The 142,080-nt window shown below is 50.3% G+C and overlaps 2 protein-coding genes across 4 annotated transcripts; both read right to left on the reverse strand.

Moving 5' to 3' along the window:
- Nucleotides 1–23,477: 23,477 nt before the first annotated feature.
- On the reverse strand, nt 23,478–63,369 carry TOM1 (target of myb1 membrane trafficking protein). Of its 3 annotated transcripts, none has more exons than XM_054574557.1 (16): nt 63,159–63,369; nt 46,356–46,440; nt 43,186–43,264; nt 42,095–42,244; nt 41,607–41,741; nt 41,352–41,495; nt 38,717–38,833; nt 36,615–36,748; nt 34,790–34,823; nt 34,324–34,417; nt 33,531–33,651; nt 29,687–29,762; nt 26,914–26,952; nt 25,418–25,477; nt 24,423–24,462; nt 23,478–24,337 (listed from the first exon to the last, which is right to left on the reverse strand). In XM_054574557.1, the coding sequence occupies exons 1-16, from the start codon at nt 63,208–63,210 to the stop codon at nt 24,183–24,185; spliced, it is 1,515 nt and encodes a 504-aa protein (XP_054430532.1). In that variant the 5' UTR covers nt 63,211–63,369; the 3' UTR covers nt 23,478–24,182. The 3 variants fall into 3 exon arrangements, with proteins under 3 accessions (XP_054430532.1, XP_054430531.1, XP_054430533.1); XM_054574556.1 differs by having other exon boundaries at nt 26,899–26,952; XM_054574558.1 differs by lacking the exon at nt 26,914–26,952 and having other exon boundaries at nt 63,159–63,367.
- A 3,260-nt stretch (nt 63,370–66,629) lies between these two features.
- Nucleotides 66,630–101,473, reverse strand: HMGXB4 (HMG-box containing 4). Its single transcript, XM_054574560.1, has 12 exons — nt 101,403–101,473; nt 96,521–96,619; nt 95,733–95,881; nt 95,419–95,497; nt 93,395–94,350; nt 93,036–93,074; nt 76,736–76,817; nt 75,385–75,449; nt 74,249–74,354; nt 73,395–73,561; nt 69,031–69,153; nt 66,630–68,537 (listed from the first exon to the last, which is right to left on the reverse strand). Exons 2-12 carry the CDS (start codon nt 96,549–96,551, stop codon nt 68,493–68,495), a joined length of 1,842 nt encoding a protein of 613 aa, XP_054430535.1. The 5' UTR covers nt 96,552–96,619; nt 101,403–101,473; the 3' UTR covers nt 66,630–68,492.
- Between the last annotated feature and the right edge of the window lie 40,607 nt (nt 101,474–142,080).

Here is a 142,080-nt window from a genome sequence, read left to right on the forward strand (position 1 = left end):
GCAGGGAGAGATGGGGACAGAGCCCACGGGACCTGTCGGCTGTGGCAAGGACCTTTTGTGAGTAGTGGACACCGCAGGGTTTGGAACAGAGGCGTATCGCATCAGTGTTGCTGGGATTAGTGGTAAAGCCGGACTGAAGAAGGGCAAGGGCCGAAGGCTCCCTACGGCAGTGACCCGGGGAGAGACGACGGTGGCTTGGACAGGAGGGAGTGAGAAGTGCCCTGGGACAGCCATGTGTTAAAGGCAGAGACATCAAGACTTTCAGAGTAGAGAGCGGGATGTGAGAGCTGAAGTCAAAGATAACCCCAAAGTTTTTGCTTCATCCAACTGGGAAGGCAGAATGACCAGTGTACCGCGATGGGGGGAAGCTCAGCAGCTCAGTCTTGCTTGGACAAATCAATTTTGAGATGTATGGAACAGGGCTTTGCAAACAATATGCTAAATGGAAGGCTCTTGTCCTTTTCTGGAAGTTTCACTTCTTCCTGCCTGCCTTGAAAGCTGCCCTTTCACAGACTACCAGGAGGGAGGCTGAGGAAGCAGCGGGTGACTCAGCAAAATCTGCCTGCTCTTTGTCTCCGCGAGTCCCCCCTCCCAACCATGACGCAGCAAAAATGCAGCTGCCAGAGAGGAATGAGGAAATCTGGGCTCAGCACTTGGCTGCCTGGAAAACAGAAGCGGTTTGTTTGGCTGCAGGGAGGGGCCAGAGCTGTGGCTTCCAAGATTCAAATAGTGAAAAACATAGGCGGGGAGGCCCCAGCCGAGGCTGGGGGCGCACAGTGGAGTCTCTTGTCTCTGCTGGACAGAGTCCGGAGAATAGAGAGGCTCCTCCTGAATATCCTCAAGCAGGGGACACCCCAAATAAACAAGGTTACACATGGTTTCCTGACCCCACCCTTGCCTCTCACAGACCTAGAACAGGCCTTTGACCCCGGAGGACAGGGCCCCCAGGGGTGGATGGGCGGCTTACTGGGAGCCCAGCCCTCCTCAGCAAGGCCGAACGAGCCCATTGAAAAGCATGTCCCCAGGCTGGACCCAGAAGCTTTCTGGGTTGTAGGCAAGGATGCAAACCCACAACGGACCCTCAACGGACCCACATCGGGAGGAAACGTTTCCCACAAGTAACAGGCAGAGGATGAACTATGTTGGTTTTTTTTTTTTAACATTTATATACGTATTTTGTTTCCCATCTCCAATACCTGATATAGTCCATACACCATATCATCATAAATACACTTTTTGTCATGTATGAAGACAAGCTATCGCTACAATGTAGATGAATGACGGCTTTGATGTCATGCAAATGTTAACTCTGGGCTAAACACACACGATACTGAAATTATTACACAGAGAATGCATTTACCATTTTTACTTCGCTATGCAGAAACATACATTCACCATGGGCTGTGTAATGCAGTAGACGGTGTAATGAAGAATATATCTTTCTGAAGGCTATTTATAACTAAACACTACATAGTTTAATTACAGTGGAAATTCTGTACAGTTTAAGGCTTGGCTCGGAACTATGTTTTATTAGGAATGTTGAACATTCCTAATAAAAGAGCTCCCGAAAGCAGGACAACTGCGACCAGGCTACGTTTAACACTGGGTCCTTATCACGAGCCTCCTGGGAGAGCCGGGGCCAAGAAAGCCGGCGGGGGAGACTGGGAGACTTGTCCACACAAAGACTTGTACATGCATAGCCTCAGTGGAGTAAAAAAAAAAAGTAAAAAGTTTGAACAGACAATTCACCAAAGAAGATATATGGATGATAACTAAGCACAGGGAAAGATGTTCGAGTTCACAGGCCATCAGGAAAATGCAAATTAAAACCACAATAAGATACCACTACACACCTATTCAAATGGCTAAAATTTAAAAGACTGTCTATTTCCACTGTTGAGAATGCAGAGCAGCCAGAATCTGACTGCTGGTAAGACCACAAAATCATACTGTAGGGAGTCAGAATATGCTGCCCCAAAATAAGCCACTTTGGCATAAGGGTTATTTTGAGCTGCTTCAGGCAACTGAGGAACAGGAAATGCCAAAACAGCTCTCTGCCTTCCCCCTCATTTGCCTAGAAGCCGGTTTAGATTTTTAATCACCTGAGATAACTAAATTCTTAGCAGCCCAGGGATGGCACTCAGAGCAATCCACGTTACAAACCTCCCAAATGAACCCTTATCCTGTATTCTTTTCCCACATATATTTACCCCTGCCTCCCTGCTCCCTTTTCTTTGTCTTGTTACCTCCCTATAAAACACAAATGTATTGGTCTTTGTGAGGATGTTAGGTCAGCGCCAGTTCTAACCACGCTTTTTAGTTGCTCACCATTGAGTCTCCCGTGTGTACATGTGCTGCCCCTGTTCATAAACTGTTTTCTTTTTCTCTTGTCAATTTGCTGTTTGTCCGTTTGATTTCTAGGGCCCTGGCTGGAAAACCTAGGAGGGTAGAGGAAAAAGTTCCTTCCCCCTCCCCTACGGTACGACCACTTCAGGAAACAGTTTGGTAATTTCTTAAGAGGCAAAACATACACCTGCCATAAAACCTGGCCATTCCACCCCTAGGTATTTCTTTACCTACATGAAATGAAAGCACTTGTCCACACAAAGACTTGTACATGCATAGCCTCAGTGGCTGGCTTTGTAATCATTCCAAATTGAAAACAGCCCGTATGTCTATCAGCAGGTGAATGGATTGGTATATTGTGGTATGACATACAAGGGGTACTCAGCAATAAAAGGAATAAACCATAGATCCACACAGAAAAAAATCTCTAAATAATTGTGCTGAGTAAGATAGCCTGACCAGAAAGGGGTGCTTACTGTCTAATTACATTTACATAAAATTGTATATAAAATGTATATAGAATTACATAAAATTCTAGAAAATCAAATCAGACCAGTGGTTATCTAGTTGGAAGGTGGGGGGAAAGGATTACAAAGGACCAGGAGGGAACTTTGGGGAGTGGTGAATAAGGTCCTTATTTTGATTGTGGAGATGGTTTTGCAGGTGTACTTATTGAAACTCACCAAATATATATTTTTAATAATTTTTAAAGATTTTATTGATTTATTTTTAATATGTTTATTTTTAGAAAGAAGGGAAGGGAGGGAGGAGGAAAGAAAGGGCGAGAAACTTCGACGTATGAGAAAGAAACAGCCATCGGTTGCCTCTCTCACATCCCCAACCCGGGACTTAGTCCGCAACCCAAGAGGGGGCCTGACTGGGAATCGAACAGGTGACCTTTCAGTTGGCAGGTTGGCGCTCAATCCACTGAGCCACACCAGCCAGGGCTCAAATTATATACTATAAATATGTAAAGTTTTTGTACGTCAATTATATCTTAACAAATCTGTGAAACAGACTCAGCCCAGGCTTCCTGAGTTTCTTCCCTTCGCTTTATGGGGCCCTCCCCTGAGCCCCCTGTGCCCCAGGATACCCTGCCCCAGAGGCAAGCTCCATGAGGACAGCAAGGGCTGTGTGGTGTTCATCTCCCTCTGCCCAGAGCCTGGCACAAGGCAGCCAGTCCCTACATATTTAATGAATGAGGCTTAGCAGAGCTAAACTCCATGCCTACGGTCACGTAGCTTTCCTGGGGCTCAAGGTCAGATGCATCTGTCTGTACAACACACTCAAGTTCAACAACAATCAGCTGTCCAGAGAGAGACCTGAGGCAGTGACGTGTGTAGAAAAAGCAATGTCTTTGTCCAACATTGTCCATCCTCTATTAGCCCAGGTCCAGCGACTGAAGACTAAAGGCCAGACCAGGCAGCCATCTAGTCTAGCATTTGGGAGCTCAGGCTTGCAGGGCGGCCTGTCCAACAGGGCGCCTGACTGTGGCTCCAGGACTGGTTCAACCTGATCACGGCACTTCTAAGTAGTGGAGGCTAATTAAAGCAATGAATTCTTAGCGAGAGAACTGCAGTCAAATCCCGTATCCATGGCTTACATGTGTGCACTTTGACCCCTCTCAGCTTTTGTTTTCTTGTCTGACAAATTCAGCTCAAGGGGAAGTGGTGAGGATTAAATCAATCTCATATCTGTAAGAGGCTCAGAAGGGGGCCTGGCACAGAGGAGCCTCAGTAAGCACTGGCTGTCAGGTCTGGTCAGAGAGCAGCATCCGCTTCTCCTTTTGCAATTCTGCCAGAGTCTTTTCCGATCTAGAAATTTCTGGATGGTTCTAAGTAGGGCGGGGTCACTAACATCCGACAAACCTTGTTCTCATTTGGGAGTTTTGAATCTCAGATACCTCATTTGTACTTATTTTTCCCCCCTGAAACAGTAAACTTTGAAATAATTTTAAATGTTGAGGGGCGTTGCAAAAATAAAGAGTACAGACTATTCCTAGATTCACCAGTTTGTGTTTTGTCATATTTGTTTTATCACTCATTCTCTCTCCATGATATGTATATGTGTACATACACACATATTTTCCTGGCTCGCTCAATAGTAAGTTGCAGGCATCACATCCCTTTACCTCCAAATTCTTTAGCAGAGTAGTCTTTTGTAATAGCAGGACAGTTATAAACATCAGGGAATTTGACTTCTGTACAAATTCATTATATAAAGCCCATATGCAAGTTTCCCCTGTTGCCCACAGGGTTTCAGCCCAGATCCTGCCTGCCTTGCATTCCTTTGTTCTGCCTCTCTGCTCTCAGGCCACCGGTGTTTCATGACCTTGCCATTTTGGGAAAGTTCAGATGGGCTGTTTAGCTGTTGTCCCTGCGTTTGAGTAGATCCTCACCTGTAACTGAGATCACAACGCCCACCCTACCAGGCTCTGCGGTTTAATGAAGCCCCCTGGCCAGTAGGAAGCTACTGAGAAATATTAGTTTCCTAAACAGGGACAAGGAGGCCCACAGACTGAGGACCGGAGAGACGAGGGCGGTTTGGCTTTGCCGGGACTCAGCGGTCAGGCAGGACGTGCCGTCCGGACGGAGTCGCCGCCGCCGCCAGCTGCAAAGCCTTCTTCTGGCCGAAGAGCTTAAACGTGAAGCAGCTGAAACCGTGACTCAGCGAAACCAGACCGCTGGACCGTGACTCAGCGAAAAGCTACCGTGTGACCGTGACTCAGCAGGAAAGAGGCAGCTCCGCGCTGGCTGGGGAAAGGATTGCTCAGCAGGATCGGCGCTCCAGGCGGTTGCTGGGATGGGGACCCAGCCTTCCTCTTCAGGCCCTGACCCCTGCCTCTTCACCTTTCTGACCTTCGTCCAGGGCTGTTGGGAGGCTTTAGTGAGCCCAGGAATGACAGACACTCACTGGGGATGTTAACAAACGAAGCCTAGCAAGTGACTGCCACGCAGTCCCACCAGCAGCATCGGAACTGCTGTAGCAGCCTGGGAGGGTGTTGGCAGATTCAATGATGGGACACAGTCCCTCTGCCCGATTCAAGACACACTTGGTGTCTTACTGGGGTCTCACTTTCCGCATCTTAAAACTGAGGGGCAAAGATAAGCTCCCTTCACTTATGACATCCTTGGCTTTTAAATAATCCATTTTTATCCGCAGTAATGAAATACTGCATGACCGCCTGACAACATTTAAGTTTACTAATCCCATACCCAGAGGTAACCATTAATATTCTAGTGTATTTCTTAGGATTAAAAAAAAGGATAAGCTGTATCATACTCACAAAGCGGCATATATACAGTATGATTATATGTAAAGGACAATAATAACATGAATGCAGTTTAAGAAATAGGTCTTTCTTTAGTCTTTTTCTATGCCAATTCTATTGAAACCAGAAAAGCCAGCATGCGTGCCGCCTGTCACCTACCAGATCCAATAAGCAGAGGCAGAAATTGAATCTTTATGGGCGTTTTATTCCCATGGCAGGTGGTCTGAGAAGACAGTGGGTTTGTACCCAAACAGACTGTCTTAAATTCCATTTTAAACCGACCCTTTTTATAAGGAGAAGGAAGTGTAGGTAAGGGGTTTGGAATTCAAGGAAAAAGTTAATCAGATAAAAGCTGCAGCAGTCTTTGATCTGTGCTCTGGGCGGTGGCCTTTACCTGTGTCCTGGGAGGCAGGCGTCTCCCCTGGGAGCACAATGGGTCAGACACCGTCTTGATGGCCCGAGTCCTCCCGAGGCGCAAAGGTGGGACTGCTGATGGTCCCCTGGAGTCAGGGTGGGTCCTACCTTTAGTTCCTGGAACAATAGCTTTTTACCTATATTGATTAATTACGAAGCTTATAAGCTATTACCTGAAACTAAAATTTTTCCAACATTTGAGTCCCCCATCACCATGTCTGCCATTATAATGTCTATTTTGTACCTTCGTCTCCCTTTTTCTTAACGTTACTGTTTTCCCAAATTATACCAAGCCCCTTGCAGAGTAAGCACCATGTCAAAGGCCGCACAAAAATCCGTTCAGTGGGCATATTCATTCAACACACAGTATCCTGAGTGCCCAGCCCCACTATTAAATGATGGCGTCCTATTTTTTTTCTGTTGAAAGAGGAAGATAAGAAGGATAATTTTTAAAAAATAAATAAAAAATAATCTCGGTGGCTTTCCGCCCACCAGGGGAGGGTGTAATTCATATTAGAGAATTGTCTTTTTTATTTGTGAAAACACATTAGTTGCCCTCCCCTCCCTGCCAAGGTCTGGAGGGAAAGGTGAGGAAAAGCAGAGGAAAGTGAGGAGGGAGGGGCTTCGGAGGCCTGGCTGTCAGTGGACCCTGGGAGGCAGGTAAGACTTCTCCATGGCCTAAAGGAGGCCTTGTGCCCAGGGCTCCACAGACATTTTTATTTACATTTCTTTTAAAATCAGAAGGAAAAAAAAACAAAACTAAGCAACCAAAAAAAAAAAAAAAAGAATACAATAATAGTAAATGTAGAATAATGAAGTCAGCCTGGTGTATATTCATCTTTATCCCACCGCAGGCCTCTAAGGTAATGAAAAATATTTTTTCATGGACAAAGACAAAGACAAATGCTGGGAGCCTGGGGCCTCGGGTAAGAAGTGGTCAGGCCAGGGCAAGAGGTGGCCGCTGGGCTTGAGGACAGCGGTGGCCACTGTTAAATTTTATGGACCACCACCCCAAACCCTCAGTCAAAGTCTGCCCTGTACCAAAGGCTCGGGCGGGGGCGGGGGGTGAGGTCTCTGGGAAGGCAGAAGTGGGCTCCCGGGGAAGAGATGAGGAGGCTTCTGAAGCAACAGGACGTGAGAGTGAGGAGTGGTCTGTGGGACGCGAGCTGCCCCCAAGGACTGATGCCCTGGTGGGTGCATCGGGGGCTGGGACCTTTGCATCTGAGAATTCAAGGACAGGGTGTTTCCTTCAAGACCACTGCACTACACTTCATTGCAAATAACACGCGGAGGACCATCTTCAGGCAAAAAAGTGTTCCACACGTTGTTGATGACAGGTTTCGGTAGAACCCCAAGGGCAGAACTACTGGATCAAGTGTAGATGTCTGTTTAAGGTTTCTGGAGTGTTTTACTTAAGTATTGGTAAAAGTAAATTATTGATTTTTGTACCTTTAAATATTTCCTATGTTTCTATAGTAAATGTAGCTTTGATCATTGGGGCTGGGGGTGGGGGCATTTCCTTTAGAGCGACAGCCGGGAGGAGGGACCATGTCCGAGTTCTGTTTGGCTGGAGCGGAGGCACGGAGGACTCTGGGAAGGGCCTGTCCTGCTGCATCCAGGGTAGGGCGGAGCCTCGTCGCAGGTTATGAGGCTTGACTTTGACCCTGAGCAGCCAGCTGGGCAGCTGGTATACGTGTCACGTGTGACTGGGGTGGGGTAGGACGCTGTGGGGAGCTGGCACCGAACAGATGGGGACGGGAAGCGGGGGGGTGGGGTGTTGAAGGTGGAGGAACAGCTCTCCCTTGTGCCCTCCCTCCTACCAGGAGCTCAGCCTCGGGGCTCTGCAGGAAGGAGAAACAGAGTGACTGAAAAGGCCTCTTTGTGTCCCTGTGGAAATTGGGGTGAAGCTCAAGGGAGCCTTCGGTCTGTTATGGGCAGAAATTTGCCTCCCCCAAATTCATCTGTTGAAGCCCTAACCGCCAACACCTCAGAAGGCGGCAATGTTTGGAGATGGGGCCTTTAGAGAGGTGAGCAAGTTCAAGTGAGGCCCGGGGGGTGGGCCCCGACGCAGTGCCACTGGTGTCCTTATAGGGAGAGGAGTGACCTGAGGACACAGGGGCCCAGGCCCGGGGGGAAGGCCTGGAGGACACACTGAGAAAGCTGCCCGCCAGCCGCACGGAGGGGCCCCAGGGGGCATGGGACCTGCTGACGCTGGACCTTCAGCCCTTAGGACTGTGAGGGAAGAAATTTTTCCTGTTTCAGCCACCCAGGCTGTGGACCTTGGTTATGACACTCCCATAACTAGAACAGGGTTCTGGACTCAAAAAACTGGAAGAGGCCCTGCACTGTCAGGCTCATCCAATGGCTGTTTCCTCGCCCCGTCTCTCTCTCTCCCCCTCTTCATTGGGAAAAAATTGCAGACCCACCACAAAGTCAAAATGAATAGCACAGCGAACCCCAGCACAGCCTTCCCTTGGCTCGCTCATCGTTCCTCATTTGCTGCATTTGTTTCTGACCCTCCTTTTCTCATGCATTACGTTTCTTCCAGAACCATTGGAAAGCGTGGAGCAGACATCATGACACTTCACCTGTATGAGCAAGGACAGAGTCCACGTTGTCATGGTCACGCTAAAGAAAGTGAAGGCTGACTCTTGTCACGTCCCTTAATACCAGTCCACGTCCACCTTTTCCCAGGGACCTCCAATACAGTTCGTGAGAGGACCGCACACCTCCTCTTCCCCATTCAGTCAAGGTTGTTGTATCTTTTCAGTGTCTGTCCTGGCATAGGCTCTTGAAGAATTGTTTTGAAGAGACAGGTCAGTGGGACTGAGTATGTCTCAGGTTCTAGATTTGCCTTTTTTTCCCGTGATGAGGTGACTCTGGCTAAACATTTTTTTACATTATTTTATTTTGAGAGAGAGAGGAAGGGAGGGAGAAAGAGAGGGAGAGAAACATCGATGGGGGAGATACATCAGTTGGTTGCCTCACACACGCCCCCCACCGGGGACGTGGCCCGCAACCCAGGCGTGCGCCCGGACTGGCAATCGAACAGGCGACCTTTCGGCTCGCAGGCCAGCATGCAGTCCACTGAGCCACACCAGCCAGGCCTGGCTAAACATTTCTGGCAAGAATATTGTATGGTCACACTACATCTCCTCGTAAGGGAGCTAAGGAAACCGAGTCCCACCCAGCTAGTCGCTGGCAGAGTTGAGAAGCATGCCAGTACCAGAGTTTTCGTTTGCTTTTATCAGGCCTGTGCCTGGTCACATAGGACAGGAAAAGCGCCTTTGTGTCAAGTGGGAAACATTCACCGACCGAAGGGAAGTGGGATCTATTAATATACGTGATGCTGTTCTTCCTTATAAAGGCTGGTAGTTAAACACACCCCTGGGACCTGGCTTGGGGCCTGTCAGGAATAAGCCCTGTGAGTCAGCCAAGTCTTTAAATGTCTCTGGGCCTCAGTTTTCTTCTCTATAAAATGAGGATAATACTAGTGCCTACCCCCATGTTTGTATGAAGTGAAATTATTCATGTCCAATAGTTAGCATTACACCTGGCTTGTTATGGCTCAATAAAAAGTAATTGTTATTGTAGGTATGCTTTTATCATTGTGATTATGGACGAATGAAAGTGCTGAGGCCCTGCCAACTGCCTCCTTCCCCACTCCCGGAAGTGCGTGAGCGGAAGCGAGGAGGGGTTCGGAAAAGTGGGGCAGGCATGTAGCTTGGACTTGAGCCCCCGCGTAGGAGGAAAGATGTGACTGGAAGTCTGGTGTCGCAGGATTCTCCGCAGGGCACAAGACTCAGGGACACAGGGTTGCACCAGTCCATGTGAATGGCACCTGAGGAGGTTGGTACTTCACACGTGGAACCTGGACCCCCTTGACGGGGGTAGGGGGGGTCTGTTTTCTTGTCTCCCTGGTAAATGATGTGATTGTATTTCCTGACTCCTGGGCTGGGCCGGGGGTGGCGGGGGAGGCTGTGTAATTAGTCAAGGCCCGTGTCTCAAGACTTGAAGGGGTTCCTGTCATATTTCAAGCCTCAGCATTCCTGGGCTGGTGTGAGACCCCCCTAGACCTCTTTTCCTCTGGCTCAGAATAGGCAGTGTTCAAGACGGTGGCATCTCCACCTGCGTGGGTCCCTGCGTGCCTCTCCCTGCCAGCTCTCCATGGACACAGGCGTGCCCAGGACACATCCCTTTCCATGGTGACAATAGTTACTAAGAGAGAGTTACTAGGAGAGTAGATCTTAAAAATTCTCATCACAAGAAAAAGATCTGTGGGCCTGGGCGGGTAGTTCCATTGGTTGGAGCGCTGTCCAGATGCACCACGGTTGCAGGTTCGATCCCCAGTCAGGGCACAGACAGGAAACACCTAATGACTGCGTCAGTACGTGGAACAACAAATAAAGCAATGTTTCTTTCTATCTTTCCCCCCCAATCAATAAATAACTTTATTATTTATTTGTAGATTTTTATTTATTTTTAGAGAGAGGGGAAAGGAAGGAGAAAGAGAGGGAGAGAAACATCAGTGTGTGGTTGCCTCCCACGCACTCCTCACCCAGACTTGGCCCGCAACCCAGGCATGTGGCCTGACTGGGAATCGAACCTGCGACCCTCTGGTTCTCAGGTTGGCACTCAATCCACTGAGCCACACCAGCCAGGGTGTCAATAAATAATTTTAAAAGAAAAGGATTTGTAACTATGTGTGGTGATGGTTGTTAACGAAACTAATCATGGTGGACCTTTCACAATATGGATGCATATCAACTCATCATGTTGTACACCTTAAATTAATATGATGTTATATGTCAATATATCTCAATAAAACAGGTGAAAAAGAATCAGCGCTGCGTTGTTGGGAGCCGCCGAGAGGAGGGGCTGTGTGTGTCCTCGGCGTACCTGGCCCGTGCTGAGTCCTGGCCAGAGGCGGCCCTTTAACCACCTCTGCTCTTTCCCCACATTCCTCTCCTCCTCGCGCTGCCTCCCCTCCCCTCCCCTCTCTGAGTCCTAAACATACCCCGGGAACCTCTGTTCTGCCAGGCACAACAGGGAGCCCCATTTCACAGTTACAGAACCAGAGCTCCAGAGCTGGTGAGGAAGATGGAGTTAAGATTAGACCAGGGGAGACAGGGATGGTGGCGAGGCGTGGGGACTGCATCTCCGGTTTCTGGGCCCTGGGGAGGGGTAGGTCTACAGTTGACTGACCGACTGACCGGCTGTCCCCTCAGGTTTCCTAGTCAGCCCCGGCCACCTCCCCGACACAGGCGAGCCCACCTTGCTTTGCCACCCCTCAGAGCCACTTCAGAGGTTCTTTGGAGGACTGGTTGCTGAGTGGCCCCGCTGAGGGACTGTATCTTTTTGGTCCCAGATGAGTTACTTACTGGGAATGTCACTTGCCCTCCAGACCTCTTCGAACTCCTCTGGGATGCAGGGATGTTAGATGAGATTGCAAACCCCCAACTCAGAGGCCCCCAGGGGCGGACAGGCTGCCCGAGTAAGCGAACTACTGCGGTGGGGTCTGCGGCAGTTGGGGCCCTTGCCGCCTCTAAAGGGGGAAGCTGGAACTCAGTTCCAGCCAACTCTTGCTGTGCCAGACATCCTCTTTTATTATTTTTTTTTTAAAGAGAAATGAGATGCCCTGGCCGGTGTGGCTCAGTTAGTTGGAGCGTCATCCTGTAAACCGAAAGCTTGTGGGTTCGGTTCCCAGTCCAGGCACGTGCCTGAGCTGAGGGTTTGGTCCCCACTTGGGGAGCTGGGAAGATGCAAGAGGCAGCCGACTGATGTTTCTCTCCTTCCCCTCTCTCTAAAATCAGTAAGGCTGTCCTTGAGTGAGGATAAAAAAAAGAGACAGAGAGAAGAAAATGAGAAACTTCACATTTTTTCAAGTGTTGCCAATAAACTCAATTAAAAAAAAAAATCACTCCGCAAGGCTTGATGTGGCCCGTGAGCTGCCAGTGGGAGACTCTGGCTGAGCTGCGTTTTCGGTTCCCTGCTCTCCCTCTGGTTCCCTGGTTGTCTGTGGCCCCTTCGGTCGTGTGGGGTGGGTCGAGGATGGGATTTCAGAGGTGGTCATCCCGGCCTCCTGGCCACCGGTGCAGCCTGGGCTGCCCCATGTCACCCAACAGAAATTCCCAGGAGGCCACCGGCTGCAACCCCACACACATCCTGTGTGCTGAGAGCCCGGGGGCAAGCGGCATTCTGGGCCACCGTCACCATTCCACCACGTGGGGTCTTAGGGCTGGGTCATCACGGGCCAGTCACACCGGTTTAGCAGCGGGGCCTTGTTTCATGGGGACCGCAAGTTGCAGGTTACCACCCAAAAAATAAACCCAGTTGTTCCTGTGTATCTGGGAGGACAAGGACTGTGACTTGTTCTTTGAAGCGCCCTCAGGGCCTAGGGGAGGTCACAGCGACATTTCCGCTGCAGGGACAGAGGCAGGATCTGAAGCTGGAAATACTGAGCCCAGATTTCCGAGCTGGGGAGACAAGACCGAGTAAAGGCAAACTGTGATCAAAGAGATGGGGGGCACCTCGGAGTCTGCCACAAACTGCCAATCAGATGTTTTTGAAAGTGACCTTTAAAAAGATTACTTAAAAAGTACTCAAAGCCACACACGCTTGTAAGCTGTGAACCCCAGAGGGGGCCCATTTTTTTTTTGTGGCAAAATATATACAACACAAAATCTATCATTTTAACTTTTTGTTAAGTGTACCATTCGATGGGCTTCAGCACAGTCACATTGTTGTGCGACTATCACCACCATCCACATCCAGAGCTTTGTCATCTTCCTGAACTGAAACTCTGTCCCCATTCAACAATATGCCAATTAGATTTCATGGCTGGATTGATGGGTCAGTGTTGGGGGTTGGTCAGGTGAAATGGGCTCCCATGAGAGGTGGTGAGTTCCCCAGCACCAGAGGTGTGCAAGGAAAGACCAGACTCCAAATACAGTGATTATCAGCTGGATGCCACCACTGGTCCAGGACTGTGTACTAGTCTTCACCAGGGGTCTGTCGAAGGACACGAGAAAAAGCCTTACCTGTAGCGGACAGCGGCAGGAGGTTTTCTTGTGCGGGTTTTTGAGCCGCGGGGGATATGATTTGACCGGCAGTTTGCCTGTTTTAAAAACAAGCTGTGCGATGAGGCTCCATTACACCTGACAGCCCCAGTCTCGTCGGCCCACCCAGGTGCCCAGTTCATTCATGCCCAAGCCGTCCCCTTCCAGAAACGTCTGACAGCCCCCCTCCTCTGCAAGGAGGGTGAGTAGGAGAGTGTGCCACCCCCACCCTGTGGCAGACCCCTAATTTGTTCATGACCTAGATGCACCGGTATTCAAGGATGGCAGGCCCCGTGCCAGGGCGCGACTCAGGTATGGTGTAAGGCGTGGACTCTAGGCCATCTTGCACTTATTCCAGCTCCCTTTGCCAGTGCCATTGCAGAAGTGAATTCTGAGACAATGAAGGACCTGGGCAGGAGGTCAGGAGTCCCTTCTCTGAGCTGAGTCCTGAGAGGTGAGTAAGGTAACTGGGGTTGGGGGTGGGGTGGGGCAGCGCTGGAGGGAACAGCAGGTACAAAGGCCCTGAGGTCAGGGGGCCGAACGCTGAGGCGGCAAAGATGGCCCGAGTGTCTGGGGTGCAGAGAGTCTGGCAAGTGAGGCGGGGCGCAGTCTTGGAGGCCGGGCCGGGAGGGGTCCATTAACGTGAGAGCAAGGGAAGGGTTGGAGGGGTGCATGCTGGGGTTTGGGGTGCGGATCTGTAAAAGATGGTCAGCTTAGCCTTTTGAAATGTATTCTGGCATGTGTGAGGAAGACACGGGGGTGGGGGGAGGGCAGCGTGGATGCTTTAATCCCTTAGCTTCAGGGCCAGAGGCCCCCCGCTGGGTCCGGAGATCCTGGCCAGTGTTCACACTTCCCCCGCTGCTGCTCCCGCTTCTTCCTGAGAGCTCTCTGCCGGCCCTGTGCTGACTCAGATGCGAAACCTCACCCCTTCTCCATTTCTACAAAACCCTGCCCTGTATGTGAGCAGAACATTTACTAGAGATCTTGGGGGATATCAGGCCCCACATGGAAGACACTTTTACATGGCATCCTAGAGAGCTTTGTTCTTCCAAGCCTTTCAGGATACGCTGCCCCCGCCCCCACCGCCACCACAGCAAAGCAAGTCTTCTCCGGGGAACCCTGTATCAGTCACCCTGGGAGGCAGGGGTCCCCCCCCTTGGCTCCTCTCTCTGCCCCTCCTCTCCGTTGTCCCTGAGCTGGCCGGCCCTCTTCCAGGTGGCACTGCGATCCACCTCCCGTCACCGCGTAGCTCTCCCCAGTTCCCTCCCTGAGCTTACAGATCCAAAGTCACTATTTACAAACCTGACCGTGACAGTGACATCATGACACCCTTCATTTCCTCCAACTGCTGCCTTGGACCAAGCCCCGCCTACCATGGCCGCCTTTGCGGACACCTCAGCAGTTTTGCTAACATTCTTGTCACTTTGACGCATGACAAAGTCCTGTCTCCAGTGCAGTCTCGCGTCTGACCTGACTCCTGTGTCCTCCCCGCCCCCAGCACTTCTGGGATTTTCTGGAGGGGCTTGATAGGGGCAGGCGCGGGGGGGCCGCCCCTTACTGCCCTTCCCTCTGTCTCGGTCCCTTTCTTCTTTGACGGGCTGTGGTAGGGGAGCAGGGAGACGGAAAAGACCTTGTCTCCTGTCAGCTGTGCCACTGCGGTCCTCGCCGAGTGACCTCCCTGCTGTGTGGTGGGCCCTTGCTGTCCCCTGTGTGGCAGGTGTCTGTGCAGGCTCTGGATGGACGGGCCATGGTAGAGAGGATGGCTGATGGGCGTAGGTGTTGGATGAAGGAACGGCAGGATGGGGAATGGGCCGGAGAATGGCTGAGGACGGACAGGGAGCGATGGAGCAGGGGCCAGAATGCGCACTGGCTGTCCTCAGCCTCAGGGCCTCTGACCGACCACCCCTGCCTGGGGCTTCCAGCTCCACTGCAACATCTGAGAAAGCTCAGGGGTGTCTGCCCTTGACCTTCAGCTGGGCGCCTTTGTTCAGTTGCCTGGTGGGAGAGGAACTGGGAGGGATGCAGAAGAAAGGGGATAGGGGCTCTCGCTGGGAGTTGGGGTCTAAAAGCTAAGATGCCCAAGTATCAGGGAGAGTGGGACACAGGGGAGTGAAATAAGGAGCTCATGCGAGAGCCAAGGCACCCACCCTAAGGCAGGGTTTGCAGAGTTGAGGTGTGGAGGGCGGGCAGAAAGCAGAGCTGTGCCTGCTGAGACCGTGGAGAAGCCAGGGGGTTGGGATGGTGGGCGTGGTGCCAGGGAAGGAAGGGTGGGGCCTGTGGGAGTCCTGGCCAAGGCTCAGGCGGGGGGGGGGGGGGGGGTGCGGGGCGGGGGGGTGGGGGGGGGGGGGGGAGGGCGGTGCAGCGGTGTGAACACAGCTGTCCCAGCTCCTGCCCTTGCCGGTGGGGTTTGGCCCCTAACAGCAGGTGAGTCCAGCTGGACTCGCAGGCTGTGCAGTCAATTTGGGGGGACAGGCTACCGGGAGCACTTCTGGTGGAGTGAGAAACGGCCACAGCCAACACTGGGCACAGTCTCATCGTGATGCCCAAAAGGGAATATATTTACTCCTCAACGCACCGCAAAATGGACAGACTACCCAAAGCAAAGCACGGCCAAATCCGGGGGACGACCGTGGTACAGGAGGTCCTGGGTGAGGGAAGGTCTGGCTGGATGAGCTGGTCGCTGGGGTTTAACGCCCTGTGGGGGCTGAGGGGGGCGGGAGGGCGCGGGGCCGCGTTTCCGTGGAGGGACTCCCAGCTGCCAGCCCTTCCTCACCTTCCTCCTGGGCAGGTTCTGTGGGAGACAGACCTGGGGTCTAGCCAGAGATCTGTCCCAGGTTCGCCCAGTGGCCTGGGCCAAGTCTCCGCACCACTCTGGGCCTGAGTAGGGACCCTTCCCTGCCGGTCCCTGTCAGCCTCTTGCCTGTGTGTGGTGGCCAGGAAGTGCTTGCAGACTAAATGGTGCCTTCTAGCCCACCAGACTCAGAGCCACACATACTTTTTAAAAAAAAAAAGTTATTTATATTAATTTATTGAGAGAGGGGAAGGGATGAAGAAAGAGAGGGAGAGAAACATATTCAATGGGAGAGAAACATATTCAATGTGAGAGACACTTTTCATACATGTCCTGACCAGGCCTGTGCCCTGACCGGGAATTGAACTGGAGGCCCTTTGGCTTGCGGGACAATGCCCAACCAACTGAGCCACTCCAGCCAGGGAGTGTACACACGTGTGTACAGTTGTGCCCACGTGTATGTTTGTACCTGTGCACGTGTGTGTGGTTGCACCTCTGCACACATGTGCGTACACACACAATGACTTTTTTGGCCCTAAGCAGCCTCAAACATAGCTTCAGCTGTGGAATAAAATGTGTCTCACTCCAATCCCTGTAAGGACCTTTTCTTCCCAGAAAAGATGACTCAGTGAGTCCGCTTCCTAGCTGTGACCTTGGATTGATCAGCCAACATTTCTTTCTTTACTTTTTTTTTTTTAAAGGGCTTTATTTATTTATTTTTAGAGAGACGAGAACGGAGGAGAGAAACATCAGTTGGTTGCCTCTCACGCGCCCCCTACCAGGGACCTGGCCTGCAGCCCTGGCATGTGCCCTGACTGGAATTGAACCGGCAACTCTTTGTTTCACAGGCTGGCACTGCATCCACCAAGCCATACCACTGAGCCACTGAGCCACACCAGCCAGGGCTGGCCAGCCAACTTTTTTTTTAAGGTTTTATTTATTTATTTTTAGAGAGAGGGGAGGGAGGGAGAACGAGATGGAGAGAAATATTAGTGTGTGGTTGCCTCTTATGCGCCACCTCCTGGGGACCTGGCCCGCAACACAGGCATGAGCCCTGACTGGGAATCAAACCAGCAACCCTTTGTTTTGCAGGCTGGTGCTCAATCCACTGAGCCACACCAACCAGGGCTCCGCTGACCTTTCTGAGCCTCACTTTTCTTCTCTGTAAAATGGGGATTCCCATCTTTCCATCCTTTCCGAGGGCATATCTCAGGAGCCCAGGGCAGGTGCCACCCCTGCCACCGCATCTGATGGCAGAGGGCACAGACGGCCCCCTTGCCACCCGCCGCAGTGGGCTACCAGCTTCCCGTTTCTGGGGGCTGGGGTGGGGCGCGTGCAGGATGTTCCCGGCCGGGGTTTCACTTCCTTCCTGAGCCCGTCAAGCTTCCCAGAGGGCATCCAACCCTAGTGAGGAGGCCACCCAGGGCCTTGTAACCCACAGCCCCTCCCCCGTCCCTGCCCGTGTGGGTCCTGGAGAGGGAGAAGAGTCTAGGGGCCCCATGTCCCGGCTCTGCTATTCAGATGGTTTGCCTCATGTTTCCTTCCTCTCCAGAAGGAGGGTTGTGGAATCTGGGCGTTAGGTGGGCAGGGTGGCAGAGTGGGATGAGGCCTCAGGGTTGCTTAATTCATTCCCCTTGGTAATGGATGGGGAAAATGAGGCCCGGAAAGAGGAAAGGGTTTGCCCCAGATCAAACAGTGAGTCCATGGCTGTGTGGGTCAGACACTGGGTCTGCCGACTCATATCCAGGGCTCAGGCCCTCACAGCCCCTGGCCCCACAAAGGGGACCCCACCCACTGCCCTCCCTGAGCTCTTGCGGATGGGGTGGGACTGCCTCTTCCCCAGGCTGGGCTGGAGCAGGGAGCCTCCCAGGACCCTGCCCTGGGCGTCCGCCGGCCAGGCAGCCCCTCCTCTCCCTGGGCCTCTGTTTCCGTGTCTGATAGCACCGTGGCTCTGACCCTTCTTTCCCTGGGCAGTGGGCGGAGGGGGCCCTGCTTTCCAGCGCGGTCCCGCCCTGGGCAGGGCTGAAGTGAGCCCGGCCAGCTCGCTGCCTTGGACTGGCTCAGGAATACAACAGGTGGGGCCTAGGAGGTCCCCGGTGCTTGTGGCCTTCTCTTCACTCTTTCCCGACTCCAGTATGCCCTTGGCCCTGACGACTGCTCCTTCCTGGGTTCCGAAGGCCAGGTTGGCCCAAGGATGGATCAACAAGCCTCACCATTACGAGGAGAGGAGGCAGGGCCGTGGGGGGGCGGGGGTCAGGGGTGGCGCCGCCCTGGGGCTGTGCCCAGAGCAGGACAGGTGTGCCTGGGAGGATGGCCAGAGGTTACCGAGGCAATGGGTATATCTGACCGTTAGGGACTGAGTGTGTCCCCTTTCCGTCTTCTCATCTGCTGAAGTCGAGTGCTCAGGACCTCAGAACCTGTCTGTATTTGGAGACAGGGCTTTTAAAAGGTGATTAAGACTAAATGAGGTCATTAGGGTGGTCTGGGTCTTAATTTAGTCGGCCTGGTACCCTTATAAGGAGAGACTAGGACACAGACACACACAGGGCTGCCCTCTACAAGCCGAGAAGAAACCGCCTGCTGGCACCTTGACCTCTAGACCCCAGAGCCGTGAGACAATACACTTCTGCGGAGCTGAGCCCCCAGTCGGCGGCACTGGCCACCCGAGTTAAGTAGCACACTGAGCAAGGGCTTTCGCGGCGCTTCCTGATGCAAAGGGTGGGCAGCAGCAGTGTGCGGGGCTCAACACCAGAACTGCGCACATGTTTGGATGCTTTGTGAGGGCAATGGGATTCTGACATCACTTCGGAGAAGCTTATGCTGATCATCCGAAAAATGAAACCTTCTCTTCCTCTTTCAGTCATGTCTTGAACAGTCTGTCCCAGAGCCATGAGGCGGGAGCAGGCAGGGCCGGGGTGGCCTGGGGGTGGGGGTGGGCGGCAGTGGCCCTGAGTGGGGTGTCGGAGCCTGCGCTGGGTGAGGAGGGTCTGGGCTGGGGCTCTGGTGGTCCGTCCAGGTGTGCGGGGACCCAGGCCAGGTGAGGAGGACGGCAGCGGGGCGGGGGGGTGGGTAGGGCAGTGGAGGCAGAGGGAGCATGGCTACTGACAGGTTTGAGCAGGTGAGTCAATACTCGCAGGATAACGGCTGGCGTTTCTCTTTGGAGGAGCAGGAAGTCACAGGTACGGGAGGGGAGCGCTGGGAGGAATCCATGGTGTTGGACTGACATTGGAGTGTACTTGTACTTTTCTACAAACGTTACGTAGAACTAGAAATACACACAGACCTGAATGCTGTGTCCACTGAGACGGCGTGTGTACGTGTGTGTGTGTTTTGTGTGTGTGGGGTGCCCCATAGAAGGTGCCCCCAGCTCAGGGGGCTCAGAGGGGACAGGGCTGGTTAGTGCCCACCCACAGCTCCCATTTGCTGGACCCCAGCTCATCTCACGGGACCCTTCCCAGAGCCCTACCGGTAATTAAGAGCTGGGGTCCCTGTCCTGCTTCCCTGGAGATCCTTCCCACTTGAGCTCCCAGCCCCACCAAAGAAGTGGGGTGGGGAGGTAGAGGGCAGAGCTTGCGTGGGGGGTTTGGGGACAAAGACCACTGTGCAGCGGCACTGAGGGCAGAGAAGGACAGTGCAGGGATGATTGGCTGGCAGCCACCTCGCCCCACCCCTGTGCGCCCCTCCGGGACCTGGTGCGTGCGGCTCTGCTGCCATCTTGTGGCCGCTGTGGAACACTGACCTGAGCCCACGCCACCTCCACAGAGAGGGCTTCCAGAAGCGCCCACTCTGAGTCTGCAGAGCCGATCCAGGATGCCAGGGCCCTCCTCGCCCCTGTGGCCCCACTTAGGGGCAGCAGCCCAGGCCCAGGAGAGCGGCGCAACGACACTGTCGCGGGAGCTGAGGCTTCCTAGAGATAGCAAGTGCCCTTGAGAGATCGAGTCCCTGAAACTACCGGGAGTCAGAGGGCTGGATGTCTGCAGCAAAGGCCGGTCTGGATGGATAGGGTTCCACCTGTGAAGACATGTGTGGAGCATTTTCTTGACAGGTGCTGTGCTCCTGTCCTTTCGGTTCACCTCTCCTACAGCCCTATGAGGGAGCGACTGCTGTAACACATTTTACAAGTGAGAAACTGGAGAGGCACAGAGAGGTTAGGTAACTTGCCTAAGGTCACACAGCTCAGAAACAGCCGCGCCAGGATTTGCAGCTGTCTTGACAATTGAAGAGGTTGGATGCTGACTTTGGGGGTCAGGGCCCAGGCCCGGTGTAGGGTTCTGGTGCCTCAGGGGAGCCGGGAGGGCATGGGGGCTTTGCCGAGAGGCTTCCAGGCAGCAATGGAGAGCACTTCCTTCAGGCCCCGCGGGCTGCCTCCCAGGCGCCCTTTCTCCTGCCTGGGCGGGGCCCCACTTCCCCCTCCCCCCACATCCGTGGCCACGTGCCACTTCCTGAGGCAGCTGGGCCCAGTAGGAGCTGCTGGTGCCTCGTTAACCCTGCTCTGCGGGCGCAGCCCAAGGCCTCCTCCCCACCCCCCAGCAGCTGGTCCTCTCTGAAGGGGTGCCGAGAAACTTCCTGCGGCTGCTGAGTGATCAGCCCAGCCTGGCCAGCGCTGATGGCTCCTGCCAGCGCTCCTACACCGGCCTTTAGCCCCAGCAGCGCTTCCTCTGGAGGAGGGGCCCGGAGCGAGGGGGTGCCCATCGCGGCCCCCTCCAGAGGAGGTCCGGAGGCCTTCCCGGCCCCTCCCCGCCTGGCTCTCTGCGCCCCGCCCACCAACCCTCTGCAGCCTCGGCCCCCCCCCCGCGGAGGCCCCTCCCTCGCCTGCTAGCACCCTGACGCTCTGCACCGGTTTCCCCCTCTTCATTTCAGAGCAGGTGACACTTTCTGAATTCACATGTCTTTATTGTTCCCTTGCCTCCCATGTGACCCAACGGGGCTGGCACTTGGCCACGTTCACCTCCGTATTCTCAGTACCTAGACCCCTGCCTGGGGTGCAGTTGGCAATCCGCGGACCCCACACACAGGAAAGAATACACGACTCAGCAGCTGTAGCCACGATCAGGGCCACTAGCCCTTAAAGCCCCATGCAGTTCCCTGGGGCTTCCCGCAGACCCTGAGGGCGGGGGGGGGGGGCGGGGGGGGCAGGGTGTGGTGCTTAGATCCCTGAAGAGGTGCTATTCCCCCCACGCCACCCCAGTTGAACAGTGCTGTTGCGCACCTGGTGGGGAGATAAGGGAGGCGGCAGTGGTGGGGTGTGGACCAAGCAGGGAGGACAGGACACAGTGCATGAAGGACCGGGTCCCCATCTTCCATTGCTTACAGAGTGTGACTAGGCCAGTCCTTGCTTCCCCAAGCCTCAGAGTCCTCAGGCAGCTGTCGACCCCAAAGGGCTGCTGTGAGGCGTGTAAAGGCCAGGCGCTGCACACAGCAGCTCTGCTGAACGTGGGTGGGGAGGGCTTGGGAGAGTTGGGGGGGCTGCAGGGGAGGCAGCTCCCAGAGACCGTTTCTCACCTGTCCCATGAGGTGGCCCTGTCCCCCAGGCTCCTGAGTCAGATGCCAATACTGCGCCTGGGAGTCAGAGTTCACCAGGACAGCTGGCCCCACCCACCGCACGTGAGCAGTGTGTGCACGCCTGGCAGTCCAGCCAAGCCAGGTGAGGACGCGACTGCTCCATCATTGCAGATTTCTCTTATGTGACCCCAAAGGCTGCCAACCACAGCCGTGCGGGAAGCAGCTGAGAAAGGTGCATGTAAAGAAAGAGAGGGTCACAAAACCCAAGTGCATTAGGGGCCTTCCTCCTACATGGGGAATCAAGCACAAAGTTCAGCTGGCTGCTCCAGGCACGGGTGGTCTGGTGTGGCTGGCAGCCGGCTGGAACGGCCCAGGAAGTGGCCTCTGGAAGTGACCTGCTGTCATGAGCGCTGACTGGAGGCAGCAGGGCCCCCAGGATAAAGCCAGGGGGCCATTCCGACTGGGGCCAAAGTCCCCAGCACCTGGCCCCCTCTGCATGACTGATCTGAAGCAGGCTTGGACCGAGGCCTGGTGTCCCCGTGGAGGGAGGAGCAGAAAGGGCCCAGTGACAGCATGGCATGTGAACTTCGGCTTCTTCCCAATTTTGAGCAAGAGCATCCTCTGGGCACGGCTCGCCGGCCTCCACCCCTGCAGCACAGGGTTCCCTGCCCAGCAACAGAGCGAGGCTGCATCACCTCCTGGAGGTGCTCGCTGCCTTGTGAAAACCAGAGCCTTCCCGTGACCGGGGTGAAAACACCACTAATGGGTGCAGGATGCAGCAGGTAACCTCCAGTCGGCACCCGCCGAGCGTGGTGTGACTGGAGGGCCACCATCTCCCCAAAATCGGTCAGTCCAGGCTAGTGGCTGGCTGCCATGGGGAGAGCAGGATAGCTGCTCTCCCCCGCCCCCCCAGAAGAGACGGTTCAGGTTCGGAAATGGGTCAGACGTCCAGTCCCGCTGTTGCCTGTCCCCAGGCCTGCTCACCTTCAGGCTTTGAAGCACCCCCGTTTAGAGGATGGATGGGCCTAAGGTCCCAGTGCACCTGTCCACAAGCTGTTTTCCTTGTCCCTGGCTCCACCTGGAGGGCTGGCTGGTCCAGGTCTCTGTGTGCCCAGCCCCAGGCCACACCTCAAAGCGCAGGTCTGCCCGTCCACTGCTGCTGGGGCCTGACAGAGACCCAGGCCTTGCTCCAGGCGCTCCGACTCCCGTTCTCTGTGGGTGGGCCTTCCAGGCAGGCCGGTGCCCCAGCCCCACACCAGTCCCCTCCCTTCCACCACTGAGGGTTGGGCCCAGAGGCACCATCATGCCTCCAGCAGTGACTCTCGGAAATTCCAGACTGGAAAAAGTGGCGCTCCCAGGCTGGAGAAGGTGGACATTCCAGACCAGGACAGGTGGTACCCAAGGCCCGGGCTGCCGGCCGCGGGACCGAGATGAGAACTGACGCCCTGTGCCCGACCCGCCCGAGCTCCTTGAGCTGTGGGCTGAGGCCTGCTAACAGCCTCGCGCTGTCACCTGACAAACACGCCCTGAGGCACGGGGAGGAGGCGGTGCCCAGCTCGTGACAGAGAGGCACCCGTGCCCCTGCCCAGCAGGGCATCTCACACGAGAGTCAGTCGTGGCCTCCCATCAGTTGGACTAGGTGGTGACTTGCTTTGCCCAGGGCTGTTTCGAGGGTCCCATGAGCCTGTGTAGCGTCCAGTGCCTGGCACCTGGGCTCAGAGAGGACGTGGTCCCCTCCCTGCAGAAACATCTCCCCCCATCGACGGCATGTGCCCCCACCTGTGGCTGCTGTGCGGCCGCAGGGCAGGAGCCGGCTCAAGCGAGCACGGTGCAGTGAGGTGCCCTGCGCGGGCAGGGGCATCACTCAGAGGGGTGGCCGGGGGCCCCCGGCAGGGCGAACCGTGGCTGAGCCCGTGTGAGGTGCCTGCACCGGTGAGGCGTGGCTGGAGGCCCCGTCCTGCCACGCCACCTGCACCGCCTGCAGGTGCCATCCCCTGGAGGGTCCCCAGCCCAGGGCGCCCAAGTTGTCCCAGCCACCGGTGAGACCGAGAAAGTCACTCCCCACTGGGAGGCTGAACGCAGCCATCAGGGCGGTTTCTACCTTTTAATAGGGGGTATCATAAAGGCACCTCTCCCAGTACAAGAGGATCAACCAACAGGTGGGTGGCCCAAGCCCGGGAGGAAGAGGAAGGGCGGGGGCAAAGGCAGTGAGGAGACTGCGGGCCCCTGGCACGCCCCGAAGCTCCCCCGCGGCCTGGGGCGGGGGTACTCTGGCCCCACAACGTGCAGCTTCGTACCCAGACACTGTGCAGCTCAGCAGAGGGCCCCATCCCCGCCCTCGACAGTGGGCCAGAGCCTTCCGGCTCCAGGAGGCAGGGGCCAGGGGGCGGCCAAACACTGCGCAGGAGCTTCTGCGTCCAGCTCCCAGCCAGACCCTGACTGGTAGCGTGGGCTCTGCAGAGGGCTCCTCAGGGGACAGGTCCAGGGATGGGATCACCCAGGGCAAGGAGGGGCCACCAAGCAGCCAGCCTGTCTGTCCCAGGCCACCCAGGTCTCAGCTAAGTCCCAGCAGTCGGCTGGGGTGGGGAAAGAGGCAGGAGTGGCCGGGGTCCCCGTGAAGCACTGACCCGTTCCCCCGCTTCACCTGCTGCCTTCCCACTTCCCACATGCCCAACCTCAGGGAGGAGAGAAGAGGGTAACAAGCGACCCCCTAAGCAGCCTTAACACTGAAGGAGGGAGGGGACCCCAGCCCAGGGGGGTGGGAGCAGCAAGGTTTGGGCCGCAGGGTGCCAGCCCCCACTCATAAGGCAAACAGCATATCGTCATCTTTCTCCTGGGTCTTCTTTCGAGGGGCGGTGCCAGGATGGGGTCCCGGGGGCCCCTCGGCCGAGGGACTGGAGAGGTTGGGCAACCGATCAGCCACTTTGGCCCTTTCTTCCAGGAACTTGTCAAATTCTAGAGAAACAAGAGAGGCTGGGGTGGGCTCCAAGGCCTGAGCGGGGTGTAGGGAGGACGTGGGCGGGCGGGCAGGGCCTACTACCTTCGCTGGTGACACCCTTGGGCTCCTCCGCATCGTTCCCCTGAGAAAGCAGAAGGAGGCAGAAGTCAGGTGGGCAGGGGCGAGGCGGAGCGGGCCTGCCGAACCGGAGTGGCCCAGGCACAGGCTCTGCGGGCCGAGGACCGGGGCCTCCCCTCAGCCGCCCGACCTCGCATGCCACCTGCCCTCTCTGAGCCTGGGTTTCCTGCTTGGTAACGCACGCGGTTTGTTGGGGAGTGAAGGTGGAATAGCACAGGTAGAGGAGCAAGCACAGGGTGTGGGGCCAGCGGGTCCTCAAGTGAACGCCACTTCCCTTCCCTGGTTCTGGGGGGTTAGACAGACGCCCCTGTGGCGGGGAAGGCCGACACCCAGAGACTGAGGCCAGCACGCCGAGTTGGGGGTTAGGGGGGTGAACCTCTGTCACAAGACAGAACAGAAGGGCCTCGCCTGACCCCTGGCAGAAACGTGGTTTGGGGGCTTGTGGAAGGCAGCCTCTGGCCCGGAAGGGCCCAGGCACTTGGTTCTTGGCCCCCAGAGAGGGGGTGGCAGATGCTGGGGAGGGAGCTTACTGGGGGAGACGGCTTGGGCCCCCCGCCTCCTGGACGCAGCACCCCCTCCTCTCAGCTGCCCATCAGTCTCCAGATCTGGAAGGCGGGCGCGGCCGTGTTCCCTCTGCGTGGCCTGAGGGCTCCCTGCGCTGTGGCCGGTGCAGAGCCTGGCACTGTCAAGACTCCTTAGGTGCCCTCAGCTGACACCCACTGGGACCTCACGGTGGCAGCACGCTTGGGGGAGGGTGGGCACCAGCAGCCGCGAGGGGCGTGGGGCCTGGGAGGAAGCGGCCGGCCGGCAGGGGACGGGGCATGTCCAGCTGCTGAGGTGCCCACAGTAGTGCTCCCTTCGTCACTCACTAGCTGCTCACTGTGCCCCCATGACCAGCCACTTCCTTGTGAGGAAAACGGGAGCCCCGCTGGGGGCAGGCTGGGCGGGCCCCGACTTACCACGTCAGTGGACAGCCACTGCTCGATGTCCTCCATGAGGCAGGCCTGGGTGACGGGGATCTGGAAGGACCGGAGGAGTGAGGCGGGGACGGGCGGTTGCCCTCCCCGGGCCTCCTCACTTGCGGAACGGGCCAGGCCTGCCGCGCCCCCTCAGGGAGCCGCGGTCCCAGCATCCCCTCCAGGAGGACTCTGCCCGGCTGCCTGGGGCCCTCGGTTCTGCCCGTGGTGCTGGGCTGTGGGCAAGGCCGGTGCAGGGCCAGCGGGCAGAGCAGGGGCCAGGAGGAGAAAATGGACCTCCAGCTCCAGGCACTGAGGGTGCAGGCAAGGCCTCAGGCTGCAGGGGTCAGGCCTGGTGCACAGTCCCAGGGGAGGGGCTGGGCAGAGGTGCACAGGGGCATCTGACAGAAGAATGAATGCATGGAGCCCAGGGGAGGGTCCGCCATCGAGGCTGGGGTGGGGGTGCGACTGTGCACCAGGGGCCGCCAGGTGCTGTCTCCCTGTGGGCCCACAGACTCAGAGCGCAGGGCGGAAGGGCCGAAGTGCAGGGAGGTGCTGAGAGGCCTGAAACGGCCCAGCTGGCGGACTCAGACGCGCTGAGGCTACGCATGAGGCCATTTCACTCTGGGCCACAGAGACGTGGCTCTACCACACCGGCTCCTGCACGGGGCAGGGGGCGGGGCGGGGATGGGGGTGGGACTGGGGCTGCAGGCTTCCTTCTCTGAACGCTTCCTCAGTGCAAGAATCACTTGGAAATTCTGGGCAGATTTTGGAGTCAGAGGCTGGAACCTGGCTCAGCCCCTCAGTCCAGCAAGACTTTGGGCAGGTTCCTTCCCCCGCTGAACCTCCCATCGCTCCTCTTCACAGAGAATAACGACAGTACCTACCGTCCCTGGTGCTCTGAGGATTAAATGAGATTAGGGCTATAAAGAGCTTAGCACAGTGCCCAGCACCGAGTAGACGCTCAAGAAATGCTAGTTACCAGTGAGCCACTTTGGGAAAGGGGGAGAGTGAGTCTTTCTCCAAACAAGCCAGTTCGATCCCCAAGCTCAGCCTCCAGCAGCTGAGGCCCCGAGTGGGTAGCAGGAAGCTCAGAGAGGAGGCAGGAGCCACCTTCCCAGCAGCACCAGGGGCACCAGCACGTGCCCTGGGCTGTCCACACCAGCTCCCTCGCCCCTCAGCTCTCCGCCGGCACTCCGCCCAGAAGCAGGCAACCCGTCACCTCCAGCCGCCAGACGGGGGCGCCCAGGCCTTGCGTCCAAGTCAGGCACCGCGAGTGGGCACCAGGGGGCCGTGGAAGCAGGAGCGGAGGGAGCAGGACCACACCGAGTGCTGGGGTGGGCGCAGCAGGCCCTTGGCTGTCCAGGGGCTTGCGGCGCCCTTTGTTCTCCCCTGGACCTATCGGTCCTGCTCCCTCCGACGGTACCACCAGGGCGGGGCCCCCAGGAGTGACAGCCCCAGCTCTTGGGGTGGCCCCTCCTCACCATGCCTTGTCTCACCATCCAGTCACTGAGGCTCTTCTCACTGCTGCCTCCCATCTGGTGGAGAAGGGTCACACTGAGGGAGGCAGGGGCACAGGGCCAGGGCCGCTGTGGGCTGCCCAATTCTCTAACGGGGACGCTCCTTTCAGGCCAGCGGGCCTGCTGCCCCCTTACGAGGCCTGTGCGCGCGCACATGTGTGCGTGGGGGCGCATGCACGCCTGCGCAGGCGTGTGGTGGGTGTGGTGGCGGGTGAAGGGGCAGGACGCAGCAGAGGGTGTCCCACTGCCGGGGGACCACAACAGCCCCGGGCCACCAGAGCGCTGATGGGCTGGGCACGGCTTCCCCGCCCTTTCCACAAGGACCCCAGGGAGCGGCCCTGAGCCAGGGATTTCGGGGGATTCGGACAGGCACCTCAGGCTGAGATGCACTGGTCTACCCAGTCCCCTCAGGCTTATGGATGGCAAACGGGAGACTCCTTGGGCCGCAGAGCAGATGGGGAAGAGGGAAACCAGGGTCCTGCCTCCCTGCCCCAGACAGACCCCACGTGGGGCTTCACACACACATCCACACCTCACAGGACGTGGGAATGGAGGGTGGGGGCAAACACTGGCTGCCACAGAGCTGGCGCCTGATTCCATGCTGCACTTGGCTGTTGGAAATCATGTTCTGACGGTTCAGCAGGAGAAAGTCTTGCCACCCGCCAGGCTTAAGCACCTTGGGAGCAGGTGTTCATCGACATGGTTTTAAGAAAGTCATACCCGGATCTGGTGGAAGTGGCTTAAATCTCTCAAGTTATCAGAGATGAATGAGCCTTCACTGATCGGTTTTTGCTTTTCTGCCAGCAGGGGGCATGCATCTTTGCTCCCGGCGGCTAACTCCAGGATGGTGCAGGAGCCAGGAGACCCAGGTTCTGGTTCTTGGCATGCCCCCAGGCTGCCTGTGCCCCTGGGCAGGTGGCACCTGTCTCTGGACTGCAGCCCCTGCATCTGCCACAGGAAGGGGCCGGCTGGGATGGCGGCTGCGGGCCTGTGGACTGAGCCCCTGCCCACGAGAGGCCAGGGGGCCCCAGAGGGAAGTGCTTCCAGCAGGCGTCCAGAGCGCCCAGGTTCATCTGGTTCCCGCAGCCAGACTGCCGGCCTCTGGGGAAGGAGGCCTGAGCAGGGAGCGTTCGCCTCAGCCCCCTCTAGTTTTGCAGGCCCTTGGGATTCTCGCTACTAGCACCAGCTCAGGAGCCAGACAGACCAGCAGGTGAGAGAGCCGGGCAAACTCCTTCACAGCTCTAAGCCTTGGTGGTCTCTCCTGCACGTGGAGAAGCAACTCCACGGTACGGTGACGACTAACTGCTTCCCGGCGTGCCAGGCCTGTGCTAAGGATGTCATAGCTGTTGGCACGCTTACCCTCCCTCTGGGACTCTGTGCCGCACCAGCAAAGGGGACAGTAGCACACGCTAAGGGTCTGTGTGATGGCTGGTAAGCGGGGAGTAGAGAGCTTAGCACAGGGCCGGGCACAGAGCGCAGGTCGACAGACGACCGCTTACCAAGAGCAATGATGGGAGGCTCCATGAGGTGACGGGCACACAGCGCACATAGGAGGCCCCCGACCCCCTCGCTGGCCAGGCCTGGCCCTGCTCTGACGTGGGAACGAGCCCTGGGATGCTGGGGAAGTCTCTGGGAATGAGCCGGGGGTCCCCCCAACCCCCGCCTCCCAGCAGTAGACTGGGCGGCTCCCACAGCCTCCCCACTGCTCTCCCAGCTTCCACGCTGGCTCCTTCTGACACAGAAGCCAGATGAATGTCCCCCTCGGCTCAAGACTGCCCACTGGTTCCTCCTCACGCAGAACGAACCGCACAGTCCTCCCAGCAGCCCCTCAGGCCCGCTGGTCCCTGCTGCCACTGCAGCTCTGTCCCACCAGCTAGTCCCACCCCGGCCTCAGAAGCCCCGTGCTGTCACCAACCCCTTTCCTCTGTGGGCTACGTCACTGCCCCTGTCTCTCTGAGCCCCGGGAGCTGCTGTTTCCGACCACCTCCCAAGGAGCAACCCTATCCACTTACTGGGACAGAAATTCTCAATGTCCGGACAACATCCGGACACAAATTCAACTGTAGGAGACGTGTGCTTGGAGTTCTTGCCAAGGGGGTGGGGAATGTGCTCAGTGCTGGTACTTGGCTGTCACTCAATACACAGTCTTCACTAAAGGGAACTACAATGGCGCCCAGAGTGCCGCCTTGTGGTTGCAGGGTGGAAGGGCAGGCAGGCAGCTGGGAGGAAATGCAAGGCTGAGGGGCTGGGGGCGCAGCAGGGGATGGTGCAGCTCTACTTTGCCCCCTCTGTCCACACTCCTGCAAAGAACAGGTCTGCAGAGAGATAGTGAGCTACAATACTGACTGAGCTCTCAGTCTGCGCCAAGCACCTTAAGCGCACCCTCTCCCATATCCTATTATGAATTGTGTCGGCACACGTGAGCTCCAGTGTACAGAGGAAGAAGTTGAGTCAGGAAGGTAGTCATCTGCCTAAGGATACACAGCTGGTGGAGTGGCCCTGGGCGAGAACCCAGGCTGCCAGACTCCAGCTCTGCCTCAGACTCAGGTCTGAGCCGTTGCTCTAACCTCCCTGCCACGTGAACTTGGGCAGATGACCATTCCCTCTGTGAAACGGGAACACTTATATCAGCTATGAAGAGCCAATAGGAGAACCAGATGAGGAGAGGGTGGCGGGCCTGCCAATCCAGTGCCCGGCGCACGGGGGGCATGGCGGACAAGCGTTCCCTGCCTCCCTTTGGCCCTCTGCTCACCGCTCCGGTGCTTTGCTGCCGGGCATCGAGGGCTCCAGCCAGGCCGTCTGTAGCTTGGGGGTCTTCGTATTTTACCCTGAAACAGAGGCCACCGTGGCCGTTAGATGCCGCCCTGGCTGGACCAGGTGTGCCAGCTGAGAAGGGAGGGAGGGAGAAGGGCAGGGACGAGCTGGACTCACATCCCGTGTGGACCTGGGCTGTGCCGGGGCAGGGCCGGCTCAGGCCCCCACTTCCCGCCCCGGGAACCGTGTCGGGGGTGCAGCTGTGTGGCCGGCGGCAGCACGGCTGCAGGAGGCCAAAGGCGGAACGAGATCGCCGACAGCCGTCACTAGGTTTGGCCAAACTCCAGGGACGAGACATGGGGCCAGTGACCCCGTGCTTGTGGAGCAGTCCTGTCTCAGGACCCCTTCTGAGCGGGCCCCGCGGGATGGCTGTGCAAGCCGGGGCTCTGCTGAGGCTGCTGAACAGGGATCCCACTCGGCCGCTGCGCGCGGGCAGGCTGCTGGCCCACCGCATGGCCGTCTGGCGCGGCCCTCCTGCTGTGGCAGCGCCGTCGGGGGTGATCCTAACCGTCTTCTGGGGCTGCCAGCCAGTCGGGTCGGGGGGTGGTGGTGAGGAGCTGGGGGGGACAGGGTCTGAGACTGCAGGTCCCGGGGCAGATGAAGTCAGGGAAGGAGGTGTCTGCTGGATCTGAGGGGAAGTCTTAGCAGGAACGAGAGAATAATCCAGGAGCAGGAGGAAAACCTGGGCTAACGAGGGGGCCTGGGTGTGTCCCCTGATGCTAGAGAGGGGACGTCCAGATCACACAGCCCTGATGCTTGGAAAGAGCTGTTGTTCCTACTCTGAACCACCGGCAGAGAGGAGGAGAGACCTCAGCCCTGGCTCAGTCCGGCACCGAGGAAGACGTGAGCCCCAGAACCCCGGTTACAAAGGAAATCCCTGCACAGGTAGAAACGAGGGATCTTCCTGCAGGTGCCGGTGGGCTGTGGGGTGGGGGGGCCACCCTCCACTCCAGCGAAGCCAAGGCAGCACCGCTCCAGGCTTTGGGAACAGGGACCCTGTCACACTTAACTGCGGCAATGCTCATTTACCCTCCCGGGGAGAGGCCAGGCTGGTAATTCAAGGGGTCACTTGAACAAGCACTGTGCCCCAAATTCCCATGCAGCCGCTCTGAAGAGCGCGGCTGCCAGCTTGTTCATCCCCAGGTGCGTGGCTCTCGCCCACGGCAAGTGGGCAGGGGACAATCTGCAGGGCCCTGATGGGGTGGCCTGAAAGCTGAGTGGCGGGTGGCTCGCTCAGGCCCTTCCAGAGTAGCCTCGCGCCCCTGGCTAATTCTGGGCAGTAAGCACCGGCGAGGAGGAAGTGGTGCCAAAAACTGTGTAGTGCACCCTGACCCAGGGAAGGTCTGCTCACCCAGGGTGTGGAAGCAGTCATGTTGCTGTCCCTGTACCCAAGAAACAGCAGGTGCCTTGTGGACAAAGGCAGAAAAAGGCACGTCTAGGAACATATAAACTGGTGCTTCCCTTCACTCTGCATGTAATTAGGGAAGAACATGCATGTTCACACTGCATGTTCTCCCCTAATTACTCTCATCACCTCTACTGCTTCCCGGCTCTCTCGCACATGCACACACCTGCACTGCCCTGAAGGCCGAAGCTCAGCCATCCCCAGGGGCCATGCCTGCAGCAGCGGAGGGCCTGGCGTACCCACACGGAGGACAGCCACACAGCCCAGGTGGGGCTGCAGACCTGGGCCAGGCGTCTGAGGTCCTACGGCCAGCACAGGAGGGAGGGCTGCTCCTCAGATAGTCCTGGGAGGACTGGTGACCACAGGCTGCACCTGGGTCACTTAGGGTGCCACAGTGGTTGGCAGAAAGTAGAGCGTGTCCTCAGAATGATGATGTGGAAGAAGCTGAGGAAGAGCTCCTTGCTTCCGCCAAAGCCTGGCTAAGGCACCCCTGGCCTGGCTCACCCGATGCCCTGTGGCTCTCCTTGGTGCCCCGAGGGGAAACGCCTGGTTGGGCAGAGAGGCCAGGACTGCGCCAGCTGCGGCCAGGGATGGGCAGACAGCGGGCCTGACAAGCGCTGGCTTCCTGGTGGGGGAAGGCACAGCTGGCACAGCTCAGGGCGGGGCCTGGGCCAGACACCCAGTAGATAGAACAGGGTCAGGTGAGGAGTCCCAAGGCCACCAAGCGACCAGGGCTAGAGATCCAGCTGGAGCATAAGGGAGGGGGCCAGGCAGAACAGAGGACAGAGAACTCCAAGCTAGGGCACATTCCTGTCCCCTGCAGGGCGCTTTCCCTGGTGTGGAAACCAATCCCGGGGGCCTGCGGGAGAACCCAGGACCTGAGAAGGTACCTGACGCTGTTTCAGGCCCTTTGCCCTGCCCCTGCCCCATCTCATGCTCTTTCCTGTCTGAGCCTTTGCACGTGCTGTTCACATGGGCTGAAGTAGCCATCTGGACATCCCCCACCCTGCTGTCCAGGCCACGGTGCCTGGTACACCCCTCCAGGACAGCACTCAGCACTGTACGGCAGTGGTCGTGTGCGCGTCTCTCTCTCAGAGTTTGCAGAAGCTGGAGGGAATGTTCCTGGTGTGCTTTCCTCTGTCCCTCAGGGCCTCGCTTCGGTAACAGCAAACCTCAGCCAGGTTGGTGAGCTGGGCCAGGTGCCAGGGGCTCTCTGGTGTGGCCAGTGTGCCACCTGCCGAGGCCTACTGGGGTGGGCCACCTCCTGGCTGTTAAATCCCACCGGACTCATTAGCTTCTGCCTGCAATGGCAGCCTCACAGTGTCCCTAACTCCATGGCAACTGTGGGCTGCTGGTCCCAGAGCACCTGGGCTTGGGACGACAGACTCTGTCCGAATAATGATGTGGCTCAGGGATCCTCAGCCCTCCTTTCCCTAGAGCTGGCTCTGGCCAGTGGGCAGGGCTGTGGGCAACTCCATGTGACCAAGGTGGCTACACCTGGATTTGCCAGTGTGGAGGGTATCTCTGGGCCCTCTGGAAGCCTGTTGATAGTTTCCAAAGACACCAGAATTACCACCAGGGAGCTGGAGGGTCTACGAGGAAGGCTCCTTAGTCCCAAGCTTTCCTCGGCTGTCTGTCCTGGCCAGCTCCAGCTCAGGCGTGGGCCCTAACTCAGCCTCGGCACCCTGCTTCCTTAACGTGCCTGCAGGGAGTGCGTCACAGGACAGAGGCCGGGGGCTGGCATGAGCCCTGACTGCTGAAAGCACCCCTTGGAAATGGACAGTCCCCAGGGAAGGATGGAAGCCCAGCTCTGGGGCATAGTGGTAGACTTGAGAAGGGCAACAGGGTGTATGGAGCAACAGAAATGACTGGACATGCCCCTGAGGGCCCATCAGGAACCCCTGCCTGCCCCAGAGGGCACAGCACACAGTGTACAGTGCAGCGGGGCCTGAGTCGGGCTGGAGACACTGGGCCTGCACCAGACAGACATGGGCTCCCAACCCAGGAAGCCACTTAGCTGCCTGACCCTGGGCAAAGGGCCCGGCCTCTCTGCATCTCGGTTTCCTTATCTGATCAGATTATGTAAGATTCTGGCATGCAGCTGGTTATCAACCACGAGGCCATCCTCCCCGCATCCGGCTCTGCCTACGCTCTGCCTACTGGGTGCTCAGCCTGCCCCCTGGCCGCCGGCTCTCTGGGCTGTGTGGGGCTGACGTGGGGAAAAGTGTTCCGCCAGCCCGAGAGGGGATGGGCAGGGGCCGTGTGCCTTTCCACAGGGTGAGCCCGCCAGCAAGCCGGGTGCAGCGGCCTGCAGAGGGACTTTTCTCTGGCAGGGAGCTCCGCAGACTGCAGGGGATTGGGGTGGGGGGGCACTCACTCTTTCCGCTGGTCAGCCAGCGAGCTGCCCCGTGTCAGCGCAAACATGTCGAACTCGTCCTCCACCCGGCCAGAGGTCTCCAGAGACTGCAGGCCAGCTCTCACACTGCTGGAGCCCAGATCTGTAGGGACAGAAAGGCCATGTGAGACGCTGCCCGGCTGTTCTTGCACATGCCGTGGCCACGCTGCTCGCTGCTGGGCCCAGGGCTGGCCCTGGAAAAGCAGCTCGAGTGGAGGTGAGCCAGGGCAGGATGTGTGAATGGGGCAGGCCACCTGCTGGCTGGGGGACTGTGGGCAGTCACTTCTCTCGAAATGATTTCCTAGGGCTTGGCATAAAGCAGGTCGTCCATCACATTAAAACTAATCATGGTGATACGCCAGCGATTGCTAGCGCGTGCCAGGAGCGTGCTCCGCGCCCAGTACTGGTCTAAGCAGGGGTCATCCTGCGCTTCCTCAGTCCTCATGATGGCCTGGGAGGAAGGGCCCACTCCTGCCGCTCCCGAGGAAGAAAGAGGGACACAGGACGTTCAAGTGACTCGCCCAAGCTCACCCAGGTAATTCAGGCCACGGGGGATTCAGTGTGGAGGGGCAATCTCAGCACAGTGGGGTTTCTGGGGTTTCAGAGGGCTCAGTGGCTGTGGGGCTGTGAGGGAGAGTCACACATGTTCTGTCCTGGCAGCAAGGTTGGGGTGCCGGTGAGGTGGGGTCTGGGCTGATGTTCTGCTGTTGGTGCTCCAGCTCCAAGTGTATCACTGGGTGGCACCCCCAGAACTGCAGGGGCACCCCGCACTTACTCATTCCTGCCAGCTGGGATGAGAGGCTGCTGGTGGCTGCTGGGTCAGTGCTCATGTCGATGAGGTCAGCGGCCGTCTCGGCCTCACTTGGGGCCTGGGGGGGAAGGGACAGGTCACCGTCATCTTCCTGCCTGCAGCCTTGGTCCCCTCAGCTTGAAGCACTGGCGCCTGCCTGGGGAGCTGTCACCCACCAGGGCCCAGGCAGCTGTGACTTGGGAGTTTTTCTTTCTCCCCTTGGCCTCTAGCTCTGCTGTTCCCTCTGGGAGGATGGGAAGACCCTTGGGCATCCACTGGTGGCGGAGCCTTAAAGCGGCAGTGACACTAACAGTGAGGAGGGGACTGTTCTAGGAGCCTAGATAAGAAGGCACCTCCTGTCCAGGATACGGGGCTGCAGGGCGGGTGAGCACAGCGTTGCATCTCCCTGTAAACAAGGCCATGGCCTCGTCACAGGAAGGAAGCTGGTTACCTTGGTGGTCTGGCCTGTTCGGATCCGCTCAAACCTACGAGGCAAAACGAACTGAGTCAGGGAGACAGACTGAGAGCCCGGGGCATGGCGCAGGTGGAGCCTGGCACACTGCAGGGCCTGGCCACGCAGCGGGCCGCGAGGGTGGCAGCACATCTTGTTTGTCCTGCACAGACCCAGCTGACACCTGATGTCCCCAGAGAATTGTTAGCCGGCCCTTCGTTCACTCGCAGAAGTGCTCCAATTTGGGTTGTCAATTATCTGGCCACTCCAGTCACGACCAGCATTACACAAACGAAGAGACTAGGGGAGAAAGGAAGCAGGAAGGCCCAGCGCACGGGGGCGGTGAGCGCTCTCTTGTGGAACTTGCTCCATAATACCCTGCGTGTCCGTGTGTGCGCCAGTGGCTCCCTATGGTGGTGTCAGACAGACACACGTCCTCACCTGGCACCGGCCTGAGCTCACTCTCACAGGCCAGGCGGGGAGGGGCCGAGAAGACCTTGGTCTGGGGTGTGTTTCAGTCCCAGTCCTGTCACTTGTTAACTGTGACTGTGGGTCAATCACATCCCTTCTGAACTTTAGTCTCCTTGTCTATTAAACAGGGGGTGACAGCGGAACCCGCCTCCTAGGTGGGAGGGTCCAGTGAAGACACTGAACATGACTGTGACTGTGAATGTTAATGACTGTGAACGGGAAGGCACCGTCGAGCAAATGCCAGGCCTGACACCAGTGGGAGTCAGGGGGAGTCACCTCTGGGGCCACCTCACAGCCCACACCCCAAAATGGCAGGGAGAGGGCCCATTTATTCCACTGGGAACATGAGCAGGAGAGGCCGGCAGGTGCCGGCTGCGGCAGCCCCACCCGACTCTCGAACTGATTTGGATTCACTCCCAGTGTGTCTGCTGATGGATAAAGATACAAAATGAACGAGGGGCGGAGGAAGCGGAAGTGAGCGGCGTCCTGGACCAGATACCCTGACTGATCAGAGCTTAATGGGCATTACTGTGTGGACTCTCAGTTGCCCTACAGGGCAGGTGCCACCACGAACCCCATCTTATAGAAACGGGGATATGTAGGGGTGCTGTTTCTGCAGACCCAGCACCCCTTCTCCGTTCTTTTGTAATAGCACCTAAGTGCTTCTCCGGGGACCTGCTCTTCCCCTATTTCCCACGATCCTGGTGGGACTGCCATTGAGGGGCCCTCTTGTCCCCCCACCGGTGGGCATGACAAAGCTGAGCCAGAGCTCCTCTTGGGGGATATGACCCCTGAACAGAATGATACAAGCACCCACTTATTGATGGGGACACAGTAGGGACATGGTCCAGGAGGTTCTGCCCCAGAGACCCCTGAGCAGCCCTAGGACCTGTTCTTCCTGCTGGGCTGGGAGGCCTCACGGTCCCACTCTTCTTTGGATTCGAAAGCTACGCATTTAATAGAAGCTATTCATCTAATCGATCCCTTTTCTGTTTAGGTCGGCCAGAAACGCTGTATGTGGCCTGCAGTCAAAGAGCCCTATCAGGTCAAAGTGGTCCCAGGCCCCAGAGCCAGGCAGGGGTGGAGGGCAGGCCAGGCCTGCTGGCTGCGGCCCATGCTCGCCGCCAGCACGCTGCTGTCCCAGGGCTGGACGCAGGGATACAGATGCGGGGCTAACTCTGACCAGGAGAAGAGAGGTGGGCGGAAAGCCGGGCACACACGCCAATGCTGGGAGAAGACAGCAGAGGACATGCGCACCGGACGGCCAGGCACCGGTGTTTGAGAGGGAGGTGGGAGCCGGTGGGTGGTGTGGGGAGGGCGGGAGTACAAGGCGGCAGGGGAGGGGGGTGGCTACCGTTCGTGGCGCAGGAACACGTTGTTGAGATTGTCGTTGACGATGAGCAGCTCCTCGGTCAGCTGCTCGTTGGCGATCCGGGGGATGAGCTCCAGCACCCGCTGCTGCATGGCTCGGCACGTCCGGTTGAGCTCCTGCCGCAGAAGCGAGTGAGACAACTGTGGCCACTGGGCCCGGAGTGAGGCCCTCTCTACTGGGTGGGCCTGGCCTCTGGGTGTGCCCTGGGGGACCGAGTGGTTTCTAGACTGGACTTCCACAGAACAGCTTCAGGGGTTCTACAAGCGAGCCTCTGCATCTCACTTCTCAGTGTCCCAAGCTAATGTTTAATTAATGTGTTAAAGGGCGCTGCTGGTAGAACCTGGCTGTGCACAGACTTCAGAAGTCGGTTCCGCCGTCTTTGCCTAACTGGAAAACCAGGAGGCTGGCTGAACAAACGGCACCTTCTCTGGGTGCATTGTTTTGTTTTGTTTTTTTAAACCAAGCACAAAAAATGAGCTAGGTGACTCCAACTATTATCCACAAACCTGTATGTTGAATCTTTCCCTCATTATCCTCAGACTTATTTTTTAAAAATACTTTTGTTTTGGAATAATTTTAGATTTACAGAAAAGTTGCTAAGACAATACAGAGAGGTCCCAAAACCCTTCATCCAACTCCTTCTCAGCCCAGCGTTTGCAGAAAGTAAGACGCTAGCATGGGGCGATGCTATGCACACAACTGCAGATTTTACTCAGGTTTCGCCAGTTCTGCCACTAGCGCGCCTTTGCTGTTGCTTCATTCATCCAGTCGCCGGCTGACCTTTAACCAGTAAGCTTTATGTATTCAAATTTGTTTGGGAAAAAAAAAAGGCCACAGTGTTACAAGCATTTCATTTGCAGGACTGGGTGTTCTTTGTTCAGGGACCTGCCACCTGGTGGACAGGTGCCTGGGTCACGGTCTTGAGGTCCAAACAGACTACGGTCAGGCATTGGTGCCTGGGACCACACCCAAACCCTCTTCTGGAGGTGGCATAGGGACTAGACACTGCCCCTGTATCGATTTGGGTTCTTTTTGGACCCTGTTACCCGCCCACTACTAGGTCAGGCCTTTTCGTCCTGGGATTTCCTTATCTGCTTTTAGCGTGACTTCCAACAGCCGGTGGTCTCCCCTCTCTTCCTCCCATGACCAACCAGACTTATGGCTTTGTTCCCACTTCCTTGTCTTCTCAGGAGCAGCAGCTGGAGCCAGGCTGCAGGGTTCAAAGCCCTGCTCTGCGGCTTACCAGCCATGTGACCCTCGGCCCATTACAGGACCTCCCGGCCTCCGCCTGCTGCCCTAGAAAGTGGGGATAAGAGTCCCTACCTCATGGAAGAGGGTAGAGAGTGAGTGAATGTATATCAAGCGCCCACATCAGAGCCTAGCGCGTGGGAAGTGCTCAGTGCACACGGGCCGTCTGTCAGCCAGCCTGCCTGCTCCAGCAGTCACTCACACTGCAGGCCCTGCCTTGGGACACACAAAATTAAGAGCAACCCTGCTGCTCCCTAACTCACTCAAGCTTCTATCATAAGCCCGCGAACAGTCTTCACAGTCCTGTGTCCTTTCAATTCCGAGACTCTGGCTTTACTCCCGCACCGCCCCCCCGCCCCCGCCCTCTGCCAAAGAGGAAGACCCTGGGTCAGCTCAGTTGGACACAGTGACACAGGGATAGGCCCAGCACAGCCCCGACCTCAAGGAGTGTGAGGTCCAGTGGGAGGCGGCCACACAACGAGACAATCACACCAAGCACTGCATCCCCTCAAGGGCCCCCAGCTTTCTCAGCGCCTCTGGGAACGGACCTCCATGGGGAAGGGGCCTTTTCCCTAAGCCGGCTCCTCCTGCTTACGAAACTCTCATGTCAAACTTGTACCCCAAAGGCAACTCTTAGAGCGATCTCACAGATGAGGACACTAAGGCAGAATGGCTATCCTGAGTTCCAATCTAATGGAGCCCCAAGTGCCTGGTTTTAACATCTCCCACGGTGACCAAGGAGCTCAGAGTAAGCATGAGAACTGTCCTGTGGGTGGGGAAGGAAAGTGTATGGTCAAACAGCAAGAAGTCACCTGGGGGGGCAGACGTGCGCTCACCTGTAGCAGCTCCAGGTCTGCAGGCTCTGCCTGGGTGGGCACCAGCTCCGCCAGCATCTCCGACATCACCCTCACGTTCCCACTCACCATCTCCAGCTCGCTGCGCAGCTTCCCGATCTGAAACACACCATTGGCCCGGTGAGAGGGGCCAGGGGACTGAAGCCAATGCTGCTCACAGGGGCAGCACCTGGAGCCGCCGGTCCCGGGTGCGGTGCCCAGAGGAGCTGACCCGCCGGCACCCTCTCTTGGCTCCCGGGGCACCGCCCTGCACTAAGGGCCCAGGTGGGCTTGCCCTGCCCCACAGCCCCTCTACATAGGCTCTAGTGACTGTTACCATCTCCAAACTGGGGAGCCTGGTGCAAGGAGAGGCCGCCAGGAAAGCAGCGGAGGGCGAATGCGCCACAGAGCACTGCGGGAAGGCTCCAGCATCTCCCGGCTCCAAGGGCGGCTAACAGGGCCCTGAAGGGCAGCTCCCCCAGGGAGGGGAGAGTCAGCTGGCCTGCTTCCCTCCCCGGGTGATGGGCTTTCCCCTCTCCTCCCTAGGATGGCAGGGCTTTTGTCTTGCTCCTGGTCCGTTTCTTGCCTCTGGTCTACGCTGGTGTCCCAGACTCTCCTGAGGATGAATCCCAGTGCCACCCCCACCGTGAGTACAAAGCTCAGATTTAGCCGTTGTTAAAGGGATAGTTGAGCACTTGTTAAAGGGACGTTAGCTGGCTTTCAGTGACCTAAAGGTCCAAGTCTTGGCTTGGGGAATCGCTGTCAATCAAGCTGCACAGTCCTTTCACAGGGGTGGGTTGGTAGAAAGCTAGAGTATCTGATGCTGTGGGGTGCTGTGGGGTGCTGTGGGGTGCTGAGTCGCCTCAGGAAGGCAGTGTAACTGTGGATGGCTGGGAAGGGATCAGGATGGAAGTTCCAAAATTAATCTGGCTGCAGAGAGACCTTTCATCACAGAACATCTCACGGGTCTAGTATGAGTGGCTGACATCTTGGGAAACGCTCATACATTTTAAATCAGGTGACCTGGCTGGGTTCAGAATCTGAGTGTCACCATGTAAATTCACGATGCCTGTGGCAGCTGCTATCACCACCTATGAAGTGCCCAGCGTTTGGCATTCATTGCTAATTAAACTTGACCACTGCCTGATGAGGTCCCTGTCATTATAACCCAGCCTTTGCAGACGGAGACATGGCACGTAGACACAGGTGGCACATCCACCATGGTTCACTGACACCTTCCAAACCCGAAAAACACTGGATACATTTGGCCTATTTAATGAACACTCTCGGTATAAGTGAGTGGAAAAACTACTGATCACAAACCCAGCGTGTTCAGGTCAGATGGGACCCAATTACAACGAGTCTGAAAGTTATATCACTGAGTGCTGAAAGTCTTAACATGTCCCAGGAGACAACAGAGGACTCTGAAATTAAACAAACACTCAGTTTTGTTTAGGAAGAACCTTCTTGCACTAGACAGAATCAGAGCCTTAACCTACCTAGGTGCTAGACTTCAGGCAAATTGGTTTAAAGTCGTAACCAGGTAAGATAAATGTTGGATCACAAGGTAATGTTACAAGTTTTAAGTACCTTTAATTATTTGTCCAAACTTTCCTAGTAATATCTGTTACTCTGGAGGTGATTTTGTAAGATATCAGAGTACAGAAGTGTCTCTTCAAACAGCGAGGGTGTGAAGGCTGTTTGGTAAGTGTGACACCACTCTGGGAAGTCAAGTTTCACGTGTCTCCACCAGAGACCTCTGTCTTTTTCACCAGCGCTTTCGGCAGCTCCGCTTTTACACTTAGCTGATGTGACATGTCTGAAGTTTGCAAAACACCTCAAAGTGGGCACCCGGACAGTGCAAGACCTTGACCCCTACCCCAGCAGCCACAGGACGGAGCAGCCGGCTCATGCTGGTCACGGCTGTGGGCGTCCCTCTAGGGGGCGCCGCGTCAGCACGCCACAAACTGCTCCTGGCGCAAGCAAGGCACCTCGCCTCCAGCTTTAGGAGGAAGAAACTGCGGGACAGAGGCCCACTAAACCAGCGTGACACCTAGTCCGAGGACTGTGGTCCTTCAAAGCCACTCACAGGGCCCGGGGAAAACCTGGGCCGGGCCCACCCCCTGGAATCTTACACTTGCCTCAAATCTTGGGGTTTCACGGGCAGCATTGGGATGCAATGCAGGAGGTTTTTAAAATTACTTTTTGTGCAGATGTTTTAAAACTGTTTCTAGCCAGAACCTCTGCTCAGATGGAATGTGAGCACACAAGCAAACCGCACTAAGGAAGTGGAGCTGCTGGGGCTGAAGGGCCGCCTGCTGGGCACGTCCTCTCCCCGGTGCCGCCCAGAGGGCTCCACGGAAAACACAGTTTGGAGAACGGTCAATGTACAGGACAGAGCTGGCCTGTGGCCAGACACACCTGACCTTGAACTCCAGCTCTGTCTCTGATGAGCTGTATGGCTCTGGGCACGTGTCTCCCAAATAGGAAGAACAACACACATCCGTGGGGCTGTTGCGAGGACCCAGGAGAGGTGCTGGGACAGTAATTTTCATTCTGACTGGGTGTCCTCCCTGACATGCAGGGAGCGGCCAGGCCCACCGTCCTGACCCGCGTGCCCTGGCCCAGGCTTGTTCACCTGCTCAGGGGTTGGCGTGATGGGTGAGTCGCTGGGGAGCACGACTGGAGTGGGCAGAGGAGCCGTGTGCTGGCTGTTCCCCCGGTGGTTGGCGTCGGTGCCCACAGAATTCTGTCCTGATGGTGTCTCCGAGCTGAACACGGTCTGGAGAGTAAACAGCTGGATCAGCGAGGCCAGCAGGGGCCCCCGGGAAGCGGCTGCAGGAACCTCTTGTGGCGCCTCCCCCACCCACTGCTGTCCCATGAGTCTGCTCACCCTCTGGGGCGTGTGGATGGGCGACAGCATATCTAGGTCGGTCATCGGGAACTCCAGACCCTTCCTCCGCAGGTCCTCGTAGACGGCGACGACACCCGTCAAGTCAGGCGAGCTGCGGAACGCGTCAGCCCAGGACTGAGAGGGGACAAGGGGACATGACCGGTGACCACTGCTCACTGAAGCCCTTTTAAGCTTACCTACCCGCTCCCCAGGGAACAGCAATTCCATCCCTGACCCACTGGTCCTTTGACTGCGTCACCCAGATGGCCCACTGCACAGCAAGGCCCGCAGTGGACAAACCCCTCTCACACTTGCAACGTCCAATCAGCGAACAACCAAGGCGGCCCCGGACAAGAAACGGGGTGAAGCCGACGGGAAGAGAGCAGCAGCGGCATGAGCTCCCTTCTCCGGCCCAGGGCCCAGAGCTCCGTCAGGGAAGGACGCTGGCACCAAGCTCTCCCCCGCTGCTCCGTGTCCCCCGCACTCACCTGGATGAGGTTGAGCACCTTGTCGTGCACGATGGTGGGTGGGTTGTTCTTGGGCAGGATGGTCCTCACCAGCACACCCTCCACGAAGTCCTGGCTGGCCACCAGCACGTGGAAGCGGTGCCCACAGTTCTTGACACAGGTTTCCAAGACCTGGAGGCCGGGAAGCGCCCACAAGCACCCATCAGAATGAAGCACCCAGGGAACCCCCATCTCCCACACTCTGTGCATGCCCCGGGGGGCAGCCTGAGAGGACGGGGCTTTCTGAGGTGAGGCCTGGCACACGGAGGAGCAGAGTCAACGTCGGGATTCCAGGCTGGTTTACTGGAGGGCGGGGCTGGGTGGGCAAGGGGCAGTGTGCTGGCTAGGGGCCCCTCACTACGTGGCCTTCATGCCCACAGAATCCCATCCTGATGCTGTTTCTCAGCTGAATACAGCCTGCAGAGAAGGTGGCTCTCCAGGTGGAGGCCAAAGAGAACTTTCCGTCAAGTGCTGACCCTGCGGCCCCCATTCCTTCTTCCCATTCTGGGGGGGCGTGGCCTTTGCTTTCCGGCATGGCCGGATTCACCGGGATATAATGCTGCTGCGGGGCAGGCTGGCACAGAGCCCTCGCCCGCACTTCCCAGCCAAACCTGCCCCAACAGCCAGCATGCCCACTGCTGGGCCCCTTGCACTGTGGGCAAGGCCTGTCCTCAGCCACCAGCATTTGTTTTACTCTCATTTCTCAGGCAAGGTGTCCAAGAGCCAACTGGGCCTCCCAGGCTTTCTGCCCCTGAGACGTGTGGGCTCACTAAGCTTCTCTGTCCCCCATAGGCCCTTGGCTCAGGCTCTCCGTGTCTGGTCTGGAGGGATGGGGGCCTCACTGTGCCTGCTCCCGAGCCAGCAGGTTGGAGAGAACTTTTTCCAAGGGGCCTCTCCTGCCACTCCATGTCTGCCAAGAGCGTAGCTATAGCACAGTACTTGGCCCGCGGGCCTTTCCTGCCCAGCCCCCGGAAGGGGAGCCCCACGGTGACTGGGAGTCCTGCTGGGCCTCGGCAGGCCATCCCAGTGGACCCGGGTCCTGCCATGGACAGGCGGACAGACAGGACACTCACCGTGAGAGCCAGCATCACCTCGTGGAAGTTCTTATTCCCCGTGATTCTCTTCTTGATCGCTCGAAAGGCATCTTTGGGACTGGGCAGAAGGACAAAGGGAGGACGGGCTGAGGCCTGGGGCCTCCTTACCCGACATGGTGCTGCCTGCTTACAGTAGGGGGCTCTGGGCAGCGGGGGTGGCTCTTATTAACCATCCTCCCTGGGACCTGTCCCTGTTTCCTGTGGGCCCAGGTTCTAATCACATCACACTCTGCCTGCTCTACCAAAATCCTCTTGGCAGGTCTTGACTAGGTGGCAGGGACTGCCAGCGTGTGGTCCCTGGGCTCCTGCACCACAGCACCGTAGTGGGGAATGTTTGTTAAACATGCAGAGCCCTGGGCCCCCACTCTCGGGCCCCAGGACCACACTCTGAGGGGATCTGCGTGCCCCCCCATGCCCAGCAGCTTCATGCAGGCTAGAGTTTAAGAGCCAGAACTGTGGGCACAGAGTCCTCATGCCCCATCCTGGCCGGCTCCCCTACCTGTCCACCCTTGCCCTCAGGTCTCAGTAAGAACCCCCGTGTGCTGGCCCCCTGCCGGGTGCCTGGGGCGCCCTGGTGAACAGGTCCACGCGGGTCCAGGGGCCCTGGTGTCAGTGGGGGAAACAGTGGGTCCTGTGGAAACAGTGAGTGGGTGTGGGGAGGGGTCAGGGAAACGGTAGCGTGACAGCTGGGTGAGGAGGACGAGGTGGGCCAGCCCGGAGAGCAGGGGCAGGGACGACAGAGGCAGGAGCCAGACCAGGGCTCTGCGTAGGGAGGGACGAGAGACGGTGGCGCTGGGGGTGGGGGAGGGTGAAGGAGGGCCTGAAACGTGGTGGGAGGGGGACGCGCCTGCATGCAGAGGGCCCAGGAGGCCTGCGTGGCAGCCTGCTCCCCCTGTCCCATCCGTAACTTTACTGTCACCCCATGCCTCGCCCCTGCTCTCTGCCCCTCAGCCCTGAACAGGTGACACTGATATTGCCCAGACCGGCCGCGCTTGCCTAAAAGCCTTTGTGGTCCCCCAACTCCCACGTCCTCGCCCACGATGCTGCCCCGGTCCTCCGCCTCCCTGGTGGCACTGACAGGGGCCTGCTGGCTAAACACGCCTCCTGGAGGCAGGGACCGCAGCTCCCCAGGGTCCAATACGCTGCAGCAGCTGTGGGAGCATGAGCAACGTTTCCTGGGCCAGGAAGTGGCTGTTGGGGCCTGTCCTGCTGTCTGCCCGGGAATCTGTCTGCCTGTCAGTGCCAACCAGTCCAGGGCAAGCAGGGGAGTTGGGAGCCCTGACACGGGTGGCCCACCATGAGAGGCGGCAGCAGGAGCCTTCCTGGGAACGGACTCCGGGAGGGGCAGAGCCACGGAGGCCCGTCGGGCGGTGACAGAGAGGATACTTGGCGCAAGGGGCCCTGGACCCTGATGGCGCTGGGCCTGCCCCAGAAGTGTGAGGCAGGTTTTCAACCCCACGCCCTGGGGCCAGCTCCTCCCTGGGGCAGCTGCCTTCTGCCCCTGGCTGGGCCCCTCCGGCTGCAGAGGGGCTTGCCTCCACTCTTGACAGAGGGTCCAGAGGACGGTCACGGTGTTAGGAATCAGAAGTCTTGGTGTGTGCGCCACTGCTGTGGGCCTAGTGTGTTCCTGGCACTCTGCTAGGAGCCCAAAGCGGATGACAAGGAGGCCACCATACAATGGAGGAGAGGAAAAGAGACTCAAGTTTAGATGACAAGTTAGTGCGGCGAGGGACTGCCTGCTTGGCGCCCGCTGGGTCCCCTGCGCCTGGCACAGTGCCTGGAACATGTGCATCTGAGCCCCAGCTCAGTCGGCGTTTACGAGGAAGATGGAGCCTTGCCTCCCCAGGGACTCAGCAGTGAGTGCAGCCCCGTGCACGAAGCCCCGGGCCTTTTCAGGTCCCATGAGGTTTTCTCCTCCTGTCTTTTCTCTTGGTGGCCCTGCCATCTGCTCACCCTCCATTCTTGTAAGCCCCGACACAGGTAAGAGAATCCCTCTACCCCCAGCTCCAGAAAGCCCACGGCACACTGCTGGGGACGTGGGAAGGTGCCAGTGGCTCTCCCGATTGGCTTTGGCTGGGCGATGTGATTGCCCGCAGCGATCCTTGGGCTCCGAGCTCGTGCCCGCTGCCAGCTGCCAGCCTGCCCCCGCACAGGGAACAGCCTGGCTGAGGGGACCCCTCAGGGAACAAGTGGATGTCCCAGTGAAAAACGGAGAGGGGAACGAGATCCTGCTCCAGGGCTCATCCTGATTTTCCAGACTAAGGCCTTGCCCGGCTGCACTTCCTGCCGGCAGGAGTCACCACACCCCTCTCCACCCTTCCTGGACTCCTCCTGAGATGGAGAGAGGACGCTGCATTCCTGCTCTGCCCCCTCAGGGCCTTGGGATTACGGCTGGAAGGACTGAGAACAGTTTTGCCTTTGAGAACAAAGATCCAGAGAGGTAAAGTGACTTGTCCAGGGTCACACAGCCGGTCAGCGACGGCTGTCAGAGACCAGGAGCCAGGACCGGGGTGCTGCCCCCAGCCACGAAAGTGCTCGCTTGGCAGGGCTCCTGGATGCTCTGCAGGACACTGAAACACTCGGCCGAGGCTACTCAGCCCTGCCTCACGTTCCCTGCCCTCCCCGGGACGCCCGCCCTCCCTGCTGGTTTCTCGCATTAAGGAAATGAAAGTCTGTTCTTGCTCCCTGAGAAAGCTGGGCGCCCCTCTCCCACGTGCCAGCGCTCAGAATGCAGAAAGGTGCTTGGGGCCGCTTCTTCATTCTGAGTTGCCAGCTGGCCTTGTCCTAAGAAGATGCTGCCTCAGTGACGTCTTAGGGGGAGCTGGTAGGCTGATGCGCTGCTGGAAGGCTGCGCGGGCTCGCAGCATCCAGGGGACTAGCCAGCTGCCCGCCCGGCATCTCTGGGCCTCTCATCCATCTGGTGAGAGGGCCGACGGGGTCTTGGTTCTAAGATACCACGTTCCTGCCTGAGGTGGGGCTTAGATGCCCTCTCTGCAGCGCCTCCTGGCAGCAAGGGTCACAGAAGGGTCTGCCTTTGTGTACAGAAGTGGTGGGACTGGGGTGTGGGGGGGTCCTCTGGCAGATGGCAGGCTGTGGCGGAGTCCACGCTGCGCGTTGCACTTGGCTGTCCGGCTGGTGCCCCGACTTACCCTTCCTCCGTCTCGTTGATGATGTCACAGATCTCCATGTTGAGGGCCCAGTCCTCGCTCTGCAGGGAGCCATCTGTAGCTTTCTCTGAGGAGAAGGAATGACTGGTCACTGTCACAAAGGATGTGGGGTCCCTGACAACAAACTCAAACAGTGGGATGGGAGTGTGTGGTGAGGGGGTGGGGTGGGAAGAGATGGCGGCGAGGTGGGACAGGAGGTGCTTTCTGGGCACCTAAGAAGAGCCAGGCATTGTGTAAATCTGTTACCTACATCACTTAATTGCTATTAGCAAGCCACACCAGCTGGGCGTGCCACTCTCCTCTGCCAGCGGAGGAAGCCGTGGCTCAGAGTTCCAAACGCGTGAGCAGGTACAGGAATCCAGCAGGGCTGGTTCAGAGTGCTTGTTGTTTTTTTTTTTAAATTTAATGTTTCTTTATTTTTAGAGAGACGGGAAGGGAGGGAGAAACAGAGGGAGAAAAGTATCAGTGTGTGGTTGCCTCTCACGCGCCCCCTGCTGGGGGCCTGGCCTGCAACCCAGGCCTGTGCCCTGATTGGGAATCGAACTGGCGACCCGGCGCCCACCCCACTGAGCCACACCGGCCAGGGCAGAGTGCTTGTTTTCGACAGGCCAACACAGACAGTGTTTTGTCTTGCTTTCGCAAATAAAATATTTCTTTTGACTTGGTAACTATTCACGTGGCCCCAGAAGTTCCAAAGCGGCAAACAGTGCAAGTAAACCTATCCGCCTCCCCTGCCCCCACTCCCCAGAGGCCCCCACGAGACCCGTTTCCTCTCCCGTCTCCCAGAGGCAGTCGTCACCGACGAAGGGAAAGCCGGACGCTGCTGCCAACCGGCGGCCTGGCCTCGGCCTTCCCCCTGGAGCCAGGCAGACTCCCAGCTGCCCTGCGGAGCTGCCCTGTGGGGCGACGGTGCAACCAAATAGGTGCTCAGGAAGTGGTGGTGGCAGTTCTTTTTTTTCCTAAGTTGAAGGTCACATAATATAAAATTAATATTTTAAAGTGTACAATTCACTGGGTGGTGAGCACACAATCTAATATACAGATGATGTATTACAGAATTGTACACTTGGCTGAAACCTGTATAATTTGGTTAACCAGTGTCACCTCAACAGATTCACTAAGAAGAAGAAAAAATTGTAGCCTTGAAACCTATATAATTTTATTAACCAATGTCACCCCAATAAATACAGTAAAAATTAAAAAAATAAAGTGCACAATTCAGTGGCACGTAGTACATCTATAATGCTGCGCAACCACCACCTCTATCCCGTTCTGGTTGTGCTGACTCTCAGGGTTAGATATCCAGGCCGAGAGCCAGCCACCAGGGCCTCCAAGCCCGTCAGGGCCAGGCTCCGGGGCGACTGGCTGAGAGCTGCTCGGGCCGGGCTCCTCCCGCGGAGGACGGTGTCTCCAAAGGAAGGCCCAGCCCCTAGGGCAACTCCCTGGGCGGGGCCCACACTGTTGGCTCCTCTTAACCTCAGCGCCTGCGACCTTAGTTTTGAAATTGGACTGATATCATCCACCCTGGGTCCCGCCTTGGGCCCTGTGGCCAGATGGATGCCAGGATGGCCCGGGACACATGCCAGGCAGCTGAGCCATCCAGTTGGGACCCAGCAGCAGGGTGGGTTGCTTTAGTCTCCACCTTATGGCTGGGGGAGGGGACAAGGAAGGGCTCCCTTTAAACGGGTTGACAGATGGACTCGTGTACCCTACAATCACATCCTGAGTGTGTCTTCTTTGTGTCACATTCTCCACCCTTGGGGACCCACACAGTCCCTGAGCTACATGGGAAGAACCAGAGAGCTGGACAAGTACCCTCTGAGCAGAGGGGGCCAGCCCTGCTCTGGAGGGTTTAGGGCGTAGTAACTAGTCACCCATCCAGAACCTGCTCCTTCTTCAGAGGCCACATCTCAGGGACCCCCAGGCACACGGGCCGGAGGAGTTAGTCGCCCCGACTCCGGGACTCCCTCTGACTGGCACATTCCAGCTCCTGACCAGTTCCACCCTCCCCACCCCCTGCGCACCCGCCCTCTACCGCTGCCCCAGCCGGCCGCCTCCTCTACCTCTCGGACCCCGGCCTCACCCCCCCACATCTGTTCTCCCCGCTGCCCAGCGTGTACTTTCTGAACCTTGGAAGCAATTGTGTCCCTGTGCACCCTAAATCCTTCAAAGGCCTTGTAGCCTCAGCCAGGCCTCCAGGTTCTTCATAAGCAGCGCTTGAACCTCCCTAGTTGTATACACACAGCACCTGGTGCTGTTGGCGGTTCCACAGAGTGCACGCTGCTGCCCTCATATCGCTGTTGAGGCGCACAGGGGTCACGGAGAGGCAAGGGGGGAGCAGCAAGGGGGCAGCACCCACTCACCCCGCCTCTCTTCAGGGGTCGGGGAACTCTGCTGTCCCAGAAGCGTTCTCTGGACCACCCAGGCCCCCTGCTCTTGGCTCTGCCACCAAGCCTAGTGGCAGTCCCTCCATCAGCTCCCTCAGGACCCCCAGGGAGCCCTGAAAATGGTGGACACCTCCCTTCCCCTGGGGGAGAGAGCACAGGTTTTAGAAGGGACTATGGTCACTTCAGAAACGCAAGTAGGCGGTTAAGGGGGCAGCTGGATAGCTGTGAGGCTGGCCTGCCCTCCCAAGGGATCGGGGTGGGTGCAGAGGGACTCGAGCACGAGCCTGATGCCCACCTGGGCACAGCCGGCACATTCTGCAGTCCTCAGTGCCAGCACTGGGCAGAGCCACCCGGGGCATGGTGTGGTTTGGGGGGGCTGTGGGGGGAGAAGGGGAAGGCCAGTCAGACTAAATAGGAACGGGAAGACGATGACGCAGAAGAGAGCCAAGGCCGATCTGAACAATGTCGGCAGAAGAAAGGTGTGCCCAGGTCAGCGTGGGCCCAGCCCATCCATCAGGGGCCAACTTCCTTCCCTCAGGGCTCGGACTGGACTGCATGATTGAGGAGACGTCCTTAAATCAAGGTTTCCATGGGGTAGGTCTGTTCCATTAAGGGCAGAAATGGTTTCTGGGCATACTCGTTTTATTCCTGAGTTTAACCACAAAAGTAACTCAGCTTGCTATTTTAAGGGGGAATAAAAACTGACAATGGTTACCAGGTCCAAGAGAATGACAGCTGACTTCCTGACCTCTGAGCTGTTGGCAGTGACCTTCAAAGGCCCCAGCAGCAGTTCTGCTCTTGTCCCCCGCTCCTGCGGAAGCCAGGCCCGCAAACCTCCCCCGCTGCGAGGCCACACCGCTGTCTTGGGCCGGCCGGCCTGTGGGTGCAGATCGCTGGGCACCTGTCTGCTGCTTGCAGCCTGTCCTCTCTATGCCGGGCCTGGTGCAGACACCGCCTCCCCAGGGGGCTCCAGAGGGCCTGCCTGGTGCGGTGGCAAGCCAGTCGGGCTGGGCAGTGGCAGAGGTTTGGAGTGGGACAGGTCTGACCCCGCCTCTCCTCTCGGAGACCCCGGGCAAGGATCCAGGCCCTCTAAGTGTCCATTTTCTCACTTGTCAAACACAGATAAACCTGGGCTTTGCAGGACACTGAGACTGTTCAGCCAGACAATGTGTATACAGTGTTGGGCAAAGAGCAGTGACCAGCCATTGCTAAGTACCACGACTTGGGCGGGGAGTAGGAAAGAGTGGCCACCAAAGACACGTGGCCCTTGGCCCCTGGCCTCAGCCTGTTCACCTGTTGGGGGTGCTGAGCAGCTGGAGGGCAGCAGGCCTTGCCAGCCACAGGGGAAGCCCTGCTCTTTCCACTGCTTTGGAGAAGGCCATTTCTGCAGGTGCTCAGTAGAACGTGGTCAGCGTCATGGCTACAGGCCACACTGACCTTCTATTCCCCGAGTCAGCCGGGAGAGGACCAGCCTAGAACCTTCTCCCTGCCCTGCACGTTCAAACAGTCCCTGAGTTCTGTGAACTCCTGCTGCTCCATGTGTCTCGGAGCTGCCCCCTCACCCCATCATCACTGTAACAGCTCGGGGTCAGGGCCTGTCCCCTCCCCCGCAGGCCTGGGCCGTCGCCGCCACACTCTTCCAACATAAATCCAAGCAGCATTTTGCTCTAAGAATTGTCCAGGGCCTCCCTCCCCTTCACTGCCTGAGGGTCAAACCTGAACTCTGCGAGGGACACTGGGACTGACCTCAGCGGCCATCGGCGGTGCCCTCCCCACTCTGCGGGTCTTCCTCCTCCACGCCTCTGCCTGGAGTGTCTTTCTCCCACTCCGCCAGGCCTCAATTCACAGAGGATCGTGACAGCCATGAGTACAAACACCCACCGCCACCAGCACACTCGCCGGGCACTCGGCATGCACTCAGCAAGCCCGGCAGCCCCCCCCAGAGTCCTCAGACCGCGGGCACGGAGGGCACAGCGCCTTGCCTGGGCTCACACAACCTGTAAGCTACAGAGCAGAGATTAGAACCAAAGAGGTCTGGCTTCCAAATCTATACACTTTTCTCTTTTTTAAAAAGGTTTCCTTTCTGCCTTTTCTATTTTTTTTTTTAAAATATTTTTAGAGAGAGAAGAAAGGAGGGAGAAAGAGACAGAGAGAGAGAGAGAGAAACACTAATATGTAAGAGATACAGTGATCTGTTGCCTCTTGCACACCCCCAACTGGGGACCTGGCCCGTGACCCAGGAATGTGCCCAGACAGGGAATCAAAACAGTGACCTTTCGGTTCTCAGGTCGGCACCTAATCCACTGAGCCACACCAGCCAGGGCCAAATCCATACTCTTAGCCACTGTGTCACGGGACTCTCCAATACACTCAAAACTTGTTGTCCAGGGCCCGGGGAGACCTCAGTGAGCAAAACTGACCAGGTCCTGCCCTCAGGAGGTTCACATTCCAGTGGGAGGCCACCACTGACATTGTAAAAGGCAAAAAGGCCACGACAGAACAGACCAGGTGCTGAGTCAGGGCAGGGGTGAGAGATGTGGACGTGTCACGTAAAAGAGGAAGTGCATTGGTGTATCCCTGCTCATCCTTTAAGGCCTTACTGCAGCGTCAGCTCCTCGGCGTTGCCGCCGACTGGGTAGACTGTGTCATTTGTCATCCTGCACTGTGACAATAACATCACAAATAACAGTGACAAGATGACCAGCATTCACTGAATGTCAGCCTGTAGCGGATGCTTGATGTGTCTTGTGCTACCTCCTCCCAGAGTCCCCACCCACCATATGTAGGGGCAGCTGAGGCCCATTGCCTGGGAGTGGAGGTGGGGACAAAGCCAGGCCTGGCTCTGGTCAGTGTGGTTCAGCTGGTTGGAGCACTGTCCTGTAACCGAAAGGTTGCAGGTCTGGACCCTGGTCTAGGAGCGTACAGGATGCAACTCATCGATGCCCTTCCCTTGCATCAATGTTTCTCTCTCTACCTTCCTCTCTCTGTGAAAGCAATGAAAGAGTGTCCTCAGGTCGGGTTAACAGATAAATAAAACTGTTAAAAAAAAAGAAGTCATGCTCATGTGACCTTAAACTCATGCATTCCCCCTCTGCTCAGCCCCTTGAGGACGCCTCTGCCATCTCAGCTGGGCTCTGAGCTCTTGGGGACATCTCTCTCTCACCAGCCCTGCTCTCTGTGGGACAGAGAGCAGAGGTTCCCTGATGTCTGAGGAACTGAGCCTCCAGATAACCTTGCTGCTCCATCTCAACGCGCGTCCCCTCCCCGCCCCCACCCTGGATAGTGTTCACTGTTCCTCCGACCCTAACCTCCCCTTTTCCACTCCTGAACCCCTCTGATGCTGGGATGTTTCTTACAGACGATGCCCTATCAGATCTCAATTGGCAGTTTAAAAATAAAAAAACAACTCCGTGGTGTCTAAGAGTCAATGGAACATGGTTTATAAATAGTCAGGGAGTGCCTTCTAGGCCAATGCCAGAAGCTGGCCTAGTCTCAGTGCTTCACTGACTCAAAGGATAGGGATGGACTAGGAGTTGGTTGACCACAATAAGGAAAAGTCACACGCTGCATCAGCTTGGGGGGCCCCCACTGCCCCTCTTCTGAGGGCCGCCTCCTCTGCCTGGCACTCGGCCAGCGCGCGCACAGCCTCTTCCGTTTTAGACCGCATCTACTGAGTGCCGTCTTTCCAGCATGTAAGTCACCTACTTACATTGCTCAAAGGAACCAGAGTGAACCGTTGTGAAGACCTTCATCTCGTCTTTCTGTTTTCAGGCTTTAAAATACACATCTGTACAATTTTCAAAAGTGTATAATGGTACTGTGGTTATGGCTTACTTGCTTTAAAATAATAATCCTATTCCATACCTTTGAGAGACACACGGAAATACTTAGGACCGAAGTGGTGTGATGTTTGGAATTTGCTGTGAGCAACGCCCCTCTGCTCACCACGTGACCCCACCCCCAGTGGCCCCGTCCCCCACACACGGTGGCTTCCCACTGCCCTCTGCACACCTTCCTCTCACTCACCTGTTCACCTCTCTGCCCTCCCACAGAACTCTCTGAGCTGCCACTGTTTGTCTGGTTCTGTGCTGGGTGCTGGAGGGGCAAAGGTGAGAACAGAATCCCTGCCCTTGAGGAGGCCCTCCAGTGGTCGGGTGCGGGGAAGTGGAGGCAGTCTGGCTCCCTCACCCCGGTGTCTGGGTAACTGAGGTCTCATGACCTTGAAGGGGTCTGATAAAGGAGTGTTCTCACGGCCTTGAGTCTGGGTCTCACTGGGTCCGATCAGTGGTTCACATAACATGAAGCGGGCTCGCAGGCGCAGCTCATGCTAGGCTACTTCACTTTTTGGCCTGAAGCCGGTTTTGTTTGTGTTAGTACTTAAGACGGTAGGGGCTTCTCACTGGGAGTGGGTAGAATGGGGGCGCAGATATAGATATGGGCTTGTAGCCTGCGTGGCTCCCTCAAATAAAGGCCCGTCAGACATCCCAATGGCTCTGTGAATATTCTTCCATATGCACGAATCCCATGAACCTGCCCAGCCCTGATCAGTCGCAACACATCAGAGTGATAGCCGGACAAACGTTCTCAGTGCAAGACGGAGGAATGAGATGACGGGAGTCAGTTCAGTGTCCCAGGGGAGCTGTGACGGGGACGAGCACGTGCAGAGGACCGAACACCGGGGCGGGGGGGCGGGGCGGTTCGCGGGTTTCGGCAGGAGGTGACATCTGAGCTGAGCCCAGAGCCTGAGCTGTCAGGCTGGGGAAGGTGGAGGAGGGATGCTTCGGGAGAGGGGTGGCACTGGCTGAATTAACGACTCAAAATGAGTCAGCAAGGATCACAGGAAGAAGGGAGAAGAAGGGCTTGAGGGTCAGTCTCAGGGACTGAGGAGAAGTGACCTGAGGGATGCTGAAGGTCCCAAGGGGAGTGGGGCGGCCAGAGGAGACAGGAGTGGTTGCCAGGGCAGAGGGCAATATGCCGACGGTCTGGGACAGACCGACCGCACGTTGGAAAGAGGGGCCCGGGCACGGAACCACATCAAGCCCCACCGTGGCAGCCACCTTCCTGGCCTGGCGAATAGCTGTCCCTTCCTTCTCATCCACCCACAGCAGCCATCCCATCGCCTGTGCTGTGCCTGGGCAGGTGACCTGGTTCTGGTCCCCGGGGAAGGAGCGGGTACGGGCGGGCAGTGGTGCTGGGAGGCCCCACCCGGGACACAAGGGCACAGCCCAGGAAGGGGAAAGCCTTTCCCCCCCTCCTTGCTTCCTCTCTCTTGGGAGGCGAGCACGGGAGCATGGTGCCCGGGGCTTGAGCCTGGGAGGTGACCGGCTCGGAACAAAAAACCCAGCGGGCTAAGGACAGAGAAAGAGCCTAGATGTTTAAAGGCATCACTGAGCTGTCATACCAACCTTGAAACCACTGGCCTTGGCTTCTTGTTAGGTAAGCAAAGCACATAGTGGCAGGCTCGGCCTGTGGGGGCTGGGTCTCCTGTCACCTGCAGCCGAGGCACCCGGGACTGAGAGCCCTCACGGAGTTCCGAGTTCCGCAGCCCTGGCGTCCCAAGGCCTGATGCGCTCTGGGACCAGAGCTACCCCGGGCTTCACAGCTGCTAGCTCGGCAAGCCGCTGGGTGGAGACCCGGCCCAGCCCTTCTTCCCACTTCCTCTTTCCACCAGCCCTGGCCTCCAGGCAGGTCAGTCCTACTCCTTCAGGCTCCAGTGCACCTTCCAGGAATGTGCTCCTCCCCACCTCCCACCTCCTCACCAAAACGCCAGCTCAGGTCACAGTAAGGATCCCTGTGGAGCAACCTAAGCCCAGCTGGAAGCAAGGTCTCCCTGGGGAGCCTGCCCTGACCCCACAGCGGGCCAGCTTCTTCGGTCATTGGGCCAGGAGCATTTAGCACAGAGCACAACTGTAAGCTCTGTTTAGTGGAGTTGTTAAAATAACTATAGTATTGATTTCTTTGCCTGTCTTTTCCATTAGGCTATCAGCTCAAGGGTGGAGATTATAGCTCATGAATTGCCAAATTCTTTACACTAGACAGGATTGGGCCTGTGACAAAACAGCAGTAAATGTTTGCTGAATGACTAATTGAACAGTGAGGCCACATTCATCAGGACAATAAACCTTCATAACACTTTAATTTAAATGACGTCCTCCCGCCCTTTGGTCCCCATCGATCCTTTCATAGCTGATGTGAAGAAATCCCAATCTTTCTTCCAATTGGCAGTCCTCTGAGCATTTTAGAAAGCGTCACGTTCCTCCTTATCTGTCTCCCATGCTAATAACATCCTCAGTTCCCGTGAACATGCCACTCTGGACATGTTCTCCATTCTGATCAGTTGGGTTGGGACGCAGGCCAGCTGGGCCACCCATCTGGAAATGTGGTGTGGGAGCTCGACTCGCTTACCTGCCCACGCTGCAATGGTATTTGTATTATTGCCCCTAGAACCACATTAGATATGTATTAACTCCACTGAGTGGAGCTGACTCCACGAGTCTCTTGTGAAGACACTTTCCACTGCGCCACAGCATTCAGCTTTTCTAGTTTCCCTTGCAGCTAGAAGTGTCCCCGTGACCCAGTTTTTGCCACTGAGACACAAGTGGAATTCTCTTGGCAGCTCCTGGGGAAGGTCTTGCTCTGCTCATAAGAGGCGGCTGCAGCGGATGCCTCCACCCGTGCTTCCTGCCATGGAGGATGAGCCCCAGGACGAAACCAATGGGCTAAAGGTGGAGGGGGGGACAGGGAGGAGGTAACATAGAAAGAACCATCACGAATACATTCATTCTAGATGGACCCACATAATCTCACTCAAGAGGAAATCCAGCAGGTCCCTTTCAATTCTAAGGGGAAGCAATGAGGTAGAAAAGTAAGGAGCGTGGGATCTGGCCATAGACACGTCCCAGCTCCGATCCTCACCTGAGCCCTTGCCGGGGGCGTGACTGTGAGTGCACTCTTGGGCCTCCCCTCCTCCTCTGTGGATGGGAATAACTAAAGCACTCAGCTCGCAGGGTTGCACGAGAGGGAATGAAAGCACACACTCTGATGCTCTGTATCCTACCCAGCACAAAGCCAGCACCAAAGTGGTCATTACTGACTATCAGATGCAGAATCCTCTCCCCCACTGCCCCCCAGCCAGCAAACTCTCTTGATGCCTACTTTTCAAATGACTAACTCTTTCCAAAACTAGCTTGGAAAGTTCCATTTGTTTCCTAAGCTGCCGAGCAGTCTTTCTTCCAAGCCCTGGCTGCTTCTCCCCTGCCATTTTGTAACCACAGTCCGCAAGAGGAACTCTAAAATATATCCCAGAAGACAACCCACAATTTTAAAGTTGACGTAACTAACTATAGCATCTAACTGAAGAAAATTTCAGTTAGGTGAAGGAGGGTTTTAAAAACTTTTCCAGGTAAGGAGGAGCAAGGTTTTGAGAGCCGAGGCTTGGAGCGGCCGGCCAAGGAGCACGTGGCGTCTTTTCTCCCCCGACTCCCAAGTGTGAAAGATGTTACTGATCTCTCTCTCTCTTTTTAGGGATTGGCTCATGTGATCACAGAAGTGGGGCAAGTCCAAAACCTACAAGCAGACCAGCAGGCTGGACTCCCGGGGAGCAGGGGCAGCTGGGGCCCAAAGGGCGTCTGCTGGCACAACCCCCTCTTCCCGGAGGCCGCTCCTTCTCCTATGCGGGCTTTCGGCTGCCGGGCTGCGGCCGCTCCCACCACACAGGGTAGTCCGCTTCAGTCAATATTAATCTCATCCGAAAAGCACTTTCACAAGAAACATCAGAATAAATGTTTGACCAATCATCTGGCTCCCATGGCCCAGACCAGTCGACACAGAGAGCTACCCACCCCAAGGGCTTACACTAACCAACGCAAACGAGTTCCGATCCAACAGGGGACAACTCGGTTCATCTTCACGTTCTCCGGGCTCAGCCCCCTGCGGCCTGGCCGGCTCCTCTGTCGCCTCCGCTCTCCATGCCTTCCCTCTCGGCTCTCCCCTCAGCCCCGGAGCAAAGCCCAGCGGCTGTCCTCGGGTCGGGCACAGCAGTTTGGCCTCTTCATGGCACTTTTCAGGGCTCCGTGTTAACTGCCAAGTTTCCCTGGGAGGTTTTGTCACTTGCCTGGGAAGGGGTGGAGCTGACACTTGAACCCAGACCTTCTGAGGTGAAGTCCAAGTTCTGACCCTACTCAGGCTGCTCACATCTGAAATGAGTCCATCATGTTGGATGGGCCCGTGGGCAGACTTAAAAGACATTTTTCAAGTTATATACATATTTAATGTAGAACAGGAAAAAAACATGAGCTAGCTCATCAAAGTAATGGTTTCATGGATATAATTACACAGGACAAGACCAAATTTAAAAGGTGAGCCAACAAAAGGAAAACACTGCGAAAACAAACACGAAGGTGGCCTGGGGCCGAAACAAACCAGGAAGGAGGTGGCCGGAGGACAGAGGCCTGGGAGCGCCAGCCCAGATGGACACCTCCTGGGCAGGCAGTGAAGGGGTACTTGTCCTGAGTCCCCCTGCTTCTCACGCGGATCGCCCCAAGCTGACTAGAAGACACTGAGGGTTTTTGTTTTTGTTGTTTTCTCTAAAACCAAAAGAGCGGAAATCCGGGACTTGACTCCTATTTCTCTGAGCTCAGTGAGGGAACAAAACCTATTCACTGGTTCCATCCATAGGGTCAGTCAAAGGCTCTAATTCCCAAGTGAGAGTCAGTTCTGCCCCACAACCTGAAACCTGACCTGTGAGTGTGGCTGCCACTCAGCGAGCGACTGCTATTCCCAGTGACGCCAAGACCAACACAGAGGCTGCACGGAGCCAGAGCCCTGAATGGCACCTTGACTTGGCCACTGACTTAGATCACGTCCCAGCAGCGATGATCACAGCAGCGCAAAGTCACAACGGCGAACAATTATGGACACTTACCAGCTGGCAGGCACCATGCCAAATGCTTCACAACATGACAACCCCAACTGACACGTGCTATTATGTTCACTTTATAGGTAGGAACCTGAAGAGCAGAGAGGTTAAGCAACTTGCCCCAGGTAACGAAGCCCGCGCAGGCTGAACCGGGACTCAGACCGCATGGTCTCACTGAGGCGCTCATCCAGGGCACCCTACTATGTGTACCCTGTGGCTAGCCGTCACAAAGCCCTTTCTAGACGTCGTTCCCTGTGAGCCTCAAGACCGCGACCTGGGCTCTGGCCTCACTCCAGCACTTACAGATCAAGAAGCCAGATTTCATGAGGTGAGGGCACCGCAGGGCAACTGTGGAAGTGGGAGGGATTCATTCCGACTTGTGGAGCCCGGAGATGGAGTGTCCTCCAGCATCCCTGGCATGGGCGCTCTGGGGCCCCACTTTGTAGACACTGCCCGCCCTCATCCTGCCTCTGGCCAGCTGGTCTGACCAGAGGCAAGCAGACTATGAAGCCATGTGCCAAATTCAGTGTGTTTTTGTAGGTCTGCCCACCAAACTACGAATGGGCTTTATATCTAAATGGTTGAAAAAAAGATCCAAAGAATACAATTCCATGATGTGAAAATTACATGAAATTCAAACGTCAGTGTACCTATGGAAGGCTTAATTAGAACACAGCCACGTTCATTCACCAACACACGCGGCTGCTTTTGTGATATAAGGGCAGAGCTGAGTGGTTGCAACAGAGGCCATGTGGCCTGCAAGACCGGAAGTATTTACTATCTGGCCCTTTACAGAAAAAGTCTGCCGAGACTGGTCCAGTGCACCCCACCAGCCCATGCAGGAATCCTCTTTACAGCCTCCCTCCCCTCTGGCCTCTGCTCTCACAGCTACAACAATGGGGAGCTCACTACCAAACAAGGCAGCCAGTTTCATCTTTGGAAGGTGGTAGGGACAGCTATCGGTGCTGGCACTCAACTCCTGCTGTAACGCCACACTCCGCCCTCCGAGCCTCGTGGAATCAGTCCTATCATTCCCCCACAATGGCCCTCCGTTTCTCGCTTTCTGCCAGCATCAATCCTTCCCTGTCCTCACCTGTCCTCTCAGCTGTTTCTCACCAGTCCTCTGGGGAATGGAGAACGGCGGCACTGCTACGTTATAGGTAAGGGCACGGGAAGGCGACAGGAACAGAGCTGGTGCGGGGAGCCAGGGTTCCTGCCACCCAGCCTGGTGGCCCCTCGGCCATGGTGCTTGAGTGTCTGTTTATTTAAAAGTTCATTTATTTATTTTTAGAGAGAGGGGGAGAGAGGGAGAAAGAGAAGGAGAGAAACGTCGATGTGAGAACCACCAATGGGTTATCTTCTGTACACACCCTGACTGTGGACTGAACCCACAGCCCAGGCATGTGCCCTGACCGGGAACTGAATCAGCAACCCTTTGGTTTGCAGGACAATGTCCAACCCACTGAGCCACACCAGCCAGGGCTTGAGTGTCCATTTTGGTTTCCAGCTCATCACTCCCAAAATGGCACCCCAGAGGGCCTGAGACGTAGCTTGGCTTTTGCGGACCCAAAGGCAGCTCTCCCTGACTCTTCCCCACCTCTCGTCCACCCCAGAACTGAGCCTTAGGCTCTGAGACCTGCCGCCACATCCAGCTACGCCCACCACAGACACTGGGGGTTGGGCCCAGTGCTGCCCATATTTACAGTCTGCTGGTGTGCAGCTTGCTTTCATGAGTCAGTTGGGTCTCCGGCTCAGAGAGCCTGCCGTGAGCTGACAGACAGAAATGGAAACTGGACTGGCGAGCTGCCTTCTGACATTTGTCTATAAAATGTGGCCATGATATATGTCCTCAGATAATACCTTGAAAGGGTTTTGAAATTCTCGGAAGAAGACAGCTGTGTCAACACCGCCTGGTGCTAATTCTCTGGGATGCTTTCAGCCCGCAGGCTGCTGCCCCGGGAAGCTCCCCTTCTCACAGCTGAGGGTGAGTGGCCTGGAGATGTGCCAGACCCGTATGTGCCTCACAGTCGGGAAAGCTAGTCTGTGGGTAGAGCAGTAACTGTGGATCTTGGGGGGTGGGACTGATGGACATTTCAACTAAGCATCGCCCGCCAGAGGCAGCGCGGTGAAGGGGCGAGAGGGGAGCAGGGCTCGCAGCCAGAGAAAACTGCATCCGGACTTCGACCCTGATGAGCTGTGGGACCTTGGGCAGCGATCCCTCAGACTTACTTTTGGTGAAAAGGTAAGAGCCATATCTGGTAGGGTCCCTGTGAAGAGTCATACCTAGGAGACAAGTATGGCACCTGGCATGTGACATCTGCTCAGAAACTGTTACTTTCCTTTTCTCCTTTCTTCCCTCTTACTAGGGGCCAGGCCTCATACTGCATACGGAGAACCTGGATAAATAAGATACAGCCCACTCTCTCAAGAAGTCCAGCCTAGCTGGGGAGACACACCCGCACACGACTACCATAATGGGACAGCGGCCTGTTAGTGTGATGATGGTGACAGCAACAGCTACTGTTTCACACACCCAGGCAATGGGCCAGGCACTCTCCAGAAGTGTCTCACTTCATCCCCACAACGACCCCGAGAGGCAGATGCTGCTCTAACCTGCATTCCGCCGAGACGGAAGCGGGAGCTCAGAGCCCGAAGACAGGCAGCGAGGGAATCCGGGGAGCTGCGGTGACCAGAGAGCACAAATGCAACGGCGGGGCCTGAAGGGCTCAGAGAAGACCCCAGGGAGGAGGTGGCGACGCCCGGCGACTCTGAAGGGTGCCCACAGGAGTGGCCACAGGGCGCGGCACCAGAACTCTGTGAATGACACCCCTGATGAACACCATTAGAACACACTGAGCTCAGGGACGCCAGTTCTGCGGGGCTCCACTCTCAACAGGATGGGTCGGCCGGCTTCAGACCAGATTACTGTACTCTTGCAGTTTGCAGAAATACAGGCAGCTAACACTAGGTCATCGACGATCACAGACATCAGTGGTACATCTGCTTCTTTATTTAGAGGAAAAAATATGGAATACTGAAGGCATTAACTCAAAAGGCAGATATCCTTCATTTACTTTTACTTTTAGAGTCTCTTCTGCTTTGGTTCAGCCCCCAGGCCCTAGAGAGTTCACCTCAGCTCTCCTGTCCTTTCGCTGGGGTCCTGGGCATGTCACGCTCTCTAGCTTCCCCTCTCTGGGCCTCAGTCTTCTGAGTAAAATGAAGGTGATGGGCTGGAACAGAGGTTTTCAATTATGTGGTTTCCAATCCTGTGGCATCAGTATCCCTTGGGAAGTGGTTAGAAATACCAATTCTTGGGCTCCCTTGGCCCCTGCTCCGGGGCCCTGGCCCCACCCCCACCAAGCCCGTAGAGTATGAAACTCTGGGGGTGGGGCCCAGCCTGAGGTTCCTTAATAAGACCTCCAAGGGCCTTACGTGAGTATCCTGGGTTAGAAGAGCCCCAGGGTAAGGACCATTCTGGCAGTAAAACTTGGTTTGTGCTCTAAGATATGATTTAGTAGCATGGCCTTAGGACAGAGTATTTCTTGCCCAAGGCAGGCAACCTTTCAGGGTAAGAAAAGAAGCTGTTTTTTTGTTTTTTTGTTTTTTGTTTTTTTTAACCCTCTAAGGCCCAGAGTCCAGGTGAGCTTTTCTAGAAAGCCTCTGGAACGTGTGGCTGGCTTGGAAAGATTTTTTTTCGGTCCTCACCCGAGGATATGTTCATTTATTTTTTAGAGAGAGGAGAAGGGGGAAGAGAGAAAAAACATTCAGTTGCCTGCGGTATGCTCCCTGACTGGGAATCAAACCCACGGACTCTCGGTGCATGGAATGACACTCCAACCAACTGAGCAAACCCAGCCAGGGACAGACTTTCTTTTTTAAGTAGTAAGTTTCAAACTTGGCATGTGATGAAAGCAGTCATATCTAGTTGGGGAAATAAAGGTGAAAGGAGAGCTGCCTTCTCTTTTCAGGTCCCAAACAATGACTCGCTTGGGTTTGTGTGCTATGTGGGAGGGGACGGAGGGGTGGTGGAGGTGGTGGCCCTGAGAAGGCAGGTCCCCCTCGCTGGACCAGGAGCTTCCTGATGTGTAAACTTTCTACTGCCACGTCCCTTTTGGAGAGATTTGATTACAAAACCTCGGAGGAGCCACTAACAGCCACAGTGGCGATTACAACACAGAGCTGGTTGACAGACTTAAGTTAGGTCTGGCTGCCAAGACAGTAAGAATGGAAACAATGTCTTGTCTAAAGGATAGAATTTTCCCAGTCTGGACTTCAGGCTAAAAACAGTGAAAAAGGTGAAGAGCGAGTTTCACTGAACGGCCTGCGGTTTCCTCCTGCAAGGAGGCACCGCCAGGCTATTCCTGGATCAGTGTTAGCTCTATGGGCCGTGGCCAGCGATCCTCCCATGGTGTGCGCATGAGTAAGGACCTGCGAGTCCCAGCCATTTCTAGGGACTCCCGAGCCTTACTTGTGGCATCTCAGTAACACTAATAATAAATAGTACCTCTTTCTTTTACATAGCATTGGCAGTGTGCTAGGCACTATTCTAAGCACATTTATTAACGAGTTTAATCTTCACAACAACCCCAGAGAGAAAGGGACCATTATTATCCCCTAATTACAGGTGAGGAGATCTAGGCACAGAGAGGTAAAGCCACAGAACTAGTAAGCCTCCTGCCAACAGGGAGCAAGAGAGTCAGGAGACCTAGGCTCTGAGTAAGCCTGTGTCTCAGGCCAGAGTGCTCAGCTGTTCCATCTACTGAGGAATGAGGGAGGCACGATCAGGTGGTTTCTAAGATCACTTCCAGCTCAGACCGTGGCGACTCTATGCGTTGAGCTGATGCTGGTGGGTGAGGGCTGCCATGGGAGGTACGTCCTCAGACCTTGGTCGCTTAGGCTGGCCGCCTCGTCCGGCGGGTTCTCAGCGTCTGGTCTGGGCGAGGCGGGGCTGCCAAGCACTCCCCTCCACCCACGTCGCCGCCTAGACGCTAAGCCCTGTCTCTGGCCCTGGGAGAATAGACTTCTGGACCTTCTCAGGCAACCGTGTCTGGAGAGCCCAACGAGCCACGAAAGAGAGGGCAAGAGCCCAGGGGGCGCGACCCGGGTTGAGGAAACGACGAAAACAGTCAAGGGACCCAGACTACAAAACCACGTAGTCCCTTTAACCCTCTAAACTTTCTCTCTGGATTCGCAACCCCAGCAACCGCACACTGGCTGAAACACGTACGGACCCGCCCTCTCTCTTTACCTATTGGTTGCCGTAGGCATCCATCACAAGCCGAAGCTTCCTAATGGACCACGGCTTTTGTCAATCAAGATGGGCGGGAAACTGGGCGGGGCCAGACCTGAGAGAGACGCGCCTGCCTCGTTTCCCTCCCCGCCTTCCCCCTGAAGCGCTGCTGGGTACCTCAGGCACCCGGAGGGGTTTAAGTCTGAGCGCGGAGCCCTGCGGCCTGGCTGGACAAGGCTCCGGGGACTCACCTATGCGCTGTCCCACTGGAGAGCTGAATGGGTTCCCCAGGAGAAAGTCCATCGCCGCGGCTGCTGCTGCCACCAACCCGTGGTATCAGCTGACAGCAACCGCCAGCAGCGCCGACCCGTCACGTGACGCGTCGGATGGTCCGCGAGGAGGCGCCGGTGGGGGCGGAGCGGAGGGAGTCTGGAACTTGACCGCAGGCCCCACCCCAGACGTGGAGGTTTACTCGTCCCTGGCGGACGTCACGCGCTTCCTAGGGCAGTAGGAAGCCTCGGGGCGTGGGCCTGTGTAAGCCACGCCCTCAAGGTTTTTTTAAGGGTTTAGGGGCGTGGCCTGACGATCTTGTAACACACCTGGAAAACCGGGTCTCAGACCAGATAAGTGAGTTGGGTAAGGTTACAGAGCTAGCTCAGAGTACAGCTCTCACTTTTAATTGTCTTAGCCCTTGGGACCTTACTGTGAGCACATACCCACCCCTGGGGTAGACGTCCTCTTTGGCCTGTTGTCTCCCTGCCCTGATGGAACTCTTCCTATATGAGGTCGAGGTCTCCCAACTGCAACTTGAGTTCTGTTTGCAGCCCAGATTCACTTATCTCAAATAGGAGCCAGGAGCCAGGAGCTTGAGCTACCTTGACAGAAAGCCAGCTCGATGAATTGCAGCTCGGGACGGGTTAGAGCTCAGGGTAGCAGAAAGCACACAGATGTCGTCGCGAGTGGTGCCGTTAATTTACTGTGTGTTCCAGACAGCTTCCCATTTTCTCTGCATGCTGGAATTAGATCAAGGACTCTCAACTTTTCTCTTTTAGGCCACAGGCTCCTTTGAGAATTTGAAGCCACAGCCTTTCTGAAGAAAAAAATCAGAGACGCAGTATAACTTAAGGGTTTCTGGGGTCCCCGAAGTACAGCTGTAGACCCCAAATTAAGGCTCTCCAAGGCCTTCCCCAGCTTTTATCTTGTTCAACCTTTCTCTCAGGGACTACATTAGGTATCTGCTCTGTTATGTTTTTCACTAAAGCCTCCAAAGGATACAATAACCACTGCTTTGGTAGTTTGAGGCTTTCGTATTTATTGATCATACTATTGATCATGTTGTCTGTGATCCTTAAATTTGAAAGGCTAGTAGTAAACAGACTGTGTAGAAATTTATGATGATGGAAAACCAAATTATAACTTAATCACTTCTGTGTGTTAACCTGTGTAACAGATGTCAAACTGTTTAATGGCCCACGTCTTTATGGTCCAGTATAAAAATTTTATGGAAGTCATGTACCGCTGTGTTTTGAATGTCTTAATAATGCACATAAAACTTGTTAATAAACGCCCTTCCCCCACCCAGTCTAGATGCTCCTTGAGGGCTGGGATACTATGTTTATTTTGCTCACTACTGTTGTCCAGCACAGTAACCAACACGAAAATTTAAATCAATCTACTTTTCAGTAATGGTATTTGGGCTATAAGGGAAGGATGTATATTTAAAGTGAACTTCATGTCAGATACCATCCATATTTTTCTTCATTTAAGAATATTGCTTGGTTGTATGGAGTCTTATTTAGCATGAACTTCCTTTGGATTCTTCCATTAGTCTGTGTGGGGTGATTTATCAGAAGTTCTTGCCTTTCTGTATCACTCTGGTTTAAAGTGATTATGGACAAAAGATCTTGGCTTTACTGCCAAGAATAAAACAGCCATTAGGCTTACCCTTCAGAGAGAAAAAGCAGAAAAAACGTCCCTCCTCACCCCCTAAACAGGGAGTGGAATCATATAACTTCATGTAAACATAACTCTACATAGCTTTTCTTTTAAAAATGATTTTATTTTTTAGAGAGAAGGAGAGAAACATAAATCGGTTGCTTCTTGCATGCACCCCAACTGGGTACTGGGCCTCAACCAGGCCTGTGCCCTGACCAGGAATCAAACTGGTGACCTTTTGCCTTGCTTGCTGATGCCCAACCTGCTGAGCCACCCTAGTCATGGCTACATCGCTTTTCAGTTAGACATGGAAGTGTGTGGATTTTGTCAACACAACAGATAGGAACATAAATGGTAAATATTAAAAGTCTGTTTTAATTTTTTCTTTTAAGTGTTTTAGCAACATTAACATCAAATGCCTTTCAGAAGGTAAAAATGTTTAGGTCCCTTAGGATTGATATATTACGTAATTGTAATGTAATCTATTATATCCCTTAAGTCCTGTTAGACAAAAATTAAGATACTTTGCCTCTGAAGTTTAGACTTCAGAGTCTTGTCAAACTTGTCAAAGTATGACAAGTGAGGCCTGTATCATAAAATCCAGCTAAAACAAAAGGACATTTGAATGATGAAAAGGTCTGAGATAGTTTTCCTACAATCACATTTGCTCAATACTGTAGATAATATTGTAGAAGGATTCTGATGAGTTACATACATAATTTAACTTTGAAAGTGGTTTTGGGGTTGTCTGTCCCAGTGTGCTTGTTCTGGCTTTTCAATTTACTAGATGTATAACCTTAGGAAAAGTACTTTTCTGCATCTGTCTCCTCATTTGTAAAGGGGAATAATATTCATAAGGCTTTTGGGAGGATTAATCGAGATAAAATATGCAAATTACTCTCTATAATAGTCATGCAGCAACGATGGTTTCTTTCTTGCTGCCTCTCCTTAAGAAATTAAGAGCCTTTCAATCATAATATTTTACTACTTCTATCTATTAACAACTTGTGTTTGCATTAAAAATTTTATACCTTGAAAGGTTCAAATCTCCATATATTAAATGTTCATAATATTATTAAACATTTATGTCAGCCTGCTGGCTGCTGGCTTAGAGACAGGGAAGTGACATTAACACTATTTTACAGATGGGACTTTGGATACCTATAAAGATTAAGTGACTTAGCATCACCAAGGCAGGACAATACTGAAACAGCATGAAAAAGTCATGTTTAAACACATGATTCAGATGTGAACCTTACACAAGACTGACATTTTCTTGAGTTAGGAGAACATAGTAATGCTCACACAATTTTATTTGCTAATGAACAGAGCTACACTTTGCAGAGTCATTCGGTTTGTAATTTGCAAAAGAGAGAATATGCAAGACTCCACAATGTAAAAGTTAATAGAAACAGAGCAAGATGTATGTTAGGAAAATGACTAAGATCAGAGGTCTGACCTCTCTTCCAGATGGATTTTTTTTCTTTTTAAGAAAATTATGGTAGCATATAGTGTGGAAAACAGGTTTTATAATTTCAGAGCAATTTTGGTTGGCAGCAGGGAAAAGATAGCTGAGACTGGACTATAAATATTAAAAATGTGATTTTTAATAATATAAGTACAAAACTTTATTTCTTTATACAATTGTAATGGAATTTGGATCAAACCGCTAGGATTTATTTAAAAAAAAAATAAAATGATATAAAAACTGCAAGAAGGTCTGAATCCAAAGTTTTTCCTCTAATAGTACCAAATACCACAAGGTACAGATTATTATACAAATGTGTACAAATTTTAAATACAAATACAATAGGATTGGATTTTAAAGGAAAACAAACAAAAAGCAGGTCCTCATCAGGATTTCCTTAATGATAATGGTAGGACTGACTTCTTTCAGTACTAAGCCATGTCTTCCAGTCCCCTCTCCTTGATGCCCTGCGTCAAACAGGAAGCTTCCATGGGAACAGACGAGGCATGGTACAGGTTGTAACACATGAAATCAAAACAAGATTTCTGCTCTTGATTTTAGTTCCCAAACATTCCCGTTTCCTCCTGTTTCCCCAATTAAATCTCAAAACTGCTCTGAGTTGAGAAAGGCAGTCAGCAGCCAAAAAATACCGTTAAGAAACAAAGCCCTGTGACCGCACTGGTGGGGAGAAAAGAAGGAGTTAAACAAGATGCTGCGCACTCTCCGCAAACACCTGCTTTGATGCTGTAGAGCTCCACCTAGCTGGGGAAAAAAGCACAGCTACCTCCAAGCTGGTGTTTGGCAGGGAATCTCACACATTTAATGACAACGCTGAAGTGCTCAACTGTCTTCTTTGGAACTAGGAAGCAAAAAGTCTGGTTCTTTTGGAAATAAGGGCAGTTGGGAATGGAAACATTCCTTTTATTTTACTTTCTTGACATTATTGAATTATAAAGAATTAGTATCCTGATATAATGATTCCTTTCTGAGGCACAATACCTTAAAATGCAGATGATTTAGAGTTTTCAGAGGAGGTCAGGGGAAGGAAGGGAGGAAAAAAATAACAAATCTGTATCTTCCACATGCTGTTGCTGGTGGAGGCTTTTGTTATTAAATTATATATACAGAAATTTACAGGATAAATTAAAATCTAAGAGATTTTAAAGAGTTAAATACACATAATTAAAACATACATTCACACGCGCACATAAATAAACCTACATGAGAATCAACTACTCTTTTTTTTTGCAATTCACTTATGTGTGGAATGCAGAACACTGTGTATCTGCCACCAGGGGAGCCAATAAGATGAACCCAAGAATCCCGCTGGGCAAAGTTCACCTTCCATAGCCACCAAGCAGAAACCTGTGAGGACTTGGTGGCTAAGCAAATGCTGCCAATGGAAGATACCAGCTCTTCGTTCTGCAGGCCAGAGGTTCTGGACCAGCTCACACCACATGCAGTTCAGCTGGTGGAATGGACTGCTTTACCCTCTTCATGGTGTTTAGGCTGCCAGGGCTCACCGAGCTCCTTGGCCCCCACTGAGGCTGCCAATGATCACAACAAGTTTTGAGACATGGACACCTGTGTAGCAGAGAGTGGGGCAAACCCCCCACTAGGCTTACCTAAGCCATTGCAGTAACTCTAAGATGGGAATGATTTTATCACCTCCCACCTAACACACTTCAAGCTGAAAGGCTTTGTGCTTTCAGTCAACTGGCATCTTCCCATAATCTTATTATTACATCTCCGACTGTGAGACAGGTAAGGCAAATGGTCAGTGATGGGTCTGGAGGTACAACTGAGCTTGGAAAAAAAAAAAATCACATTGTAGCTGTCCATAAAGAGATGCACTTGGCACCCAGAACAAGCCCCCAGCCCCAAGTTACATTGATTTTTAAGGCAGATTTATCCACCACAGGAGAAAAAAGAATCCTAAGCCCATTATCATGCCAAGGCTTCCTCTTGGCTAAACCTTTGCCATTTCATAAGATTATTAAAAGCAAAGTAGTTACAGTCCTATGTATATACTGTACATTATGTATATATATATATATATATATGCATATGTATATAAAAATTTAAAACCTACACCCGGTGGCCAGTGAAGGGGTCTGAACAGTCACATGTACACGAACCAGCAGCGGGCTGGGTAAGGTTCCCGTCCCAGGACTCTCTGCTGTCACAGTCCAGGCATGATGTATGCAATGTTGTCTAGTGTGTTTGACTGTAAAACAAGTGGAAAAGGTTCAGTGGAAGAGTACTAACCCCTAGTTCCCTGACACATACTCCTTGGTTGAGGGGAGAGAGATGAAGAAAACCCAGAGTCTGAGAACACGGGGAGAGTGAAGATGGCACCCTGCTGTCTGTTACGCTAGTTTTTCTGCTCCCTTCTCCCATGGATCCCAGCAGAAAAGAGGCGGGAAGCTCCTGCACTTTCTCTGTGTGTAGAAGACCAGGAAACACAGGGGTTGTGGTACCTCAAGGGCTTCTCTCCACGGGACTATTTGATGGCACGGCATGCTTTCTAGCTTCACTGAAAGCACGGCATGCATTCAACAAAACAGTATCACGTGCCTGGGCCGAACCATGCACGGAGCCTGCGTGCTAGAAGCCAGGGGAGTCTTACGAGCTTGTGCCTGACAAACTCTTTAAGATCAGGCCTCTCTGGCTCCCAAGGGCCCAGGTCCCCAAGTCGAAGGAAAACAAGGAAAACTCACCAAGACCTGTTTGGGACAGCCATTCAGTTCAGGTAGTTGTGTGGTCAGACAGGCCAAGGGGCCGAGTGCGCAGATAATGGAATCCAGAAGCACTGACAAACTGCCAGACACAGCCACCATACCCTGAAAGGGAGAGCATTCGAGGGGAGTCGGTTGTAAGGGGAATCACACCCTGACGCTCCCTCCATGTTGTGGTTGACCCCTCACGTTCTTTAGTCTAAGCAGCTCTGGGACACGTGCCGCAGAAATGGAAGGTATCCGTTTAGATAACTTTGTAAGTTGTTTAAAGTGAAAACTCTTACAACACAGTCCCGGGTTTCTTTTCTATATTTCTTACCCATCTTACCCTCTATGTGCGACCTTGGGTTAGTTAAGAATAGTAGGGCAATGCCTATACTTAGCAATAGTAAAAAATACGCCTTTCCTACTCTGGAGAGCTGCAGGGAAGATCTGTGGCGGTCAGGTATACAAAAGTATTTTTCGTATGCAGGCCTCAAATACAGCTCAACTGTGGCAGCTTTAGAATGCTATGGCCCTACATATCAGCATTTAACATAAACATGCACATACTTCTCCACATGTGTGGCTTTTGAGAGCTGATGATACCACTTTTCTGGGTTGATTTGTTCACTCTTAAAAAGAGAAAAATGGGGTTCCTTTCAAATTTTAACATCTTAGACAATTCATATTGTTTATACGTCTGATTCAAAGAGGTAAGAAACGAGACTGCTTGCTGCAGATGCCACTGCCCAGCACTCGTACAGCCTGCCTCACCCCAAAGTGCCGTGCGCCTCCATCACTGTGGGAGGCCACAGAGCAGAGTCCTTCAGAGCCTGAGCTCTGGGTCAGGACTGCTGGGCCGGGAGCCGGCTAGCCCACTCCCTGTTCCTGCACTGGGACAAGCTGCTTACTTTGCTTTGCCTGCAGACAGACCACTAACGGCAGCTGTAGCACAGGATTAAATGAGACAAGAGGTAGAAAGTACTTGTGCCTGGAACATAGCACATGCTTGAAAGTCATCAGTAATTATTACTATTACCAACATCTTTATCTTTAAAACGGCATTTCTGGCTGCCTGCTAGGTTTCTCTTTTTGGGTAGGTCTCAATCCTGACGTGCTGTAATGAGAAGTAACTACCCCTCCTTTCTGCTAAAGCCACTCCTACAGCCACCTGGTCTCAAGGCCTCCCCATCACCGACCCTGCCTTCTCTTCACCCTGGTCTGATGTCTCCTTCCTCCCATTACCACGGGAGGCACTACGGGGAGGGGTTGAGAGCAGGGACCTTGAGCCATCAAATTCAAGTCTCTGTTTCAGCCCCTAGAGGCTGAACTTCAGAGCTAGTTAATTAACCTCTCTAAGTCTCTGTTTCTTCTTTTTTCTTCTGTAACATAGGAGAAACAAAGATTCTGCCTCACAAAGCTGCAGTGTGAATTAAATTGAAGAATCCATATAAAGCACTATGAAGCAAAGCTGATGGAGTAACCATTCAAAGAAAACGAGCTATTAGCCCTGGCTGATGTGGCTCAGGGGGCGGAGAGCTGGCCTGTGAACCAAAGGGTCGCTGGTTCCATTCCCAGTCAGGGCACATGTCTGGGTTGGGGCCAGGTCCCTTGGTAGGGGGTGTGTGAAAGTCAACCACACATTGATGTTTCTCTCCCTCTCTTTCTCCCTCCCTTCCCCTCTCTCTAAAAAAAAAAAGTAAAATTTTTAAAAAGTTAAAAAAAATGACCTATTGGAAATATTATACCATTACAGTTAATTACGGCTAATATCTTATGTCTGACTCTCCTGATGGACTTTAAGCTACTTGAGGGCAGGAACCATGTCCTATTCCTTTTTATAGCCCCCCGATAACTACTGGTGTTTCGCATATAGTAGGAAGCTCTCAAACAAAACACTCATTGGATTAATTCAAATCTTTGTCATATCTAGACTAGACTATTGTTACAGCTTCTCCCCAATTCTGGTCTGTTTTCACTCACAGTCTCCTATTTATAGAAGCTATTCTCAGAGAACACCAAATGAGAGCTCTGATTACATCCTTCCCTATCAACAACTTCCTGCAGCTTCTGGACAGCAAGGTACAGACCCCCAGAACGCCCGATAAGACCCTCTGCAGTGTGGGCTGTAGCCTCACTGCTCAGCCTTCCTCCATGGAACACACTGGATGTTCCAGTTTTTCATCATTTTGGCAGTAAAACCCATTTTAGCAGTGGACCCCAATATATAAAAGCGCTACAAGATCTGGTTAAAGCAGGAGTGGGGTTCCTCCTGGACCCCCTCTGACCCATTTTGTAGAAGACCCCGCGGCTGAGAAACAGGGACGTCCACAGCTTTCCTGGCAGGGAGTTTTCCTCTCTCCGGCATCTCCGCGGACAGGCTCCGCTCCTCTGCCCTCCAGCCCGGGCGGAATAGCGCCTCCCTCTCACAGGGCCTCGGTTCCCCCCGCTCTCTCCATCCTTGGCCCCTGCTCTGCCTCGGCTGGCCCGGGACAGCGGGCTGAGGACAGGCCAGGAGTGAGGCAGGCTGGGCTCGGTCACAAATCGCTGTGTCAACTCGTACTTGTCACATTTCATTAGGCTTCAGGTATTCAATTTTCAAATAAGCAAAACTGTGTAAAATTAATGTTCCACAAAGTGCAGTATATAATTTAAAGTGGCATGTAGGTGAACAGTAATTATTTTGGTAGACAGCCATTTTGATGTATATTAGGGAAAAAACCAGAATATCACACTCATGATATTGAGGATATCACTGTGAAAGCATGGACAGATTTATTTTCATAAAAAAATAAATAATAGGCGTGCATGAAAATTGCAAAATTGTGAGGACACATGCAGATGTTAGCGTGCTGGAAGAAGCGGCGCAGGGGGAGATGGGGAATGACTGCTCATAGGCGCGGGGTTTCTTGTGGGGATAATGAAGATGTTCTGAAATTAGCAGAAATGGGTCCACTATTCTGTGAATATACTAAAACCCACTAAATTCTACATTTAAAATAAATGAATTTTATGGTATGTGAATTACACCTCAGTAAGACCAGTATATGAAAAGGAGACTAGAGATTCTGCAAAATTCCCTTTTTTGGTGAGCTTGTATATGGAACTCACAGCAACTGCTCCCAGAAGCTGGCTTCTTTTAATTTGCTAATCATGTATCGATTCTCTTTCTAATCAGACTGTACATTTCCGGATGATAGCAAATAATAAGGAAGCTATTCAGATTTTCTAATACCCTAAGCTTTTAGAATAATGCCTTGTATTCAATAAATACTTGCTAAACTAAATGGAACTATAAGGAAAAATCTGGAATATGGATGGTGCATAAAAAAAATCATTTTAAATTCTAACTTCTTAGGAAACATAAGAATGTATAAATAACTAAGGCTTTCAGAATGTTTCATTCTGGAAATACCAATATCCATTCAAATATCAACCTACTTGAAAGTACTCTAGTTGTTTTGACATATTTAGACTAGACTATTGTTATAACTTCTATATTGTTATAACTGCTCAATTTTTGAAACTAGCCAAAGAATTTAGATACCACTTCATCTCTTGTGGCCATTGGCATTTCATTTGTTGGCCAATCAACTTCCACATAGAAGCAAATGAATGGTTTTATATTCCTACACTTTCAGCTTAAAATGGCCCTAGTAGCTTAGACTGATTTCTTTGCTGAAACGTCTGATGAGAACCCAGTACAAAACTGAAACACTATGCTCCTGAGTTAGCCAAGGGGACAATACAATTAGAAGATGAATATGGTAATAGAAATGGAACATGACAGCTTGGCAGGTTAGGTGATTTCAAAGCTTAAAAGGACAGAGATCTCTCTAGGGCACACTGCACTGTGTAATTCAAGTGTAATGCAGAGTAATGAAGAGCTTGAGAACCTCAACTTCCCTATCTGCCACCAACTTTCAGAAAAGTAGCGCAGCCGTTAATCCTCTGTACATCCTAATCTGTCTGCTCAAAACCTTGCTGAAAATGTGCAGAAAAACTCAAACTGTCTTAGAAGTATAAGTGATCAAAATGTCCATGGGATTTGTACTCAGCTTTTCCAATGCATTAATAAAAAAGTTACACGGTTATATGTGAATTGTATCTTAATAAAACTGGGGAAAAAATTATAGGCTATTCTAATTTGTTTTTGTGCCATTGTTTCAATAGGATGGTGTTAGTGTAAGCTTTGATTCCAACTCTCTAGAGGTTTCTATTACTACGTATCTTCCTTATCACCACACCCGGAACACCTGGCATAGTCCAGCATAAAGGAGCTGCTCAACGCACACATGTGGAAGCAGTGAGCGGATTCAAATTCTCTCGGCCCCTGGAGTCACGCTGCCGACAACAGGGCTCACCTCTGTTTCCTGCAGGCGGTGTCCGATGAGACTGAGGGACTCTCCCAGCAGCTGGAGATGGGCAGCAACATCAATGGGCTCTGTCTCGGGGGCTTTGGCCGGCGAGGCTGGTAATAGCATGGTAGTGGGCGGGGACTTCTTTTGGGGTGACAGTACTGCAGAGGACGCTGCGAACAGAGAAGAAATGGAGAGATCAAGCTTGCTATAGCCTTGAGCACCACAAAAATGTCCTTCCTGATTTTTCCTGCTTATGAGCTATGCCAGGCAATAGCAAAACTATGGACTATGGGACGAATCTGACCCATGACCTGTTTTAGTATGACCTGTGAGGTAAGAATAATTTTACATGTTTAAATGGTTGTAGAAAAAACAAAGAATATGTGGCAGAATATCCACATGGGCCTGCAAGGCCGGAAATATTTACTCTCCGGCCCTTTACTGGAAAAAAAAATTTTTTTTTTAAATCCATACCCAAGGACATGTTTACTGATTTTAGAGAGAGGGGTAGGGATGGAGAAAGGGAGAGAAACATCAACCGGTTGCCTCTCACAGGTGCCCTGACAGGGGACCTGGCCTGCAACCCCGGCATCTGTCCTGACCGGGAATGGAACCAGTAACCTTTTGATTTACGGGACAATGCTCCAATCAACAGAGCCACACCAGCCAGGGCCTTTAATGAAAAGTTTGCTGACTTCTGATTTTCCAAATGCCTTTTTCCACCTAAAATGTTCAGTCATAATACTTGGGTATCAAGATCTGCTTCTAATATAGGCTGCTCCCCCAATTTCTCAGTTAGGAAGCAAAATTTATAGTGCTCCAGGGGAAAGGAGGCAGGAGAGGGAGGTGGCCACTACCTTTTACTTTCAAGGAACCTTCTGAGCTCGATGCTTTTCTTTTCACAGTCGTAGCTTCTGCTTTGTTCTGTTTGTGTTGCAGATACTGAGCTTTTTGCTTCCAAATCTGCAATCAGATCAGGGCAAAATAAAATAAAATGGGAAAAAAAAGTGAAAGGGAAAGCAGTCGCAGAAGAGCATAATGAAGAAAAGAAAGGGAACAGCACAAGGGCAGAGAGAGGGTCAGTGCTAACTCTCGGGCAGAGGGGGACTGCGCAGGCTTCACACCGAGCGGCCATCAGGCTCCACAGAGGGCGACAAGCGCTCCTCAATGCTCACAGTCAGATCTCAGCACTGACTTTTAGATCTAAGGCTGGAACGTGAAACCATGGCAGAAACATCTGGCTCAGTGTCACCTCCATGTGGCTTGAATATATTCTAAGCTCCTGGCTGGTGATACCAATAGCAGGATAACATCGACATGAAAAACAGAAACTAAAGATACACTTCCTGAGTGAGAAATATTTTAGTTGTTTTACCCAGATGAGCTACACCTTAAAGCAAGACGGTAATTCTAATTCCTAGACCATCTTCTTATCATCCAACTGGGAAGTGACTGTGAGTCAGACAGCACTACTGATCACGGTCTTCTTAGCTTCTTTACAGCAGGTACGTTCATTGGCTGTGGCTGATGAGGGGGATGGCTTAGAACCTGGGTCCCTAGTAAACATAGACCTGTGCTTTTATTACTTGCGATGACGACTAAGTGGCTGACTTTCCTCACTTCTCAGACCGTGGCTGACTATCCTCACTTCTCAGACCGTGGCTGACTAGCAGGTGTCTATAGTAAAGGGGCTTTTTCTTTTATCACTTCAATCACTGGCCAAATGAGGTTATCTTTTGGCTCAGATGTAAAGCTGTTGCAAAATAAATTTGAAGAGGTTAGAAAAGATAGCCTTCCTTCAGCTAAATCCTTACCTAGAGTAAACCGGCACCAGCTGGTGTTAATGCCCTCTACTAAACCATTTTCCATTCATTTGTCCGCGCGCCCCCCCCCCCCCATTTCAGTATTCTTTGGCTGGGTGTGCTATAGGAGAATCGCATTTTGGAAGGCTTATAAAGCAATAAAAAATGTGTTTGTGAGAAAGTGTACTTACCAGTTTGTCCTTTTCTGGCAACTGCTTCCATACCTCAGCCAGTTTTTTACTAAGTTCCCCAAAATCTGGCATAAAAGAGTAAAAAACTCAATAAAATAGACGTTTAAATACCAAAAAACAAAAACAAACAAAAAAAACCAACCAAGATTGATGAGAGCAAACACTGGAAAAAGGTTTTGAAATCAGATTGTAATAGCACAAGATTCTTTCAGAAAATCAAACCCAACCCAACCCCACCAGTTTTCCTGCTTCCCTTCCTTAGGCAGGGAAGCCTAAGTGTTAATCACTAAGTGGTGGCGGTCATGAGATACCTGTAAACCCTCATGCATCTGCTCTCTCGGGGTTTATTCGTTAAAGCATCTTTCCGGTGTCTTTTAATTTAATCCCACAATACATGGCTTATCAACTTAGGTTAGAGAAAATATGTGATGTAGAATTTGATAAAAGATAGTAGGTTTTTGCTGAATTTCTGAGCGCTCTGTACCAAAGAATTTCCCTGGAGCAGCTGAGAAGCAGTTCTCTGGCTGCGTGTTGCCCTTCCGCTTGTACGGCAGGGTCCGGCCTTATACAGCATGTTCTTTTTTAAAATTTTTTCCAACTGCCAGCATCATTTATTTTTCCTAGAATCTGGATACAACTAACTGTAGCAAGACAGTGCTTAATATTATTTAAGCCTCATTTTAAGTTCTTTAAACTATCCCAGCATTTGTAAATGTGAATTCACATTTCAGTGAAAATGGAAACTAAAATTTCACATACCAAATTTACTCAATATTGATGTTAACTACAGAATTTTTTATATGAAACGTGCTTATACAGCACATTCTTACCTTTTACGGTACTTCATGTGTGCCTCCCAACCACCTTGATGAAAAGTTTGGGAAGCTATTTTACATCTTAGGCAATGAGATTTATAGAAGTTAAGTGCCTTGCCCAAGGTCTGTGGTGTAGTGTTTTTCTCACCTCACTAACTTCTAATGTAGAGACAAATGTGAACAATATAACATAAGTCATCTCATAACTGCACACCCAAGGGCATTTTAAGAAAAAGGTCAACTGCAGAATCTTGGAAATAAACAACTGCATATTTATATACTGGGCTTTGTAACATTTAATTTTACTTGGTTTTCCATTTTTTCAGCGTAAGAGATATAAATAAAAAGTGTCTCTCTTTTACGGCCGGGATACACTACGACAAAATCTAAAGTAATTTGCAGAACTGAGGGAAAAAACCAGACTTGGGTCCCTTTAACACTACAGGAAGAAGCTGCCTCGTGACTGGCTGAACTAACCGCACTGCTTCAGAGGCACAAGTGGAACCAAAAAGACTAAAGATGAGAAGTGTTCTTACCTATGCCTGGGTGGTCAGCCACAATGGTCACACGATACTCTTTGCAGAACACCTGGTAGGCTGACATATTCTTCTTTTTTGGCTAGAGCCACATAAGAACGGAACAGGGTAAGGCTTGATTAGAACACAAGTTGACTAACCCTGAACCTATGGTTACAACCCAGGAAAGAGACTACCCCTTTTCATCACGGAAAGCGTTCTCAACTACTAACCAGCTTCCCCAAACGGGATAATTAAGTTAACCCATGTTACTTATCAGAGGTGACTATCAGTTTTACTTTCAGAAGTAAAAACGCATGCTAACTTATTCTCAGATGTTTCAGACTGTTGCAGCTGCATAATGACTTGGAAAGCCCTCATTCTTCCTGCATGCAGCCCCACGTTATGTGTCCTTCCGGAGCCAGGTGCTAAGAAAACTCTTTTCCTCTCCTGGGATGTCACTTTTCTCACCTTTGAAATAACAACCACACAACTTCTCTTTAAACTTTGAAAGCCAAGAACCAAATCAATGTCCTTTCCGTTCCTTTGCATTTTATTTCTAATCTTAAAATTTCCCTGATCCACCCTGGCTTGCATGGCTCCATGAGTTGAGTGCCGGCCTGTGAACCAAGGGGTCACCAGTTTGATTCCCGGTCCGGGCTCACGCCTGGGTTGCAGGCCAGGTCCCCAGTAGGGGGCGTGTGAGAGGCAATTGCACATTCATGTCTCCCTCTCTTTCTCTTTCCCTTCTCCTCCCTCTTAAAAAAAAAAAAAAAAAAAATTTCCTTGATCCTGCTTTTACTGTCACTTGTACTTTATTGTTATTTGATTGTTCACATTCTTATGGTCCAGGGGTGAGGTAAGTAAATTGACGGCAATTCTTCAGTAGTCAATGAAAGGCAAACCTCTTTCGCTTCAACAAACTGCTATCTACAACTTGAAGTGTGTCTGTTCTTCACCATTACTATGAAAATTCCAAGAGCAAAGCATGACTTTTGAGAAACAGCCAGGTCAATGAGGGATATTTAAAACAAAAGATTATATTATATATTATTATGCATTCCATTTTAGAACTACCCATAGACTGAGAGAAAAAAGTTAAGCTTTCCTACCTGAAAAGACACATTAGATAGCATCTGTCCAAACCATTCCTTTGAGGATGAGAAAAAGGAAATTCAGAAAACAGTGACTTACTTGGATCCTACAACTAAGCTAAGTGATAAAAGCAGAATGAGTACAACCTAGGTAGCCTGGGCTATGCATTATGGGCCAAAGAAAGAAAATATGTTGCTTCCTTACAGAAGAAGTTACTACTTAAAAAGAAAAGGTTACCCCTTTGTAATCTTTATCTAGTAAACCGAGATGTGCTCCGGATGGCTTTGCTTTCCAAGCCCATCTGCAAGGGTCCAGATGAGTGATCAGTCCTCCACCCCCGCCCCCTCTCCCGCCCCCGGCGGTCCTCCCTGGCCCTGCAGTCACTCTGGCACAAATGTTTGGTGCTTCAAAAGTTACTGGGAACTTCTGTTTGCCTTAAGTGTCAGATTTTACGACCAAAAACTAACCAACAAACAACACAGTCCTGCTCTTGACTTCAGAGTTGCATATTGTTTTAAACTAAGCCTGTGCCCACACTTTGTTCACCTTAGTTCTTAATGTTTCCATAAAATAACTTTGTTCCCTCAAAGGCCAAAGACTAGTGAAGACTGATGACAACAAAAAAGCTTGTGTGACGGCTCTGAGTTTAATTCCAAAAGGAATTCCGATTTTTGGTGAGTAACATGGGATAGGTGAAAAGGGGGAAGGGATTAAGTACAAATTGTTAGTTATAAAACTAGTCAGGGGATGTAAACTATAGCATGAGGAATACAGTCAAAAACATTGTAACAACTATGTATGGTGCCAGGTGGGTCATAGACTTATCCGGGGAATCACTTCATAAGTTATATAAATGTCTAATCACTACGTTGTATAACTTAAACTAATATAATATTGTATGTCAACTGCAATTTAAAAATTAAAAAAAAAATTCTGAAACCATTTTGAGAAATGGAAACATTTCCAACAACTTTCAAAGTATTTTTAATGAAACAGCACTTCTTTGGATTTAAAAATTGTGGCATTTTTGTTACAAATTCAGCTTCGAAAATTTTACAGCTTATCCATAGGCCTGGCATTTAGTGGAGTGTATGATGAAAGAATAATTTGTGGAAGTCTAGACACTGCAAACCTTTCTCAACTTTAGAATCAATCTCACTACTAAATATTGAGACCAATAGAAAGAATAGGTGCTTAAGAGAATTCACAGCTCATTTGGTCATATTAAACTTGAAAGGAGCTTTAACAATGTTTTCTCAAACATGATATAATACTACAAAACATTTATTGCTCCCTATTTCACAAGGCTATCTATAGCAGGAACAGAAAATTAAAACTTTACAAAATGATAACTCCTGGTTAATATAGGGTTCAGCAGAGAAGTCAAGCCTGCTTGAGTGTGGTTGGCAGGGTAATAATATGGGTGTAATAATTTATAGTTTTAATTTGAATGTTTTACCTAAAATGTCATATGGTGTGCTTGAGTGATACTGTTACGTTACAGAACTACATACCTATGATTTTGTAATAAAAAAGGGACGTTATTTGTGCTGGACCCTGTGTATTAGATACAAATCCATAGGCTGAAGAAAGGGCCTCTGTTATCAAAGCCTGCATTAAACTATGTAGAAAATAAACTAGTATATACTGAGTACCTCTCCTGGTATAGTGAGCAGTTAAGAGGATGAGCTCAAAGCCCAGACTGTATCCTAAGGCAATTAAGCAGCACAAAACAGTGGAACACACATAAATTTGAGAGTTTGAAGGCCCACTATCTTTTGCCTGCTTTACCTTATACTAATGATTTGATCCTGAATAAAGCACTAGCAGTGGATAGCTCTTTTGATGTGTGATATTAAAAGTATTCCAATGGCAAACAAGAAAAAGCAGAAACTAGAAAAGATTTGAAAGGTAACAGAAAAATGTAACCTATCAAAGCACTCTGCCATTCACTTATTAATACATATTTCTTAGAGTATCCACTATCTGCCAGACAGCAGGAATACAGCCAAGAATCAGACACACAGGTAAATAGGTCATGATACTAAAATGCGATATATTAGAGGAAAAGTCCTGGATGCTAGAGGAACAGGCAATGGGAGCAACTCACCTAATTAGGGAGTCCAAGAAAGCCTCTGGAGCAAGTGGCATTTAGTCCAGACCTGATAGCTGGGGAGAATTAGCCAGACGAAGCGTGGTCAAGAGTGTTCAGGCGGAGGGAACAAGGGGTGGCAACACATCACACAGAGAGGAGAGAGGTGAAGTTAGGGTTGCAAGCAGAGCCCATAGACTGATGCCTGTAGCCTCTGTCTCAGAGCGCGAGCTCCACCCCAAAGCAGCGATTCCAGCGTTCGATCCCGTGTCTGAGGCAGGCAGTGACGGGCTGACTGCACGTCAGGACTGCGGAGGACAGACTGCAGAAGAGCGAGAGCAAGGCCAGGAGACCACTCGGGCGGCTGTGGGCGGGCCGGGGAGGACGGCGATGGCCTACAGCCAGGACGGGGGGCTTGGAGAAAAGCAGATACACTGGACAGGAGGCAGAAGCGACAGGACGGGGTAGAGGCAGTGTGGCAACAGGGAGGGAGCTGGGGCGCTGAAGGCCAGCAGACCCAGGGCAGCGTCCTGATCGTGCTCTTTACTAACTATACGAGTCACTTCATTTCCTCGAGCTTTGGTTTCCCTCCTGGTAGAACTTGTGGATGGTACCGTTTTTACTCAAAGGCAGGAATTAATCAAACAGTGCTTGGCACTTCAGTAGGTACTCAATAATACTTACGTGATAGGCAGAAATTCAAGTTGGCTCCCGAGAGTTCCACCCCCTGTCTTCAGGCCCTAACGCCCTCCTGTGAGCGTGGGCAGGGCTGGTGAATGTGATGGGGTCCTGACTTACACGATTGCTTTATATGATGTGGCAAAAGGGATTCTGCAAGATGGAATTAAGGTCCCTAGGGAGTTGAATCTGAGTTAATCATAAAGATTATCCTAGGCGGGCCTGGCTTTATTAGGTGAGCCCTTAAAGGAAACAAGATGCACCAGCATGCACTCTCCTGCTGGCCCTGAACTGGAAGAAAACAGGCTGCCCTGAGTTCTCCAACTGCACGAAAGTGAAGGCTGCCACCACCCGCATGAGCTTCTGACACCTGGGAGACAACCGCTGGCCCCGGGCAAGAGCCGAGCAGACAGCCCAGTTGAGCCTGAGCTGGACTCCTGGTCCACAGAACTGTGAGACAGTAAATGAGTGCTGTTTTAAGCTGCTAGGTTTGTGATAATTTGTTATGCTACAATAGAAAACTACTATGAGTTCTTTTCTATTCCCTTAGAACTTGTGGCATCCAAAAAGCCTTTTCACACATAGAAATGCTGGTTAAGGAGGACAGAGTGAAATCATTTGACCTACATCAGACAAAGAAAACAGTGACAAAGCCCTTACTTTAAACATTGTATTTAAATAGTAAAGATCCTATTTTTACTATTCTGTTGGTGAAGCCAGTCCTGCATAGAGATGTAAAGAGTTCTGGGTGCTATATCTCTATTGATTTAGTAGTAGCTTCACATCCTCAAATGCTTTCAGTGTTCCAGCTAAGGCTCCTTCCTTTCAAATCCCCCTCTGCCAGGCCCAAGGTACAATGGAGTGGCACTCCACACACTCACACACACCAAGTTCACCTAAGTTCTGGGTTCAGCTGAGAGAGAGGACAAGAGAGGAGAGGAGGAGGAGATGCGTGCACATGTGCTATGGATCAATTGATTAGTCTAGGTGATTCCACTCTAAGAACCTGTTCCTTGGAGTGAGTGTGACAGAGGATAAATCTGCTTTCCCCAGATGGTTCCTGTAAGTCTCTCTCAAGGGTGTGCAACTCACTACTAATCAACTGTGACTCTGTTTGTAACTAACATTATTAGAAATAATAAAATTACAGCTCCTGCACATATGCCAATGACTTCACCTGGTGCTGAAGACAGGAAAATCTAGCTGCACTGGGCTGACACTGTTGGACTGAGAATCTGCTGGCCTTCACTGTGGAGCCTCCCTGGGGCAATTTCAAGGGAAACGCTACCATTTCCACCTCAGAACCTAACCACTGTGCAAGATCCAGCTTCAGCTTGTGCACCTGAAGTTTGAAATTCAGACTTAAGGGTTAAAATTCTTCTAGGGCACAGATATTTTTCTAAATTAGTACTTAGAAATGTACAAACAGTGGAGGATCTCTACACCTACGAGACAGTCCCACGTGATTCCAAACGCACGGCCTGCACTTCCACTCTAGACTCCCTCGTGCAAGTGGGGGCATCCCAACTCAATCGCAGTGGTTACCTCTGGAATCACATGGACTCCCCTTTCGCTTAAAAATTTAAAAAAATTTGAGAACAGATTATCCGCTGAAGGAGACAGCCACAAACAATAGATTACTGGAAGTCTCGAACAAACTGCCGAAGTAAAACAGGGTCAACATCTGACATCATCAGAGGTAGATCCAGAAAGTAAAAACAGCGGTCTCCAACCATAGAAGTTCACACCACAAAGTCAAGAAATCAAGACAGATCAATTTAAGAAGCAGAAGCAAAAGAGAAGAGTCTCACAAATAATGGGAAGACAAAGAAATACGCCCCACTTGAAGGGAAAGGAGGAATACCCAGAAAGAGAACTAAATGAAATAGAGGCAAGTCAACCATCAGATATTGAGTGCCAAACAACGATTCTAAGGAAGCTCAGTGAGCTCAGAGAGAATTAAAAAAAACTGCAGGGAAACTACGAAAACTTACTGCAAACTATATCAGCACGAAAAAGGACATAGAAACTATCAATAAGAGAAAAGAGGAAATTAAGAATACCATTTCTGAATTGAAGAACACAGCAGAAGGAATCCAAAGCAGGCTAAATGAGGCTGAGGACAGAATCAGCAAGCTGGAGGAAAAGGTAGAAAAAAGCTCCCAGAAAAAGCAAAAAAAAAAATGAATGAAGACTCAAAAAGAATGAAGAGGTGTTGAGGGAAATGCAGGACAACCTGAAATGTAGTAAGATCTGGATAATAGGGATACCAGAAGGAGAAGAGGATGAGGAAGGGATAGAGAACCTGTTTGAAAAAGTAATGATGGAAAACTTCCCTAATTTGAGGAGAGAAAAAGTCACACAAGTCCAGGAAGCACAGAGGGTCCCACTCAAAAGGAACCCAATGAGGCCCACTCTAAGACACATCATCATTAAAATGGCAAATATCAAAGACAAACAGAGAATCCTAAAGCAAGCAAGGGAGAAAGAGGTGGTAACATATAAGGGAGCCCCAGTACAGCTAGTATCTGACTTCTCAACAGAAACCCTGCAAGCCTGAAGGGAATGGCAAGAAATATTCCAAGTCATGAAAAGTAAAGGCCTGCAACCAAGACTGCTTTACCCAGCAAGGTTCTCAACTAAAATGGAAGGTGAAATAAGGAGTTTCCCAGACAAAAGAAGGCTAAAAGAATACACCTCCACCAAACCAGCATTGTAAAATATGCTAAAGGGACTGCTTTAAGATGAAGAAAAAGTTTCTATGAATACCCAGTTCTTTTCAGAGTTGCCAATACTTGATATCAACAATATTTTTAATACTCATTAGTCTGATTGTGACAATGATGTTAAAAAAAATTTTAATTGATCCTTTATTATTTGTTGAAACTAAACCTGTTTTGGTATATTTCTTGCCTATTTCTATTATTTTAAAAAAAAGCTTTAAATGACTTTTTGGTATTCTTTATTCATTTATTGATTAAAGGTTTATAGAACTTTTTTTAAAAAAAACAACACCCCAAAACAAAAAAACCCCTATTAACCATGTTTTAAATGTGTTGCAAATACTTTTCTATTCCTTGTCCTTTAACTTTTTTTATATATGTATATTACTATATAGTTAAATGTTTAATATAGTCCTATTGTCAATATTTACTTTATAGCTCCTGGGTTTGAATATTTTACTTCAGGTCATGAAAAATATTAGTTCTATTTTCTTGTAATACTCCTTAGATTCTACCTATTGATTTTTAATTCGCCCGAATATTTCTTGTATAATGTGTGAAACAGGGCTCTATATTTGTTTTATTTCAAGTAATAGCGGTCCATGCACCTTATTTGTTGAATAAGCCTTTTTTACCCATTGATTTGAAATATCAACTTAATCATATATTGTTAGACGGATATATATGTTTGTCTCTAGAATGTTCATTATATTTCATTGATCTACTTGATTATTTCTGTTCTGGTGTCATGTTGGTTTAATTGCTGAGATTTTATAAGGGTTTTAAACTTTTTAAATATTTTATAATTAACTTTGACATTTAAAAAATAAATAAAATCAATCTGCATTTAAGAAAGAAAGAGAGATGAAACTACTATCTTTTGTGACAACATGAAGAAAAATTTTTAAAAATTTTATTTACTTTTAGAGAGAGAGGAAGGGAGGGAGAAAGAAAGGGAAGGAAACATTGATGTGTGAGAAACAGTTTGCCTCTTGCATGCCCCCCAACCAGGACCTAGCACTGGAGGCCTGTGTCCTGACATTTCGTTTTGCGGACCACACCCAGCCCCACTGAGCCACACCAGTCAGGGTCCGATTTAATAAAATGTTAATATTTTGAAAATGAGGATACATTATTATTAGTTGTAGCAAATAGCTTGCAACATGTCCACTTACTATGATTCACAATGTTGTAATTTTACAGCCAGAACATCCTTTTAAATGTTTGATGATATTTGTCACAGTATCAAGATCTTTCAAAGGGCAACTTCTTAATGCTCTTTATAAAGTAGTCCTGCTTAACTAACTCTGTGGGGTCTTAGAACTCTTTGGGAATCTAATGAAAATCCCTCTTTAAGTTCATCCACGACTCTAGCTTAAGAATGTGTTTTAAAGGATAAAATATAGGGGGCGGGGGGGGGGGTTAAGTCAAAACATAATTTAGGAATCTTACAAATAAAACTTGGCTTTTTTCTGTTGATGACAGGATCCAATTTCTTCATTAATATTAAAACTACATAGGAGACACTATTATAAAAGCTTTACCTGTAGAAATTAATTTAAAGCGTATAACAAACCTATTAGGTAGTGCCACATTACTGTCATTTTAAAGACGAGGAAACGAGATCCACAGTGACATATCTAGGGAGGGGCAGGGCCGGCATCTGAACTCCAACAGCCTGGCTTTGGCCCGACCTCGTAACCACTACAACATCTGATGCTCTTGTGAATGAACTGGACTAAGATCCCTAAATCTGATCTGGCTAAAAGAGAGGGTGTCAAAGTAAAATTTTCACACCAAACCTTTTATTTTAACCATTCTGAACAGAAATCTTTCTAAAATACCCTCTATCTTTCTGCTATCTCTCATAATATACCACTGAATATAATTTAAATACTCTTTCTGTACAGTGGAAAGAGAATGGAATCTATAATCAGAAAAACCCGGGTTTAAATTCCTGGTCTGTGCGTGTCCTGCCACAGGTAATCCCATTTCTCTGGGCTTATTTCTGTGAACTGGAGGTAATATCTACATCTCACCAGGTTCTTGTGAAATTCACTGGTATCCCCTAGATACAAAACTTAGTGTAGTGCTGAGAACACTCTGTAGGATTCCACCTCTATAAATATAGCTTTTATTATTGTAATTTACTAATTCTCACTCAGCTCTACTCTTCCTTAATTCCTATTTGGCCTCAAGATTCGGCTCAGATGACAGCTCCCTCAGCAAACCTTCGCTGGCACCCCCGGGCTCGCCTCCTGCCCCCGCAGCACCTGCCTCTGCTGAGGCTCGGCACACTGAATGCTTTCCGACCTCCGTTACTACACCCAAAGCTGACACTGTCTTATTCCTCTTTGTCTACAGCGCCTGGCACGATGTAAGTGCAGAACAAACATGCAAGAAGGAATAAATGGGTGACAAAGACCGAGAGTTGTGTGCACGAAAAGGCCAGGGTGCGCTCATTTGTATTACCTCATCCAATTTTCACAACACTCTGTAGGTGAAGTAGCTGAGTACTACTTCACTATCCCACAGAGAACAGGCTCAGAGAGGTCACGTGATCCGTCTCTAGCCAACCTCCATCCCCCTCAAATAAAGCGCTCCCAGAAGCTGCAGGACACTTGCTTTGTAACATCTGCTTTCGCTCCTTGGAGACTGTTTTCGTTGGCTCTTAACTCTTTTCCAAATAGGTGAGGGAAGTGCAGAGTTTGCTCCAAAAAGGTGGGTGTTAGATTAAAAAGCAAAGCAAAACAAAAACAAAACCATAGAAGTGTGGTTTCCTTGCTTAATCTAATGTGAAACGAGTGGTTGGAAAAAAGTTTTAAAGAGATGTTATCATTTTATGCTTTTGAAGAATTTAGGATGGAAGCAACAGTAATTGTAACACCAGCTTTTTACTGAGCCATGCCTTGTGCTAAGTGTGTTACATGTATCTCCTTATTTAGTATAAATAACCTCATTTGAAGTGAGGAAGCAATCTCAAGAGAACAAAGCTAGGAAGTACATTAGAATAAGATGTCTGAGTCTGCTGACTTTGAGTCCAAGCTTTCATTGTACTTCATTATACTCCGCTTCTCTAATTTTGAGACATCTATACGTGTGTCTCAGCAGGATCATCTCAGGCAGCACACTATATTGGCCTTCCCTGGCCTGGAGCCTACTTTTAGCTCTGCCAAGGATGTATTATGGCACTGGGTAGCCATCTCTTAGCTTCAGAAAGGCATGCGGTGGAATGGAAAGAGTACAGGCTGGGGGGTAAAGAAACCTATGTAAAATTCTGGCCCCATGTCTTTTCAGCTTCCTCCTCTGCCAAATGGAGCTAAAGATACTGATCAGTCCAGACTGCTATGCATGTAAAATGCCTGGGCGAGCCTGGCACATTGCAGGCACTCAATACATGGCACTTACTAGCCTTTTAAAAAAAATCCTCACCTAAGGAAAAAAATTTTTTTCACTGCTTTTTAGAGAGCAGAAGGGAAAGACAGAAACGTCAATGCAAGGGAAAGGCATCGATTGGTTGCTTCCTGTGTGTGCCAGGACCAGGAACAAACCTGCAACCTAGGTGTGTGCCCTGACAGGGAATCGAGCTTCCAACCGTTCGGTTATGGGGTGATGCTCTAACCAACTGAGCCACACCGGCCAGGGCAGTAGTAACTAGCCTTCACCAGTCACTGCTGTCGTTCTTCACCTTCAGCCTTACCAGAGAGAGAATACATGTAACACCATCACAAGTCTAGTTATAGCTCAGAATTTAGCTTACCAGCAGACTGGCAACAATGCCTGGGTGCGCCAGGCACGAGGCCACCAGGCCAGCTTTAGTTTGTTCAGAGAAAATTGAACATTCTGGAAACATGCAGATAATTAAAGGACATACTTCTCTGAAGTGGCTACACAAGAGACATTATTTTGAGGGGTGGTGAATAGTCTTTTGTTGATTTAGTAAAACCAAAATGAAGGCATCTTTGAAATGTTACTATGTTCTGCTCTGTATCACAAAAAGTTCCACTCCAGTGGGATGATCTTTAAGAGGAATCATCAAGATATTACCATATGATTTCTCTGCTCCTCCTTAGAAAGCAGGATTCAACAAGCAAGCAAACAAACAAACAAAAAACCCCACTCCCCAAACAAAACTCAACACTGAAAATGTCACTTTTACCACGGAGATAATCCAGTTTCCCTTCTTCATATCAGTCAAAATTCTCCAGTAGGAGTTCCACCCCTGCTGCCTTTGCTTCTTGTCCTTGAACTCTGCCACTTCTTCCACACTATACTTGCCCACTTGTCTTCTCTAGCATGAGACCATCTATTCTTGAGGCTGTCTGTCCCCTCACTTCTGAGACACTGACCCTTCTCTGGTCGTCCAACACGACAGCCCCTTGCCCACTGCCAGGGCCCTAAGGTGAGTATATTCTACAAAGTTCTGCTCTAGGTTCTATTCCCTCTCATCTACTCACGTGTCTCATTCACTGCACGGGAAAGACCCAACTTCTAGCCCTAGTTTCAACTGTTCCACTGAATTCTAGGCCTCATATTTCCATTGCTCTCTGGAAAGTCTCCTGAGATGATGAGTATACAAAACAATCATTGATGGAATGTTCTGTTTGGAGCATTGTGCAAGGCCAACGTTCCCCAACTTTGTTGGTTCATGGTGCCTGTGTGGGGTTTTATGTGGTACTTGCTCTTGATCAGAGCAATCACAGAAAACCCAACTTCGAGAAGATAGGGCTTCACTAAAAGGAATATACATGATGACATGTTGAAACTGTGAATTACTTCAAGCCAGTAGCTCCTAAGAGATATGATGGATGTCAAGAACTGCCATTTCTTTTGAAAATTTAATCTATTTAAAATATCGAATGGTGCCCCTTTGAGTTTGCTGCGGCACCCAGAAGGCCTTGCCACATGGAAGCCCTAAATACATTTACATGTATTACCTCACTCGCTCCTTCAGAACCCTATTAGGTAGGTCTATCGTCATCCTCAGCTTACAGAGGAAGAAGACGTGCAACTTGTGCGTCACACACCTTGTAAGTGGTAGAGCAAGGATCTGAACCCAAGAGGTCCGGCTCCACAGCTCACTATCTTAACCACTTAGATATGCTGAATCTTTTGATGATTATATCCGATACTCTAAACCTAACTTATCTTCTTCTCCCAAAGCAGCCATTCTTCTTGCTTCTCTCGTTTTATTCCAGTCCTGGTCATAGAACCGCAGGTGGAAAGGGTGCGCGGGGGCCCTCAGCAGTTCTACCAGCTGGCCCTCCAGTCCCTGCTCACACTGCAGGGCGAGGGAACATGATTCCAGAAACATTCCTTTCCGTCTCTAGGTGGACTGTTCACAGGTCAGGTTTAAAAAAGCACAGTATGTGTCCCATAAATATTTGTTGGATAAATAAATGACTACATTCAAAGTATGATTACTTCAGGTTTGGACAGTCACAATCAAACATGAGGGGGGACCCCCAAAAATCTGGAATTTATAAAAAATTTGTATTTATTTTAATATGTTTAAACCTCGGTCACCATCAAAGTACTCTCCAATTGGTGCAATACACCTATGGAGGCGTTTTTTCCCCTACTTAAAACAGTCTTTGAACTCGTAGGTTTTGATGCCTTTTAGTGCTGGGTTTTTTTTTTTGTTTTTTATTTTCACCTTTTCCACATCAGCAAAACATTTCCCTTTGAAGACTTTTTTCATCCGGGGAAACAAACAACAAAAAAGTCACCTGGGGTAAGATCAGGTGAATAGGGAGGGTGGGACAAGGGTTTTTTTTTGTTTGTTATCTGTTTGTCAAAAACTGCTGAACACCCAGTGCGGTGTGGGCAGGTGCGTTAGTAAATCAACCATCATGAAAAGAGCAAAAACATTGGAAGTCTTCCAAGTAAGTTCCCTGAAGATGAACGCAGCCTCTCACAGCAACGCCAGCTGGCGCACTGATACAGATGGGTTCCTAGCACACTCACCTAGCGGGGGAAGCCTGTACCACAAGCGTCTGCTCTCCAGAAGATCTTCCCACTTTTATTTTCTGGTCCCCCCTTGTATTGATTTATAACAAAGCTTTTGCCCTAAACTATAATTCTTTTTCACTAGCAACTGCTAGCTACATGGGGGAATTACAAATAAGTCCCTACCCTTGAGGAGATTTATCTTCCAAAGTACTCAGGTTCAAAACCTCAAGGGACATCTTTATACTCATTTATGTTTGTCTTCCCAGAATGAAGCCTGGTTGCCAGATGACGTCAGCTTTTCCTTCAGAGCCTCTCCTGAATCTGTCTCTTCAACTTGCTTCCTATCAGGCTTTTATTACTGGCCTTGGACTATAATAAGCTTCTGGGCTGTCTGTCTCAAGTCTCTCCTCAGTCTAAACCACCAGGTACAGCTCTATCATGTTATTCTTAAATTGCCATTTAGACCCTATCTAAACTCTGCACATAATCCCAAAGTGCCCACTTCCTATGCTTCATTTCGGAATTTAACATTTGCTACAATTTGCTCCCATCCTGTTTTTTCAATACATGCTTTCACCCACATATTCACTCATTTGACAAATATCACAAAGTGCTTACCAAGGACATAGAGGAGCTGAACGCATTATTAAGGTGACTAAAACAGTCCCTATGGAGTTAAAACACCCGTAAGACACTTACAGTTTTTAATAGGGGCAATGGAACACGTACAAAGATAACTCCAATTAGGAAGACGGTAAGGGCAACGAGAGAGCGAGCGAAGCGGTTACGAGAGTTCAGAAGTTAAGTCTGGCCCTGGCCCGGTAGCTCCACGGGCTAGAGCATCATCCCCGTATGTCAAGGTTGCGGTCAGGGCACACACAAGAAGCAACCAATGATTCCTAAATAGGTGAAACTACAAACTGATGTGTCTGTCTGTCTGTCTGGCTGTCTCTCCCTTCTCTCTCAGATGTCTTAGAAGAGGGGGTGTTTGATTCGGTCTTGAAAGGAAAGCACAATTTCAGTATGAGAAGGGGAAGAAGGACACTGGAGAAACAGGAGCAAAGGGCAGGAGGTAAGAACGTATGAGGAGCAAGTTTAGTTCCCACACAGTGTATACAAGGCAGACTGAGAAGCGGTAACCCTGAGCAGGGAGGTTTAGGGCTAAACCAGAGGTGACTGCGAACGCCTGGCCGAGGGTCTGGACTTTGGTATTTATTCATTCCGCAAGTACTGGGGAGAGTGGAGAGAAGGCCAGACAGGCTCCCGGTCCTCCTGGAGCTTCCGGTCTAACATAGAGGCAGTAAGCCCCCACTGAGGAAGTGGAAGAGAGGACTGTCATCATCAAAGTGGGACTTGAGATCATTTTTGTATTGACGTGTAAGATGAACTGCACGAGGGAAGAAATGGAAAGGAGGCCATTTATTCCATGAGGTGCAGGGAGGAATGAGGCCCAAGACAGTGGCAGTAGTAACAGAGGCCACAAAGGGGGCACATCATTAAAGGAGGAAGAACATCCGGCCTAACCCGGCAGTGGAACTAGTCAGAGGAGAGCAGGAGAGAGAAAAATGCAAACACAAACCACAGAAAAAGTAACCTTTAAGGTTGGGAAAAAAACCATTCAGAACAGTGGTTGTCTCAGGGTGGAGACTGGGAAGGGGCAGGGTCTTGATAGAGGTTTGGTCACACAGGTGTGTGCATTTATCAAAACTCATTGTGGTTTACTTAACATTTGTGCATTATGTCATATGTAAATTTTACCTAAAAAAAAAAAAAAGCTCTGGAAACAAATATTGAGTTTAAGTTAATGATATGCAAGCTAAAGTATTTAGGGGTGAAGTGCTTATCTACAACTTACTCTGAACACATTAAAAAAGATGAATTGATGATGGATGTATGAGAAAGTAAATGGGAAAATATTGAGCTGGCAAAAAAGTCTGTTATATTTTTTCTGTACGACGGCTCTGGTAGCACTTAGTTGCTTTAACTTCATTCAAAACAATTTTCTTAGATTGTATTGTGACACCTGTCATATCAGCATGCATTAAAAAAAAAATTGGAAAACTTTTGTGCAGCCATTTTCATATTGAAGATGGAAGAAGATAATGCAACATTTTTGGTGTATTTTGCTTTATTATTTCAAGAAAGGTAAAAACGCAACTGAAATGCAAACAAAGATTTGTGCAGTATATGGAGGAGGTGCTGTGTCTGACTGAATGTGTCAAAAGTGGTTTGCAAAGTTTCTTGGTACTGACATTTTGGCCAAATAATCCTTTGTGTGGGGCTCTCTTATGCACTGGATGATGTTTAGCAGCACCCCTAGCCTCTACCCACTAGAACCCAATAGAGGGAGATAGCTGACATACTCAAAATATCTAAATCAATAAAGTTATTGGTGAAAATGAAAAATGTGTCTTTTATTTTAGGAGAAAAACATAACAGACATTTTGGCCAACCCAATATTCTACACATATTGTAGATTCTACAAATCTACAAATATTGTAGATTCTACAAATCTCGGTGGGTAGCATAGGGTATTCACTATACAGTTGTTTCAATAATTGTTTGAAAAATTTCATGAGTGTTGAGAAAAACGACAAGCACATAGTTTTGAGTTTGGGTTGACGGGTAGGAAATGAGGAATACATAAGGGGATAAAGAGAGGGATGCAGGTTTGGGAATGGGAGGTATCCAAGGCATCCAGGGAGAGAGGTTTATCGGATAGCTAGAAACACAGGACTAGAGTTGGGCTGTTTTGCAATGCTACTTCCTAAACATCTCTCTGCCTCCATGCGTTCCCTCCCTTCTTTTTCTTCAAGCTTTCTCGGACCACCCTGCCCTCCCCGACTCAGCTCTGCAACATCAGTCTATGACATTATCATATATTACTAGAATGGAAGTTCTTAGGTTAAGTGGAATTGTACACAGAATACATACTATTTCATGAAGCAATTTTCTGATAAACAAATGAATAAAACCTGACCTAGTATTTGACTATATAGTTCTATTTATTTATATAATCCTCAAGAGAGGACATTTTCCCACTGTTTTTAGAGACAGAGGAAGGGAGAGAAACACCCATGTGAGAGAGGAACATCAACTGGCTGCCCTTGACCACACCTGGACCAAGGAAACCGCACCCTACGTGTGTGCCCCGACCGGGAATTGAACCCACAGCCCTTTGGTTACATGACGACGCTCCAACCAACTAGAGCTGACTATACAGTTCTTTATGCTCACATTGATTCTTGGCTTCAAAGGTATAGTTTTGTTTTTCCTTTCTGAGACATACATACTTTTTAAAAAGGCACTCTTTGCAGTGGGGAGAAAAAGCTGAACATCAATTATAGACTGGAATGAATTGCCATTCTCAAATTCTTAATGTATTGGACTCTCTTTTTTAGTAACTTTTCTTTTAGATTTTATCAGACATTTTGCAGAACAATAAACAAAGAAAGAAAACAAAGAAAATGGCCGTCCTCAGGTGGCAAAACTATGATTTTTGCCTTGTTACTATTCTGAATTTCTAAATTTCTATAAAAATAATACATTACTTTAGCTCCTGAAGGTCAAGAACTACCCCTGCTCCTCTTTGCACCTCTTAGCCCCCTTGTAGCTTTGGGCCCGGCAAACAGTAAGCGCTCCAATGGGGAAAGAACACCCACTGGACACTACACCAGAAAGTGGCCAGCACCAGTGAGTGGAAGGCCATTAGCTTATTCCATTAACTTGGTCATTGTTCAAATTTTAAAAACATATTTTTCAAAACGAACTCATAAAATACCTTTTCATATCTCTCCACCGTCCCACGCAGACAGTGCTGCTGAACGAAAGAAACGAGAGAGAGTTGGCTCTTTATGTGAATTCTAAGTATCAGTCAGAATAAGCCATGGCATTCTTAAACCTATGTTTGGCACAATGGGACAGCTCTATTAAGAAAACCCACCAATAATTAAAATTGCTCTTTAGTTCCAGACAGATTCTGCCATTGGTAGCATTTTATACTTTGTGTCATTCTAAGAGATTTACCTTGCTACATTCCCAATGGTTCACCTCCGCTGCTTAAGTCCACATCCACTCACTACTGTCAAGGAAAAACCTGCTTCATTTCTCAACCCCATCACACTTTAAAAAATGATTTACCTTTTCTCCTCTTTCTCTCTCTCTATCTTTTTCTTCTTTTTTCTTTTTTTTCTCACTATGTCCATCTGTGTGGAGGCCAGGAAGTGGTGGGGGAGGGGCAGCTGCTCCAGTGTAGGGGATGCTGGGAGGTGGTCCAGGTGTCACTGTGACTTCTCCCACCGCTGCAGCAGAAAGTCCTGAACTTCTCTTGGACTTGGAGTGGCGTTTCTCCTTATGCTTCTCCTTGTCCTTCTTCTTTTTGCTCTTCTTTGACTTCTTTTTCTTCTTGATTTCCCGGTAAGAATCATCTATCACTAACTCACCAGCCTCTAGCTCCCCTCCAGAGGATGAGTCTGATTCTACTAGGATAGGTTCAAGCCCTGAAAGATCCAGGTTAGCACTGTGGGATTCTGGGAACTGGGAGGCATCAGGCCCACAGCCTTCGGGGCCAGGAGATGAATGTGGGTCCGAGGATGGCTTGTGCTTCTTCCGGGCTGTTTTCAGAAAGCTCTGTAACTCATGTCCTAGGAGTAAAGCACCTTGCTCATCCCGAGCTGATTTCTTTGAGGATTTTTTCGCAGTCACTTGCTGAGAGGGGTACTGAAAAGACTCCTCATCAACTGAGCTGCTTCCCTTCTCCTTTGGTGAGAGAATAAGTTTCATTTTTAAGCCATCAGGCTCACGAAGGGTCAGTGTCTCAGTGTTCACATAGAGTGGTTTCATTTTTTTGGATTTGTGGGAACCACTGTCCTCCAGGGACAGTTCCCCGCTGCTTCCACTGACTTTCTTCCTGTGGTGTTCCTTTTTACTTTCTGAATGGCTTGAAGAACTGGAGGATTTTTCCCCTGTCTTTTTGGAAGGTTTGGAGCCTGTTGCAAGTGGGGAAGTGATAGCTTTCAACAGGTCCATAGCTGTATCAGCAGCTTGTGGGCTGGACTTTTTCTTTTTCTTCTGTGACGATTCCAAAGACGAAATATCTAGAAATAATCAAGAGAAGTACTGTCCACGTGACAAAGCAACTTCCAACAAGTTTCCTCTCTCGCCCCAAACACCCAACTAACACGAGGAAGAAGCTAACAGGAATGATTTAAGGGGAGGCCCTTCAACTGATTCCTAATGTTCAGAGATGTTGCCCATGTGCTTCTTGGACTGGTCGACTTCGCCTCTGACCCTGGAGACAGTTCTCGCCACTAACGTCGTTTTTCTTCCATGAGTCTTCACACGCAACCAAAAAGAACATACCCAGAAGAATGGGTTGTAGCTGGGGGATTATGAGTAGAGTTGACCCTTGAACAACATGGGTGTGAATTGCACAGGTCCACTTATATGCAGGTTTTTTTCTCTTGTCTATGATTTTCTTAATAACATTGTTTTTTCTCTACCCTTATTGTAAGAATAAAGCATATAATACATATAATATACAAAATATATGCTGTTTATGTTATTGGTAAGGCTTCCAGTCAATAACAGGCTGTTAGTAGTAAAATTTTTGGGAAGTTAAAGTTATATGTGGATTTTCGACTGTGCAGGGGTCGGGGCCCTAAACCCCCACGTTGTTCAAGGGTCAACGATTTAGATCACGCTGCAAACAGAGCATTGTTTGTTTCTGTGTCCAGGACAAACCCATCCTAGTAAGGAGTTAGTCTTGTCAGCTATGTGCATAATACAGCTAAGGAAGGCTGGTCTGTGAGTGCATGTGCACTGGATTGAGAATTAACCCACAGGTGGAGGCCAGAGGCCCCGGGACATATGGCAAAAGGGATGCTAAGTAACAATGGGCACAAGATAAGTGGATGATTGGGGAGAGAAGGAACCTGGTACCTGGTGTATCACAAATGAAGACTGTTCTTCTATGCTGAATCCTCCAAAATACCAGCCCTCCACCTCTCTCCTCCTTCACACTGGTTTATCGGCACTCAGAACAAGAACCACTGTCCTGTTAAATAGGCCACTGAGTCAGCAACATCTGGATCCCTTTCCCCTACCCCGACTCCAAGAACCAGTGATGTGTTTACCCCCACCTTTTTGCCTCTTCCTATCCTTACCTCCATAGTAGTAATCATCGGAGGAGTGCTTCCTCTTCTTCTTGTGTGTGTCCGTCCCCAAGAAGTAAAGCTCACTATCCTGGAATCAAAGAGGAAGAAGAATCGACCAATGAATAAGATGATGAGGCAAAAGTAGCTTGGAACCAATCTTGTTTTTTGATGATTTCTGACTTCAGAAAACAAAGTAAAACAGAAACTAATAGACACAAACGCTGTTTATTTTTCTTTTTAAAAATTTTTAAAGAAAACTCTTCAAATATTAGGATGATATGTGGTAGTTTAAAATTTTCCTAATTCAAATGTTTAGAATTTACCTTTAACTTCTTCTTGGAAGAATTCCTGACCTGAGCAGCGATTTCTTCCTCTTCCCTTAAAAAATCTTTGTAAGAACGTTTCTTTTCTCGTTGGCTTCGGCCGGCTGCTAGTCCTATGTCCTCAAAGCTGTGGTCACCATCAAAACAATCTGAGAGGCATCGGTTCATTTGGGAAAGGAAAGGAAATGAGAGTCAAGTAAGTAACAACCAAATCACCACATGGGTAATGAACAGTCCCTCCACTTCCAAATTAAAATGTTTCAGTAAGTCCAATGGAATACAAGGCTAGATCCAAGGGGACAAGAATACTTCTTGATGACTTGGCTGTAAATACAAGAATCAAACCTGAAGAAGCAATGCTTCTATGCTATGCAAATTCCCAGTGTGCATCCTCAACACACAGTTTCCTAGTTGAGATCTGGCAGGTGGACACAGACTTGCAGAGGTAAGGCGGAAAAGAGTAAGGATTCACGTGCTGTGCTGCTCTGTGGGAGTCCAGTATGTGATTGCTACCCCCAGACTCCTGCACACTGGAGCTGGCAAGGACCACGAGTGCTGCAGGGGATTACCCCAATAGACTACTATACTTCAGACTCTTGTATTGGAACCCTGCTTTGGTTTTCGTTTCCATGGGCCCAGTCTGGGGATGACGTGGAGGCTTAACAGTGCTCTGGATCATCACTTGGGAGTCCAGACTGTTATGGTCAGTCCTGGTCTCTATGTCCATGGGCTGCAAGGATTGAAGAGGACACCCCCTTTGGAATGCTTCTCAGATTAAGGGGCCATACCTTCTTTCTTCACGGCGTCATCATAAGCCATGGCGGTCCTGCAGGGCCTTTGAGAATGTGTCTCTGTGTCCAGGCTCCTTCCCGTCTACAGGACCAGGTCTGAGAAACAAAGAAGGAAAACCTTCCTGTAATGCGAAATCACTGTGGAGAAGCAACCTTCCAGGCGGAAAGGTGTAGCGGATCCAAGGGCAGACTGGAAGGGCAGCAAGAAATAAAGGAGTGTCTTGTCACCTCCTCATTCTGTAAATACATTGGGATTGAAACTGCAGCAAGTGCACTTGGCTTAATTTGATCTGAATCATGAATTAAAAGTTGTTTGGGGGAGTATATAAAACACCTCCCACATAAAGATTACTTCAAAATTAATGAGAATTTCTGCAATGCCAACAGGACTGACAACACTGAGAAAGAATAAGGGCCGACATTAAGTCAGAGGGATAGGTTCAATCATGGCTACAAAATGCAGATAAGGCAGGATGCAGAGGAAGACAGATTACATCACACACTCGAGACCACAAAATCCAATCATTTGGATTGGGAACAGCCTAAAATCTATTGTAGTGCCATTTAGACAGAAATGGTAACATTACAGGGATATTAAAGATCTTTGAAGCACATTTTTTGATATGTATTGTTGGGCCATGTGATTTCTTTGCTCAAATGACAGAGATGCAAGGGTGGGTACGCTTCTTTTGTTAGTTGGCCCTATGACAGCTTTCAACACTATCAAGTCTTGTAAAGGCTAGGTGAAAATAGGGAAGAGTTATCATTTGTCCACTCGTAGTGACACATTTATGATTATTAAGATTTTCACTAATTTGAAGAATTATTGTAATATACATGTTCTACGTATTGTCTTGGATTTGTTAATACTATTTTTTTGGCACTCAAGTTTACACGTCCATTTTGGCTTTGACAATGACAAGCCATGAACCACACTCTAAGGTAAATTTCTTCCAATACTTTAAGGACAGGCAATGTCACAGTTCCAGCAGGAAAAGCCTCTGCAGGAAATTAAAAAATTATGCACTAAATATATTCAAAATGTTCTCATCCCGTTAGAGAAATGCCTAGAAGTTGATACGATTGGTCATTTATTAAATTTTATTTTACCTTCATTACTATAATGGGGTTTAGAAATGCTGAAGGACACTTCAATGAGACATTGCCAATCCCTTCATGTGCATATAGATAATACTGAAGTGTGTAACTCTTGTAAAAGAAGAGGAATTTAATTAACAAGGAAAACTTTCATAAGAATTACATTGAAAATAAACGAGAGAATCGCACAAGTCAGATAAAATACAATGCATAGATATGCCTAATTTGAAAGTAGAAAGAAGTTTTACCCAGAATGAGTGGTAAGTGAGATTAAGAAACATAAAAAAAGCATTTCTTTACTTCTCTAGTAAGTGGAACGAGGAATGGACTTGGTCAAGGTCAGAGAAGCTAGAGTAAAGAAAAGAAACAAAATAAACTAAATTATTTCAAAGGTAAACTGAAAAACTGCTTGCTTAAAGGCCTTTTCCTAGGCAATGAAGGGGATATAAAGTCAGGTCTCATGTACAAATATAATGAGGCAAGATACATAATGTAGCCAGTTTTTCATGTTTAGCATTAAGTATCAATCTTTCTCAAATAGAAATTACTGGCTTCTCCTTTCCACCCAAGTGGCACTAACTCCAAAAGGGGTAAGGGGAGGGGGAATATCATAGGAAATTATATCCATTCATTTGAAAAGAGCATATCATCTTATTGGCACTAAAATATTGAGCTTATTAGAAAAATATATAGATCTCATTAGTTTTCATTAGGTTGATAGTGCCAAGAGATACTGTAACTTGAGACCTCAAGTTAAATGTGTCCCCTGCTAAATGAATTTTGACAAAGAATGTTAGAGAGATGGGGAAAATTTTTTAAAAATATTTTACATCATGCCCTGGCTGGTGTGGCTCAGTAGATTGAGAACCAGCTTGAAAAGGTCACCAGTTTGATTCCCAGTCAGGGCACATGCCTGGGTTGTGGGCCAGGTCCTCAGTTTAGGGAGTGCAAGAGGCAGCCAATCAATGATGTTTCCTTTCCCTTTCTCTCTCCCTTCCCCTCTCCTTAAAAATAAATACAATAAATATTCTACATTATCAATATGGCCACCATCTGTTGTCCATAACAATAAAAAGCACTTCTATATGAAGCAGAGGTGGGTCCTGAGACTTTTAACCAGACCTTCCCCTTGGTAACATCAAAACTAACATGAAACAGTTAAGCAACTGTGAAAATAGGAACAAGTACCTCTGAAGACAGTGTAAGAAAACAATGGCCACTTACTGACTATGGAAAGCGCTCACAGTCTCCTGACTGCTTTGGAAAACAACCAGTGAATTTAACAAGTTGTGAAAGGGAACAGAAAATTAGGAGCTGATTCTCAAAGGCACAGGCCAACAGAGAAAGCATGTGCTGGTGTTAGCATTATCTATTAGAATTAGGCCTGTTACAATTTAAATTTTCATGAAAAACACAAGAGCATTTTATAAATCACAGGATTAAATAACCTGTAAAAAAAATGAACGAGGCCTGAGGGCAAGTCCAATTCACCAATAAATTGGGACAGCTTAAAAAACTAAAATTAAAGACAATGGACTATCATATGTTACACAGTCCGGGAACTGATGGACCCTGAATTTCTAGGTTCTTTAAAATCAGGATATTATTGCAGCCTAGGGGTTAGCTTTGGTTGCTGGCTCACAGAAGAAAGACGAAACCAGAAGAAGAAGTCTTAAGCAACAGCATGGAAGAAAGGCAGAGTTAGGGCAACATAGATATAAGATCAGATGACTCCAGATTTTCCTTCCGGGTCTTGAATATTATCCATGGTAATAAATTCAGAGTTCAGGGTTAGGTAGCAGATTGTGAGGATTACAGAAAATGAAAAATATTAGGTTTGATTTTCACATCAGAAAATAGAGGCTACAATGACATTAAATGTTGGCAAATGTAAAACAGGTGTTAAAACCCATTCTCCTGAATTCTACAATTTTGCAGTTTATAGAATTAAATGTTGTCAACTTCAAGAGGCAGGCGTGCTTTTACAATTCTGTTCCTCTCAGTGTGCTAAGGAATGACAACATAGGTAAAAGTTCATTACTTAATATTGTTTATAGAAATAAGAAATAGGCCATCATAAAAAAAATGTGCGCTTTTAAAATGTGCAGATTGTTAAATGGCTCTTTTGGGATTTTTCTTCAGGATACAAAAAAGGGGAGGTAGCGCTGCTCTTCTTGTAGATGACTACTTGCATCAAGGTCAGGCATAGCGTTCTGGATGACCAGGGTAATTTGGGAAAACTTGAAATCCTTAATAGTACTTTCTTATTTTGAAAGTTCGAATTATAAATATGGGGGGGGGGGAGTTTCAGAAGGTTGTTTTTTGGAGGTAATCTGAGCCGCCTCAGAAATCACAGACCAAGCCTCTTCATCGCAGAATGTAAATGAGTCTTAAAGAGGGAACAAGGTAAGCCCCTGAAACCAGGCAGCAAGCGAAATCCTGAAGTCCAGGTCCAGTCCGGGGTGAGAGCCTTGCTGAAGACTCTGTGCTCTCTCCTCTTCCAGAACTCCCTCCAGGAACTGAAATTGCCAGTCCACGCAGGAAAAGGAAGATGCCCGTCCAGGGGTTGCCCGTTTCCGAATTGTTGTCGTGACCTCTAGCATTTGAGCAGGTGGTATCTTCTCTTTCTCTCTTTTTTTGGTCGAGATTTCCTCCAATCTCGGAACAGAGCGACTCCAAATTCTTGCCACTCCCTCCTCCCAGAACCTACCTATGCAGCACTCACAGCCCCTGCCAGCTCTGGAAACTGCAGCGATGCCCGCGGCCCGGCCCGGGGCGAGGACTGGATCAGCTCATCGCTACGCGATTAAACGGAACCACGACCACCGCACAGATCGGCTGACAACACACGTTTCCAAAACACCAGCAACACAAATTTTGACAAGCCTCCTCCAATCAACAGGCTTTACTTTGGATTCAGGTTTTGTTGGGTTTTTTTTTTTTTTTTAATTTATTCTGCTACGAGGAAAAAAAACCCAGCCACCAGTTTAATCATCAGAAAGAAGGGAGTTAGATGGTTCTCCCCTTCTGCATGATGTCAAATAAAGTGAATCTACAAGTAATAGCTGTGGGGGGACAGGGGCCCTTAGGGAGCCGATCCCGCCACGAAGGCACGTTCCAACTGGGTCACACGCAAAGAGTACACACAACACCGGGTTATTTACACAAACAGCCCCCAGGACCACCACTCTTATGGTCCCTACGGCAAACCAATGCGATACTCCCGACAGTTCTGCAGCAACAGCTAGTTCAACAAAGCTCTGTGAAGAGCAAAAGAAAGCTCCTGGTATCCACTCCTCATAGCCGAGGACCCAGCCCTCCCGTCGTCACGGTTCCAGGGCCCTTTCGCCTTGACAGTTCCGGGGACCCCACATCCCGGGTCCCCAGCCGCACCGCGGCCCCGACCCTGGTTCCCGCGTCCCAGGCGGCCTCCCGGCGCCCCGGAGGGCGGAGACGGCCCGGGCAGGGGGAGGGGCGGCCCCAGCCCGCAGGCCCCCGGGGCGGCCGCACGCCCCCTCCCGGCCCCGCAGCTTTCCCGCCTTCCCCGTTTGAACAGCTCCCGCCCGTCCTCCTCCTTCGGCCCGCTCCAGCCCCTTCCCGGGGGCGGACTGCGGCCGCTACTCCAGTCCCCGGCTCGGCCCCTGGGCTAGGCCACGACGGGCCTGGGGCACCCCCGGGGCGGTGTCGCGGGCCCCAGGTGGCGGGTGGCGGCGGGGCGGGGCCGCTGCCGCCTCGGAGTGGGGGCCCGGCCCGGCCTCGTGGGGGCTCCGCTCGCCGCTACCTTCACTCGGATGGCCCGGATCCCGCCTCCGCGCTGCCGACCGCCGCCATCTTGGAGAAGGAGAGAAAAGCGCGAGCAGCCAGGGAGCCTCAGTCGAGCCCAGAGCGCAGACTCCGGCTCGCGGAGGGGAATCCCGCAGGTGAAAGAGCGCCGAGCGCATCGAATGAACAACGGAGCTTGCTAAACTTCCCCAGTATTATCGAGAATTTGCGCTAATCCTCTCCGCATCCCACTGATGTAGGTTTTGTTACAGTTTACTAACGAGAAACAGGCTCCGAGAGGTTAAATGACTTGCCTCATGATACACAGGTAGTTGGAGTGCGAGGCAGGATACTACTGCAAGCCTCCCGATTCTCTTTCCTTCAAGATATTTTTATATGGTAATTTCCCTCTTTGCAAAACATAGAGCCATGCATATTAATAGCGGTGGTGACTATTTGGAGTTGAGCATCTACATTTGGGTGTTTGCCATATTTGGATGGGGTGGAAAAACGTATCTTTGTAACAGCGCACTGGAAAATAATTTGCATGGCAAATCATCTGCATTTCTCTTAGGTTACTTGCATTTAAAAGTTAAAAACAATCTTTAGAGAAATGAAGAAATGTAAAACACAAGAGAGAGATGGGTTTTTCTGATTTCCTCTGGAGAATTTGAACCAATGGGTAGAAATTGCAGTGTGCAGATCTTGGTTCAATATGAAGATACATTCATTTTTATAGAGCAGTTCAATTGTATCTGGCTACTCTGCGAGATAATGAGTTCCCTGTCACCAGAGGAATCCAAGCCAGGAGTGTCCTAGTTACTGTAGTGAAGAGAGATAAGAGAGATCAATTGGCTTCTATAGTTATGAATTCCAGGGAACTCTATGTAAAATTATGTGTTTATGTACATGGGTATTTTTCTGAGTCCCATTAAAAATTAGGAACCCTTGTCCTAGCGACCTTGCCATTCCAGCATTGCCCAGGTGCCTGAATGCGATGTAGACATACAGCTCATGTTACATACATAGAAATTGAGACCGGGATGAGTGGTCTCAGACCACACTGCTAACTAGTGATCAGATAAGGATTAGAAAGAAGCCAGATTCTTGGACTCTTGGTTCAGTACTCTCTTCATCACGTCATGGTCTCTCTCCCTCTGCACTGAGCAGAATATCAAATTCTGTTTAACCGCTGCTCTTACAACTGTGAGATGCTGAGATGTTAAAACACCTGAGACAAGGTTGTTGAATTTATTCCCAAAACATAAGTGCAAATGATAAATAAAACTAGCGTCATTGCCTCCTTTTTCTCAATGCCCATCCTCCTCACTAAAAAGACAGGCAATGAATTTTACCAAAAGGTAACCTCCCTGATGTTAGGCTTCCCTGTGAGGTTTTTACGAGTGCTAAGAATGTATTTCCTGCCCTGACTGGTGTGGCTCAGTTGATTGCACGTCATCCCACAAAGCAAAGTGTCGCTGGTTTGATTCCACGTCAGGGCTTGGGGTTTGGTCCCTGTTAGGGGGTGGGTGCAAAAGGCAACCAATTGATATTTCTCTCCCTCTCTTTCTCTCTCCCTTCCCCTCTCTCCAAAAGTAAATGATTATTAAAAAAATTTTAAAAAAGAACATATTTCCCTCTTGGTTTTTAAAATATTTCATTTATTTTTAGAGAAAAGGGAAGGAAGGGAGAAAGAGAGGGAGAGAAGTATTGATGTGTGAGAAATATATTGACCAGATGCCTTTCACATGTCCCGACTTGGGCACCTGGCCCACAACCCAGGTATGTGACCTACCTGGGAGTCAAACTTGTGACTATTTGGTTTGCAGGCCAGCACTCAGTCCACTGAGCCTCACCAGCCAGGACTCGTTCTTGTTCTTAAGTGTCGGTTGAGGTGTTTTCAATTTTATGTGACAGAAACCCAATTCAAAGGAGTTCTCCAGAAAAGGAGTTGTATTGACTGACATTATTGAAATGTCCAGTACTTCCAGGTGTGGCCGGGTCCCAGGGAGGAACTCATGTCTCTTGACATCTCTCTGGGGCTCTTTCTTCTGAGTTGGCTTTATTCTCAGGTTCCAGGTGGTGACTCTAACAGCTCCAGGCTTCACTACTACCAGTGTCCCTGGAGAGAAAGTCTCTTTTTCCCATTTGTTTCGGCAGACGTCACGGTATTACTCTTCTTGCTGAATTGGATCATGTGTACGAACAGAATGCAGTCAATATGAGCAAAGGTGTGGGATATGTGATTGGTCAAATCAGGCCACATCCTCAGCCCACAGAGTATGGTAGACTCAAGAAAAATCAGGGATTATTAGGAAGGTATATGGGTGCCAGGCAGGCAAAAACCAATAGCTGTCCATCCTACTATATCACTAGCTTGAACGCGAAAGCCTCCTGAGTCCCATTGGTCCCAGCCTTCCTTTTGTCCCACCTTAAGATGGATCTATCAAGTTATTGCTCGTCTTAATCTCCTATAGACCTGAAGGCAGATCACTCTTCACTCTGCTCTTTCTATTAACTTGCTGCCGGTCTGGTATCCCTGCACGTGCATTCCTCCATTCATTTAGCAAGTATTTATTGAGCATGCAACATACATTAGGCACTGTCCTAGGCGGTGAGAATAGGACAGTGAACAAAACCCAGAGTCTTTGACCCACTGGGGCTTCTATTCTAGCCGGCTTGGGGGACAGAAAATAAATAGATGCCATGTTCGGGGATGATGAGAGGTGGAGAGAAATGGCAGGAGGGAGTGGAGGTGAGGAGGGTCGTTCTTCAAAATCAGGAGAGGCTTCTCTGAGGGGAAGTAGGCTGGAGGCTGGCTCAGCCAGAAGTGGGTGGGTGGAGGGAGCCAGGGGTCACAGCTCCTGGGACCGATGCAAGGCCTTCCTCTGAGCCTCCGTGGAAAAAATATTCTCTATTAAATATCCTATCAGGGTTCTTTCATTTCTGAACCTTGGAGGAAAGGAAAGGAGGATTCTCCTGGTAGCCTGAGATGGAGAGGACTTGGTCACACTGGGTTTTGTGAGTAGGATGCCTTGTGCCGTGGTGAGCGAGGATGGCACCTGAGGTCTGGGAAGCCGGGGCTGGGGTCGTTCCCTGGTCCATCTGACCGAAGTAGCGCTGCCCAGGCAGGGCGGTAGCAGGGGATGGCCCATCCATTTGTGCTTAATTTGGACACTCTCTTCTTCAGACCATTGTTTCATGTTTTGCCCATTTCAGCTATGTTTTGAAGAGCTTCTTTCTGCTAGGCCTGCTGAGTGGCATTGCAGTCACAGACATTAGTGCAATAGTTAGGGTCCTTTTGGTCGTGAATAATGGGATCTAATTAAAATGACTTTATGAGCCAAGAACAAAGGAATGGTTCACGTGAAAAAGCACTAACAGCCAGAGAGAAGCTGGCCCCCTAGACAACAGGGTCCAGGTATTCAAATCCCTTCCTCTTGGCTCTATTCTCGCAGACTAGCAGTCCCCATGGGCCCGGAATCATGGCCACTGGTAGCCCAGGCTTACATCCTTACAATGTCCTGGCCAGAGAGGAAAGCAAGTGTTCCCACACCAGCCTCATGAGGAAAAAACGTCCCAGGGAAGAACTCTGACTGGCTGGCTTGGTGTCATGTGATCAGCCAGTGGTGTGCTGGACTGTTCTTGACTGAACTGTAAAGTTGGAATGGGGCAGGAGTAGCAGTTCCACAAAAGAACAGAAGGCTCCATTCTGGAAAGACAAACTTAAATCCTCCATAGTGAGGCAGTGACACCCTGTTCCTGATTCTCAAGAGCTAACTATTGTGTGTGAGCGTTATAAGAAATGCAAAACGAGTCCATAAAAAACATGATACAAATGGAAAAGAAATGTGTCTCATCTCTCACTGGGTTAGTACAATGGCTTTCTAACTAACTCTTGTCCTCCAGGGGGTCTGCTCCACTTCCAAGGTCATCTCTGCGTGGCTATCAGAATAAAGCCCGGCTGAGACGAGGTCATGTCCCAGCCAACGAAGTTTTAACAGCTCCATGTTGCCTATACCATAGAGAGCAAACCTTTTCCGGTGGAAAGCCAAGAACTCTTATTCTGCCTCAAATTCCTCTCCAGCCTTGATCCCTCACGTCCCTTGATACAGGGACCTTCTCACCCTCCCCTAAGCTCATGGTGCCCCATCCTGCCTCCACGCCACTGTGTGTGCATTTCCTTGTCAGTAGTGGCCCCCCACATCCCACCACTTTTGCCATCCGTGCACCCAGAAAGCTCCTATTTATTTGTCAAGATGTAGCTCGAATGCCCCCTCTTGCAGTCTTCCTCTGGGGCTGCCACTCTTGATAACGTGCTTCAATTACTGACTTCCCACATGGCATTGCAACGCTCATTTCCTTATTCCTCAAGGACAGACAGGATCTAAGTTGCCTTTGTCCCTCTAGGCACATAGCACGTATTCAATGACTCCTTTTGATTAGATGTTGTTGAATGAAGACTGGGACAGGTTGTTTTTCTTGGGCTTCAGGAGGCAGAGATGAAAACTGCTGGGGAGAGTTGTAGGCGGTGTGTGGGTTTGGCTTGCTCAGCCCCTCTCGTATCTTCTGTGCAGACACCGCTGCCCAGATTCAGGAGTGGGCACAGAACTCCGGTCCTGGGGCTGTTTCTAAACTTCAGATGGAGGCAAGGGGTCTTTTGTGTCTCTCATCCGCGGCGTGGATGTAAACCTGGGACTGCCTGCGGCCATGCCGCCCGCCCTGGGGAGGGGTGTGTCTGAGAGAATGGGAAAGACGCGGAAAGGGGCCCGCAGATGCTCAGTGTCTGGACCAAGCTGTCCCTGCCCCTTCCATGCTTTGTCACATGAGCCAAGCATCTCCCCTTCCCCTTCTGGGTCATCTGGCTGGTTGCTCCTCTGCTGTTTGGACCCCAGAGGAGCTCCCTGGTCCCCAGGCTTCAGGAAAGAAGCTGGTCAAGCTGGGCTGGTCTTGCCTGAGGGGTGCAGGGCAGTGGGGCAGGATGGGAGAGCTTTCCTGGCGGAAGGAGGCAAGGAGGGCTGCACCACATCCTCTGAGTGACAAGCAGTGGCACTCCCTGACCTGGAGGGAGGGGTCAGTTCCTGGGAGCTTGTACTTAGTCTGGAAGGGCTGGCCCCCGCCAGTGCCTGCTGACCTGCCTGCATCCCTCTTCCACTCTGCATTTATTTAATTTAATTTTTTAGGCAGAGGGGGAGGAAGGGAGAAAAAGAGGGAGAGACATTGAGGTGAGGAACACCCATCAGTTGCCTCTTGCACATGCCCTGACCTGAGATCAAACCCACAGCCCAGGCCTGTGCCCTGACAGGGAATGGAAATGGCGGCCTTTCGCTTTGCAGGATGACGCCCAAGCAACGGAGCCACACGGGTCGGAGCTCCTGCTGCGCATTCAGAGCAAATAGTGGTGACTCTATTCCTTCTCCCCCTCCGTGGGGAAATATTGTTAAATTTTAATGTACGTATTTCAAAACATAAAACAAGCATCTATGTACCCACCTTCCAGACTTAACAAATGTTAACATTATTCTGCTTATAATGGCTTCAGTTTTTAAATTTAATTTTTCATTTTTTTTAAGGGAAGGTAACATATGGACAAGGTTAAAGCCCTGTCTCTATCTGCAGCACCTGTAGTTCACTCTCCTCTCTCTCCTCAGAGGGAATGAAATTGGTGTGTGTCCTTCCCGTCCCAGTTTCGATCACATATATTCATGACAGGCAGTGTAACCTAATTGTTAAGAGCATTAACTCAGGAGCTGGGCTTCCTAGACTAAAGTCTAACTCTGTTACTTTCTGGCTGTGTGACCTTGAGCAAGTTACTAGACATCTCTGCGCCCCAGTGTCTCTCTTCTCAAAATGGAAAGAAGTAAAAGAAGCACTTACACAGCAATGCCTAATACCTGGAAGGTGCTATATGTTTTAGGTATTGTTATTCCTGATAATAGAAGGTGCTTCGTTGTACTGCACTGAACTAGCACTATTGGTCAAAGCTATGTAAGTGGAATAGGGCCGTATGCATTGTTTGGTAAAAACTTGTGTTTTTCACTCCATGGTACCTGTTTGGGAGTCTTTGCTTCTAGCCAAGTTTGAATAACAATAGGAACCAGAGTTGTCCTGCTGCCTGAAACAATAAAAACAATCTAGACAAAGTATATGAAACAAGGGTTTGTAGACATTGGACCTCAGGAAGTACAGGACAGTGATTTTTGAGATAAAACAATGAGGTGAGTCCTACAATTATCTCTGGAAGTTTCCAGACTGCAACGTAGGGAAGGGTAACCCAGGTGGAGCCAGGTGTTCTCCTAGAGTTGAGGAGGTGGAGCTGGGAATTTGGGAGGTCAAGGTGGCTGGATTCTCAGGCAGAGAGAGCTCCCGACCTCCTACAGAGAGCCCCCCTTGAGTGTTTAGCCGAGGACTGATCAGCACATGTATGCAAAGAAACTAGCTAAAGCCCAGGAAAGAACTGCTCAAAGGATTAGGGAGAATAATCTCTGTAGCTCATGCAGAGCTGCGAATAGTTCGGGTTCCCACCAGCCAGGATGGAAAGACCTCATCCTTCATGGGATGTTTTCTAGAGCACTCAGTAGTGGGAGAACATTAGCCCCACAATAAAGGCTGCTCTGATCCCACCTAACAAAGTTTGAAAGGATCAAACTGTTTCCAAGTAGCTTAATTGTATCCCAGGACAAAGTGCATGACTATCTATAGGAATACAAAATATCCAGTGCTCAACATGGTAACCATCACACTATCTGGCATTCAATAAAAATAACCAGGCATACGAACAAGCAAGAAAATATGACCCATAACGAGGAGGAAAAAATCAATCAAAACATACAGACCCAGAAAAGACAGAGATAATAGAACTAGTAGTCAGGGACATTAAAAACAGTAGTTATATTCCATATGGTCAGAAAGACAGAGGAAAGATTAAGCCGGCTAAGTAGACCTCTGAGGGCAGGGGGAAGAAACTCAAGAAGTTATCTGATTCTGGGCAGATGTAGATATATTTCCCCCTATTCCTCCTGCTAAGTACAGCTAAAAACTCTTGACATTATCTATAAAAGAAATGCAAGATGATTGAGTGGTGGGGAGAAGAAGGGACCTTGGAACCCAAAGAATGTGCCTTCCCCTTCTCTTATACCAAACACACAAATCAACTAAAAATTGATTAAAGACTTAGCTATAAAACTTGAAACCATGGAACTTCTAGAAGAAAACATCAGGGAAAGCGCCTTGACATTGGTCTTGGGAAGGATTTTTTTTAGGGGGGAAGGGACATGACACCAACAACTCAGACACACGTGGGATGACATCAAACTCAAAACTTCAGCCCAGCAAGGGGAATGGTCAAAATGGAGAGACAACCTACTGACTTGGAGAAAATATTTGCAGACCATGTCTAATAAAAGGTTAATATCCAAAATATGTAAAAGAACTTGTGCAATTCAGTAGCAAAACCCCAAAAATAACCTGATTAAAAAATGGGCAAAGGACCTCAATAGGCATTTGTCTAAGAAGATAGACAAATGGCCCATGGGTACAAGAGCAGGCGCTCAACATCACTGATCATCGGCAAAATGCAAAACACACAAGAATCAACCAATGAATGCAAAGATAAGTGGAACAACAAATCGATGTTTCTCCCTCTCTCTTCTAAAATCAACTTACAAAAATTAAAAAACCCCAAGGTGAGATATCACCTCAAAACAGCTACCATCAAAAAGCCAGAAGATCACAAATGTTGGCAAGGATGTGGAGAAAAGGAAGCCCTTGTGAACTGTTGGTGAAAATGCAAATTGGTTCAGCCACTATGGAGCACTGAATGGAGGTTTCTAAAGTAAAAATGAAATTACCCTACGATCCTGCAATTCCGCTGCCATATGTATCTGAAGAAAGCCAAATGAATATCGTGAAGAGAAATCTGCCTCCCCATGTTCATTGCAGCATAACTCACAGTAGTCAAGACATGGAAGCAACCTAAGTGTCTGTTGACAGATGAATGGATAAAGAAAAATATGTGTTTACACAATGAAGTGTCGTTCAACCATATAAAAGAAGGCAATGAACCTGGAGGACACTTTGCTAAGTGATATAAACCAGACACAGAAAGCAAGCATCACATAATGTCATATGTGGAATCTGAAAAAGCCCCCAAAACCAAAAAATAAACCCTCAAACTTACAGTAAGTAGACTCGATAGTTATCAGAATCTGGGGAGTGAGGGAGAGGGAAGATCAAAGGGTAACTATGGGAGGTGATATATATGTAAATTAGGTGGTTGATCATTTCACAATGTGTGTGTATATATACATGTATATGAGTATATCGAAACACTGTGTTGAACACCTTAAATATATACAATTTTTAATTTGTCAAATACCAAACCAAACTGAACCAAGAGTCATAAACCTATAGATGTGTATAAAGTGGTTCTTGTATTCTCTTATTATTCGTTTGGCATCTGAAAGGTGAAATCCAAAGTCTAGAGTTTAGTTAATAGTAATTAACTAATGTTGGTTCCTTAGATTTAACAAATAAAAGACAGTAATGGGAGATAATAAACATTAGAGGAAACTAAAACTGTGTGAGGGGTATATGAGAACTTTCTCAACAAACCTTGTAAGCCTAAAATTATTCCAAATAAAAGGTTTATTTTACAAAGGGTGTACTTGGGGAAGATCAATAAAACTGATAAATCTCTAGTTGATCAGGGGGAAAAAAGCCATAAAACACCAACATCAGAAACAAGCTGTGAAACACACACAAACATGTACAGACACACACACACACACAATTATGTCTTTGGTGTCTACCTATGTTGACACATGTATATGCAGGTAAGTGATTTACAGCCATGTAGTATTCAATTGTGGCAATGCACCACGTTTTATTTATTCATTTGTATCACTATGGCATTTAAATTGTATTCATTTAGGAGGTATGATGAGCAGCAGCGCGGGCTCAGGAAGTCCCCTGTGCGACTGTGTGCGACTTGCATGAATTCCTTGAGGAGACCCCTAGGGGTGGAAACGCTGTGTCCAAGGGTATGGCTTTCCCTTGACTCGTATATTGCCAGGTGGCTTTTCGAAGTGGCTGAATGGACTTCTGTATTTTTTTGTACCCTTGGCTTCCTGAGTTCTTTTCTGTGTCTGATTTGGGGACTTCCATTTTGCTCCATCCTCTCTGTACCTCCTGTCTGGAAGGTAGGAGATGACTAATTAGGATGACTAATTAAGGTTGATCCTAGATGATGGAAACAGTGCTACCTGCTTCCACCGAGGCCTCTGGAAATAAAACTAATAACCTCTTGACTTTACTCATTCAAAATACTCTCAAGGCTGCAGTCCCCACGTCAAGTCCAATGAGACATACATATGGTGGACATGTTGGGCGATTTTCCATTCTACCCAGCAAACTGAAGAACATGTTCGTGGACATCAGTTCATTAGCTTGGTAGTTTGAGATACACATTATATTCTCCTTTGGTTCCTGGTTGGTCTCATCCTATCGACTTTTCAGATGAGGAGAGTGACCTTCAGAAAGGTTAAGTGTTATATCCAAGGTCGTTCTTACCAAAGATGCATTACCTGAGTCTAACTATGAGGCAACATCTGACAAACCCCAAATGAAGGACGATATGTTTGACAATATGACTGTCCTGTACTCTTAAAAAATGTCAATGCCAGTGGACATGTGGGATATCTCTGTACCCTCTCAATTTTGTAGCAAGCCTAAAGCTGCTCTTTAAAAAGTCTTTAAAAATGTCATGATATGTGCATGGACAGCGTGCGTGTGCACATGTGCACACACACAGCCTGGAGAACTGTTGGCAGATTCACAGAGACCAGAAAGATGTAACAACTGAATACAATGCAAGGTCCTGGACTTTCTTTTGTATGGATGACATTATGAGGACACTTGGTGAGGTCTAAGGACCGTGCAGTAGGCAGTAGCATTGTATCTAGGATAATTGCCTGGTCTTGATCATTGGGCTGTGGTTGTGCAAGAGAATGTCCCGCACTGAAGATTTGGGGGCATCATGTCCGTGGCCCACCCCACATGGTTCAGAAGACACCGCATACCCACTCACCTCTGTGGGGAGAGAAGAGCAGAGAGGAGGCAAAGCACAGGAGACACATGCGCCCAGGTGGGGAATTGGGGTGCAGGGTACCTGAGGAGTCTTTGAGCTATTTTTTGGAACCTCTTTCTATATCTGAAATTATGTCATGATAGAGTCAGGAGAGGAAAAAATGAGAGAAAATGCTCCTTTAGCTCCATTCATCTTGCCTGTGTGTAGGGCCCCTGTCTAACCATCTATTCACCATGACATTTAAATTTTTATTTATCGATTGATTTTAGAGAGAGAGAGGAAGGTGGGGGAGGGAGGAGCATCAATTTGTTGTTCCACTTATTTATGCATTCATTGGTTGGTTCTTACATGTGCCCTGACCAGGGACTGAACCCACAACCTTGGCATATCAGGATGATGCTCTGGCCAACTGAGCTCCCTGGCCAGGGCCACCCTGGCTTTTTGAAAACCCTGTGACAGCCCATGAGACAGGGGAGTGCTGGGGGCGCTCTGGAGGGGAATTAACTCTCTCTTTGCTCTCCCGAGGTCTGCAGAGCGATACATGAGGGACACACACATACCCCCACCCTCTCTACCCTGCGCAGTGTCACTGGGGCTTTGCATAGTAAAGGTGATTTTTTTTCAGAAGAATTGATTCAAATGTGGAAAAATATGTTAACGTCAACAAATTTTCCTTGAGAAATCACTTACATATCGAAATGCCCTTGTGTAAAACAGTTTCATGTGAGTCGTCTTAGAAATCCTTATGAAATCCATATGAAATCCTTAGAACCACCTTCTGAGGTAGACCCTTAATAAGATACATTTTATTTACAGAAAAGGAAATTGAAACCCAGAAGGGTAGTTCTTTGCCTCAAATCAACTGCAAGTAACTATACATCTAGATGCTGATCTCTGAGCCTCTAACCATGATTATACAACTCTGGGGTTGGGAGGCCTGGGCTGAAGGCTGCTGAGAAATTTCCCCGAAGCTGATGGCCAAATGGACCTGCCTGGCTCTAGGGCGCACAGGTGGTTTGCCAGAGAGTTCTGTGCTCTTTGAGGCTTTCCTCCGTGGGCCCACTAGAGGGTGCTGCTGGCCCAGTTTAGAAGTACTTTCTCCTCAAAAGTGTGGTCAAAGGAGGATTTGCTATGGAAGCCAAAACAGTTTAAACTTCAGAGTCACCCGCCTAGAAACCTTCTAAAAATAAAAGAAATAAAACCACATAAATATATGTAAATACAGATTTACCAAATTTTGCGTTGCTTTTTCATAACAGGGCTCTCTGAATAAACCTCAGCCCCCGCCTCCCCCAACATTTGTAGCCACCCTAGCTCATGCAAATACTTCAATAACTCAGTGCTGGCGGCCTGGGACACTGATAGTCTTGTGCAGCACAGAGAGTATATTTTCATGGGGCATGGTTGTCCCCTCCTTTGGGCTATGGGCCATGCCCTGTTTGACCTTTGCACATGGCTGCCGAGTGAGTGCGTGAGGGGTGACTTGCGGCAGTGTCGCTGCCTTTGTCTCCCCCACCCCCTTCTTCTCTTTGGGCCTCAGTTTCTCAGCTTCACTGGTCTTGAATTCATCTCTAAGGCTCCTTGCAAGCCAGATACTTATCCTATCTCCTCTCCCTGTCCTCTGTCCCTTCTACTCTGCCGCCTTCCATCTGGTTCCTTCTTACTTTCCTGTTTCGGTTCCCCCTGCAGCCCATGCCTTGAGGTGGCCAGAGCTTCCCTGGTTCTGCTGACACCTTCTGGGGGAGGTCGTCTCTCATGAGCCCCCTTGAGTTCCTCTGGCTGTTCTGCTGACGGAGACTGGTGGGGGGCGGGTGGGGTGGGTGGGGAGCAGAAGTGCCTCTGTCCGCTCCTAGCTCGCCCTCCGGGACATGAGAGTATTTGGTGCCCATTGTCCTTAGTGCGGGGGGTGGGCATTGTGCACAACTGTGGGACAACAGAAGAAAAAGCCCCATCGTTAGCACACACCTGGCACTTACGTACTAGTCTGCTTGGGCTGCCGCAACAGAATACCATAGGCTGGGAGGCTTAAAGAACAGGGGTTTATTTCTCACTGGTTTTGCAGCTGGAAGTCCAAGATCATGGTGCTGGCCGATGCGGGTGCTGGTGCGAACGCCCTCCCTGGCTTGCAGACAAACGCCTTCTCTCTGTGCCCTCACATGGCAGGGAGAGAGCGCTGGTGTCCTTTTCTCTTCTTGTAAGGTCATTAGTCCAGTCGTGAGGGCCACATCCCCATGACCTCAACTAAACGGAATTACCTCCCAAGTGCTCCCTCTCCAAATACCATCACATTGGGATTCAACATATAAATGGGGGGCAAAATTCAGTCCCTAGCAACTTATAAAAGGAATGATTATTTACCTCTGTCCACTAAAATCTGTTTCTTTTCCTCCCTTTCTTACGTAGAAAAGACGCTCTTTTCATCCCTGATTCCCTCTTCCTCTCACGTGCAATCAGACATCAACTCTCATCAATTATGTTTCCTGTGTCTCACCTACCTTCTCCCCTCTGTACTTTCCACAGCTTCTCCAGGCCAAATCCTATCATTCATATCAGCCAGGACTGAGAACCAGAAAGCTCTGCTTCAATGGCTTAAGAAGGCAAAGGGTGTATTTCTCATGTGAGAAAAGTAGCCTGGAGCAGGTGGTCCAGGACCGAACCCAAGCCCAAGGACACCATGGTGTGGAGGACCCTGGATCCCTGCTGCTCTTCCAGGCATCACTTCCGCTTTCCAGGCCACAACTCCTTCCAACCGAGAGCCTTTGCCTTTTTATTTGGGAAGGGAACCCCTCTCTGGGGCTTTTCATCAGCATCTTATTGGCTAGAGCAGAGTCACATGATGCCCCTGGCTTCAGAGGATGGGGTAGGTGAGCATTTCACTTTCCAGACTCTATAGTGAAAAGAGGCCAGGGGGAAGAAGGTGAAAATGGCTTTGGGTAGCCAATCCTGGTGCTGCTACATCACATCTTACCGCAGTAGTAAGCAAGTTGGGAAAGAGGGACAGAGCCGGGCAAGAAGCCAAGGGAATGTGCAATGTCAGGTGAAGCCCCAGCATCACCCGATTCTGTGGGAAACTCTGGAGTTTATATGAGTCATCAGAGCTCATCCTCACTCGTCCCCACTCCAACCGATCTCGGCAGCCTTTGGCTAAGAGCTGCCCCCTGGGGTCTGCAAAGCTGCAAAGCCACTCCAGTAGCCCAAGGCCTGGCTTCCAGGGAGAGTTTGCAGGTGCAACTTTTAGAAGCAAAGCACCTGGAGGCAGTGAGGTGGGCACCCAGGACAGGTCAGAGCCGTGTGAGCGAGTCAGGGTGGGGCACCGACAGTGTCCCCAACACCCTTCTTTCTGGGCTGGTTTTATTTTATTCCCCAGGCTGGTTGTCCCCTTGCTTACCCTCATAGCTTTAATCTGCCCAGCGTCCCAGCTCTGAAGCTCCCCTCCGAGAGGCTGACCCGGAGGCAAGGGGAGGAGCGGCAGGCAGGTGTCTCTCTGCCTGAGGCCACCACCATTACCCCCCCATTCTCCCACCATCCATCACAACTCATTGCCGTTCGCATAAACTTGGACACACACTTTGTGTACTTCCATAATGTTGTCAGCTGCCCATACAGCATCGAGAGTATATTTCCCCATTTTAGAGGGCTAGTAACTCAATTTATCGCAATTTATTCCGCAAAAGTAGACAGTAACTCAACTGGTGAGAGGGGGAAAAAAAAAGATCCTACCAAGCCACCCCGTCTCTCTGCGCTGGAAATTAGAATGGTAATGCATGGAATAGATTACTCAAGTAATAGGCTTGGTCGGCAGACGTGTGAGCTGAATTAAATGCTTTTTTAGGAAATCTCAACATGAGTTACCTATTCACTCAGATGTGCGTGTACGGAGGCAGAGGGAGGCTGCGTGGACAGACGGCGCACGCTGCACCTTGCCTTATCCTACACGGAGGCCCTTTGTTAATAACCACAGTCCACGGGACTGCAGCTTTTGTGATTGCTGTGACAGCTGCCTACCAGAGTGAGGATGATGTATGCACGCATTCATTCATTCGTTCATTCATTCGTTCTTTCATTCCTCAAGCCACTGTGAGGCCCAAGACGCACCAGGCATTGAGCTCAGCGTTGGAAGCCCAGAGAGGCAGAGACGGAACAGGTCAGAGAAGGTCCCAGGCCTGCAGAGCTCAGAGTCTGGTGGGCGGGGTGGGGAGCGGGGCACAAAGCAACAAGCAGGTCAGGTGATGAAGGGTGAACATGCTCTGAGAGGGGCACGGTCGCAGGCTAGGGTGTCAGACTGCAGGGTTGAAGTTTGGGCCCTGCCACCGGCTTGGGCAAGATGCTTACCCTCAGTTTCCTTACCTGTAAAATGGGGATAGTGCTGCCTACGGGGGGAAGGCACGTGCCTAGCAGAACACCCGGTGTTCATTGCTGCCCTCGTGGGCACCAACTGCTGTACAGGGCCAGCGGGGGAGGGTCAGGAACGGTTTAATGGTGAGGGGGATGCCTGTTTGGAGGTTCAAGTGGTGCAGAAAAGGGGCCTCGGGGCAGAGGGAGCAGGATGAGCAAAGGTTCGAGTTTACACTCCCCCACCCCCCGTTTTCTTGAGGTACAATTAAGTTTACCGAAGTTATCCATGATTCTTTGGCAGCGGATATCTAGTATCTTCCCCAGTCTCTCTAGGAGGTTCCTAGAAGCCACTAGTCCTACATGAAATTACCTGGGGAAGGGTCGTCAGGGTAAAAGAAAGTCTCCTATCGGGAAGTGCTCTGGTCTTGGAGTCTCTATTGAGAGGGCCCCGCCTGCGGTATTCCTGGAATTGCCCAGCCTTTGCCCGGGCTTTTCCAGCAGCACCCACGGGTGGTCCCCTCTCTGGAGGGCGCCCTGTGGTAACCCGACACCCGCAGCAGTCAGTGCCCGGTCCTTGGTAAATAGCTGGTAACTTTTGGATGACTGGGGACCTCCTGATGCTCGGAGGCAACCTGTCCCGCTCGTGTAGGGCTCTAGCTTTTAAAGGAAAATCTTCTTGATGTTGAGCCCCAATCTGCTTTCCTGTCACACAGCCCTGTTGTTTGGTCTAAGAAATTGTCTAAGGCCATTTCTGAAGCTTCTCTCTAGGAGCTGTTTTTCGTTCTTATTTCTGAGCCACATGCCAGCATTGCACTTGGGGGTTTGTCTTAAATTCGCTGGCCGGGAGTCCCTTCAGCATCACGATTGGCCGGCTCCGGTCGGCAGACCGAGGGAGACTCAGGGGGCAGGGCGGGGCGTGGCAGGGCGGTGGGAATTCCTTCGCAAGCCGAAGCTCTCCCAAGACTCCTCTCCAGCCAATCGATTGATTGAAATTAGGCGTGCAGCTGTTGTTGTAAGGCACTAGATTTTTATATTCACTGATTTAGTCATTCAATTATTTATTGATTCAACCAACATTTATGTAGCACTTACCATGTGCCAAGCCCTGTGCTAATTACTGTGGATACTGAAAGGAATGAGAAACCCTTTTGTGTTCTCCCTCAAGACGCTCTTAGTCTGATGGGGGATTCAGACGTATTTTTAACAGGCTCCCGGGGATGCCAATACTGTGGGTCTGGGGACCCCACTTTGGGTGTCAGGTGCTTAAGTCCATCTGAGTGGGGCTGAGCCCCCCGCAGGCTCGGCGTTGCTATTGGTCTTGGTGGGGGGAGATCTGGGGATCGGGGCCGGGAGGGCTCATTGGGGCTGCAGGGAGAATCGCCTGCCACTGTCCAAACGGGCTCTGGAATTCCCGTCAGGAAATCACCTTCCATCCGGTTCCACCGTCTCCGCAAGGGGAACAGTGACCTGAGAAGGAAATTCAGAGAAGAGATCTTTGGGGGAAGTTCTCAGAAGTAGCATTTGCCTCGGGGACAAGGTGACATCAGGAAACACATGTGGGTTTTGGACTCATTCTACCAGCGCCCCACTCACCCATCCCTGTCTGGGTGCATCCCAGCGGGTATTGATTTATGCGGCACCTATGCGCTGAGAAAATCGGCAGGGAACTGCTTTTTAGGCCCCAAAAAGGCACCCTGGACGAAGAGCAGGTTAGGAATGTTTTCTCCTTCACCGCGTCCTTCCTGGCCGGGTGATCCTAGAGGCAGCACTGGTGTGAGAAGCTCTTTGAACTTGTGACTGGAACAGGAAATACATTAGCGCCTGTCACGGTGCCTCCCCCGCCCTCCCAGGCTGCGGAGGGGCTTCCATCTCTGTCCGGTGGATTCCTGGGCCCTTGGGCAGGGGCTGAGATAGCAAGTCCGGGCAGAAATGGTCACTCAGTCGGGCTGGCTTGATTTATGTTGGGAACAGAAGCAAGAGATACTGCTCCAAGCGAAGAGAACGCACCTGAAAGTTGAGAGAACATGAAGGAGACAAGAGTGAAAATGCACTGTGGTTGGGGAAGGGTTTGGGGAGGTTTGGAGAAAGGAGAAGAGGATTTTCGGTGGGGGGAGGGTTTGTGGGAGAGGTTGAGAGATTGCAGAGAGAGGATGGTGAGATGTTGGGTGTGCATTGCAAATAGAATGCCCTTCGCTAGAAGTTTTGTGAGAGACTTCAAGTTAAGATTGATGTTGCTTCTCAAAAGAAAAAAAAGCACAGTGTAGAGGCTGTTGTTTAGGACCCAATAACAAGGAACATGTGTAAAAGGACCCATGGACAAAGTCGAAGGGGCGGGTAGGATTGAGGGTGGGGCAGGGGAGGGTGGCAGGAAAACGGAGACAATTGTACTTGAACAACAATCATTTATTTAGTTAGTTATTTTGTAAATTTTTTACTTTTAAATCATATTTATTCTATTACATTTGTCTCAATTTTTCCCCCTTTGCCCTCCTCCACCCAGCCCACCCCTAAACGACAATAATTTTAAAAAAGAGTAGAATACAATACTTCAAATGCAATGCTGTGTTTAGGCAGGACCCCAAGGCAGCTCGGTTTTGTAGGGGTTTATGGAATAGCAGTAATGGTGTGGCAGAGAGGGAAGGGAAGAGAAGAGAAGAGAGGAGAAGAGAGGAGAAGAGGAGAAGAGAAGAGGAGAAGAGAAAAGAAGAGATTGGCTTCAGGTTCTCTCAAGGAAAGGAGCTTCCTACATAAAGGAACCCTGGTCAAGGGACACTGTGACACCAGGGAAAGGGCCTTGAACGTGCGGCGATCAGTTCTGGTTTTGTCACTACCTGGTGGTGTTTCAGTTTCCTGCTCTATGAACTGGCCACGCTGTCAGCCGTGTCTCTGTCCCGAGGGCTCTGTGAGGGACGCGACGCGGCAGGACAAGGGGCAGCCGAGCATGGGGGGCCTGTGGACCGTGCTGTCCACGTGTGAGGCGGGAGCAAGGAGGGGCTGCACTGAGAGTTGAGGCCTGACACGGCCTCCCTCGCCGTCGCTCCCGTCCCAGCCCCTTTCTCGTTGCTGCATCCAGGCTTTGCTCAGCGATGGGTGCCCCGGCGGCCCCTGGGCCCCTCCCCAGCGGGGGGGTGGGCGGTGAGTGCTGCTTGGTGGGGGCCGGACGCAGCCCCCTCTCCAGGCCGGGGATGAGTTGAGGCCCGCGAGGCGCGCTGCCCAGGGAGGCAGCTGGAGGCCTCTCTGAAACATTTCCTCATCCTTCAAATGGAGCAGAGGGCAGAGACTTGCCGCTCTCTGTCTTCGGACATTGTCCCATGAAGATGGGATGCTTTGGGCTGGACAGCCGTCTTGCGGGCATGACGGGAAAGCCCAGGGAACCACAGAGAGGCCAGCCAGATCCCTGGTGTCCCGGAGCCGCCGATCTATCCCGCCCAGACGCCATTTGCCTCTGCACGGCTTGTGATTATAAAATAAGAAAGGCTCCCCCATCTCTGAAAGCCACTCTGAGTTAGGCATCCACTGCCATACTCACCCACCACTCATTCACCAGCTCGTCTGCTCCGCAGCTGACTGTTCATGTCCCACCAGGTCCCAGTGACCTGCAGGGTAGGGGGGTCAAGGCAGTGACATCCCGCCCTCCAGCAGCTGATGTTCGGGATGCAGGAGGCAGAAAGTAGACAAATCCAGGAGGAAGACGTAGAGAATTTCACATGGGGATGAGAGCCGTGGAGTAAAGTAAGGGAGGAAAGGGCGCCCCCGGGGTAGGTGCTGTCTCTGCCCAGAGAGCCAAACTAGGGTGAGTCCAGAGGACGAGAGAGCCCTGGGGGTCCTGGGCCGCCCGTGGGGACCGATGCAAACGAGGACAAAGGGCACGATGCCAACAAGCCTGGGCATCTCCAGACAGCTGGCAGTGTGAGGTGTGAGTCCTGGGCCAGGGGAGATGGAGGTAGGGGTCCTGCCGCCAGCCCGCCTTGTTCCAGGGCCTCCTCCTTACTCGCCCCGGGGATGTGCGGACGGGATGTGAGGACGGAAGGAGGCAGGGCACTGACGTGGAGCTGAGCTCCCCGAGCTTTGTCCTGATACTGGAACGCAGCCCCCTGATGCTGCCTCCCCTAGGAAGCCCCCATCCCCCCACTTTGGAAGTGAGCATGGCCAGCCATGGGCTGCAGTGGGACTTCAGAGGAGGCTCGTGGGGACCCCGAAGGGTCAGGCTTCCAGAATTCCTCAGACCAGCATGCTGGGGTTTTATCTTCTAGGAAGCCATGGCTACTGTCCAATTTGTTTTCTGCTCCTGTAGAAACTGAGCATCGCAGTTCCTAGCTGTGGGGCCTAACGCCTCCCTTCCTGCATCCCATCGCTGCTCACCCTGAGCCCCAGCACAGCCGGCTGAGGCAGGGGTTGATCCACGGTGCTAGTCAAACTCCAGTCATAACATAGCTCTTTCAGCACCCCTGCCTTTCCCAGGACCCCCCAAAGGAGCAAAACCCGCTCCGGAAGCCATTCCCCTGACTATTACTGCCTGCGAATTCCAGAGTTAGCGGGAAAGGCCAAGCTGGGTTGGCACTGATTGGCTCTCTGGAAGTGTCCATGCTGGCCGGGCTGACTCAGGCGCGCTCCCAAAGCGAGGTGCCTCCCAGGTGCGCTCCCACAGCGGGGCTCGGGGCTAGCGCCCCATCCTGATTTGCCCTCCGCAGCTGGTCGCTTCAGGGCAGTCATGTAATGTTCTGGAGACTTGCTTCTCTCACCTGTAAATAGCGAGGACATTGTGAACCCCTTGGGGTTGGATGGGAATGGGAAAAGCAGGATACCGGGTGGGTGGAGGAGAAAGTTTGTTGTGTGAAGAACTGGGGCTCTCGGCAGGCTCTCCCAGTTTGAACCCCAGCCCCTCCACTTCCTGGCCGTGTGAAGTCGGGCAAGGGCATGCCTGGGAGCCTCTGTTTACTCCTCTATCAAATGGGTGTATTAGTAACACCTACATCATGAGAGTGTTAGGATTTGATGAGATAACACAGGTGAAACCCTTAGCGTAATGTCTGGTGAACAGTGCTATTTCATTCAGACTTTGACATTATTATAATTAGTATTGCAGGTTACATGACTTTTGATTTGAAGACTGTGTACTGGACACACCCAATATCTGAGGAGTGAGCAGTGTGGCCAATGACAGGGAACCTGGGAGTCTGGGCCCCGCCCCCCAGGGCCTCTGATTTCCTGTGGCCTGAAGTTTTTTCCTCTCGTCCTAGGCTCTTGGGCCTCCAGTGCTCAGGGATGGCAACTTGAAGGGAGCAAGGAGCTGGTGATTACAGCCTAGTGCCTCTTTCTGTGTCAGCGCCGGGCATTTCTGCAGAAGTCATAACCTGAGTCAGTGTCTGAGCTAGAGGTCCTTGGGTTCAATGCTCCCCATTTGACAGGTGAGGAAATTGAGATGGTAGACCCAGACGGTAGAAGAACATGAGTGTCTGACTAGACAGTGCTCTTCACTGCTCTGTGCTATTAGCTGGGGAACCCTGCACCCCTTCCAAACATTTTCTCCCTTGATGATTAATCGAGAGTACAGCTAGGTGCATTAATGTGATCCCATTTTAGCCAATGGCATGCAAGTGGACATCTGCAGGGTGCAGGCAGAGCTCCTGAGAAAGCTTTTGCTTTATTGGTAAAAGGGATAGATAGAGCTGTGCTTACTCTCCCCTGCCTTTCTTTCATCTTACCTGGAATGTGGACATAATGCCTGGAGCTGTTGCAGCCATTCTATAACCACCAGGGAAGGGACTAGAGAATTGCAAGGCTACAACCATGACATCACTGAGATACTGCATTGATCCTGGCAGCCCCTTGTTGGTTTATGTTAGTCTGATGTTCTCTTACTGGCGGCAGAAGCCTGGCAGCCCCTCTGCCTTCTCTTGTTGCGCTCCATCTTACAGGTGAAGGCACTGAGACCTTCAAGCAGGAGGGTGGGCCTGTGCAGAAGGGTGAGAACCAAGGAAATGCTGGCTGCGCATACAGAGCACGAACCCTTTGATCAAGAAATTCTTAGAAGCTGCTTTCAGTTCTCACTTGCCTTGGGGGCCTCATTCCAGCCTATGACTTAGGGCAGAAAGCTCAGTTACCAGTTAATAATAGAGGCTGCCAGGAGAAATGTTTGCAGGTCCTCTTGCTGAACAGTGGCTTATGAATACAGAGTATTATTATTATTAATCCGCCCCTGGCCCCCTGAGCCTCCCGGAGCCAATGAGAGTGAACAGTTTCACTCGTCCCAGAGACAGTCAGAGAAATGCAGTTTTGATTTAACTTGTGGCCCCTCCAAAATGTGTCTGCACACGCGCAGAGGTGGGGGGAACGGGAGGGAAGCCAGACCCCTCTCACCGGTCAGAAAAGAGAAGCAGCCGTGTGAAGATGCCTCGGGCTCCACTTGAAGGATTGTTTTCCAGGTGACACTTTAATCCTGACTATAATGCAAGGCCTGCTCTGCCCCCTCCTTGCACTCCCCCTCCTCCCTCCCCAGTCTTTGGAGGCCAAGATCTTAGGGAAGGTTGCCCTTTTATTGATGTATCTGGAGTTGCAGAAAGCTGAGATTATCACTTAAATGACCTCTTAGCTTAAATGAGGGTAAATCCATGCTGACCACGGAGAGGAGACAGAGTAAGTGTGGCTTCTGTGGCCCAGAGTTGCTCCCCTCTCCCTAAATGCAGTGCATTCGTAATTAATTGATTCATTAAACCACCGTGTGCAGGGCACTTACTCTATTTTGTGCGTCTGATCTGTTCGCTGGGAGCAGAGACTCTGCCTTACTTATCTCCGCAAGGTGGAGGCGATTTAGTTAGTGACTAAGTGATGGCGCTGGTGCCCGACGTCCTCGGTTCCAGCCCTGATTCGGCCACTCAGCCATGTGACCTTGGAAAGTTAATCCACCTCGCCGTGCCTCCGTTTTCTTCTCTGTAAACTGGGGATAATAAGAATACTCATCTCCTGGGTCGTTGTGAAGCTCGTGTGGAACGATGCGTGTAAAGCTCATCTCTCTCGCGCTGAAGGTTGCCCTTGCCACTCATGGCGCCTGGCGCAGTGCAGGGTGTGGCTCATGCTCAGGAAGAACAGCCATGGTAGAAGTGGTGGCAGAAAGAGCAGTGAACAATTATTGAGCGCTTACCCTTTAACAAGGTGCTTTGTTAAGCTCGGGGCATCCACGATCCTCCTCGTTTCCCAGCCAGCATGGTTCACGCACTCACCACGGTTACTGGATGCTGCCTTGGGCCAGGCACTGTGCCTTCGCTGAAAAGCCCAAGAAACAAGGTCCCTACTCTGAGGGACTGACCTCAGTTTCCATTCTCGCGAGGAGACAGACATGAGCTTGCAAAATTGTCCTCTACAGTGAAAGGTTATAGAGTGACAGGAGAGCTACTCAGGAGAGCAGCTGGGGAGCAGAGCATCGTGGGAGGGGCTATTTTAGAGGGGACAGTCCGGGGAGGCCTCTCCAAGGGGGTCACCCTCGGGGAGACCCCAGCGATGGCAGGGCATGGGCCACGCTCCTCACCGGGCTGGGAGGTGTTAGGCAGACATCTCGCTCTCATGGGCTTTCTGTTTTGATGGGAGAGTCAGTTGTGATGCCTGGACCTATGAGTAAGGGTGATGGGAGTTGTCCCAGGTAAAGTGCAGGACACTGTAAGGACACAGAGCAGGGGGCCAGGCTGATCTAGTGTCTTTCCTCTGCCAGTGACAGAAACTCCCTCAACTGGATGAGTGAACAGGGAGACTTACTGGCACAGGTGAGTGACAAGTCGGGGCAGGCTGGCTTCAGGCAGGGCTGAATCCTGGTGTTCTAATGGCGGCTTTAGGAGGATGTCTCTGCTTCCGCTCTTAGCTCAGCTCGTCTGTGTGTGGGCTTTGTTCTCGACAGACTTTCAAAGTGGCACCCTGAGTCCCCACATGGATTGCCATGGTCAGGATGGCCAGGGTGCTCTGATTGGCCGGGGTGAGTCGTGTGCCAATTCGCCCCCCAAGAACGGACAGTGCCCAAAGGAAACTCACACTGTTGTTACCAAAGGGCTGCTGGGCAGATGGAACCAATGGGCGTCCACACAGGGACCAGACCTAGCCGGGGGGCAAGGGATGGCCTCCTGATAAAAGTGGCATTTGAGCAAGTCCTCTAGAAGTCAGGGGTCCCCAACCTTTTTTAGCACCAGAGACCAGTTTCGTGGAGGACAATTTTTCCATGGACCAGGGGTTGGGAGGATGGTTTTCTGATGATTCAAGAACATTACATTCAATGTGGCCCAGTTCCTAACAGGCCCAGACCGGTACCAGTCCACGGTCCGGAGGTTGGAGACCCCTGCGCTAGGTGAAGAGGGTGGAGAGAGGCAACACAGGGAAGGGAATCACAGACGCTCGGGGCTGAAAGGGGCCTTAACATCAGGGGTCCCTACCATCCACTCCACAACGCTTCCGGGAAGGAAAAGACCGTCGTTAACAATTACTGGGACAACTGTCACAACAGGGACCGCTGTGGGCAAAGTGAACAGAGGGCCATCCTACAAAAAGATACAGAGTACAATACAATGTAACGTGACAGGATATAAGGTAAGGGAATATAATGTAACGCATGATAATATAATTCATCCTATAACAGCAGGAATTTATTTCATTCTCGCAACACCCCGTAGCAGGAGCCGGTGTTTGAACCTGCTGCCGGACCCACTAGACAACGCAGCCTCCCAGGCCGTTAATCAGAAGACATGCACTTGCATCCCAGGTTTGCATGCTCACTCCGCCCTGGGCATGTCGGTTCGCCTCGCCAAGCCTCAGTCCCCTCACCTGTAAAATGGGTTAATAGACACAACTTCCAGGAGGGGTGTGTGAGCCTGGTAAATGAAAAAGGCTGCTCACCAAGGTCTATGAGAGCCTTCAACGTCCAAGTCTTACGGGGCATTTTTCAAACAGCTGGGGCACGAGGACTTCAGTGTCCTCAAATGGACACCTGGGCGCATTGATTGGTTTGTTCCTGTTGCTCTGAAGAGAGAAAAGGGCTCCGGAAGGGACTGGCCCCCAGGAGGGCGTGAGCTCGTCCCAGCAGGTGTTAGAAGGAGAGCGTTTCCCCAAAGTTCTCCCCTAACAGCCTGCACGCAGACTCGCCATTTCTCTCGCTATAAATAAAGAGGGCCCCACCGGCTCTGTGGTCGGAAGGAAATATCAATAACACAACTAATTATGGAAATTGCATAATGCATCATTAGTTAGTAATTATGACTTTGTCAAGTGCCTGTTAATTTTTATGTAAGAATCACTCAGTGTGTGACATGGAAATATTAGCTTGTCATCCAGCTTTCCTTTCGGGTGGGGGAGGGTGATCTTGAGAGTTTAGGTTAATGATGTATCAGGTGAAAGAAGAGGAGGGGAGGGAGGAGGAGGAGGAGCAGGAGAAGCAGGAGGAGGGGGAGCTGAGGAGTGTCCCCCCCGGGACAGGAGATGTCACGCCTGGAGAGTGCAGGTGGGAGGACCCAGGAGCTGGCCTCGGAAGGTGGATTATATCAAACTTGCCAGCCTCCCGCTTCTGTCCCAGAATCAAAGTGTCTGCATGGGGTGTTGACACATTTCTCTAATAAGACGGCATTATCATTTTACAGCCTCCCCGGAGATTCTTGGCATGTCTCATTTTGCTTGAATAAATTATTAATTTGGTCTAATTAGGCTCATCCAGCAGCTGGGAGGCAGGTTGAGCTAATTTGGGATTCCTGTGTGGGTCTGCATGCATGCTCAGCTCTGTGGAGGTGGGGTGGAGGGGGAAAGCTATTGTGGTGGGGGGTGCGTTGAGGCAAGAGAGAGGGGCAACGGAGGAGGCTGGCGGGAAGGGTTTAGGCAACTACACCTATTTTCTTCCCCAGCACCTTCTTCAGACACCTGGATCCTTAATTTTGGCTGCAGAGTTGCCTAGGTCAGGGGAGGACCTGGTTCAAAAGAGTGGATGGTGTCACCTTGTCCCTCAACACCACGTGTGTGGCGCCTTACAATCAGGCGTGTGTCTACTAAGTGTGTTTCCTCGGTGTGGGACGTGGCTCCACCCGACATGGCCCTCCGAACTCAGGAGGTTAAGCCCACTGTCTCTGTGGCCTCAGTCACAGTGAAATAATGACGACTTGTCCTTGTGAATTGAGATGCTAAATGCACGTGGATGCCCCAGTAGGGCGCCTGCCACACTGCAGGTGTTCAACAGCCTGTAGCCCTGGAGCTCAGGACAGAAGCCGGGCAGGAGCAGTTACAGATGTTTTATACCTGGGGAAACAAACATCTTCAACGATGTTGTGACTTGTATGGGACTGATGACACAAAGCCCTTCTCCGTTGCCCTTCCTGCCCCACCAGGACACTTTTCAAGGGTGACATTGACAATGAGCTATTTATTGCTTTTTTGACAAAAGCTTGTGTTTTCATAGGCAATGCAAAAAACCAATGTGCTCGAGCGCCCTGATTATATTTTAATAGCATTCAAATCCCTCTGACATTTTTCTCTCCGTGTAATAAGGCTTCAAGATTTATTTGTTTTTGAGAACAAAATCACCTTCCCGGGTTTCCTGTTTTCCAGTGATCGACAATCTGTTTCTAGGCGACAGCACGGGGCTCCGCCCCCCTCCTGTGGGTCCCCAGAGCTCCGGCCGCGGGCCCCCTTCGGGCCTTCCCTGTAGGTTCCCTGTATGTCTGTACGTTTCTGGCTCCCTGGCCAGGCTTGGAACGCTGCAGGGGCTCCCCACCCCACGCTGGGTGCTGCCGGCTGGGTGCTCTTCCAGGCTAGGAGCTGCGCCTCTTATCTCAGGGTCCCCCACCCAGCGTATGGCGCACGGTGGCCTTTCTAAAACTTCTGGACAAATGAAGAAAAGACACCCAAGAACAAAGCTGCAGTGGCTGTAATTTCATCTTTCCTCTGTGAAAAGGCTCCAGAGCACCTCAAGGCCATCACTTTCAATCAATCAACATACATCATAAGCGTCACCCACCACTGCACTGCTGCTGTGCCCACGTGCCAGCTCAGAGTCAGAGGATCAGGGACCATCCTTGTGTTACAGGTGGGGAGGCCGAGGACAGAAGAAGAAAGCAACGTGCAAATGTGCTTAGATTTATTTTTTAAAAAAGTGTAAAAGATTTTATTTATTCTTTAGACAGAGGGAAAAGGAGGGAGAAAGAGAGGGAGAGAACATCAATGTGCGGTTGCCTCTCACGCACCCCCTACGGGGGACCTGGCCTGCAACCCAGGCATTTGCCCTGACTGGGGATCGAACCAGCGACCCTTTGGTTCATAGGCTGGCACTCAATCCACTGAGCCACACCAGCCAGGGCTTATTCCACTTGTTAAAAAAAAAAAAAACAACCAAAACCCTACAGTGGCTTTTTAATACCCATTCCTTATTTAAGAAAAGAAAACCTACATAAGCTTGCTGAAGAAACGTGTGTGTGCATGGGGGAGGGGCTTACAAAAATTTGTCCAAGTGCTTAAAAAAGTGCCTGGTTCATGGTACTATGTTAAGCATTTGTTCCTGCTCCTGTTATTATTATTGCTTGTCATTGTTGTTGTTGTTTTTCAGCGCTCATGGGACCCAAGGGCAACACACCAACGCAGCAGGGCCGCATGGGCAGTGGCATCGAGAATCAGCAAATGTTACTTCTTTCAGGAAGTGTCCCCGACACTCCTGTGCTGTAATTGGATCCTTGGCGTTGGTCACAACCCCACATAGTCAAGAGCCATTGTCCAGTTCTGATCAATTTCGTCTTGGTCAAGCAGATGTCAGAGAGCTGTGTATTTGGACTTTACTGTCTTGGCCTTTGCAGAATTGCTTTCATATTGGTCTTCATTGAAGGACATAAACAGCCAGAACAATAACAAAAAGTAGGTCCTTGGATTTGTTATAGGGGTACATTGAAAGTGGTGTTCACTACCTTGCGCACGTTCCCTGTGTGGAGCCTGCACGAGAGGGTCCTTGGTGTTCTGAAGTTGGCCTGTGATGCATCAACGAAGGGATTTCTTTTCGTTTTCCTGCTTGGGGCTTTCTTGAATTTTTAGTTTTGTTTCATTGATCAATTTTGGTAAAATCTTAGCCTTTTTCTTTTTATCTCTTCAAAGATAAAGCCTCTTCCTCTTTCACTCTGTTCTCTTACTTTGAATTCTAATGAGACACATGTTCCACATTTTCACTCCCTTCTCTGTTGCTCTTCACTTCGCCTTTTTGGTTTTCCTACCTCCATGTCTCTCTCATGGGCCCTTGAGACGTTTTCTTCACATCTATGTTCTGTTCTGCTGGTCATCTCTTTAGCTGTTTCTAATTTAATCTATCCACTGAGTTTTGAATTTTAATTATATTTTTATTTCTAGAATTCCATTTAAAAATATGCCTGGTATTCTTGCACGTCTCTTATTTGTCATACTTTCAGTTCCCTCTGCCCTTGCCTTACATGGAAACCATTTGTCTTGATGACTGCAGTGTTATGGCAAACTTTGGAATCATGCAGTGAAAGTCCTTCAACTTTGCTCTTTCTTCAAGATTTTCCTGCCCATCTTAGGTCTTTCACATGGCCATATATTTTAGAATCAGTGTAGCAGCTTCTTCAAAAAAGCCTGCTGGGATGATTTTAATTAAGATGGCATTGAATTATAAATAAATTGGAGAGAATGGGCATGGCATCTCCTTATTTATTTAGATGTTTAATTTTTAATAGAGAAGTCTTGCACATCTCTTATGAGATTCATTCTTTGGTAATTAATTTTTGATGCTGTTTTTAATTAAGTTGTTTCAAAAAATTTAATATTCCAGTTGTTCCTTTCTAGTGCATAGAAATACAATTAATTTTTATGTACTGGCCTTGTATCCTGTGAACTTGTTAAATTCATCTATTGGTTTTGTTAGTGTTTTTGTAGATTCCTTAAGAGGTTTTTCTTTTTTTATATAAACAATACTTTTATTTGTGTATAAAGATATATGTCTTCCTTTCTAATCTTTGTGTTTTTTATTTCCTTTTATTGCTTTATTGCACTGGCTAGGACTTCCAGTACAGTGCTAAATGGAGACAGTGAGAAAAGATACCCTTGACTTATTCCCAATCTTAGGAAGGAAATTCTATGTTTCACTATTAAGTGGAATACTATCTGTGAATTTTTCACAGATTCCCTTTATAAGATTGAGGAAGCTCCTTTCCATTTCTAGTTTTCTAAGAATTTAAAAAATCATAAATGGGAATTGAGTTTTGTCAAATGCCTTTTCTGCATCTTTTGTGGCGATTATGTGATTTTCTTCTTTTATTCTAGTATGGTGAATTGCATTGCTTTCTCTTTTATATTAAATCAATCTCAAGTGCCTTGAATAAACAGCACTTGGTCATGATGTATTATCCTTTTACTATATGGCAGATTCAAGTAGCTACCATTTTATAGAGGAATTTTGCATTTATGCTCAAGGGGTGTATCGGCCTGTAATTTTCTTTCTTGTCCTATATTTTTCAGTTTTTGTTATTGAATGTTTTCTAGCCTCAGAATGAGTTACAAAATATTTCTTCCTTTACTACTTTCTGAAAAAGTTTGTAATAGGTCCTGTGGTCCCCACATCCACTCCAGATACCCTTTTTCGGAAATGAAGGATTCATTTTCCTGCTTCTGGGAATAGTGCCTGCTGATGATGCCTCCCCCGGCCTTGCCATTGAACCATGCAGCCCCCTGCCTAGTCTATACCCAATGACTAGGTTGACACAGGGCTACAAAGGGTCTGGACCCCTCCTCTGTTTGGGACAACTTTGAAGAGCCTGTTGCAACTCCATCTTTGTTCAACTTCTCCTTGTCAATCTTTCTTCTTTTGCTACATTATAGGTGTTGCTCCCAAGAACACCCTCCAATGAACTACTTCACTAAAGCTCTATCTCAAAGTCTATTTCTTGGGAACTCAACTTCTGTATGACAGAGTTTATGTAAAATTAGTTTTATTTATTTTTCCAGTGTTACAATTCAATAGTGAAACCATCTTGACCTGGAATCATCCTTGTGGGAAAGTTATTGACTAAGAATTCAATTTCTTTAACAGGTATTTGGACTTTCTACTTCCTCTTGCATTGGCTTTGGTAAGTCATGTTTTTCAAGAAATTTGTCTACTTTATCCTTTTCCCACTTTGCTTGATATTAATATGGGCATACCAGTTTTCTTGTGCTTAATGTTTACAGACTTTGTCTTTTATTTACACTTTTAATCCATCAGTTTTGATATTGAAAGTGTTTTTGTTACAAATAGCATGTAGTTAGGTCTTTTAAAAATTTACTCACAACTCTCTGGTTTAGAATTGCAATTCTTAGTTCATTTACATTTAATGAAAGTATTGATCTTCCATCTTGGTATGTGTTTTTTAGTTGACTCATCTATTCTTTGTTCCTCTGTCCCTCCTTTCTTGACTGTTTTCTTGGTGAGCCAAGTAATTTTTGGTATTCAATTGAATCTTCTTTTTTACTTTTAGTTGTACTTTGTGGGGTATTTTTTAGTGATTGTTCTAGAGATTACAACATGTAACTTTGACTCATCACTGTACCCTTCAAATAATATTATACTCTATCACAATGTAAGAAACTTGAAACAATGAGTCTTCTTTTACCCCTTCTTGCCCTGCATACTCTTGTTTTTACATATTATCTTTCTATCTGGGTTCTAAACCCCATAATAAATTGTATTTATTTTGCTTTATACAGTCTTTTAACATATATCATGTATAAAACAAGATAACTGAAGTGATATAAATATTTACCCTCATATTTATCATTATCATTCTTATTTCTCTATTTCTTCTCACAGATTTATTTCCATCTGATTTATTTCCCTTCATCTTGAAGAACCTGGTTGAACCCTTATAGTGAAAATTGGCTGGAGACAAATTCTCTCCGCTTTTCTGGTCTGTCTGAAAATGTTTTTCTTTCACTTTCACTTTTGAAGGATATTTTCATTGCATATAGACATCGTGGTTGGCAGATCTTCTCTCTCCCCCCAGCACTTCAAAGATGCTGTTCGACTGTTTTCTGGCCACCTTTGTTTCCACTGAGACATCAGCTCTCATCCTTATCCTTGTCCCTTCCATATATGATGTGGCATTTTTCCTCTTGATACTTTATAGATGTTCTCTTTATCTTTTCAGCAGTTTGACTCTGATGTGCTTATATGAGGATTTATTTGTATTTATCCTGCTTGGGATTTACTGTTCTGATTGAATACACGGTTCTGAAAAACATTTTGAATTTCATATAGAGATGAAGTTTAAAACAAAGTTTTAAAAAACTGAAGCTTTGATTAACTCACCACATAAAGTCTCTACTCTACTCAATAAATGGGCAAGGGTGCACTATAATTTAGACATTCCCCCGAGAAGAGACACAAGTCTTCTGGAATTAAGAAGAAAAGAATAGTCAACGAAAATTGAAGCTTAGATGTTTAGTCCCTAGAAATAGCTCTGCTTGTCCTTTCTTTCCAGGGAAAACAAAGGGGATCAAAAATGACAAAATTTCCCAATTAATGTTGTATCTGATAGCAGAAGGAACATGTGCCCCTTTTCCTGCAAAAGCTTTAGGAAAACGGAAATACCCCATGATTCTCCCGAACCCCATCTGGCTTGAGGAATTGAGCTGAAATGTTTCCAGGTGTTTTTCAGGTACAGATTATTGGGTGAGTCTCATATGTTTCCTGGGGAGCAAAGAATGACTTTTCTGGACCCAGCAGGTTTTCTGAAGGCCCCGAGTGGGTTGCAGCTGTGAGAGAGCCTGCAGGCTTTGCTGGGGGACCGGGACACACAGCAGTGTGGGCTCCCTGAAGATGCCACATGGTTAGATGTCTGAAGATCAGATTGTTCTATAGACCTGCGCTTTGACATTATTTAATCTCTGGAGAATATGGGTACTGCACAGAAGAGTAGACCAGAAACCAAGGAACCAAGTGAGGTTTAGTTTCTGCCACCACACAAAATAAAGCTTAAGAGAGGAATTAAATTCAGTGATGACAAAATAAGTTTTATTGCTCGCATCCCTGAGCTTTTTGACTGTGATTCCATTTGCCGTGGTGGCCATTATAACTGTTGGCATATCACGTGCTTCACTTCACCTAGGACCTCCCCAGCATTCCTCGCCTGTTTGACTGTAAAGCAGGTCTCACAAGTTTAGTTACTGCATTATGTTATTGTTGTACCCATTCCTTAGTAGGCGTCCCATGGGATTGAACCGTGGGGCAGAATTCTTTGGCACATCGGGTCCACCAAGGTTGTACTGCTTTGCGTCCAGGATGCCGAGCTCACTTTCTGTTTCACTGATTGCTTGGTGGTTTTAGCCCGTCAACGAGGCAGGAGCCAGCTGGGAAAACTCAGTGGGGAAGGGGAAGCTCAATGTTTCTTTGACCTCTTCCTTAACCAAACCCCAGAATGTTCTCTCTGCTTTTTCAGCATGTGGGTCACCCCTGCAGTGCGCCCACAGTGAATGCCAATGCGGTTATATGAGCGCTGAGGCCAGAACAGCCCTTCGGAACCAAGTCATGGAGACCTCAATGCCAAAATGATGCGCTTAGACAGGATCCTGCAGGCATGTGGGGCTACGGGCATTGAGTGAGATTTAAGCCTGGGATAAATGAGATAAAAGTGGTGTTTTAAGAAGACCTGCTTTATTTTTCTAGTATTGAAACAACTAGGAAACAAACAAACAAAAAAAAACAACAACAAAAAAACCCCAACAAAAACCCTATTAAAAGTGTTTTTCTTCTCTTTTTAGAAAAAAGAGACCAATTATCTTATACAAAGTGGCACAGGCCAGGAGGGCATAGAGGAGTTAACAGTAGTGAAAATCCAACTTCCAGACACGACATGGAGTCTGTCCAGTCCCCGCAAACTTCTAACTCCTCACATCTGCAGGGTTTTGAAAGGCAGTGCCGAGACTCTGCAAGAAAGGAAGTATCCAAATCCAGTGCATCTTAGGATCCCAGCTGCAGTCCCCCTCCCCTAGGAAGCCTCCCGGGGCCCTCGAGCCCCCAAGATCACATTGCGCTAGTCATCTGTTCCAATTTTAAGCCTCCTATTGCTTTTTTACCTTGACTAAGAGTTAAGGGTCCTGCCTTCCCTGCCCTCTCAGACCGTATTCTTTTTGAGGGCTGGGAAATGCTTTATCTCCAACACGCAGTGGGCACTCAGAATATCTTGGTTATATGATCTAATAGACACGAATCACTGGCACTTATGAATTCTCACAGAAGAAAAGGTTAGTATCTGATCATGGCAATTTTAGCTGGAAGGGTACTTCCTTGAATGTATCCTTTGAAGAGAGGTGATTTAGGTAGGTGGGGAATTTTTGAATTCCTAGCGATGGCCTGGAATCCACAGGGAGATGATTCGTCAAGGGCCGCCTCTAAAAGAAACAGAAAATTGGACAAGGAATTACAGAAGAAAGCGTAGGCTGTCCATCTCTTCGGCATTCCAAGTTAGCACTACCCTCTGAAGGGAGGCCGGAGCTGGCCTTTGGCGTCAGGCATTCCTCGGCCCGCGCCCCGGCCCTCCCAATTCTCAGCGCTGTGACTCTAGACAAGTCACTTAACCTCTCTGCGTCTCAGTGGTTCAGGTTTAAGTGTAGACTACTTCAGTGTGAATTCTGACTCTGCAAAGTATAAAATGGTGTGACTTTGGGCAAGTTACTTGTCCCTCTTTTTTTTATCTGTAAAAATGAGATTATAGTAACACCTGGCTTTATGTTTATTGTGAGGATTAAATGTGTTTTAATGCTTGTGAAAGTGCTTTGAAAAGCATCTGGCGCACAGCGTATACATAGCATATGATTATTAATTATTGCTCTGGGCATATTGTATGGCTTACATATAAAACTATCTATATATCTGTTTGTCTATCTGCCTATCTGTCACCTATCTATCTGTTTATCTATCTATCTATCTATCTCTATAGTGTTATCGAATGATTTTAGCTCAAGGCTTGATACTAACAGTCACAGAATAGAGGCTAATTAGCAATATTAATGCCTACAATTTCCTCTCATGATTATTTTAGACGAAGGAGGGAGTGAGCAGAGAAAGAACATGGCAGTGAAGAAAGAGGAATAGCGAAAGAAAGAGGGACTGATGAGGTAGGAAAGAGAGGTAGATGAAGAAGGAGAGAAAAGAAAAATAAGGGCATGAGTAGAGAAGGAGCGAGAGATACAGGCAGACATCCCCTAAGGCTGTGATGAGAAGTCAGAAGTCATGCTCTCTCTGACTCCTGAAAGGTGGGGACTTCACATGATTGCCCACTCTTTCGAAATATTTACCAGCCAATTAACAACCGCTGTCCGGCTAACTGTGGTCACTGTTGGCATCTGGCCGGGAGATGGTCCTTTGGGCAGTGACAGGTCAGGACAGTCCCTGGTGGGTGGGGAGACGCGGAGCTGGGCTGAGGCTTTTCCTTGGTCCTGGCTCCCCAGCCGGTGGAGATTTGTGGCAACTCCCTATTAAGAAGACCAGCAAAGCTGTCATTTAGCATCGAAGGACAGATGGGCCTCCCAGACAAGAAAAAACTAAAGGACTCCATCTCCACCAAACCAGTATTACATGAAACGTTAATGGGTCTTCTTTAAGAAGAAAAAGGTCAAAGATGTGAACAATCAAATGGCAATAAATACATATCTATCAGTAATTGAATCTAGAAAACAAAATAAATGAACAAGCAGAACAGAAACGGAATCATAGATACAGAGAACATTTTGGTGGTCGCCACATGGAAGGGAGTTGGGGGGATGGGCAGAAAAGGTGAAAGGATTAAAAAGTACAAACTGGTTGTTTACAGAATAGTCATGTGGATGTAAAGCACAGCAGAGGGAATAGAGTAGCCAAAGAACGTATATGCACGGCCCTTGGACATGGACAGCAGAGATTGCCTCTGGGTGGAGGGGGGCACAGGGGGAAAGTTTGGGATGACTGTAATAGTGTAAACAATAACATATAATCTAAATTACAAAAACAGGAGACCAGGAATCAGCTGGAGTGTACCCCACCGCGTCTACTGCTCTACCAGCCACGGGACCACTGCAGTGCCTGACGGCCGCCGTAGCCCCGAGAACCACAAAGACACCTGTAGTGACTCGCCGGTGTTCTCTGGGTGCTTCTGCGATGTCCACTCCTCTCCCACTTCCCTTTTCCATCAAGGCTGCCTCTGTCTCTGGCAGGCATGCCCGGCTCAGCCTCACTCCTCTGACTTCTGGGGGACATGGCCGTGGCAGAGAGGAAGCGGAGAACGGGGACTCCCAGCCTTTTAATTTTCCATTCAGACATTTCATTAACTTCTGGCAAAAAGTCCCCGCTTTTGTGTGGCTGTGCAAGCAGCCCAGTTCCCGGGCTGCCAGCTTCTTGAAGCGTCCTCGTGTCCCCAGCGTCATGGCCACATTCTCCTGCCCTTCAGTGCCTGTCCCACTTGCTGGCACCTTGCTGGATGTCTCAGGAACAGGAGTGCTGAGAACGGAGGCGAGCTAGGAAGAGGCCAGGTGAAAAACAGCGGGGTCCAGGCAGGCCTGGAAAGGGCAAGGAATCACCCCGGGCAGCCACGGGTCTGTTGGGAACAAGCAGGGAGGAGGCCGTGGGTCTGGGCCAAGAAGACAGATGAGAAGCAGCTGAGCCACTCTGGGATCAGGTGGGCGGTAAAGGGCAATTTTCACGTACACTGAGTATCTCATGTGTGCGAGGCCTGTGTCTGTCCAGATCTGCTTCCTTCTTGGTACAGCTGAGGAGCTGTCCCTTCCAAGGCCACCCCCTCCACCTATGCACTAGATAGGCTCTGTCTTCCTGAGGACGTCACTGCGGCAACGCTCTTCTTTCCCCTGCAGCTTCTAAACTCTGATCATCCCCGCCAGCACACACACACACGCTGTATTATTTTTCCATCTTAAACAAAACCCTTCTTTGACCCCAAATTTCTCTTCTGCTCACCCCTCCCCCTTTCTTTATTCTCCTTTTCAGCACAACTCTTTGAAAGAGTTTATTATACACCTGTCATTCTCTCTTGAAGGAATTCCTCTCCTCTCATTCACTCTTGACTCCAATCAGACATTTGCTCCTGCCTCTCCCAAACGGCCATATTTCGTGGATGTTTGTGTTCTCGATGTAGCTGACCTCTCAGCAGCTTTTCATCCTGCTGGTTGTTCCTTCTTTTCTAGAAACACTCCCCCGTGTTGGCTTCATGAGACCACAGCTTCCCTGCTTTTCCTCCTATTGCTCTGCTCACGCTCGCTCACTCTTCCTGTCTGGCTCTCCACCTTCCCAAGGCTGACCTGCCCCCGGACCTCTTGTAGACCTGACCCCTCCTTAGCTTATGTCTTCAGCCGATGGGTACTTGAGCTTTGGATGTGTGTCTTCAACTGTCTACTTGAAAGTGTCTATTCCTACTTGTATATTTCACACGCATTTCAAACTTACAATTCCCAAAACAAGCATTCTAAGGCCTCTCATCCCTGCCCCCAACCTGCTTTTCTCCCCATCTTTCCCATCCCACTAATGGTTTTACGTGCACTTGTTTTTTATTTTTTCCAAAGCAGAGACTCAGAAATCAGCCTTAATTCTTTCTTGTCCCTCATCATTCCCATCCAGCTCATCAGCAAATATATCTCCATTGTGCCCACTCTCTGTCTGCTGTTATGTCCTCTGTGTCCACTGTCATCTCTCACCTGGATGACACCAGTAGCCTTAATGGCTGTCCCTTGCCCAGCCTTGCCCGTTGTATCTGCTGCCTGGCCTGCCTGTCTTGTCTGGCTCTGTCTCTGAGTTTCTCTCTCCCTCTCTCTCCTTTCCTTCATCCTTCTTTATCTGGCCCCTCACTCCCTCTGCCCCTTTCCACCCACCGTCCGTCCCCTCTCCCTTCAATGTTGCTGCATGTCTCTCTTTGCCAGGCACTGGGTGGCAGCTAGGGACCCAGAGGTGACGGCACTGCGGTCTGACCCCAGGGGGCTCCCCATCAGTTCCTCCGCATTTTCTCTGCGTGCTAACTTGGGGTCAGGACTCGCAGGAGAGTGGTGATGTCACCTGGCGGAGAAACGGGGAGAAGGGCACTCTGGCATGAGTGGCTGAATGATAAGTAGTGGTTTTGGCAGCTCAGGGTGTGTCTCGAGTGCTGTGCGATTATTTAACGCTTCCCCTCACTCTGCAGTGTAATTACCATTATTTACACTTACAGATGAGGAAACTGAGGCTCAGACAGGCTATTTGGTGTAGCCAAGTTCACACAGAGGGAAAGTAGTGAAGACCGTGGGTGTTTTAGGGAAGGATGCGACAGGAGGTTTCTTGTGTTAGTGTCCTGGGGCTGCTGCAACAAAGGACCGCAGGCTGGGGGTGTGGGGAAGAGCAGGAATCTATCCCCTCACAGTCCTGGAGGCTGGAAGTCTGAGATCCGGGCGTCAGCGGGGTTGGTTTCTCCTTGGCTGGTGGAGGGCCATCGCCTGTCTTCACGTGGTCTTCCCTCTAGGTGTGTCTCTGTCCTAATCGCCTCTTTTTATAAGGACACCAGTCACACTGGATTAGGCCTCACCCTAATGACCTTATGTTGCATTAAATGCCTTTTTAAAGGCCCTATGTCCAAATACACTCATATTCTGAGGTTGTGGGGTTTAAGGCTTCAACATACGGGTGTTGGGGGGTGCCCGCCATAGCGACTCTTCTGGAGGCTGTAGGTGGAAACTAGGTCAGAGTGGGCAGGGAGGGGGTAAGGAGACGGAGGAGGGACCTCGGTGCAGCCTGGTGACAAGTGAACAGAGGCTCTGCTGTAGGGAGGTCCAGCTTCTGTCCTGTCTCCAAATGCCTGCGGCCTCTCATCTTAGAGATGAAATGGGACGCGGCTCTCAGGCAGCAAGGCTGTGATCGCCAGGTGGTCGGGCGCAGATGCTCTCAGGAAGCATCCCCTCTCCCCAACCTGCTCCCAGCCTAAGCCTGGGCCATCCTTTTCTCAAAGGGGACTAATTGATAATTCAGGGTGATAAAATGTTATCACTGTCATCACATTGAAATGCACAGCACTGCCAGGCCCTATAAATCACCTGGAGCTTAAAGAGGAGAGTGAGATGAACATTGCATTATAAACCACAAAGCCCATTAATCACATGGCTACAAACCATAAATATGACAAGTACATCCATCAACCCTGCACCTTTCTTTCTGGTCTGCAATGCACGCATTAGCAACTTAATAGATTTAGAAGGCATTTTCTCCTATGGACACGGAAGCAGAAGGTATTTTATGATAAGTGCCTCAGGCCCAGAAGGAAGGAAGGAAGGAGTCACCTTTCACCGAAGTGCTCAAGGCATTGCAAGGCGTGTCCAGGCGGTGTGGCCGCTACCTGCAGTCTGGGAACGCAGGCATGCGGAGCCCGGCCTCTGGTGGGAAGGAGACTTCGGGCCGTGCCCTGCCTGCTCCCTGCTTTCTGCCTTGCTCCCCCAGAGCTACTGCTCTGAGACCTGAAGGCTCAGGCCCGCCTCGGTGCCTGGGCCCGTCTTCTCCTGGGATGGCAGGGCCTTAGGTAACAACACTGATACATGTCCTCCTTTCACTCCTGCTCCTAAAGCTACTTTGATTTTGTGCCTCAGAGATGGGCTTCTGTCTCCTCTCTGGGACTGTACTTCTGCCTTACACCTGAGCTCTGTTCATTTACTCATTTGCCGTCTTCCACGCGTCCGTCCAAGCGTCTACTGACTCCCTCCCGCACTCCTATGTATGAGGCCGCGGTGTGTGCCTGGCTCTGGGGAAACCAAGGAAACGGACACAGCCTGCTCTCTGCAGGTCTTAGCCTATCGATGACCAATGTTTGAAAAAAAATCAAGGTGTATTACTTACAGGACCTGGAAATTACATAGTACACCTGCAGGAGCAATTCTTTGTGCCATTAAATGATTTTGGAAAACATGATTTCTCACGCATGCCTGCATTTCATCATATGAATGTACCATTATAGGTTCATTATATATATATCATATACTTATTAAGTACACTCATTATACTTAATGAGTATACTTAACCCATTTCCCTGTTGTTCAGTGTCTGTGCAGTTCCTGATACTTCTTTATTATAATTAATCCCATGATGACTTCCCTTATATATAAATCTTTGTATATATTTTTAATTATTTCCTTAGCTTAAATTCCAAGAAATAGAATTAAGTGGCCAAAGGATATGAACTTTCAATGGCCATTGTTATGTATTTCAAAGAAGATATCAACTTTTGACATGTTCTAATGAACATTTTTTAATAGGAAACAACTTTGTTTATCTCATGGGTAAAAATATAGTGTTTAATTGTTATTTTAATGTACATGTCTATGTTAGTGAGAATTTGTATTTGTTTTGTTTATTAACCATTTATTTATTTTTTCATTTTATTAATTGACTCTTCTTTGCTCACTTTTCCACTAGGGGTTAACATCTCTTATTTATTTGTATGATAGTTTTGAATATAATGACATTAATCCCTGTTCTGTAGTGTGTCTGGTAAATGCTTGCTCTCACTTTGTTGTGTTCATAGCCCCTGGCTTCTGAATCTTTCATTTTGCCTTCAAAGGGGATTGAACTTGAAGTGTCTTTCTTAGGTCCTCTGGGAGCAAAACCACTTTACAGGCTTGAAATCGTTCATTTCCCCCATTTCTTTTCTCTCTTCCATTTCTTACAAATAATCCCTGGCAGTTACCATGCATTTTTGTATCGCTTTATACTTTTGAGTGCTTAATGGTCCTTTACTGGTTCATCAGAGAAAGGAGACTCTTTTTTCCCCTTCTCCTGCTCCCTTCGGAAATTCTGGGTTGTAGGAACCTGTCTCATGGAACGACACCTCTCAGAAGGGGGATGGCTCTGGGACAGCATCCATCACTGGGTCTAGACCCGGTCATTTCAGTGTGGGACGACTAAGGCCCGGAGAGGTCAGGGGGCCGCTCATGGTCCCACAGTCACTGGATGATGACACTGTGGTTCACCAAGCGAGGACTGAAAGAAACAGACAGTCCCTCTATGGAGACCGAATGTTTGTGCCCCCCCACCCCCCCGCCAGTTCCTGTGTTGAAACCAAACCCTCAGTAAGATGGTATTAAGAGATGGGCCTTTGGGAGGTGATTAGGTTAGGCGGGTGGAGCCCTCACGAATGGGATTTGCGCCCTTATTTAAAGAAGCTCCAGAGAGCTCCCTCCCTCCTTGCACCGTGAGAGGTTACACTGAGAAGACTTTGGCTTATAATTTTCTTTTTTTGTAATGTCTTTGTCTGGCTTTGGAAGCAGGATAGTGGTGACCTCATAAGATGATCTTGGGAGGCTTTCCTCCTCTTGAATTTTTTGGAATAGTGTGAAAAGGTAGGTGTTAATTTTTCTTTGAATGTTTGGTAAAATTCACCTGTGAAGTCATCTGGTCCAGGACATTTGCTTGTTGGGAGTTTTTTTTGATTACTGACTTGATTTTTCTGGTTGTAATTGGCCTGTTCAGATTTTCTGTTTCTTCTTGATTCTGTCTTGGAAGATTGTATGTTTCTTTGAATTTGTCCATTTCTTCCAGATCGTCCTATTTTCTTGATCATAGCAGCAGCACCCATTTGCAGAACAGTTGTTCGTGTATTGGGGGGGGGGGCATTTTGTTTAACCTTTAGAAGGTGCTGGGTGTGCCTTTGAATCAGAGGCTCTCACACCACCTCCACTTCCCCTAGGACCTGATGCCCCCAGGCTAGCAACTGCTGCTATAGAGGAGGAAGGGGCAACTATCCCTGCTTGTGGCTTCCCCAAGGAGGTGATATTTAAGCTGAGTGTTGGTGGATGAACAGGGCTTTACCAGGCAGAGAGAAGGAGAAACGTAATTTTGAATAGAGGGAAGAGCAAAGATGCAGAAGCATGAAAGGGCCTGCTCTGTGGGCCAGGCTCGTGCTCAGGATATCAGCTGGTATTTGCTGAGTGAGGGCTTAATATGTGCCAGAGGCTGAGTGAGGTCCTCTTTCTTATTAGCTTCATTTTATATAGATGAGGAAATTGAGGCACAGAGAAATTAATTTGTCCAAACTAGTAAAATGTAGAACCAGGATTCAAACTCAGAGACCTCTGGCTTCAGAGTCCCTTTACCCTCACCCGCTGCGCTGCTTACCCCAGAGGTTACTTGGTGCCCGTGACTCAGACACAGAAGTCCATTTCGGCATTAGCGAAGAGTGAGCTGGGTTCACCAGGAGGACCCCTTTGCCCGGGGCCTCTTTCTGTGTGTGTTGGGGGATTTATCTGTCTGTAGGGCCCTCCCCTGGGACCAGGATGTATCTGGGGGTATGCTCTCCTCCGAGCCCCTGTCACAGGCTCTCTGCTCCAGGATTCCCTGTCTAGGGTGAGGAGGGTGATTTGGGAAAGACAGCAGGAGCCCATGTCCGCGCTGAGAGCCAGTCAGAGTGGGGTTACTGCCGATGACTTGGGGAGCGCCACTCGGGGGCTGCTCCAAAAAAGGTCTTCAGCCACCTGGGCCAAGGCCAGGCCCAGCCAACCTTGTCTGAAGGCAGCTTCGGGCTTTCCCCAAGGCCTGAGGCCCATCCTCCTGCCTTTGGCCTGAGAGCTGTGTGGTTAACTGTGTCAAAGACCAAAGAGACTTTAGGCCTGGCCGGGTGGCTCAGTTGGTTGGTGCATCATCCTGTACACCAAAAGGTTGTATGGTCAGGCACATATCTGGGTTACAGGTTCGATTCCTGGTCAGGGTGCATACAGGAGGCAACGGATTGATGTTTCTCTCACATCTGTGTCTCTCTCTCCCCCTCCCTTCCTTTCTCTCTAAAATCAATTAGGAAAAAACATATTCTCAGGTGAGGGGGAAAAAAGACCAAAGGGATCTTAGAGGGCATGAGGAAATGACATCCCAGTCCAGGTGACTCATATGCTATCCCCCATCCGAGTTCAAAGGCACCTCAGAGGAAAGTCAGTCCAACTCCCTCCTCCATGCGGGAAGCCCAGCAGGAGACAGTATCCATCTATGGGGTCACTGGGGACAGCTTACCCAAGGGACTATTTATGGGGTGTAGGTGGAGCTAAGGAAACCTCCAAGGGATGGTGAAGGTTCCCAAGCCTGGAACATCTGGAGGCACTATCAGCCCTCAGCCTGAAGCTGCAGGGGAGTGAGCTCTTCAGGAACTGAAGGGAGTTGTAGCCCTGGGGGAGGCCAACTGGGGCTCACTCTTGGGTTGAGGAAGATGGCCATTGCCGGCCACTGCCCAGGACGGAGTGAGTCCAGACTAGATGCTCCACCCTCTGTCTCCTCCCCTCCCCCAGCCCCCTCTGCTCTCTCCCATTG

The sequence above is a fragment of the Pteronotus mesoamericanus genome, unplaced genomic scaffold (assembly GCF_021234165.1).
Source record: "Pteronotus mesoamericanus isolate MK-2021 breed Mesoamerican mustached bat unplaced genomic scaffold, CSHL_Meso_final contig_263, whole genome shotgun sequence".
Lineage (NCBI taxonomy): Eukaryota > Metazoa > Chordata > Mammalia > Chiroptera > Mormoopidae > Pteronotus > Pteronotus mesoamericanus.

What these genes read in the sequence shown, in the direction of transcription:
- TOM1 (XM_054574556.1), bottom strand. Translation starts at nt 63,210, where the DNA reads ATGGACTTTCTCCTGGGGAACCCATTCAGCTCTCCAGTGGGACAGCGC. An exon ending in GGCAGCAAAGCACCGGAGCG is followed by an intron (nt 26,953 to 29,686) that starts GTGAGCAGAGGG and finishes CTTCTCCACCAG; the next exon opens with ATGGGAGGCAGCAGTGAGAA. An exon ending in GGATGGTGAGACAAGGCATG is followed by an intron (nt 25,478 to 26,898) that starts GTGAGGAGGGGC and finishes CGGTCCTTCCAG; the next exon opens with ATCCCCGTCACCCAGGCCTG.
- HMGXB4 (XM_054574560.1), bottom strand. Translation starts at nt 96,551, where the DNA reads ATGGCTTATGATGACGCCGTGAAGAAAGAAG. An exon ending in TGACGCCGTGAAGAAAGAAG is followed by an intron (nt 95,882 to 96,520) that starts GTATGGCCCCTT and finishes GATGCCTCTCAG; the next exon opens with ATTGTTTTGATGGTGACCAC. An exon ending in AGAGAGAAAGAGGAGAAAAG is followed by an intron (nt 93,075 to 93,394) that starts GTAAATCATTTT and finishes TCTTTCGTTCAG; the next exon opens with CAGCACTGTCTGCGTGGGAC.